The 144,179-nt window shown below is 41.1% G+C and overlaps 1 protein-coding gene across 1 annotated transcript; it reads left to right on the top strand.

The window, feature by feature from the left end:
- Positions 1–21,156: 21,156 nt before the first annotated feature.
- On the top strand, positions 21,157–118,843 carry Parm1 (prostate androgen-regulated mucin-like protein 1). Its single transcript, XM_034509045.2, has 4 exons — positions 21,157–21,449; positions 85,697–86,383; positions 105,021–105,099; positions 115,029–118,843. Exons 1-4 carry the CDS (start codon positions 21,407–21,409, stop codon positions 115,111–115,113), a joined length of 894 nt encoding a protein of 297 aa, XP_034364936.1. The 5' UTR covers positions 21,157–21,406; the 3' UTR covers positions 115,114–118,843.
- The last annotated feature ends 25,336 nt before the right edge of the window (positions 118,844–144,179 follow it).

Consider the following 144,179-nt stretch of genomic DNA (forward strand, 5'->3'; position numbering starts at 1 on the left):
TCTCTGTTAACCTCTGTGATTTCTACTTAGCTGATTTTGTGGGCCATGTTCTTGTGGTGTCCTTGACCCCACTAGATATGACAATCTTAAGAAAAATTTTTTATAAAACTAAATAATTTTACAACATAGTCATTCACAGTTCTCACATGAAATGGAGCCCTCCCCAATTCACTGAACAATATTTCAGTTTTTTTATTATTCTTTTCCTGTACTGTTACTCTTAAATAAACACAGTAACTATTTTTTAAAATGTAGAGAATAAGTTAATACCAATACTTTTCAAACTATTCCACAAAATGGAAGGAACATTGCCAAACTCATTCTATGGGGGCACAGTCACCCTGATACCGAATTCACACAAAGACTCAACAACAACAACAAAAAAAAAATGAACATTGATGCAAAAATAATGGAATACTTGCAAGCTAAATCCTAGAATACATCAAAAATAGCGTTTGTCATGATCAAGTAGGCTTTAACCCATGAATGCAGAGATAGTCAAATATACAAAAATCCAGCAATGTAATCCACCATATAAACAAACTGAAAGAAAGAAAGAAAGAAAAAAAAAAACGTGATCATCTCATTAGATGCTGAAAAAGCCTTTGACAAAAAAAATCTGACACCCCTTCAGATTGAAAGACTTGGAGAGTTCAGGGATGCAATGGTGCATACCTAAGTATGATAAATGCAATATACACCAAATCAACATCAAATTAAATAGAAACTTAAAGCAATGCCACTATAATCAGGGACAAGACAAAACTGCCCACCCTCCTTATAAATATTTAACATAGAATTTGAAGTTCTAGCTATAATAAGACTACTATAGGAGATCAAGGAGACACAAATTAGAAGGGAAGAAGTCAAAGTATTGCTATTTACAGATGGTATGATAGTATACATTCGTGGCCTCAAAAATTCTGCCAGAGAATTCCTATTATTTAGTTTTGTAAAAAATTCTTCTTAAGATTATAGGATCTAGGAGGGGAATCAAGGACATTACAAGAACTTCAACTCTCCAAAGAAAGAAATAGAAGAAGACCTTAGAAAATGTAAAGATCTTCCATATTCATGGATCGGTAGGATTAAGAGTGAAAACTGCCATGTTACCAAAAGCAATCTACAGATTCAGTGCAATTCCCATCAAAATTCCAACACAATTTTTTACAGACCTTAAAATAAAAATTCTCAATTTCTTATGGAAAAAAAGTTCAGAATATCCAAAACAAAATAATCCTTAATAATAAATAAAGAACCTCTAGAGGAATCGCCATCCCTGATCTCAAGCTGATTATAGAGCAATAGTAACAAAACAAAAACATGGTATTGGACACAGACAGGCTAATTGATGGAATAGAATCAAAGACCCAAAAATAAACCCACACACCTATGGACACTTGATTTTTTGACAAAGAAGCCAAAATCATACAATGGAGAAAAAAAAAGCATCTTCAACAAATGGTGCTGGTCTCTCTGTCTGCATGTAGAAGAATGCAAACACATCCATATTTATTACAAAACTCAAGTCCAAGTGGATCAAAGACCTCAACATAAAACCAGACATACTAATTCTGATAGAAGAGAAAGTGGAAAATAACCTTGAACACATTAGCACAGGAGACAACTTCCTGAACAGAACAACAATTGGTTAAGCAGTAAGATCAACAATTAATAAATGGGACTTCATGAAACTTAAAAGCTTCTGTAAGGCAAAAGGTGTTGCGCGTGCCTCCCACGTCCCCTTTTCACCCGTGGAAGAGAAACACGAGAGGCAGAATTCGGGTAGTTACCACAGCGAGGCTTTACTCTTAAGTGAAGTCCGCGGAAGGGCTGAAGACAGGAAGAGGCCCAGCTTAAATACACCCTAGAGTGACTTATTCACTTCTGATTGGCTGTTCACTCACCACCCAATATTATGCCTCGGGATTGGCCAGTGACTTTGGCGGGCTTTCTGCCTTTGCAGCTGCGCAGTTAATTGTTTACTAGTGGGAAGGACACGATGTCCGCACCATCTTGGAATGGCGAATTATACCACCGCTTAACAGCGGCTTCCTACAAAAAGGTACAATCAATAGGGCAAAACACCATCCTACAGAATGAGAAACACCTGACAGAGGATTAATATCCAAGGTATATAAAGAACCTCCAAAAATTAGACACTAACAAACTAAATAACCCAATTTAAAATGGATTATAGAGCTAAACAAAGAATTCTCAACAAAAAAAACTCTAATGGCCAAGAAATAAATGTTCAACATCCTTAGTTATCAGAGAATTGCAATCAAAACAACTCTGAAATTTCATCTTATACTCATCAGAATAGCTAAGATCAAAAATTCAAGTGATAGCACATGCTGGCAAACAAACATGTACAATTTCTTTGGAAATTAATTTCTTTGATTTCTCACAAAATTGGGAATAGTTCTACCTCAAGACTCAGCTTTACCCACTCTTGGGCATATATGCAAAAGATAACTCACCATATCACAAGGAGACTTGTTCAACTATGTTCATAGTAGCTTTATTCATAATAACCAGAAACTGCAAACAACCTAGATGTTTCTCACCAAAGAATGGATAAAGAAAATGTGGTACATCTACACAATGGAATATTATGCAGCTATTAAAAACAAGGAAATCATGAACTTTGCAGGCAAATGAATGGAACTAGAAAATATTATCCAGAGTGAAATAACCCAGACCCAGAAAGACACATACAACATGTACTCACTTATAAGTCAACATTAGCCATAAAGTACAGGATAACCACGCTACACTCTACAGACCCAAAGAAACTAAATAACAAGATTGCCCAAGGGAGGATGCTTGAATCTCACTCAGAAGGGGAAATAAAATACCCATCAGAAATGGAGGAAGTGAGGGAACTGGGTGGGAGAAGGGATGAGCAAGGGAACAGGAGAGGAATCATGGTAGGGAGAGGAGGTGAAAGAAGACTAGAAGGAGAAAAGAAATGGGAGACATCACTGGGACAATCAAAAGACCTGGGACAGGGAGGCTCCTAAGAGTCTATGGGGGTAACCCCAGCTGAGGCTCCTAGCAGCTAGGGATGTAGATACTGAAGTGGCTACCTTTTATAGCCTGGCAGGACTCCTAATGAAGGGAAATGAAGGGATAAGGACACCAACTCACCCACAAACCTTCGACCCAAAATTTCCCCTCCTACAAAATACACAGGGATAAAGATGGAGCAGAGATTGAGGGAGCAGGCAACCAATCACTGGCCCAAGTTGAGAACCATCCTGTGAGTACCAACCCCTGACACTGCTAATGATACTCTGCTATGCTTGCAGACAGGAGCCTAGTATAACTGTCCACTGAGAGGCTTCATGCAGTAGCTGATGGAAACAGATGCAGAGACTCACAGCCAAAATTAGGTAGAGCTTTGGGAATCTTGTGAAAGAGTAGAGGATAGGATTGAGGGTGCCAGAGGACTCAAGGATACCACAGAAGACCTACATAGTCAACTAACTTGGACTCTTGGGGGCTCACAGAGACTGAACCAACAACCAGACTGTGCAGAGGCTGAACCTAGGTCCCCTCCACATTTGTAGCAAATGTGAAGCTTGGTCTTCATTTGAATCTCCTAACAATTGGATCAGGGGCTGTCTCTGACTCTGTTGCTTGTTTCTGGATCCCCTTTCTCTAACTGGACTGTCTAGTTGGGCCTCAATGGGAGAGGATGTGCTTAGTGCTGCTGAGACTTGATGTGTCAGGGTGGGTTGGTGCCCATGGGGACTTCCCCCTCTCTGAAGAGGGAGGCAATGGAGGAGGGGTTTGTGAGTGTGTGGATGGAAGAATACGATGGGGTGGGGGGCTGTGATCAGGATTATAATGGCTAAATAAACGAATTTATAAAAAGGAATGTAAAGAATAAAGAGGGAAAGAAAAGAAGAGGTTAACAGTGGAAAGGGGATGGTGGATATGGCGTTAAATACTGATCAGTTTTGGTCTCTAGTTTCTATGTAAATTTATGTAGAAAAAACCCCAAGAGGATGAAATATCTAAACCAGATCCCTCCCACTGGAGGCTCAGACATCAGCCCTGCCACACCAACCAAGGACAGATAATAAAAGTCTGCTCATAATTAGCAGGCTGCCGCTTCCCTGATGTAGCACTGGGACGGCTTTCAGAAGGCTCAGCTTATCAGTCCATCTGAGCCTGAGCCATTCTCATTAGTCATTCTAGACTGCACAGAAGCTGAAGCCTGGGCTGAAAAAGTCCACTATGCTGTATACCTTTAAACATGGTAGTGTTCAAATTCTCTTGACCTATAAAGGATGCTGCTACACATGAAATGGGATTAGCCATTCCGTTCTGTTGTTTGCTGAATGTCCAGGGGCTTTTACACATGCTGTCACCTCTCCTTACTTCTCGATCTTTCTCTGGCCCATATATACTCACCTTCTAGTTTCAACACTGGGGTCATATTCACAGAGGGGCCTTTCTGATTGTGTATGAAGTGGATGAAGTTCACTGTTCTCCTTTCATTCACTCACTATCTTCCTTCCCACAACCCCTCCTCATCCATTCCAATGAGTGGACCCCTTGCACTACAAAAAGTAGAATGTCCTTTGTGTCTGTTCATTACTGTATGCTAAGCATAGTGCCTGGCACATTATAGATACTTCAAATTATATTTGTTGAATAAATGGATAATAAAAAATGGATGGATGTAGATGATAGAATAATGGATGGATGTAGATGATAGAATAATGGATGGATAGAGACAGAGATAGACTGAAGAAGAGGACCATGTAAGTATTCTTTGTAACGTCTCACTCCGAGTTTCTAGTGCTATAATAAAACATCATGACCAAAAAGCAACTCGTGGGGAGGGAGAAATATTTTATATTACAACTTTCAGGTCAAACATCCTCATTTACCCTGAGAGAAGTCAGAATAAGACATGAACCTGGAGGTAGGAACTGAAGTAGAAGCTACTGAGGAATGCTGATTCCTGGCTTGCTCTGCCTGCTCTCTTATACAACAGGAGCACCTGCCCAGGGGTAGCACTGTCCACAGTGAGCTAGGCCCGCTCCTCTGGCTTGCCTTCAGTCTAATCTCATAGAGGTATTTTTTCTGTTAAGATCCCCTCTTCCTAAATATGTTGAAGTTTGTGTCAGGTTGCAAGAACCAGCCAGGACATACTGATATTAATCAGAGCACTATTAGCTTCAGTAACAAACCTTGTAATTTCAGTGGCTTAGTACAACAGATATTGGTTGTTTGGTCATATGATAATCTAGTGCAGGTTTTCTTTGTGGAGAAAGGCTCTCCTTCACAGTCAGCTAAAGCAGAAGAGAAGTCCCACTTGCATCTTCCCAGTACCAGCCTGGAAGGGATGCAGTTAATTTTTTTTTATTATATTTCATTTAAAAGGAACTATTTGGCATATCAAAAGCAAGAACAAGGTGATGAGAAATGAAATACTTATCTTGGGGAATACACATCACCCCAAGTTACAATATCACATATAATATAAAGAACCCAGACTTTTAGCAGACATCTAATATAACCACCCACAACATATAATTAGTAAGACAAAACAAAACCTCCACTGAAATGCACCAGTCTCACATGGCTGGTTAATTAGACAGATTTCTGCTTCATTTTGACTATGAACTCGTGGGCCTAACAAGGCTGTTTGAATTATTAAGACTAATGTTCACAAAGCTCTTTTTAGATTCTTGGAAGCTTCACAGATTTCCCATGTGTCATATGGTGTTATTAAATAGTGTATAATATTTGCTTTGACTGCCAATATTATTTTCTAATCCCCAAACCTACCCTTATTTATTATCATCATTATAATAGAAGGTAGCATGAATGCATATCTTTAAATAGCCTTAAAATATCTTAAAACAAAATGACAGGACATTCCTGCTAACCTTTTAATCACCATCAAACAGAAGAAATAAGAGTTTTAATTTCAGTGAATTCTTATTACCTCTATAAGCAAGGATCACTAATCAATTTCTGTGGATGCGTCATTAAAAATATTATCTAAATAATAACAAATTTATACCCAAATGGCAAGTGATAAAAAACAGAACAAGTGTCTATAATCACTAAAATGAATGTATTAAAATTGTGGGCTGTCCCTTGATGTGTTACATCAGAGGAAAGATTCTTATTTAATGAGAATTACATTCTTGGGAAGGCACGGTGGTCTGGTGAGTTGGAATAGTGATGCTGGAACCTTCGCTGATTGCTTCTGTTCTCTGAACAATCAATGTGGTCCCATCTAATGGCTGCTGGAAGCCCAAGGCAGATGGGCTAGGTCAATAATTATGAGGCTATAGATTCCACACAGACAAGTGACATGTCACTAAGTTAAGGCCAAAATTATGTAGGAATCTCTTTTTATTTATGTAGAAAGATTATAAGGATGTTGGGTTATGTGTTCTGTTTTGATGGTGATGACTTCAAAAGGGGCTTCATCCTGAGGTTGGGTGAACCACACTGATGAAATCCAAGTGCGTCATTTTGGATTGAAGAAAGAGAACATGTGCAGAAGAGAAGCATCCATGAATAAAAGTACTTCCCACCAAGTGTGATGGCCTGAGTTTAAACCTAGCACATATGTAGTAGAAAGATAGAACTGACTCATTCACATTAACACTGTGGGATACACAGATCCACACACATGCACACACACACACACACACAGACATGCACACACAAAATGCAATTTAAAAAATTATAAAGAAAACTAAGATAATCATATAACTTTTAAATTCTAATGACTTATGGTAGTGATACTGTTCCCTTTAGGGACATCCTTGGCCAAGAAATACCATTTAGTGAAGGTTGGACTCACATTCATGAGATTATTAATCAATTAATTGATGGATGAAAAGGGTTCTTTTTTGACCTCCTATAGGGATTTCTAAAAAAATGATTCTTTAGTCCCTGCTACTCTGGAGCTCTGATGCTTAACTTTTCTTCAAGTACTGAGTCACTTACACATTTCAAAAGAATCCATTCCCTTGATTTAATTAACTAGAATAAGTTCCTGTGGTTTGAGACATGAGCACCTAACAAAAGAAAAGACTTTAAATCTGTGACCAAATAGTCATCCAGACATAAGAATTCTAAGATACAATAATGCCATTTCTTTTGCAGTTTAATAGTTGAACAATTCTGCCAAAGAGACAACTCTGAGAGTAAATAAGTCAAATTTAAAGTCACAATAAATCCAAAGAAATGCCCATTTTGGTCAAACAGCTTTGCATAGGAACAGAGATAAAGTTAGAAGCTAGTAATGATTAATAATCTTTGACCTGTACACATTCTATTCACTGGTAACTTTAAGTCCATATATTCAAGTAGAAAAGTAGATGTGAAAAGGTTTCTCAAACTCATTATTTCTGCAGAATGTCACAGTTTAATAAACTGGACCAACAGAAACCTGGAAGTCACATTCCCTGTCATTACTTAGCAACCCTGGTACTTTTGCTCTCAGAGCATCTCAGACTCCTTTCCTGTTCTCTCTTGACAGCCATTCCTCTGTGGACTCTCTAGCAACCTGTTCAGAACCACCACCTTTCCAACATGTAGATGGACACACTAAGATATTTGTCTACATTTTCATACATGACTATTTTTTACTTGACCACTTTTATCTCTCATTACCAGCCTGAAGGAGGAAGAACAAGAGAGCAATATATCATGAAAATGCTAAGAGAGTCTGGCAATCTTCCAGGTCTTTGTTTTTAAAGACCTGATCCCTAAAGCCCAAAGACTAAGGAACAGACAAGGTATCTGTGCCAGAATCATGAGAAGAATATAGTTTCCCAGAAACAAGGAAATTCCTGAGGTTAGGAGAGTGGGTTAAATAATAAACAGAGACAGTACTAGGGGTCTGAATAGAGAAGGGATCTGGGATCTACTTCCTAGCCATAGTCTCTTGAAGAGTTCAAGTCCTTCAGTAAGGAAATAGCTATCTTTGCAAGGATTTTGACAACCTTTGCAGAAAGACTCTAGATCTGAAGACTCATGTTGAAAACAGTGGCCAGTTTTCTGGGCTAACCTGGAGTTTAGACAGAGCAGATGAATCAACAGTATAACAGCTTCATTTACACTCAAAAGTTTAGCATCATACAAGACCCTGGGACCATCATTTATTTAAAAAATCCACAAGAACGAGTTAACTTACAGTGACTAATGTTAAAGTTTTCTACCAGCCTAAGAAAGTGGGAAGCTTAAACTGGATATGAGTTAGAGGAAGTAAGGGAAATACTAGAAGACAGAGACAGAAAGATAAAGTATAGAGGACGTTCACTTTCTGAAAACCCACTTGCTGCTACAAACTGTTTTTAAAATGTCAGAAAACTACTATAATCCTTTTATAAATATACAGTCCTGGTCTAAAGAAAGCAAGGCAAAACACAGGGGTCCAAAAAAGGGAGACAAATGGAAGTATAATTAGAGTGGTCGGCAGTTTAAAGCTACAAATGTCCTAGGTTTAATGGCCCCTTGGGGGACAAGAGATAAGAACTTGGCTCTGTGACTTGGAGTCACATAATCGGATTCCTTTTCTGACACGAAGGCGTGTACATTAAGAGAACTTAAAATGAAAAGGCAGGCTATAAAAATATAGGTGTACTTTAGGCAAAAGATAACACACATCTGTAAAAAAAAAAAAATCTCACCTCAGCTCCATGTAAAAACCAGACTATGTTAGCTGCAACAAAATACCAGAGATTGGACAATGTGGAACAGGAGGTTTAAGAGTCCACAGTCTGGAACAGCCCTATTTATTCAGTTCCCCTGATTGAGTCACATCATGGAGGTGACATCATGGTGGAACCTCATGCATGAGCAAGATCACACAGCAAGAAAGGGACTCAGAAGGACTCAGGTACTCTCTGTTAGAATGGCCCCGTTTTATGGAATTATAATCTTTTCTAAGGGTAACCCAACTACCATTGGTGACCTAGCCTTTCCCCTCTAGACCCCATCATGCAATTTTTACCACCTAAAGACATCCACACTGAGAGTCAGGTCTTCAACAGCTGAACCAAGGCAGGAAAACTACATCCAAACCCCAGGAGAGCACCAACAGAGAAAACAGACTTCTTCACAGGTCAGAATCCTTGCCCCAACTCCACACTGATCTGGAGTCAGTTGGAATTTGTTATTACCTACCTTAGAAAATCCAGGGTGATCATTGTAGTTACATGTTTGAACAAATCTAGACAGAATCTAATGTAGGTCCCTTAGAGCATGGGTTGGTAATCTATGGTAATTTATGCAAAATTTGTTGAATAAATTTGGTGATCCCAGAGTGGCTGAAATAAATCAAAGCATTTTTCATGACACATGAAAATAATGTGAAATTCATATTTCTGCTTGATTCAAAAATGTATTGAAATAGCCACTCATTTATGTATCTTTTGTTGATTTTTATTCTTATGATTTTGCCCTATAACAAAGTATCAATGTGAAAAATTGTTGTGACAGCCACAGCTACATACTTCTCACTACTTCCCAGGGCACTACAAGTCACAGTGGTAAAGTCACAGTTTGGAAGCATTTGAATACTTATTTTAGTGGACACTGTCTTTGTCCACTTTATGCCACTCCCTTCCAAGTGCTCGGATTACAAGTATGTCCCATCAATTGTCTTTCTAAAATAAACCTATTCCTACTATCACAGAAGTCACTGCTCCTCCCTCTGCTTCTGTGGCATAGCCATGCCTCATGCATCCTCACCTCTGAGTACTGATGTACTGAGAATTGATTTTTCCAGTAGACTCCCTTGCAGGGAGCACATTAAAACTGTAACACATGTCAGTGCATTATATTGTACTTGTTATTGTATACTCTCCATGTAAAAAAACAGGACAAACAACAAAGAAAATGAATAGAAAACTAGACTGTAAACTTGACTTTAATTATTGCACTTCTAAGGTAGAATGGAAAATAGATCATTTGTTAACTAAACTAAAAAACATTTTTTATAAACTTTACTATATTCCTGCTGCGTTAAAATAATAGTCATTGAATGTGACTAAATGTCACATTCTGCATAATATATAATGTTCTCAATGAGTTATAAAATTTAGAAATATAAGCCTACTGTGGATAATTTATCCCAATGAAGCTTCAACTAAATTAACTTTCTAAGTGGTTCAATTGTTAAGCAAGTGTTGGACTAGGAACTGGCCCCCACAGGTTCATTATTTGAACACTTGGTCACCATCTGGTGGCACTGTTTCAGAGGTCCATGGAACTCTTTAGGTATGGGACCTTAGCTGGTAAATCCAGGGCCATAGGGTGGGGGCTTATGGTTCTACCTAGTGTTGCTTACTGATCTTCTGGCATTGAACAGGCCATACTGCAAATCTGTACTGTCCCTGAGAGAACTCCCCCAGCCAAGGCTTCTAGCCAAGAAAATGTGAGCCAAATAGATCCCTCCTCCTGATAGCTACTGCTTCTCAAGTATTTGATGACAGCAACAAGAAAAATAAAAGCACAGAAGAAAATCTATTTACCATGTGTGACTAAATTAAATTATATTTAATTACAGTAGCTAAAAATAGGATGCTAAGAGAAAGTAAACGTCATTTAGATAATTAGACTCCCTATGAGAATAGTTCTCTAGGAAGTTAAGAAGATAGAAAAAAGACAAGAAACACCAAGGAAAAGTAAGACACGAGCAATTAATTGCCCGTACTTTCCTTTGGCTCTTGAAGAGTCAGTGGCATTACCAATACTGTTTGGTTATTGTTTGTCTTAGTTAGGGTTACTTTTGGTGTGATGAAACACCATGACCAAAAGCAAAGAACGAGTTTTAAGCATTTTACTATACAACATCAAAAATAACATGTTTGAAAAGCACACTGTGTTCGTAAAATTCTAACTCACATCATCAGATTCTTTTGAGTATAATAAAACTATGGAGATATTAGTAAAATATAAATTTCTTTTTACATTTTTTAAAGATTTATTTGACTTACAGTTCAGAACTCAAATAAGGCAGGAGCTTGGAGGCAAAGCAGAAGCAGAGGCCATAGAGAAGGGCTGCTTACTGGCATGTTCCTCATGGCTTGCTCAGCCTGCTTTCTTATTAGAACCTAGAACCACCAACCTAGGGATGGTACCACTCACAATGGGCTGGGCTCTCCCTCATCAATCACCGATTAAGAAAATGACAATGCCAACCAACCAGAGCTTCCAGGGTCTAAACACCAACCTGGGAGCACATAGGGAAGGACTCATGGCTCCAGCTGTATATGTAGGGGAGGATGGCCTTGTTGGGCATAGATGGGAGAGGGGAATCCTTGGTCCCATGAAGGCTGGATGCCCCAGTGTGGGGGAATTCAAGGAGGTGGGAGTGGGTGGGTGAGTGGGGCCTTACCTTCATAGAAGCAGGAGGAGGGAGGATAGGATAGGGGGTTCCTGGGTGGGGAAGAAATGGGAAAAGGGGATAACATCTGAAATGTAAATAAAATATCCAATAAAAAAAAAAGAAAAATGAAACAGAAAATACCCTCTAGGCTTTCTGGAGGCAGATCTTATGGAGGCAAACAGATCTTGTGGAGGCATTTTCTTAATTGAGGTTCTTTTCTCTCACATAACCTCAGTTTATGTCAAGTTAAGATGACATAAAACAATCCAGCACATTGTTTCTTGAGAATGTAATCCTGAACATTTTAAGAGATTGAAAAATCAGCCCCTGTAAATTGATCAATACTACAGTCAAAAACACTCTGAAACTTGAGAACACTTGAAGTCTCTATTATTTGAAGTAGAACATACTAAGATATGTATAACTTGAGGTTAATATATACAAAGCAAAATCAGATAAAAAGATGCATATCCAAGAAAGCTGACTCACAGACAATGTGCAGAGTTCTGATGACCTAAACTCTATCCCTGGATTCCATAAGTTGTCAGGAGAGAACCAAACCCTGAGAGGTGTCCTCTGACCTTCATATGACCCCTGTGAGACATGTACACAGATTATTCCTGATTTGCAAAATCAAAAGAATTTTTACACTAAGACTAAGACAGTACTAAATACCTTTATTTTTAATTTCTTTTTTAATTTCCAGTGACTTAGGACAAACAAAGGCAGTGAAATGAAGCTATCCTAGTAATTACAGGGTTCCTATCCATGAAGTATGACCAGTTTAAAGGAAAAAAACAGCAAGTTCTATGTATTAATGCTCTTGGTTCAGAAGTACAGGTCACTGATTTTATTAAATTTTGAATGTGCACCTTTTTGATACTCTATGTTAAAAATGGAGAAATATGGATTTAAAACATGCTTCTGAAACACTGAAATAATATGGTGATTTAGGAAATATCTGTCTGATGACTTGCAGGCTAATCACTTTTTTCATGAAATATATTGGTTTTATTTAGAAGAAAAAATTATAGATAAACTATGATTATTTAGACCTGACGACCTATTAGACACTTTCTCATGAACTTTGCCCACCACATCAAAAAAAAAAACAAAAAACAAAAAAAAAAACAGTTGGCAGTATTTGGTGGCACTGGTAAGATTTAGTATTTCAAGAGGGAAATTAAAACTTTAAATGGCATTTATCTTTTATTGATACCTTCATAGGTTTCTTATACTTAAAAGAAAATTCTGATGATATGGGTTAAGATTTTACAAACACGTTATACATTTCAAATCTGTTATTTTTGATGTTGTATAATAAAATTTTTTAAATTTTTGAATAATCTGTAAAACTCAGTGAGTCAATGTTTTTCATATGGCCAAATTTTAATGTTATTAAAAAAAAAACCCTGTGAGGATGCAAAGCATAGTCCAGTGTAGAACAGTCTGATGAATTTTAATGGGACATATGAAAATTACATAATCATGCTTTCAGTTCCATATTGTGGCTAACTTTTAAGAAACTCCTTGTTGAACATGGATATAGTATAAATGAAGAACATCTGCAGTTACCTGAAGAGATCTTAAGATGCTGTTCTTACAAAAACATTTCAGGGTTCTTAATAAGTTGCAAGCAGTGCAAAGGCATCTTGAGACATGACCTCTTTTGAGAAAGGCTGCTATAAACCTTGCATATGTACTCTTACAGGGATAACCCATGCTGTTAGTAGCTTTGAGTAGTAATGAATCTAATTTGTCTATGATGTTTGTTATGATTTTATTAACAGAAAGGAATTTTAATCCAGCAACATGCCTGCTCTGGCGAGGGATCATATCCAAAGACCTAGGTCTGAATGATCTGGCTGGAATGCAGACACACCACACACCTGTAATTCCTCTGGCTGGAATACAGACATGCTCCTAGTACACACCTTTAATCCCTAAGAATGTAAGTACAGTTTGTTGGTAAGAGGAAGCAGCCATGTTTCAAAGTGATGTCTCATTGAGGGTCAGACAAAGTAACAAATCAGAGAAAGATTTGTCAGAATGAGTCAGAGATAGGATACGCCCAACTCTCACAAGAACAGGAGAGGTGACTTAAGAGAGCAGTGCAGAGAGAAAGGAAAGGGGGAATATTAAATGAAGCTGCTCAAAAAGTTTAAGTTGTGCATGTGGCCAGTGTTTTGTTTTTATTGGACAGCACACATGAGTCTAGAGGTATTAGCTCAATTAAGTTTTAACTAGTTTGAATAAGTGGTTCTATTGTGTTCACAGCCACTGAGAAGCCAGCTTCTTTCTTCTTGAGATATTTAAAGAGTTTTAATCCTTAATTAAAAAATACTGACACATGGTTTATTGTTCTCAGAGTGCTCATGCAGCTTAAATCAGGTAAACAATTCTGCTTCCTCCTACCCTTTTCAAACCTGCTCAGGTCAAGCACTTCTTTTTCAGCTGAGTTACAAATTCACACGTCTACACAGTTTGTGTGATTGCCTTTAATTTATTTTGCCATTAATATTAAATGTCAACTAATTAGAGTTCAAAAGAGAAAAATAAAGCTATGCTGACAATCGATATAGACGGCAAAGAAATGTGTATGTGCTTCACGTCGTGGGGAGAGTGAATATAGCAAAGATAAAATACAGCTATGGGCTAAGATGGCTGCACTCCTGCCTTGGAACAGAGGTGATGGTGGGAAGGGAGTGTAAGAGGAACAGAGCTTTGCATGATGCTCCGGTGCAGCAGCAACAAAGACACCTCCCAGAACCCGGCACACGGCTGTGCGGGTCGAGAAGCGCTGCAGCAGGCAGAAATATGTTCTCACTGTTCAGTGGCTTTGCTAATTGTTTTCAAATGTACTCCAAAGTATCTTCTCTGGACATTTATTGCCCCTTATATATCTGTTCTGCCCTCGGGATGCGGTTCAGAGGAAACTCCCACAAGGCTTCCCCACACTGTATTTTGAATGCACATAGCTGTTGGTTTCTCAATGAGAGAGGAATTGGACACTGAATGACTCGTATGTTAAGTCTTATCCATATATTGTTGAAATGACAGGTGAGAAGTTTAGTGTAGAGCTGGTGCTGCAAATGTTAAGAATCCTGGCTTTGTTGGGGGTGGGCTACATGAATTGTGTATGTAAGAGAAAATAAACTTTTGGAGGTAGAAGATGGGATTTAGGAACTAAATTAGTGCTACACTCATATTTCAGATTCATATGTTGAAGCGTTGACTTCCAATGTGTCTTCCGGTATTTGAAGATAGCATTTTGAAGAACTAATTAAAACTAAATTAGATTGTAATGGTGGTGCCCCAATCTAATAGGACTGGTACCTTGGAAAAGGAATAAAACATATGAATGTACATCACAGATAAAAAACATATGAGAATGTATCCAGAAGCAGGCATTGCTGAACCAAGGAGAAAGAAAACTGATCATAAATCAACCCTATAGCACTTAGGTCTTAGCAACCAAAATCTGGAGCTTTGAAAACTAAATATGCAGGTCTATACTCCCAGCTACTTAGAAAGCTGATGTAGGAGGATAACAAGTTCAAGGCCACAGCAGATTACAGAGCAAGTTTAAGGCCAGCCAGAGCAACTTAGCAAGACCCTGTCTTAAAATAGAAAGTAAAAAGAGGGCATGGATGCAGCTCAGTGGTAGAGCAATTGCCTAGATTTCCTGAGGTCCCAGGTTCAATCTTCAGTACTCAGGCACTGGTGTAACAGGCCTCAAGACCTTAGCACAACTGACACCATGTTAGAGGCTCCATTTTAACCTTAGAACCCAGCACATAGGCCCCATCACCTGCCAAAATGAGAACAAAGACTTTAATTAATTAATTAATTAATTAATTAAAGTATAGACTTAGTCTGTACTTCCAGGATTTGGCAAAGTCCCTAACTGTACTGACTTTGCTTTTTTGTCTTATGTTGTTTCACTTTTTCCTAACTGTTCTTGCTGAAAAAAGTGTGTCAACCAGGACGTGGGTTTGTGCATGTAAGGAAAAGAATGGTCAGGGTCCAGGTTGAATGATTTAGGCAAGTTCTCCATGCAGCCAGAAATATTGACTTGCTATTTGGCTTTCAGAGTGTCTGTGTGTTCTATGGTGGAATTACCTTACAACACTGTGGAAAAATGGAAGGGAGAAAGGAAGAAAGGAAGAAAGGAAGAAAGGAAGAAAGGAAGAAAGAAAGAAAGAAAGAAAGAAAGAAAGAAAGAAAGAAAGAGAGAGAGAAAAGAGAGAGGAAGGAAGAAAGGAAGGAAGAAAGGGAGGGAGGGAGGGAGGGAGGGAGGGAGGGAGGGAGGGAGGGAGGGAGGGAGGGAGGGAGGCAGGAAGGAAGGAAGGAAGGAAGGAAGGAAGGAAGGAAGGAAAGAAGGAAGGAAGGAAAAAGGAAAAAGGAAGGAAGGAAGGGGAGAAGGGAAGGAGAGAGGCGAGGAATGAGAGAGAATAAAGACATTCTGTTTCTCAAGACATTCAATGTACAGTGTATTGTTATAGCAACCGTAGAGCATTAATACAAAATCCTACAGTTGCCAAGGGAGTGAGGTCCTTGTTTAGCCAGGTAGAAAGACGAAGACCTCACCCTTAGTCACTGTTACACCACCTCACACATCTCTGTAGCCAAGATTATTCTCCTTCCTCAACCATGAGAGTATAGGAAATAATATTTCTGTGAGGCCTGGCATATCTCACCTAACAGTGTCCATGAAGTACACAATACATTCAGGATGTCAAAAACTAAGCCAGTCAAGGGCAATGTTTTTATAAAATGTTGAAAGTCCATAACACTAAAAATTCATTTTAACAATGATCAAAAAGGAATGAAGTCAGTAAAAGGCAGATTTCTCTCAGATTTTATCCTTCAGGAACACTATAAAAGGACTAAGAGAAGTCTCTGAAGAAACCAGCTCTTGCTATAAAGGCATAAACAAACCATTACATGCACATTTCATCCCTGACCCCACCGAGGAGGACACGTTCCCTGCTGTTGTATATCTTAGCCTCCTTCAGTTTCTTTCAACTCCAAGTAACTTAGTTACTTATTTTCAAATTTAGGATAGTAGTATCATAGGAGAGGGAAAGCAATTTTGACTTTATCATATAAAAGGTTCTAGCTTGGAGCCCCTCTTATGAAAGGAAGATTAACAGTGAAAAAAATTTAAGAACATGCACAACAATCTATACATGGGAGATGCTCAGGGAATGAGTAACAGAGTAATAGTCAAACAGGCGTTTTGAGTTCAGTCTTAACAGCCATCTTTAACTGAATGAGTCAACGATGATAATAATAATTAATAATAATAATAACAGTAACAGTTAATAATGTTAATGGGTGTTGGGGAAGTAACCAGCAACAGCTTTGGAAAGCTGTGTAAGGTTTGTTACACAGACTTAACCCACTGCTCTCCCCATGATCAATGTGTCTAGTAATTTAGGCATCCTTATCTTTCCTAGTACCGAGACAGAGACATCCTTACAAATGGATGCTTCCTTTATAAATCCCCCTCTACAGGAGAATAACTTGTATTTTATTCTCAGGGCTTCTCCTACTTCTTCCTATTTCTCAAAGTAATTATTATGCCAAAGAGGTATATTTTGGGATAGCATATCCTGGTCTCCTATAGTACCTATTTCATAAAGTGCAAACAAATGTGTGTGTGTGTGTGTGTGTGTGTGCGCGCGCGCGCGTGCGCGCGCGCACGCGCGCACATGAGCACACAAATGACAAAAATTTTCCTAACACACAGCAGTGGTAAATAAATGCTAGATAATGTCTGTCTAGAATAAATTCTAGATAGTATTGCCTGTCTTTTGATTCATTATCATACAAGTAGAAGCCTGCTAGTGGCAGAGGCAATAAACAACTGTGACACATAGCACACAACTCTTTCACATTAGACTTTCTCTTCTCTGTCTTGTTCCATGAGTAGATTAAGTTTCCTGGCTTTCTTGAAGTTGGACTTGGCCATTGACTTGCTTTAGCCCACAGCTGGGAGAAACTGCATATAGACATGTAACTGGATATGGGGTTATAAAAACACTTGGAGTGGTAATTAATTCAAAGCCAAAAATGGATCCAAGGTGTTTCTAGTAAACCTTGACTGTGTTGTATCTAGAGACATCACTGAAACCTTGGTTATGAACACATAGCACGTGCATTTAGCATTGGGCATTCCATCACACCACCTAATGCCAGCCCACACTGCCTGAAACACCTCAGCTCATATTCAAGATTACTGTACCTCATGAATTTTAGTTTTCTTACTATAAACGCAGTTCCCTTCTCTTACAGAAACATAATGGTTCAATTATCGAAAACAAAGACTTCCAGTACTTTCCTACTGTTAGTTCCTCAATTTACAAGGAGAAAATTGTATCTCTTTGGCTTGTATTGTATTCAAATGTTTGATTTTTTTTTTTAAACTGCATTTTGAGTTGCTGGATAGTTTCATGAAAAAATATAATTAAATGAATTTTGACTTGGAATTTGGGCAGAATCTCTAACAATGCTTCAAATGCCTGACACCTGGTGCTGTCATTATGTGCTGTGTGTTTATGTGAAGGATGTTTTCACCTTTGAAAGAAGGGTTTCAGAAGGACAAGAAGTGGTGACTGAGGGAAATAAAAAGTAAAAAGGACTAAAATCCACTGTGTGCATGCATGAGACTGTCAGAGAATAAGCAATAAGTGAATTAAAAATACTGATCCACTCTGAAATGCCAGGGATGCTCTGTAACACGCAGGAACCAGTGTTCAGTGATGGTTAAATTCTTTACAGAAAACTAAATAAACACATCTGAAGTGGGAATTTCTGGTTTTGTTGGAGTTCAGTTGTGTCATATGGATTTCTTCTGGAAGTTGTCTTATGAGAGGATGTTTTGCTGAAGCAGACACATGAGAAGACATTTTGCTGGAAGCTGTCTGGTGGAAGAGCATGTGATGTTTGGAAAGAGTATAAGTAGAACCCAACAGACAAGTGGACAATGCTCTTGCATTGGTTCACCTTGCAACTCTTTGCTGGCCTTAGCTAACCTTCACTTGTCATGACTTCGTAGAAAGAAGTACACCAAAGAACTTCTCGTGGTATTCCACTGCTTCTTGTCGCTGTTGGGGACTGGTGTTAATTGGTGAATGCTCACAGTTTCTTCTGAATCAGAGCTGCTCCTGCTGATTCATGTTTGGTGTTTTGCTGGTAGAGTGAACTACTGACAATAAAGATTGGAATAACCTCAAAGAATTATTTCTAAACAGGTCCACAGCCCCTGTTTCCTACTAACCTTTCTTTTTCCCTACCTCTGGTGTGTGGTGGACTGGAAGGGAGGTTGAAGTGTTAGAGAACCATAGTTAAAGTAGGCTTTGAAAAATCTAAGCCTACACACATCCTTGTCATTTCTATGACACCTTGCTTTCATCCTTAACCAACAGCAAAACTATATTTAACCAGAGAATTGTTTTTAATAAATGTATGTGTAAATTATGATTAGTTAGTAAATATTTGATTTACTTTATTTATCTATATATCTGGGGCCACATGAAATTTTCTCTGGCAGAAAAAAAAAAGAAGCGTTTTGTGTCCTAGTATAGACAAAGTAATATAGTGTGACTTCTTAGGGAAAGGTTTAAATAATGCACCTAATCTTTACCCTTCTCTCCTCCCCATCTTACTAACTATGTGAGCAGATGTTCATATAATGATATAACGCAGGGTCCGTGACAAGCCTGGCACTAAGTAGTGACCTGGAGCTACAGAAAACTTGGGTGATAAATTACCTGTTATTGCCTAAGGGTTCGTCTTATGGCTTACTTGCTTCATCAGTACAACTTAGCCTACTTCAGATATTACAATCTATTTCCACAGCCAAGGTCAGGGCCTAGTGAACAGTAAACATGTTTTGAATAAATTGATCAATCTAAGTTTTAATCAGCAACTAAAATGAATGATTTTTAATAAAAGAAATGATTTCAGCTCAATTCCAAATACAGTGAACAAAAGCCTTGGCAATCTTTACTGGTTAGCATGTGGGATCAGCAAAGTATCACCATAGCAAGGTTAGAGGGCACATGCTTTGCACACTAGATAGAAGTTTTGCTGAATTTCAAATGGGTAAATTTTTCTGTAATGTAATCTTCAAAAAACTTTTAGGTCTGCCTAGAGTCACTAACTTAAATCAACCTGTATAAAGAGAAAGGCACCTGCCAATGCCTTTAAAGAGTCCAACTGTTGGGCCCACTCTGTGTGTGGTTGCAGACTCTGTGACAAACAGCCCAGATGTCAAAATGCTTCATAATCACAGAGGATAGACACCAGAAGGACACAAGGCCAGAAGGCTTAGGGGAACATGCTAAGACTTTCCATCTTCCTGTTCTTCTGTCCAGAGAAGCAGGAAAGGGGGTTCAGCTCTTGCTTGCAGTATCTTTTGCTTCATATCCCAAGACATATGATGTAATGATCATAGGACAATTATGAGCCCAATGTAGTCTATTTCAGAAGTACTGCCAAGATCTGGGAGTGGTGCCTGTGAGGTGCAGCATAGAGTTGGCCTGGCTGCAGCTAACGTGATGAACCCTGGCTGAGAAAAAGCGGGTCTTGTTACATGAGGAAAACGACACAGCATACAACAGGAAAACAGTTCTGCAGAGCTGCTGGTGGCAACCAGAGTTTCAATGCCTTAGGAAGGGTCCTTTTTCTCTTACAACTGTCAGCTCTAGTTAGTGACTAGCGGCCACCAGGCTCAGACCGCATCAAGATGAAGGATGTGGCATGCACCCGGTATGTCTTAGGTGCAGGGGGTGAGATAAGAATGAAATGAAAGGTTCGTTTTGACCCCACTTTGGGGAAGCCCTGATCTTTGGAGAGACATTCAATATGGAGAATGAGCCCTGGAGAGCATCTGATTACCCTTGCCTAACTACAAGGCCTGAGCAAGCATTTAAACATATTTCCTACCCAGAAAATGAGGATGCAGTGTACTTGCTTGGGATGGTTGTTATGGGAAGTAAATGACTTGGGTATGTGAATGTACATTGTCCAACACATAGCCTATTGCCATTTTTCAGAAATTATTGTTATTTCTTATCATTGTTCATTAGTATTACTTATTATATAATAACATATTATTATTACATTATTAGTATAGGCCTGGTGTACAAACAGTTCTTACCAACTATATGAATTAAGGAATTACATTCCTTAATTTCTGATGCCTTAGATTTCTTCCCTGTGAAATAATAAGGTTTATGTCTCTGGGTTAGTAGAAAGAACTTTAGCATAGTAACTAGTCATACAGCCAGTTCAGTTATCTGGCGATCACATCACCTGATAGTGGTATTTCTTCTGGCTGTGCAGTTGAATAGGCACCAGGAAGTTCGGTGAGAGTTTAATGTATACAGACGGCTGTTTGCATAAAAATGAAGGGAAAGGTCTTCATTCCATACTTGGAAAGAAACGTGTTGTTTCTCCTAGGTGACCTCCAGGTCACCTCTCTGAGGTAATGAGTTTTAATAAGCGAAACTGAGTTGGATTCCTAAGGGCAGGGACCTAGTCACACTTTGCTTTGCCTTAGCTTTCAGAACAGTGCAAAGCTCCCAGAGCTGTGGCTGAATCCACTGAAAGCTCAAGTCTAGCGCCCACTGTCCAGCAGAGGCCGCTCTGGCCCGGGACTCCTGGGACCCGTGCGCTGGGAGCTAGAAGGCCAGGGGGTGGCCCTGTCTTCGCTGGAGGGCTGGGTGGGAGGGGTTTGGCGACGGCGCAGGCGGGCCCTGGCTCCCGCAGCTGGGATGGAGCAGAAGTGCGTTTGGCGCCGCAGGGCACACAGCTGACTCTCTGCGCTACCTCCGCTTCGCCTGGTGCCGCCAGACACCGAAGCTGCGTGGACTGATCGCGCTGGGCGTCAGTTCCTCCTCGCTCCTCCGGTAGCCCACCGGCGGAAGAGGAGCTGCCGGTGCCCTGAAGCACTTGGTCTGCCCCAAGAAACTCTTCCCTAGTCGCATCCAGCTCGGTACCGAGCACCGGAGTAACATGGTCTGCAAGGCGCTCATCGCCCTCTGCATCTTCACCGCAGGTACTTGGCGCGGTCCTCGGATGAGCCGGGCATTGGGGAGGCAGCACCAGGCTCCGGCTGATGGGAAGAGGGGCGACACCAGGAAATAAGTCACCACTGGAGGGTGGTGGGTCTGCAGGGGTGTGCGCACTAGGATTTGAGATGCGCGGTTTTGGCGTCCGGGAGGGAAGGGACGACTAGGTCTTTGCTGTGGCAGCCTGGGCCCCTCACAAATTCATTCTCTGGAAAACAGGTGGCCGGCTAGCTGGCTAGTTAGAACACCAAATCCCGCATGGAGACGACAGCTCTCTGGGGTTTCTCTTGTTTGCTGGGGTTTCGGGGCGCACCTGCCACAGATATCACTTCTTGCGGTGGTTTGTCCTGATGTAGGATACCGAGGCGGGGCAGGAGTCCGATAAGGCGCTACTAGGAGGGCTTCAGTATCGAGTGCGTTCGACCCGGATGGTTAGCGCGCCAGGACTTAGAGGTCTCTGGAACTCCGGGCGTCCCCTTTACTTATGCTTAGGGGTGATGCGGCACAAACAAGTCTCAGGGGCAGAGGCGCTCAGGTTAGGGTCAAGCTTACGCTCGATCATTGTTTGAAGATTGTAGGTCTACTGTGGCCAAGAGCCTTACAAAACTGTGGCCCTCTGTCTGAAACTAGTAACTTGGGTAAAAGTAGGATACACACCCCCTTCTTCCCCTTCCTGTTCGGTCTCACACTCCTGCTCTTGATGGTTTAGGGACTACTAGCAGCCACGACCTTGGGCAGTCAACTCAAGCCAATGGGCGGACTGCAAAGATGAAACCAGGCACCACGTCTGGAGTTGGATTCCTAGGTTTTTGTCCAGGAAAAGTGTAGCCGAATAAAGCACTATGGATACTGGACAAGACACGGGATCAGAAGGGAGGAGGGGGAAGAGTAACCCAAGAGAGCAGTCTGGTCTGTTTATCCAAGAACGACCGGAAGCCTCCTAGTACAAGCGGATTGGAGATTCTTGAATTGCTTGTGTTCCTGTAAATGTGCCTCCCCACCCCCACCCAAGAAAAGTCACAACTCCTTGAAAAGAAGCTAGAAGCTTCCCTGCGGCTCTCAGAGGATAATACAATTTAAGGGAAAGTTTCCCAGCTTGAGCCAATAGCATGGGTTTTTTTTTTTTTTTTTCCTCTGCATGCTAATGACTAGGAGAGCCTTTCTGCTCCCTGATCTGCAAGGTCTAGAGAACTGCCTGCGGGTCTTTCTGGAACATTCGAATTCCATGGCCCAGCCCTCTTGAGAGAGGAGCCCTTAGATATGAAAGTGTAATAGTCTTCTCAGCTGGATTGCCTCCAAAGGTAGTTCCCTAGTCCTCAAAGGATAGATGTTTACAAACGGATGCGGAAGGGAACCCATTCAGGAAGCATAGAAAACCTGCAGTGGACTAATGGATAGATTTTGTTTGCTTACATTGATTTTGCACCTTTATCCGTTTGTTTATTTATTTATTTATTTGCTTAATATTTTTTAACATCTCTGGCAGTTGGCGAATCAAAAGCAAGTTAATCCTAACAAGAAGCTCAAATAAGATGATTTATTTTGTTTGATTAATTGATTGATTGATTGATGCATGCGTGATTGGTTGATTTTCTAGTCTTACTGCTTAGCTGCTGAGAGGAAGTATTGCCCAATCCCCTCCCCCTCCCTCAGAGCCAGGTGCTGCTGTTTCACAGACTGGTTGAGCAGCCCCAGATCTATGCCCTCCAGGCTTCTAAGAGGGATCAGAGCCATCAGGGTCATAGGCTCCTGTGGCTAAGAAAGACTTACTGCCTCTTTCCCTTACTTATTCACGGTCCCATACAGGGAACCAAAGGGCTTTCTCTGGAGCTTGTGAATTTGAATGAATTCCATGGACAGTTTTTTAATAAAACTGCTTACCATAAATAGGCAGGAAAATAATGTAAAAATTATCATAAATACCTCACGAGAGTCTCTGCATTCCAAAGTAAAGGATCTTCAGATTGACTTATATTTCTAGAAGGTTCTGGGTAATAGCAGGCATGTTCTGTCAGCTTGTCCTGGAGTTTTCATGGCAAGCTATTTATTCACCAGAGGATGGTTCCCCTACCCCTGCCCCTGTTTTATTTTCTCTTCAGCGTTAGAGGATTCAGAAAAAGTTGAGCAAACCCCTTAAACTGATAGTTGATTGAGACAGAGACAGTGTTACAGCAAGGCTTTCATTTTTAGCTTAACAAATCCTTGTTGTATGCATAGTGTCTTCCAGTGCATACAATGGGCATTTAAAGATATGTGTGCATTATCAGAAGCCTTGACAGGAGAGAGCTCCACATTTGTCCTCTGAATTACCTTAGCTAGGATATACAGGAGTACCACATATGAATTAAAGTCCAGTCTTGGACTCCAAGCTTTGACCAAAGAACTATGCAGGGAGGAAGGACAGAGACTACCGAGTGACTAGACCTAAAAAGCTCCTCCTGTCTGCATTTGCTTTTGCTCATTCCACCATCATGGCTGCCCCTTTGGAGTTGGATAACACCATCCATTATTAAAAAAAAAAAAAAAAAAAAAAAAAAAAAAAAAAAAAAAAAAATTTATTATGTAAGAACGAACAGCCCATGTATATGAAAAGCCAGTGATCTGACTTCTCCTGCTGTGGGTTTGCACTGCTCACCCGAGCCCTGGATCAGGAAGATAACAGTGTGCCCCATTCCCAGGTACCCTGAAACACTCATTGGTCCTCTAGTAAGCAAGACCAAGAGAGCTAGAGTTATAGTCTGCTCTCTCTGTCTCCCTCTTTCTCTTCCTCTTCCTCTTGCCCTTCTCCTCTCCTCCCCCCCTCTTCTCTCTCTCTCTCTCTCTCTCTCTCTCTCTCTCTCTCTCTCTCTCTGTGTGTGTGTGTGTGTTCTGGATCCATCAGCTCTCTTCTCTGGATGACTAATGTCGATACTTCTCTTTGCCCACACAAGTCCTCATGTGGGTCAGTTTAGTAGCTCTATCACAAATATATTGAAAAATAGCCTCCTTTCCCAGGAAGGTTTACTGGAGTAATGAGGGAGAGTTGTTGGCATTCCTTTCCCCTGAAATCTGGTCACAGAGAAAGCCATGGCATCTTCCCTTTTATGAGGAGACCTGAAAATCACAAGCTCTTTATATTGTCCTCTGGCACAAAGATTTTGTGGGAAGCCGCTAGATTCTGCAGCCTGACTATTTACAGAACCTACCTTAGTTCAGGGCAAGTCCTTAACCACCTTGCACTTTCTTATATTTAAAATTAGGGGAGGGGATCACCTCATAAGGTTGGGGCAAATGTTAACTGCCTGAGCATACCTGCAAGTATCTAGCACTGGGGACGTGAAAATGCTCGGTAATGTCAGCCTTTGCTTCTGTTAACCTTAATAAAGATGACCATATTCAGCACTGAATACACAGGTCACCCCCTCCAAATGAGGAGCTGATATGTGTGCACTTGAACTATGCAGATCATAGACTGCAACTAACATGCCAAGGCTGATAGCTCCAGTAAATTCAGTATGCAAATTTGGAAGACAGTCGGTCGGCTGAGCCGCTAAATACCTAATTTAAAAGGTTAAGAATGCCTTAGTTCAGACATAGCACAGTGATGGGGAATGAATGCAGGGGCTGAGAGGTTCAGTTACAATTAAAGTAGAATAAAGTCCTCACCAAAGACTTTTGCAAATGGTGTATTTAGGAAGCCCAAGTCAGCTAAATCTTAAAGGTCAGATTCCCCAGAGCAACACATTTGGGGATAATTCCTATTAAATGGGTCATTTTATCTGATGACTCTGGGTGACTTTCTCCAGAACCCAGAGTCCTCAATAATGGCCAGATCTCTAACTGAACCTCAGACCTGGGCCTGATCTAATTGTGCTTGTGTTTTTATGAAGAAAATATTGGTCGAGTATTCATATAGTCTAAGACAACTTCCTAAAACAGTCATTTTCACTCAGGAGTGGGGGAGGGGAACAGGGCACCTACAAAAAAAGTAGAGAGTGGCATTTTTTTAAAAAACATGTTAGCCGGCAGTGGTGGCACATGCCTTTAATCCCAGCACTTGGGAGGCAGAAGCAGGCAGATTTCTAAGTTCAAGGCCAGCCTGGTCTACAGAGTGAATTCCAGGACAGCCAGGACTACACAGAGAAACCCTGTCTCGAAAAACAAAATAAAATAAAATAATGTTATTATATCATTTAAACCCATGGCAAATACAAGAGTCTTATGAGAGCCATTAGAACTATGCACTTTCTTTTTAAAGGAACTGTCTCTAAATCAGATTTTAGGAGCCAACTATTTGCCTTGCTCATGAGACACCAAGGGAAAAAGTTAATGTTTCCTGCAGAAAACAATGCCAGCTCTAAGAATTAGATGGCCCAGGTCTGCTACAACCTGTAGTTCCCTTCTCACTGGAAATGTAGGGTTAATAGGTCATCAGCCAGTTAATATATAAGCAGCTTGCCTATGAAACCAGACTCATGTGTATGCAGTTTGTTACGTCTTAAAGTATTTAAATGACAGGAACCAATGTAACACTTTCTGGCTTATGGTATGTACCTTTAAATATTCATAATAATCTTTTACTCCAGCACAGTCCATTTCTTTCACTTACATGTTTTTAACATTGTTTACAGACCTTGAAAGCTTTGTCATTTTTCTAAGTAATAAGACCCATTAGTTGACGTAGAGAAGCACAGGGTTCTGTCTGTAGATGCTTTCATGAGGCAGAAAACGCTCTAGCTTGGCTTTTCCTTGGCCCCGTGTTGCCACATTTAGTAAATAAAAACTGAGGCTGTCCAGTTATATTTGAATTTCAAATAAATAGTGACTCTAAATATAGCCTGTGTAATGTTTAAGTTCACCAGGGATTACTGTAATTTTCTGGCAACTCTACTTAGGCCTTTCATCTTCAGACCACCTATGGAATGGGCCTGTTGTAGGATGACCTTCAGTTTGACCCTTGTTTCATGGGGCTTAGCTGACCAGTACCGTTTCAATAAAAGTCTGTTTGTGGAGGAAGCATGGACATTTAACTGCAGCTCTCTTAGTTAACAACTGTATTCATTAGAATATGGGGTAGTGTGCACTCCAGTGAGATATTTTGATTCTGAGTCTGTGCCCATTAGCTGTGATGGGCTTCTGACCAACTGATGGCATTTCCATGGCTTCTTTGATCCATCATAATGGACCTTTCTGACCCTTCCTTTTTAAAAGAAATAGTATATTTCTAGTAGTAGCAATATTTTTGCTTATAGCTGGATTTAGAAGCTGTCTGGAATATAGCTGGCAACTGATTTAAAGAGAAAGTTATAAAATAATAGCTTTGGATTTCACCACCTATTTTCTTGCCAAGATCTTAAGACATCTTAGAAATATTAATTATATAAGTTTTATATAATTCCTGCTGGATAGATTTATTGGTATCACTTAAAAAGCTGTGGCTATATAGGCCCTGAGGCAACACATTAGGCAGAATTTTAAGGCAGATATTTAAAAAAATCTTTTAAACTGTTTAATTTTGGAAAAACTTTGCACTCTTTATTCTCAAGGGAAAAAAATCTATGAATAGCTAACTGTTAAGTAAGGGAAATTGTGGAAAATTACTGGGTATGTTATTTAAAAAACATGTCTATTTGATATGAATGGAAAGTAATGGAATACAACCTCTACTTACATTCCAAATTCTGATTTTCTTTTCCATAATCCAGAAAATGAAGATATAATGTTCAATATAGGTGTTGAACATAAAAGGAATTAGGTAGAGAGGGAATGTTTTTTCTCCTCGTGGTTGTAAAGTTGGGGCTACCATTGGTTAGATCACACTGTATTTGCTAATATATAATTAATAAAGTATGTGTGTTTTACATTTGAGATAGTCTTCCCTGATTTGTACAGTACCAAAGCATAACCTTATTACTGAGTTTATTTACTTATCATTGCACCTGTGATAGAAAACTACTGGTGGGGTTAGCCTCTCAGGAGATGATTAGAAAAACTTCTGAGATCTTAATCTACTCATTCTGTTATAACAGCCGGTCCACATATTGGGTAACTTATGAACAATTATTTATTTCTCAGAAATTCCGGAGGTTGTTGAGTTCATGATCAAGGTGTTTGCTAGAGGTTCTGGGTCATAAGAGTGTACTTTCTCATTAGTACATGGTGCCTTCTCTTTGTATAGCTGCACAGTAGAGGACTCAAGGAAGCTCCCTGGAACTCTTTTCTAAGTCATTAGTCCTTCATGATGGCTTCACCATTGTGAGTAGCGGAGGACTGAGGAGATGGATCCATAGGTAAAGTCTTTGCCATGCAAGTGTTCAAATTCTTGGTACCCAAGTACAGACAGAGGTCTGTAACAGAGAGAGAGGGGATACAATAGAATAAGAGAAAATCTCTCTGTCTTTTGCCTGTGTGAGAATCTTTACAAAGTCTGAGACACTGCAGATCTCTTCCTTGGCCTGGTAAGAAGGCAAGGTTTTGGTGGACTGGCTGCATGTCTCTCATGGGTGTTCTCATGTCAACATCCACATTAAAAGGAGAAACAAAGCATGCTGCATGACAAGGAGGCCTGGGCATTTTGCCTTAAAAATTGCAATGTTGATGGAGGTGACCTCATTAGAGGAAAGCCCCAAAATTCTCCTTCTTTGAAGTATTTTGAAGTATTGAGCAAGTATATCTAAGCAGGGACAGAAGATTAACCTTCAAGAACAAACGATCTTTCATCATTTATAGTCTAGGAAATGCTTGGAAGGGAAATATGATGTTAAAATTACATGTGGAAACAGGTTAAGAAGATGGATTGAGCCAGTCAAGATTTCCCTACGTGACTTGGGCATAGCAAGCGGCCCAGAGTTAGAAGGAAGCAAGATTGTCAGATGTTTGAATGAAAGTAGATAATGTAAATTTAGAGCTAGTAGGCCCTCTTCCTCTCAGCATCCTCCATTCAGTTCTTTAAGACAATTCAGTCAAGTGCTTCCATTGCTGTGGTCCTGAGCAGAGCCACTACCATCTCTTTCTTGGAGCACCACAATGGCTTCCCAGATCCATCACTTCTCAGACTTTTCTTCCTGAGATCTGCTTTGCACAAGGACATGTTGGGTCTGTTGGAAATGCCTAAGCGCCAGGTGTCCCTGCTCTAGGCTAAGCCCTCTAAAGGCCTCCCACTACATTTGACAGAAAGTCAAATCCATAGAGAGACAATCAACATCTGGTCTGTTAGTTTTTGAACCTGGTTGTCTTCTTTTCTGGCTTCCACTTGCTCACTTTGCCCCAGCAGCATACCCCACCCCACCCCTACTCCTAACCCCGCTACATACCTACCTCAACCCAACTCCACCCCTGCCATCTTTCTTATAGCATGCTGTGGTTGACTCTTCTATCTGGAACAGACTTTTTCACAGAGGATTCCCTAACCTCTAAACTGTCATCCTTCTGAAACTACAACAAATATTCAAAATAATCAGGAGAGAGGGGGATTGATTCCTTTTGACTCAGTTTGGCAAATTTCAGTTCTCAAACAGTAGCTGACTTCTTTGGGCTTGTGTTGGGACAATACTTCATAGTAGAAGCATGGGGTGGCAGAAACATGTTTCCCTCTGACTGAGATAGGAGAATGAAAGGAAGAGAACATTTTCCCATAATGCCCTTGGAGGGCACTCCTCCAGTGGGCTAAAGCTTTCACTTGGCCATTTCTTACAGGTTCCACCAACACTCACCAACAAGGAACTAGAAATCAAACCTTTACCAAGTGAACCTTTGGGGGACATTGCAGAACCCAAATGGCACCTTCCTAATAGACTCTACCCTGACCAATGTGTTGAAATTACAGTAGACTCTCCCTGCCAAGTCTGTGTTCCTGATGCACTTACCTAACTCTGGTCTGTGCATCCTTCACAGCCTGTCTCTCTCTACCCATCACTGCTACCTCACACTACAACACAGCTTTAAGTAGACAGGGATTTTTGTCTTTCCTACTTTTTCTGCCAGTCCTCAGGAAAAGAATATTTTATGGCACACAGTAGGTGCTCAAAATATACTTGCAAGATTGGCAAAACACTTCACTGAAAAAAATTTCACAGCTCATCCAAAAATAAGACATGGAAAATTTGCTGACTATAGGGTATTTATGCCTAGTAGTGCTTGCACATAATGTTTTATAAAAACAATAGTCAGGCTTTTGGTCCTCACTTTACAGAAAAGAAACATAAACAAACAAAGCCCAAGTTTTAAAACCTGGTATTTTACAGCTATACATATATGGAATTCTGAAATTCTTCTTTCTAAATTGTAGCCTTTTCCCACACTATGGACATCAGTTCAGAATACTTGAAACTTCTTAAATCTCTGGCCAATTTAAAAAAAAAAAATGTCACCTTTGAGCTTAGCTCAAAAGGATGAGGATAGAATGCCACTATTTGAACCATTTTGAGAATTTTTCTAAATAACTAAAATTAGCTTGGTGATGAAAAATGGTTTGAGTCTCAAGGAAATACAACTGGCAGTTTCCCAAGAAAGCCTGAAAAAGTTAAGTAAATTCTGACCCTGAGTGTTGAAAGTGTAAGTCGGTCACTATTATGCTCAAGGATATAATGGGGACTTTCTTGGCCTTAGAGACTCTGCATAGCATCTTTCTTAATGAGTCTGAAATATGAGCCTAAAGTTTTAGTCCAAGAAATGGTTAGAGATGACAGTCTGAAGTTGCAGCTAACATCAAACCTGTGTCCTAGAACAGAGAGGATGGGTGCCAGGGCACTTGATACTTATCCTGAAGTTGGATAATACCTCTCGACATGGTTGGTGTTAAAGTTACCCAGCATGTCTGTCTCGTTTTTAGATACCAAAAATATCTCTGTGTTTTCTTGCATATTCAAAATAGGAATGACTGTTTATGTAGGGGCTACCAGAAAGAGCATGATATTTACAAACACCGGAGCATACTGATCTTGACCATATCAACTTGGAGAAGTAACCTGTGAGGGAACAATGATGCTTTATTTAAAACATTTGGCTTGTTTACTTCGTGAGCTCCATTTGTCTATTCTTGAGAAGGGCAAACTCATCGCCATCCAAGTTCAGCAGCCTTGACTGTGAACAGAGAGGTATTAAACTCAAGTGGCCCTGGGTTCACACTGCAGGGCCTGAAGGGAATTCGAGTAGTGTTAGGACTGTGCCATCACAATACAGGTGGTCTGCTGCCCTCCCCTCCCTTACCCCACCCCCTCTGCTCCAAGAGCAATGATGTGTGAAGCACATGAAATGACCAGCCTCTCTCTCTCTCGCTCTTGTTCTCTCTCCATTCCCCCACCTTCTCTGAATTTTTCAATAACATTATAAATATTTCAAGTCCATCTTTTGCAACAGTTCGTGTGGCTACAGTAACCGCAAGATGGCTGTTGCAATTCTCAACATAGTGACTTAAAAGTCGTTCTGACAGAGCCTTAAAAATAAAACCATAGAGAAGCAGTTCACCTCAGAAAGAGTTACAGAGCATCACTGATATAATGAGCAGAGAAGGTTCTGGAAAAGAATGACAACATATTAATGCTACATTTTCTAAAGCTCACATGCCATATAAGGCATTACTGAGGACCACTATCTTGGATCAGTAAGGGGCTCTGAGCTGTCAGATCACCACTTAAGGCATGACGTTAGAAAGTTCTCTTCTTCTAAAAACGAAAATCTCTTCAGCATTTGTTACTATGGGGATATATTAAAAAAAAAAAAATCCTAAGTTTCTCAAAGTGAAGATTGTCGACTTAGATATCAAATAAGAAAAATAGGCCTCAGAAGGATATATTATTTATTTATTTCCTTTGGCAACATTCAATATATGATATCATCTTTTCAATAAAGCAATCAATAAAATGTGGTTTAGGAAGATGCTGGAGAAGCCATTATTAATCCTCTGCAGCATTTTGAGAGAATAATTTTAGAGAATAATGCAGGTGAGCTAGACAGGCAGATAGGACAAGAAGAAGCTGAGGCCTGATTCCAAACAACCCCTTCAGTTTTGACAAAACTGCACATTGCTGAGGACCAGCTTGTTACATTTTTAGCTTTACTGGGTACCACATATCACTCTGTGTTTGTTTCTTCTACCTCATCTGATCCTCCAATAGCCTTAGAAAGGAATACTGTACTCACTTTGCAGTTGGGGGCACAGAGCTTCAAAACGTAAGTAATATCACATGCAGTTGATAAGCAACAGAGCTAGGATTTGAACCTACAGCATTCACCTTTACTCATCTCTACCCTCACTATTTTGAACTGCCAATATAGCTGCTAAGTCACTTTGTGTTCCCAACTTTGATCTGGACAGTTATAGGCTTGGTTGTAAACCTGCCTTGCATCATCTCTTCTTAAGGTCACGGTCCTCACACAGGATGGTTAGTTTTTGGAGACCTATTTAGGCCAAGCAGAATTGACTATTCCCCTAGTAAGAAAGGGGAATGAACTCAAATTTGCTTAGGACTCTCCCAGGTGTTTATATGACAGAGTCTAAGTGCCATTTTCCTTAACAAAATGACAGCTCCTTGTGGAGGTAACTAATTCTACCATGCCTGATTAGATGACTGCAGTGTTTTATTAGAACAGGAAGTAAAGACCTTTTCATGACTTACCAAAAGAATCAATGATGCTTAATGACACTTACTGACCAAAGATGGTGCAATATGACCACCGATAAGAATAATAATGAGAATAGACTAAAACTTCCTAAATGTGTTTGCTCGTGAATACAAAATGATCTTGAAACTGGAACAATGAAATAAAGGATGCTAATAAACCAACAAGTCATTTTGAAAAATAACACAGAGAATCAAATATCGTTCACTGATTGGTTTCTGGATCTCACTCGGCCTCTATTTTGTGAGTGCGCCACCGTGTGAATGAACATTTGGTGGTGAGATGTCAGCTGTCTCTGTAGAAGTATCAAAGCTAGGTAGTCCAGAAGGCACAATTGAAACAGCTTTGTGAGTCAGTGGCTTTTGACCATTGGTGGTTGCCTACATCTTGAAGAAACCAGATACTGTCTGTCCCATGCCACATTTAAAGGGATAAAACTTCTTCAGCCAACTGGGGAAGGCGATAGTGGATATTGTGGGAATGAAGTCAGAAATCAACAGACAATAGGAGTATCATCAGGAGAATCAATAGCCTGGTTTCTTCAATAAATAGATTATTAGGAACAAAAGAAAGAGGTTGAGAGAAAGATGTGCAGGGGGAGGAGAAATCTGTAGATTGAACCGAGATGTAAGAACAGGGCAACCAATTCCTCCTGTGTGACTTATTCAGATTTTGAAGCAATCAAATCTCTAAAATTAAATCATGAAGGTTAGGACGCTATTGTGGAAGAGAGCATTGACTTGCTGTTTAATGAGGCTGAGGTTTTGTTTAACCATGATCATGATTGTTTTCCTTCTTCTTCTACAGAGACAGTGGACATCTCACCCCCAAATCTGTTTTTATCACAGTGTTTTCCAACAACTTTATCATAGTTACCATAGAAGAAATGCTATGTTCCTAAGATTAGCTTTAAAACAATATGGCATTAGAAAAATGGGTTGTGATACTATTATATGAAGAAATGGTGGCCAATTAGTGATTGATGAAACTGAGTAAAGGTTACAGAGGGATTCATTATACTCTATCATTTAGTAGATGGTTAAATTCTTGTTAGAAAGGTTTTAGAAAGGATCTCCATCCTAACCCAGAGCCTATCTCCAATTGACAATCACTTGCAAAAGATAAATAAATAAGGCATCTCACTGGGTGTATAATTCACACTGACAGGCCCCATGCCTAGTAGTAGGTGGCCAAGACAAAATGAACTCAGTAGTACTTTTGGAGATATGTTTTGTCTCATAGTGCTTTGTTTGAACTTTTTTTTTTTAACATTATAGATCTTTTCTTATATGTTATGGCTTCTAGTTTTATGTTTTTTATGGGATTTCTGTGTGTGCAAGTGTGTGTATCTCTGTGTCTGTATATGTTTGGTTCTTTTTTTTTTTCTTGATTTTTTTCTAGTTGCTTGTTTGTTTTCTAATAAGAGAGAGAGATAGGAAGGCTACATATTTAGGTGGATGAGAAGATGGGAAATTCTTAGAGGAACTGGTGGTGTGGTAAAAAAGTAACCAGAATATCTTATATTTAAAAAGTCTATTTCCAATAAAAATTAAAATTATTTTTAAAAGGGCTTTTAGAATGGAGGTTTGCAAGGCCTCACTGTTGGATACAGAGGTAAGCTCCACCCTTTTAATAAGTGACTTGGGATCCTTCTAGAAGACAAGGCAGTATGGGTAATCAGGTCATAAAAGGCTAAGACACACATACATCATCCTTGGTGAATTGGTCTCTAGAAGGGAAGACCTGCTATGTCCCTCCAGGACTCATTGCTAGTACTGCTTCCTCATGCACATCTCTCTCCACTGTTTTCTACTGACCAGAATTTGCCAGCTTGCAAGCTCAGACTTCGTTAAGTTGTTTGGGTCTCTGAGACTCTAGAGAACAAGGGCATGTCTTAGCTTCATGCTCCTCCGTCCCATGAGCCCATGGGGCAAATGCTCAATGCTTGTCAAATTGAACTAAAGAAACTGAACCTTAGAGATGTGGAGTCCAAGGTCTCACAGCTAGTTGATGGCAGAATGGAGACTCATGTTTTCATGTAAACATAAATTCTCTGACTTCAGGGGGGCAAAAGCCCTTCCAACCTTGCCCTTTCTCCTTCAGAGTTAAGACTCAAAGGCTTATAGTCAGTTATTAAAGTGACATATTAACACAGATAGACAGAAAGATATCCTTTATGGCCACTCATAGGGCTGTAGATGACCACAGAGCACTGCAGCATGGACTTTCAGAGAAGTAATACCTTCATAGAGTATACAACCTGGGACATCCAATATCAAGTGTTCGAACTGAGAGTTGTTCAAAGATGGGTACCATATGGACCTAGAAGAAACACAGAAGACAGAGGGGAAGCTTGGCAGAGCCCAGAGGCCTGATGACACAGGAGCAAATGAGATTTAGAGAGGAATTGTAAATGCTTGCCGAAGATGCTTGCTATGTTTGCATAGCCACACCACCAGCACATTCTTATGGAAGAAAATTCCACTCTGTCTACTCATGTGAATGCAGCAGGGACTGTTGACTAAAGACTCAATGGGTAGAGCTAGTGCTAACCTTTATGGGGATTTGTAGAGAAAAAAAGGCCATCCAGGCCATTCTCTGAAAAATACATTTGCTGGGAAAATGAAATAAAATGCCTAAGTTGTGTTTCTGTATAGGTGTGTGTTCTTGTTTAAACACGAGATTGTTCTTGCAAACCACAGTTTAACCTTTGAAATGTATCGTAAAAACATCCTATAAACCAGCCTGGAATTCCAGCAAGAGAGTGAATCAGGAGGGGCAGGTATTAAGGCTCCCTAGCTGCATACATAGTGAGTTCGAGACCAGTCTGGGGTGCATGAAACTTAATCTCAAGACAAAATAAAACAACAAACACACAAAAATTAGTTGATGATATTGTTTTAAAAATACACAGTCACAAAAATTTCTCCGAGATAAGCATAAATAAACTATTCCTCAGAGCTAAAACTCCAACAAACCCTCCAGAATGTAGCAGGCCAAAAAATGACAGCTTTTGATAGCAAATGTCCTTATGGACATGAAAAAAGGTGTCAAACCTAGTGATTGTCATGGGTGCCCCCTCTCTTCTTCTTAGTCTCTCCAGCATCTGTGGTATAAGGGATATATCAAAGAAGGAACTTTCATTTCTGGGTTTTTAATGTCACTAAAAAGACACTTTCCTCCTCTGAACTTGGAACACCAGAGATCTGTCTTGGTGTCATCAAATAAGACTAGAGACATTCAGAAGGAAGTAGGCCTTCCTGGGACACTGTCTTCTATTTTCTTCATTATCCAGCAACAGAGGTTGCAAAAATCAGTCTTATCCCTAAGCATTACTCCCTGCAAACTGCTGGGAGCTTCTTGTCCCCCTGAACCATGCCAACTTGCCAAGCTCGGTTATAAATACAGACTAGCTTATTGTCTCGGTTTCCTTAGGCTCCGTAATAAATTACCACAAAAATTGTATGGCTTTAAACAACAGCTATTTATTCTCTCACATGTCTGAAAACTGGAAGCTGGAATCAAGGCTTCTGCTCTCTTGGAAGCTTTCTTCCCCTTTCCAGCTCCTAAATAACTCAGGGTCTTACTTGCCCTATGCTTATTTATTTATTCCTCTTGATGGCAAAAGACTCAGGTTGTTTAGATCAGATGTTTCTCCATCTCAATTCAGTGGGGATTAAAAAACAATGTTTTCATAACAAGGAGACACCCTACCTAGTTCCTGACCATTAAATAACAGTGGCACACTATGCACTGTGATGGACAAGAGAAAAATTAGGAAAAAAGACAAGAAAAGAACAGGGAAGGAAATATTATACATTTCTAAAATATGAGACTCACTGGAAACCAGCAGTCTAAACTAATCAGGTTCTTAATGCCTCCCACTACAGCTCCAGACAGAATAGATTGTACTAAACCAATAGTGGCTTTGATTGGCAGGCTAGCCTGCCACGTGTGAGAAGCTACAAGGTGATTCTAGAACTTTCTGATTTAGACAAGGCAATAGCAATAGTGTATGTACTATTTTGGGTGCCCACGGGAAATCTTCAGCATGCTTTTACTTCTTCCCTAGGCTTTTAATATTGAATGAATAGCTGAGAAAGGGGCTGCAGGAGATGAAATTAGCCCCTGCTTGTTCTCAGTGTAGCTCGCTGCTATGTAAAAAACGGGGAACTTGCACTCTGTGTGGGACAGGATCTATTTGTAAAAGCACCCCTTTCTGAATAGTGTAGCGTAAGATGAGGGAATGTAAGCGCTCATGAGAAGCCTCTCTGGAAAATGCACAAGTTGTTACATTTGAGGAGATTGGATGCCTGGTTGTCATTGTGAAGGTTTGGTGTGTGTGTGTGTGTGTGTGTGTGTGTGTGTGTGTGTGTGTGTGTTGTGAAAATATATGTGTACACTGTGCACATGTATGTGCCTGTGTGTGTCTGTGTGTGAATGTGTATGGGTGTGTGTAGGTATATGGCCCTGTATATGTGTGTGTATATGTGTGTGTGTGACAGAGAGAGTGAGGTATGATATGTATGATGTAATTTGTTTCCTTCTGTTTTCCTCCTTACTAAAATAATTAGAATTTTCTAAAGGCTCTCAAGTAACATAAGATGTCTCATTACAGAAAATTAACATTCAAATGGTCCGCATATTTCTAGAGAATCTAAAATTTACTTTTCCTCTCATAGACAAGTAAAATACTTTATACTATAAGACCTATAATCATATCTCTCTCTTCTGAGTAATAATCACAAACAGAAATATTTATTTGGTTCTGAACATATGTACTTGAGGACCTTTTTAAATTACAGCTATTCAGAATGAAAATTAGCACTTGAAGCTCCTTTCTCTGGAAAAATATAATTTCATCCATAGAAAATTTAGTGACTTAGGCTATTTGCCTATGTAGGTAAGAGAAGAGAGGGATCAAGTTCTTAGGCTATAAAGGAATCTCTTTGATGAGAATCAGGTTCATGCTGAGATGAGCAGTTGCGAAGTGTGAGAGAATTGTGTCATTATATTTCTAAAATCTCAAAGGGGGTCATGGAACCTCCGAAACAACACAGAAAGAGCCTGGTATCCAGCACAGGTGCCTGAGAAACCAGGAGTAAAGAGGTTTAGAAGCTTTTAGTGTTTAGCGTTTTTTTTTTTTTTTTTTTTTTTTTTATAAAAAATCTAATATGAAAGAGTTAATCTAGAGATCTTGGTTATGTAAGGGGTGAGCAGGTCAGGCAGCTCATATGTCTGCTTTGGGGCAAATGTTTGAGGTGACCAAACTTTTCCATGGGAGATTGGACTGGATGATAACTCTCAAAGAATAAAAGAAATGACAAGAAACCTGAAAGTTTGAGAGTGAGCTTTTCTAGTACTGACATCTGAGAACATCCTGGCCTCTCCAGAGACATATGACCCAGGGAACCAAGCAGACTGGGGCCCCTCCAACCCTGGAGGGCCTGATGAGGCTGGAAGTGGGTCACAGCTGGTGAGGGAGGCTGCTGTCTCCCTTGGCAAGCCAAGCTGACTTAGAAGTTTACAAGTTCTCCCCATGTTTGGATTGGCTATCTTTTCAGAGGTGGCATCCCTTACCACTTGAAGCATCAGGGAAAATTAGGACTAAGTCCTGAATAGACCCCAAAGCTCCAGGTTCAACAGCCACAGGAAATGCCTACTGAGAGGCAACAGCCACTGTTCACACAAGAACTACCCAAGAAGAACCAAGAACCTTCTGACACAGTTGGAGTTCTAGGGGAAGTGACTAAGGAGTCCTTGACAATCAGGCTTGGGTTTGAGGTTTCTGAGAAGTTGCAGAAATCTTGAACCAGTGAGTCAAGGTTCATTGGCACATGCCATTTACTGATAGGAAGAGTATTGGTATTTAATGGTTTGTTTGTTTGTTTGTTTTGATCTGTTATTTATTCTGGTCCAGCTTTACCAACAGCAGCAGCTTGGATTGGGGTGTGTGACTATATTCTTTGCTGTATAATCATTTACAGTTGTCTTCCTCCTCTTCTTCCTCTTCTTCTTCCTCCTTTTGTTTCTTTGTTTCACTGCTGAGAGAGGGTCTCCTATATCCAGACTGACCTCAAACTTGCTATATAGCCAAGAATAACCTTGAACTTCTGATCCTCCTGCCTCCACCTTCTGAGTGTTGGGATGACAGGTGTGTGTCACGTCACCATGTCCAGTTTAGATGCTGCTAGGGTCCAACTTGGGGCTTTGTACATTCTACTCATCCACAAATTGAGCTACATCTCCACCCCAACCTCAAAGGTTGTAAGCACCCTAACCCGACCTGTGTTTGACTATGTGACTTCCCCTCCTAAATGCAGCTCCTGCCTTGGAACTGTAAGAACAATGCAAAGCTCTGCCCTTGTTATGCACTGAGTAGTCCTGACTGCCTGTTTTCTTAAGATGCCTGTTGCAGATGGCCTACCTTAGCATGCTCAGAAGACCCCACCCATCCACCTTGAACCTGTAAGAGAGCAATTTCCCCTGGCTGTGATCATAGAGGAAATGTCGTGGGTCCCATCAGCAGTAGTGATGTTGGCCCTCATTGTGCCAAATGTGAGATTATACTGTTTATATATTTTTCTTGATTTTATTTTTATAAAAATGAATTTTTTAAAAAACTATTACACCAAAGTAATGCTTGGGGTTTTTTGTTTGTTTGGTTTGGTTTGGTTTTGGTTTATTTGTTGTTATTTGGTTGGTTGGTTGGTTGGTTGGTTAGTTTGGTTTGGTTTGGTTTTATTCTTTGTGGTAAGAAATTCTGTAGGACAGAAAATTATCTGGGAGCTGTGTAAATTTGGGCAACCTGATTAACAGTTAGATCAGAATCAATCATAAAAATTTAGGCTGAAGTCATATAATGTTACCTTCTAAAAGAGTCAGGCCATGGCTTTCAAGGGGATACTAGGTTAGCTCAGTCAGTGGTTTCTCCTTGTATGGCATCATTTTGAAATAAAAATTCAGTTTATACTATGGAAAATGATTAAGATCTGCATAGGTTTAATATAACAGATTATAAATGGCAGATCTGGTGACTAAAATAAAGTCCAATGAATGAACTTACTTACAATGTTTTCAGGTTTTGAAAAGTGAGATGAAAAACCTTTCTTGAAAATGTATTTCATAGTTGAAATAAGGTCACTGAGAAGAGCCATGCCTCCATTGCCCTTCACTAAGTAAAAGGAATAAGTGGTAATTTTAGCATTTGTTGCTTATGATTGAAAATGGCTTTTTAACCTGAGGCTTTCCCAAACTCTGTTGATTCCCTCATGAACGCCTGGAAGTCCATAAACTACCTGAATTATATCAAAGTTGTGTGCATTCTGATGATCACTGCTTTCTTTGAGAAAAGACCTGAAGATATTACCCAATACCTCGGTTCTGTATTTCCAATGAAGTCAACACCTGATATTTCCTTTGTGATACTGACCATTAAATGATTTAGAGTTCTTTAAAACAATAACAAAAACCTCACAAGCCTCCTCAGAATGTTTCAGTAATTATTCAAGCTCACTTGGGCTGTGGCTTCCAACACATCCATTCATTTTGTGCACATTCTGCCTCAAAGGCAAATGTTGACTTTTCAAGTTGTGGATCTGGAGAAGGCAAAATGGCTGAGTCATGTTAATGCACACAGAAGTCAGTCATGGTTGTTTTCCCTTCTTGGTCTTTGTGTCATTCATTAGAGTCCAATATAAAGAGTATCTCAAAAGACCCAATTTAAGAGTAGACAGTGTGATAGAGTGTTTATCTATGATAAGAAAGCCTTGAGTTCCATCCTCAACTCAAAAATAAACAACTACAACAACAAAACCCTCCTCCTTAATACACAAACCTCAATAGTTTAGAAGTCACTTTAAATAATAAAGGCAGGGGAGACACAGCTCTACACTGCCTCTGACAGCCTGAAACCTCTTTTCAGAGTTCATTTTTATTCAGGTGAAGGCAAGATTCTTGATTTCATTGCAGAACAGAATTACAGAATAAGAAATTTATTGAAAAGATTCATTGACACAGATTTAAGCAGAGAGTTAAAAGATGGGCTGTCAGGTTTGTTTGTTTGTTTGTTTGTTTTTACCACTATGATAAAACACTGACCAAAACCAACTTGGGGAGAAAAGGGAAAAGAATTTATTTGGCTCATAGATTAGAGTCCATCATCAAGAAAGCCAGGACAAGAACTCAGGCAGAGACCATGGAGGAATACTGCTTACTGGCTTGCTCCTCCTGGTTTGCTCCTCCTGGCTTGCTCAGCTGGCTTTCTTATATACCACATGACTAACTGTCCCTGGGCAGCACTGCCTGCAGTGAGCTAGGATCTTCCTCAACAATCAGCAATCAAGAAAATGCTCTACAACCTTCCTACAGGCCAGTTTGGAAGTGGGCGTTTCCTCAACTGAGGGTCCCTTTTCTCAGATGACTCAAGCTTGTGTCAATTTGACAAACAAACAAGCAAAACAAGCAAGAAACAGAGGCTAAGGAAAAGAAGATTACACTCCCAAAAGCCTGGGTGTAGGTGTCTTAAGAGTGAGACATGATTGTCTTTACAATAGCTATATATACCATTTTGGTGGCTTCTGGAGTTATATCTCACAGGGTTGCTTAGGAACCCAGAAGAGATTACAGGTGATTCCTACGGTACACTGGGTGGGATGACAGTTGATAAGGAAAAAGTTCAGGTCATAAGGTGTGCACAAGGAAGCAGTAATACCTTGTTACTGTAAACAAAGTTTATATTGTCATTACAGGATGCCTAGGAAATTTCAGGTTTATACCTGGGGAAGGAGTAAGATCATACAAAGGTCTTCTATGCTTAAGTCTTGAGCATGCATCATTGCTCTTTAAATACTCCTATTTGAAGTGCGTTATTTTAAAAGGACTATTGTCTCTGGGTATCTTCACAGCAGATCTTGTTATCCCTGCTGGAACTCTTGACTCCCAACTAGCAAAAGACTTGAGCCAGACTTCCAGTTTGGTTCTTTCCCTTCCAATGCCCCTGATTGTCCCTTGTCTTTCATTCTGTCTCAAACAAAAGAAACCAGACTAGTGGAATGCATGAGGTTTTATTTATAATTGGGAAGTGCATCTCAGGAGATGGAGTCCTGCAGCCTGTGCTCTCTAAATTCTAATAAGAATATATATATGAATATATATGAATACGAATATATATACACATATTCACACACACATATACATATACATATACATATACATATACATATACATATATGTCATCTTGCAGCTTCCTCAGAGTGCTCTGGTACAATATGCCAGTCTTCACAAGATTCTGACTATCACCGAGAGCTCCCATTACAGACATGAGAAAAGCCAGGACATAGAATTGAAGTGACATGTGCAAAGGCTACAGAGCAGAGCCAGGACTCCATGACAATCTTATGATCCTAGCTTGTGCCTGCTCATTGCATGACAGTAATGGCGTTCTGAGGGCCTCAGACAGAGAGGTAAGGTTGAATACATCGGTGACCTTCATCCTGTGGGACCATTTTCATAGAACTGTGTTGGAAAGGGAGCTGTTTACAAAAGAAATTCCAAGCTAAGGTAAACAGGCATTCCCAAGAGTCTAAACTGGAAGGATTTTTCTAAGAGTACACAGACTATTTTCTACACCAAGCAAACAGAAGCTAGCCAGACCTGTGACAAGCAAGAAAAGTCCTGAGCATAATTTCTCCTCAGCCTGGAAGTGCAGACTATGACATCATGAAACACTTTTTTTTTGGGGGGGGGGGGGGGGAGGTGCATTTTTTTTCCTTCCAGAAGCAAACTCAACCAAAAAAAAAAAAAGCAAGACAGATGCACCATGGAAAAAGTATCCCCATGTCCTTCTTGACTTTTTGCAAAATCCCATAGTAACTGTAACATAGTAGCTATATTATTATTTCTAATATTAAACCTTTTTCTTAGATGGGACTTTGACATTAAGTAAATGGAACACATATTTTAAATTTACTTGTTTATTTTTGGTGTTTGTTTGTTTGAGGCAGGGTCTCTCTGTGTAGTTCTGGCTGCCCTGGAGCCCTCTATGTAGATCAGGTGGCCTCTAATTTACAATAATCTATGATCTGCCTGCCTCTGCCTCCTGGGTGCTGGGACTAAAGGTGTATGCCGCCATTCCTGGTAAGATTTTTTTAATGATTAATCTGTTTACTTATTCAATTTTATCTTTCATTTTTAAAACAACTGTTCAGTTCTCACGTGGTTTTTATTAACAAATATTGATTATCCATAAAAATTGGTTTTATAATGACATGTTAATGTGTGTGCAAATGTAGTATTTGATTGTTTTTTAAAAATCATTTATTTTTGAGATTTTGAGATTTACATTTTGAGATTATAATTATATTCTTTACTCCTTTCCTTTCCCTCCCTTCAAACCATCTCATATTTCAAATTCATATCCTCTTTTTTATTAATCTTTGTTACATGATTTTTATATATAAATATATATTCCCTAGTATAACCTTCTCAGTCTATATAATGTCACTTGTATGTATGTTTCCATTGCTGACTCTTTGTTGGGGACCCACTAGCCCCAAGTTGGGGCGGCCAAAATAAATGTTGCAGCCCAGGCAAAATGTTGAGGCCCGGGCCAACCCACGTTTGGGCGGCCACTGTATCCCGGTCCAAGCTGCTGCTCCGGTCTTCAGGTTGGGGGTTCAGCAAGAGCGAGGGTGACGGCAGATTCTACCTAATGTCTGAGATTCGTCTCTGATGATCCCTCTATAGTCTCTGATCTCAGTCTATATATTCTCTGATCTCTGGTTCTGTCTTCTATATTCTGACTAATGTCTTCTATCGTCTCAATTCTGATCTGTTCTGTCTCTGCCTTTTATATGTCTCACTTCTAAGCCACGCCTCTAAGTTACACCTTTAATCATGCCCTTAGGTCTTGTCTCTAACTCTGATCTCTATACTTCTAAGTATACTATTAAGACACACACCTTTAATCTCACACACCTTTAATCTCAAGGTATCTAAACCAAGATTATCAGAGTGTTCTCAGTTGTTGTAGGCTATTGTAATTTAAATCTCATGTCAGGGTATATGGCTCAAGATGGCTGCAAAGCTGATAGCCGCTTTCTGCTAAAAGTCGGCCCCCAACAACTCTTGGTGTTGGATAAGCAGTTGGTATGCTCTTCCTTGGGGAAGAGCACTTCTGCTCTCATTATTCCTCAGTTGTCTGTAGCTCTTTGTTCATGGTTAATGACTTACAGTCTTTCCCCATGCACTTTATAGTTTCTCTTGTTATTTCTTTGTTCAGCTCATGTTTAGGCAGTCATGTTCATGAGACTTTATGGGTGTAGTTTCTGATATAGTAGGACACAGTCTCACAGCAAACTCTCTGATCCTTTTGCTCTAACAATCGTTCTCCCTCTTTTGCAATAATCCCTGAACTTTAGGTAAGGGATTTGCAATGTAGGTATATCCCTTGGGACAGGGCACTACAGTCCTGTGTGTTTTGATTGGTTGTGGTTTTCTGAAATAATCTGTCTGTTGCAAAGAGAAGTCTCTTTGATGAGGGGTGAGACTACATTTATTTGTGGGTATAAGAACACATATTTAGAAATAGTTGGGAATTATGCTGATTTAGTAGAGTGTTCATTGTGCATTCGCCTCCAAGATCCATGACTTCACTGGCCCTGGGTACTTAAGATTTCCAGTACTGGGTATGATTTCCCTCTCATTGAGTGGATCTTAAGGCCAATTAGAGAGATGTTGGTTATCACCAAGGAGCGAGCACCACTCTTCCACCCTTAGAGTTATCTTGCCAAGCTAGTAGTTGTGGTATACAAGCATCATTAGTTGATTAACTAAACTGCACTAAGTGTGCCAAGAGGGCAAAATAAAAAAGAATAGGATATGTTCTTTCATAAATGAAGTTCATTGTGGTAGTGGTAATCATGCTTTGGCAGTAACCAACTGCTCTCTGGTTAGACTTAAGACCAGCTCAATAAGAGGGAAGTACTAGAAAGCTAGCTAACTGTTGGTTGCTTCCTTCCGTTAGAAGCTTGCTTGTAGAAGAGATATTTTACAGCCAGGCTTTTCTGAAGAGTCACATATTAAAATTCACTGGGACATGTCTAGTTTATGTGTCTCAGTTTTGACTCCTAAGAGATTTATATCTGTGGATAGGAACATAAAATAATGGAGAATTGTCTGCTGACACAAAAGAACTGTTCAGGTTGTCAGTCTGACAGGGAGCTCCAGTGATGGAGGAACTTCTCAGACAAGCCCCTATTACAGATGTACAAAGGATGCGGGCTTGAGAGTCATGGCTTTGAATTCCAGCTCGTTTGTGCCACAGACAAAGAAAGCTAACAAAGTACCACCCATTGTGTTGGGTAAACATTTTTATATTTAAGGTTGGTTCCACTGGTCCTATTTATGAATGAGAAAGCAGAGTACACAAGGCATAATAATCTGTCCACAACTGCAACTAAACACAGTGATTCAGCCTTTGTTTAGTGCAAACCCAGTAAGCAAAAATGGGAAATGAAGAGTAATGAGATGCTTTACAAGTAATGCTGATAAGGAATAACTTCTAAAAAAGTTCTTCTCAACCAAACAACAAACAAACAAACAAAAAGAAAAGGGCTTATGTCATGGTATGTGCCTCCAAGCCCAGTTCTGGAGAGACTGAGAGGCAGGAGAGCTGCCCACATTTCCCTGGTGTGAACTGAACTTCTCAGGGTGGGGTAAGGGATACCTATTTAAAGATTCTGTAAAGCTAACTAAGTAACTATAAGTTCTGGGGTTGTGGTGAGTTGGAATGGTATGGATTCAAAACCAAATTACTATGTTGTCATTAGTCCCTTAATGGTGGCCACTCATTGCCTATCACTGTGTCTGACTTGACATCAATGTGGCGAATATATGAAACCTTTTTGGTATTAATAGACCTAGTGTCCACCAACCCCAGAGCTAAGATTGTTGTCAACAGCATTTGAAACCTATTCCACTTTGCTATAGGCCTAATGTTTCTACCAAGGTTTTTGAAAACTGTGTTAAATTATGAGTTTCTTTTGTTTTATAACTATAGAAATTTCATGAAACTACTACCATGCTGGAGAATGGTGTTTTAGGTACTTGAACGTATGCTCCAAGGCTGAGATCACGTATTTAGCCCTAGAACAAACTAACTCACATTCTGTTTGAGGTGCAAGGCCTGTGTTTTTGCATCAACACTTGTAGGTCCTAGGGTAGCCTGGGCTAGAAAGTGGAACTGTCACAAAAGGCAAGAGCAAAGATGGAAGGGAAGGGAGAGGGGTGTGCAAGAGAGAGAGAGAGAGAGAGAGAGAGAGAGAGAGAGAGAGAGAGAGAGAGAGAGAGAGAGACTGCACAGGGGTCTTCAAGTAGGTAACTCATGCTCATTCATATGGGAAAGGTTCCTCCTGACCAGTAAAGGTGGAAATATTTCTGAAAATGCCCAATTTAAGATCCTGCCTTTTTAAAAACAATGGATAAGACCACCTCTGGGCAGAGAATTAACACTAATATAAAGCTATAATGATCATACTTTAGGTGGTCATGCACAAGTACACATTAGTGATTTGGGATTGGTTGTTGTGCTTTTTTTCTAGAAATCCTCATATGAAACAAAATGAATAATGAAAGACACCCCGTTCCAACTCCCAAATTCAAGCATAGGAGCCTGCCTACAAAAGCTTACACAGACAGAGCTAGTGTCAGCCACCTTAAAACTAATGTCTCTCCACCATCAAGCCTGTGCTTCTCCTATTTTTCTGTGTTTTGTCTTTGTCTTTCGAGAGACAAACATCAAGATCTCCATGTGGACTGTTGGATGATGGGAGATTAGTTTACCCAAAATGATCCTAATATGCAGTGACACTTCCATAACTAAATCCTGTCCCTTCTTTCTCCACTTTGTGTTGATAGTGGCATGATTTTGCCATTTAATTTGCTTGCTAGGTTGATAGATTAAATGGCTTTTCCCCCCTTTTTAGTATTTATTTGCTCTCTAGGTTGATAGATTAAATGGCTTTTCCCCCCTTTTTAGTATTTGAGTCCACTCATCTTTGTTCTAAAATGCAGAACCTAAAAGATGACATAGAGATTCTTTTATGAATTTAAAGACAAGGATAGCCAAAATAACACTTTGTTCCTGTGAACTGTAGTCTAGGGAATGGAATAGAGCTGATCTCTCCCTGAGAAACTGAGTATGACTGCTAGGTGTCATTTAACTGTGTTCCAAATTATGGTGGACAACTTTAATGCCCTTTCTCTAAGCAGCTGCAGTCTGTTGCTTTGGGAGAAATAGAAGAAAACAGTCAATCTATATCCAAATAGACCCGTAGTACCTTCAAGGGCCTCTGTCATTGTAATCAGGAAGTCCAGAGTACTGTCCAAGCCTAGGACATGGTAGATAATATAGACAGAATGTCATAAGAATTGATAGAAGGTGACAGTATTTCATTGGTCTAAGTGACAAACTACTTTCAGAAAAGCATAGAAAAGACTTTTCACAGAAATTCTTGGTTTTCTTTGTTTCACTTTCCTCCATAACTTACAATAGTGAACACCATCCAAACCGCATGGTCTGAGAATAGCAAGCATGCTGATAAGCTACACTGGTGGGAAGATGTTTCATAAAAATGAGAAATGGTTTCCACCTCTAAAGGACGTGAGGACTGAGTTAAAGTGGCCTCTAGCTCATTCTAACATGCAGTCATACTCTGTAAGTGTCATTTCTCGGCAGCATTCATGACAGCAAGGGCTACCTTTGCAATAAAATCAATAGCAGCGTATGCATGAGTAATATCCACATGAAACCTCCCAGGATTTTCTTTGAAAGCAAAGGTCTACAGCAGGGCTGGCCAATAAAACTGTCTGTGATGTTGGAAATCTTCCCTGTGTTATCCTACTTGGTAAACCGTGGGCTGCACCTGATGATAGAGCATTGGAAATGCAGATACTGCAAATGAAAAAGTAAATTCTCCTTTTATCTAATTTTAATAGCTACACATATCAAGTCATTTTCTAAATCAGACAGTAGAGGTCTAGCATCATGAAATCATGAGATGTTTCACTTATAAGAGACCGTAGTTAGGGTAGTGGTGGCTCACACTTTTAATCCAGAACTTGAGAGGCAGAGGCAGGTATATCTTTGTGAGTTTGAAATCACCATGGTCTATAGGTAGAATTCCAGGACTGCCAACGCTACACAGAGAAGCCTTGAAAAACCAGAGGCAGAGAGGCAAAGACAGAGAGACAGACAGAGAGAGAGAAAGAGAGAGAGAGAGAGAAAGAGAGAGAGAGAGAGAGAGAGAGAGAGAGAGAGAGAGAGAGAGAGAGAGAGAGAGTCATACAGAGAGAGACAGAGAGACAGAGAGATTCTAGCTAGTACAAGTCCGCTGCACTGGGCTCTTTGCATGTACATTATTGCTTCCAGTTTAGTGTTTTCATATGTGTGTGTGTGTGTGTGTGTGTGTGTGTGAGAGAGAGAGAGAGAGAGAGAGAGAGAGAGAGAGAGAGAGAGAGACAGAGAGAGAGAGAGAGACAGAGAGAGAGAGAGAGACAGAGAGAGACAGAGAGACAGAGACCTAGCTTAAGCCTTCATTTTACCTGGCTATAACCACTTTATAGATATGGCTGAGAAATGCAGTGGAAAATGGACTTGGCCAGGGCCACATAGTAAAGAAAGGACTAACGGACTGACCTGGCACTAGAACCCAGCATTTCTGGTTCCTGAGGGAAAATTCACAGTATTCTGAAATCAAGTTAGATTATTGTTTCCAACTCAGAACGTGCCTGCTGCCTAAGCATCCTGAGCTCCAGGGTCCTTCTCATCCTCCTCCCTTCCTTCTCCTTTGGTACATTTGTGTTCATTTGGTACCTGGTATGATACACATGCTGTTTCCAGGAGGTCTTGAGTCATTCACAACTCACTAACAAGTATTTACTCTTTTATTTTGACAATAGCTAACTGTAACATGACATATCCAGCGGCTGGTCTGCAGCAAAGCACTTAGCATCACTGTTCTCACTGCTAGTCCTTTCTATTGTCACCTTTCTTGAGTGCTAAACTTGTGTCAACAGTATTTTACATATCTGTAAAATATGAGATCAGATACTCATCCTGGGAAAGTTGAGGTTGTCAATCTGTTGTCCGCCAGATCATTGATTGTGAAGGAGTCATCGGGAGAATTTAGGGTGATAGAGAAGAGGGAAATGTCAGAAGTCAGTCTCCCCACACAGACAGCCATCACACTGGCAAAGTATGTCTGTAACCATCTCTGAATTCTGGAGTTTATGAGAAGGATTTTAACTTCCAGGAGTATGACTGGGTGGTAAACTATGCTGCATTCCAGTTGATGCCAGTACCTAGGTACTAAGGAATAGCTCTCCAGAGCAACTGGAAGGCAGCAGGAGCTGCAGGGAGCAAAAAAGAATTCTACCTTCCAAACATTAGGGATTCATTATCTGATTGCTACTTCACCCTTCTGACCTTCAAGGGCAGCTTTTCTCTTGGGTGCTTTAAGTTCTGCTCACACTGCTAAAGAAGCTTCCAGGGAATTGAAAGGACAAACAGACTCTTCTTCCTCCCACCTCTTTATCTTTGTCCTTTTCCTCTTTTAGGGGGATAAACATTTAAATTCTTGGACATGTAAAAGCAAATGTGTGTGTGTGTGTGTGTGTGTGTGTGTGTGTGTGTGTGTGTGTGTTAATGATAATATTTAAAGTCCGCTACATATATGTGGGAAATTAGAAAATATGACCAGGAAAAGGCACAGAACAAAGATGTCTGTGCTTATAACTCAGGTTAACAACCAGCACAGCAAAAGCCTGCCCTGCTTACCTGTCAGAACAGCTTAATAAACATAGAGGAAGAGAAGGATGTACTTCCTAGAGTTACTGCATGAATAGATTCAAACATCTGATTCTTACCTAAAGAAAAGTTACACACAATAAATGGAAAACATGACCGTTAAAAGGGAGAGGCAAGGCAATAAAACCTGTCCCTGAGAATGACCTGGTGGAGTCATGTCACTACTTAACAAACATGTCAAAGCAATCACCTTAAAGAGATTCCAAGAGCTCAAGGGGAATCTGGAGAAGGTTGAGAAACAAATTATAAACAAGTGGAACTGACAATAAAGATATTGAAAGCTAGAGAGAGAGAGAGAGAGAGAGAGAGAGAGAGAGAGAGAGAGAGAGAGAGAGAGAGAGAGAGAATGAACTCTGGAGCTGAAATGTCTAATAACTGAAATGAAAATTTCAGTAGATTGACTCAAAGGCACAGGTAGGCTGACTAGAACTGAGCAGTGGGATCCTGAAGTAGAACAATTGAAATTATTTGATCTGAAAAATAAAAGTTACCAAAGAAATTTGAACAGAGTCTAAGTGTTGTATGAAAAATTGCCTACTAAACTAGCATATACATTATGGAAATTCCAGAAGAAGAAAAGGGGCATTATTCAAAAAAAATAAATGCTTCCAAACTACCCAAAATTGCTATAGGGTATGAGTACAAATATTGAACCCCATAAAGGATAAACTAAAGAAGAAAAATAAAATATCAATACCAAAACACATAATCAAATGTCTGGAAGATGGGGATTAAAGAATCTTGAAAGCAGCCATAAGGAAGTGACTCCTTACACAAGGAATTGAAATCCCGGATGTTAGTAGGCAGTATTTTATGTACAATGTGCTACAAAGTCATACTAAATTCTGTATTGAGAAAAGCTATCTGGGCAAACATACAAGAGAAAAATGCTCCCAGATAGACACATACAAGGGAGTTCACTATTGCTTGATCTTGACTCTGAAGTCCTAGGACCCCATTATGGGCAGACTTTCAACAAAGCAGCCTTCTAACACATGGTCCTTTGGGAGATTGTGGTGGGCTGAATAGGTTTGACTTCCATAGATTCATGTGTTTGAATGCTTGGCTCATAGGGAATGGCACAATTAAGAGGTGTGGCCTTATTGGAGGAAGTGTGTCACTGGTGGGGGGGTGGCGGCAGGCTTTGAGGTCTCCTATGCTCATGCTCTGCTCAGTGTGGAACACAGTCTCCTCCTGGCTACCTTCAGATCAACATGTTGAACTCTCAGCTCCTTCTCTGCACTATGTCTGCCTGGATGATGTCATGCTTCCCACCATGATGATAATGGACTAAACCTCTGAAATATAAGCCAGCCCCAATTAAATGTTTTCCTTTATAACAGTTGCCTTGGTCATGGTGTCTCTACACAGGAATAAAACCCTAAGACAAGGATGTTAAAAGGCTATATCATAGCTAGTATTATTGTACTTTCCGTTTGCAGCTCTAGATTTTGTGTAACATTATGCAGAGATTGATGTTTAAGCTGTTTTTATCCCTTTGAGCATACAATTTTATAATATCAGTACCCAAAACAGGTGGGAATGGAGTGCTATAGAAATATAGGTTTTATAACATTCCAGGGAATTTTTTTGCATATATATATATATATATATATATATATTCATATTCAAATTAGATGTCATAACATTGAGATATTCCATGCAATTCCCATTATAATTACAAAGAAAATACTAGAGTATACAAATCCTTACAAGGACTTAAAGTATTATCCTGTGAAAATTTTCAAGTAGGTATAAAGAAGATCTCAAAGTAGGAAATAAAAGACAAAGGTATATAAGGCACAGAAAAAAGAAAAAGTAAAATGATATATCCCTCAATACTACTACTTATGTTTAATATAAATGCTTTAAACCTTTCAACCAAAATACAGAGCCTAGAGGAATGAATTCAATTATGTGCAGTCTATAAGAGATGCAAATAGGTTGATGGCGTAAAGATAAAGAAGAACAGAAATAGTCACCAGAAATTGCTGAATTATCTACATATATGAAGTATCTGGGTGAGTCAGATTCATAGAGGCAGAAATACGGATGGTCACTGGACATTAGGAAGCACTGATGCATTCAGGTTTTGCAAGTTGTCACCAGATCTGGAAATGGATGGTGTTGACAGTTTTAAGAGCATGATCATATTTAACCACTGAACTGTTCACTTTAAAACAATTAAGGCAATAGATTTTATGCTCTCTGTACACCTATGTTTTTAAAATGCTTCATTTTTAAAATGTCCATTATCTCTGAAATAATTGTATATATAACTTTTAGGCCAGCATTCTTAGAAGCATTGTTCACAGTAGTCAGAAGATAGGAACAACCCAAGTGTCTATTAATAGGAAGATGAACCAATGTGGTTTATCCATGCAATGGGAAATCATCTAGTCATAAATGGAGTGAGGTTTTGATATGTGCTACAATACGATGAACTTTTAAAAATTGTGTGCAGAATGAAGGAATTCTACGGTGAAAGGTCATATATTATATAGTTCTGTTCATGTGAACTCTCCAGAGTAGATGAACCCACATAGACAAAGTTACTCCCTCTGGAAGGGGATATCATAGGAAGATTTGCCCACTGGGTTAAGAGTTTCCTTTTGGAGTGATGGAAAAGATTTCAAAATAGAGGGAATAGTTTAACAGTATTGTGAATGTAATTAATGTCACTGAATTATAGACTCAAAACAGTTATGTTTTGTGTATATTCATCACACCTCCAAATATATATTAGATATTTTTTCATGAACGTGACAAGTAAGAGCGAGAAGAAGAATAGAAAGAAGGGAAAGGGAGAAAGGATACAGGGAAGAGATATGAGGTGGTCAGGGGCAGACACAAGTGTACAGCATCCAGCTTAGTTGATTATCCTTGAACTAAGAGGCAATGTGTCATGGTAGTGTTATTACATTTGATCCATACTGGGTTATTTTCTTCTAGAAGGAGAAACCCAGCCTCTCATTAAAAAAAAAAAAAAAATTCCAGTCAGAAAATGGCAGGCAATATTGGAGAGTTCAAGGAACCATTGTGTTTCTACCTTACTCTCCTCCTTCCTGAGACACTGATATGAAGAGAGAAGGAGCAAGAATCCATAGCCAAGGAGAGAGGTGGTCTGTCAGCACTGTATTCTTAGTACAACCAGCTCTGTGACACCAAAGGAGTCCTTACCTCCAGGTCTCCTGAGCACTAACCCATGTTACCCTGCATGGAGGACAGCACCCGCAGCCATGAATGTGATCTTAACCCAGTTATGGTTACACCAGTCACCCCACCCCTTAACCACTGTCTTCTGCAGTTCACAGCATGTTCCTGCAGACTCTGCTTTCAAGTTAGGTCTGATTATCCTAGTGGCTTGATTAGCTATTTCTTATTCTTCAGGTCCTTTGCAAACATTGCTCCCTGGAGCAGTGTTCCCTGACACGTCACTTAAGAAGCAAGCCGCCTCTCCTTCCCCACACATCCCACATTATAGCTATATTGTCATTAGACTATTGATTTCCTTTGTAAGTAGAAATTGATAGTGTTCAATTTACTATTGTATCACTGGAGACTAATCCAGTTCATTCCAGTCCACATGCTTAGGGAGACCTTTGTAAACACTCTCTGAATTAAAACATAGATAAAAGAATATATTAACGGGAAAGGACTTGTTGCTTTAGCAACTGAACACATACATGCTGTTGAGTGAGTAGATCAATAAATTACCTTGGCAAACTCTAATCTAATTCCTACTCTTCTGGAGCACTTGATAGACTTAGTGACAGTTTTCACTAAAGACAACTTAAGACACAGAAATGCAGAGGAGGGGCAAACAACGCAAGCAAAGTTATTGTGTGCATATGTAATTCCCAGTGACTCTTACAGTAAGGAAAGCTGGGTAAAGTAGATTCTTACCACCCCATGCTCTATAAGCCAGGAGCCTGACAGATTGCCTCAGCTCCCAGCTCACTTTGGATGAGTGAACACTGCTTGTGAGTAGTGTCTAAATCAACTGTGTGTGTAAGAAAACAAATTATTTGTGATCAAAAATATACTTTTTATTCACTGTTGCCATATGCCTTCTGCACAGGTGATCTCAAAAAAAGCCATTGTTGAATCAGATGACAAACATACAGATATGTAAGAGGAGGATTGTGAAGGCAGTTCTGGGTGTAGAGCTAGAGGCTTCTGGAAGCTGCCTGGGCAAGTGAAAGTTATGGATAGATGGGTCCTAATGACAATAGTTCCCAACCTGTGGGCCACATTTTGGGGTCAAAAGATTCTTTCACAGGGGTTGTTTAAACTATTAGAAAACATATATAGTCACAGTAATATTCACATCAGTAGCAAAATTAGAGTTATAAAGTAGCAAAGAAATAATTTTATGGTTGGGGGTCACTATGACCCCCAATGAGGAACTGTATGAAAGGATTATAGCATCAGGAAGGGTGAGGACTACTTTATAAAAACTGCTCTTTGCTTTATGAAGAGGGAAATAAGTATAAAATGAGATTTTTATTAACCCGTGCTCTATTACAATGTAACTTTCTCCCCCCCCCCACCTTTCACCTTGCAATCTTTGACTAAATTCCTCACTCTTTGATAGAGTTTGAAGGCATGGGTGAGGTTTATCAGGGCTAATTGTGATGCTAGTGAGCAAAGCAGTCATACTAGAAATAACTAGAACAATCCAAACTACCAGAAAAGACCACGTGGGGCATGCCAGTCCACCCACTCCAGTGCAATCACTTGCCAATGAGGTTGCTCTACTTAGTCCTATTATGAGCAAAGCATCAGACAAAGACACATTGGGGACGTTCTGCAGAGAGCTGACCAGTATTCTCCAGACTATTGAAGTGGTGCAAACAAGAAAGACCACAAAACTAACACAAACCAGAGAAGACTGATAATAAATGGCAACTGAAAGCCATGTGCTACCTAGATCAAATCTTAGATCAGAGGGAAAACATTAATGGGAAAACAGATGAAATCCAAATACAATCTGGAATGCAGTTAATAGCAATGTACTGATGCTAATCACAAAGTTGCCAATAAGGTCAACAACAGAGGGTAACGGTTTCAGCAGATGGCAATTTTGTATTACTGTTACAAAGTTTCTGCAACTCTAAAATTACTACAAAACAAATAGATAACTTTAAGAGTAGCCTCACAGCTTGGTTCAGCTCCTTATTAAGTGAAGGGAAGAAAATACATAGAGAAAGGATTTAAATAGTTCAATCTGACCAGAAAGCAAGGATTGTGAGATGCCAGTGCTCGCCTAACCTTCTCTTTTTTTTCCCCTTTTATTCAACCCAGAACCCAATCCATGGTCAAGAGACACCACACTTAGAGTGTGTCTTTGTCCTTCAGTTAAGTCTCTCTGGAAGCACCTTCATAGACACACCCAAAGATGTGCCTCCTTGGTGCCTAAACTGTTTCTTAATCTAATCAAGCTGACAATCAAAGTTAGCTGTGAAAAAAGAGCCAAGAGCACAGAGCTAACTCCAGGTCTAGCAGCATGAAAGAGGGGGAATTTATAACCAATGTGTGGAGGGAGGGAGTCAGTGGGAAAGAAATCACTGAGGAGAAACATCAAACATGGAGGGATACCTGCCTAATCATTTTAACAGGATTTTCCTTCAATGCCAGCCAAGGACTGGCACAGCAAAAGTGGAGGGGGCATAAGAAATGTGATCAGCTATATATGGCATAGATAACAAGGTTGTCATTAACCTGATATGGGAGGGTTCTCATTAAGACTGGGCCAAGCAGGCCAAAGACAGCACAGGGCCAAAGTGAAGGCCTGTTTGAGACTATGGCTCAGAGGAACCTCGAGGACATTTGGTGGAAGAGAAATTGTGTGCCATCTCCAGCCACTGTAATCTCATTTGATTCCAATCTGAGTGGCTCCTGCAGTGCCAGCATTTGTTCAGTAGCTTGACTCCTATCTGAGTGATCCAGTCATATCTGTTGGCAGGGAGTAGCCTGGGCACAGATCCACCTGTGATTTCACGTCCAGCATCTGGATCTTGGCCTTGGCATTACTAGCACTGGTCAATTTCCTCTTAAACTGATTGGCATGTGGGTCTGAAGACAGCAAGCTTTGCCATTTTGCATGTGATTTTGCAAATAACCTGGGTACCTAGAAGCCACTAGGCAGCTCTTTCTCAGCCAGAGGCCTTGAAATCATCTTTCTTGCCAAAAGAATGATTACACAGATGGAAGAACTTTATAAACATGAATTCCATGAGCCTGCCAATGTAGGTCAAGAAGATTAACAATAATAAGATTTCATATCCCTGTACATTCTAGTACAGCGTAAATACAACCCAGTGGAAAGGGCTTCACAAAGCCAGCAGGCCCAGTCTCTCCTCTTAGTGTAGAATGTCACATTTGTTTGACATTTGGGTTATTTCTGGAGTGATATCTTCCATTCAGAGTCATCTCATGTAATGAGGAAACATTAGGTAGAACAAGTCCTGGGTTTGAGTCAAATTCTGACCTAAAATGATCTGCACAATAGCCCCATTTCTCCAGGTTTTGGCCATGGAGACATCTTAAAATTCTGTCTGCAGGGAGGCAGATTGTATCATGGGAAGCGTCAATGCAGAGAGCTCCTCAGAGGAGGCCAGCAGAAGTTGATGTTGGCATGAAGGCTCAGCTGTTGAAAACTCAGGTTCAAAGTTTTCTGTTTTTTTTTTTTTTTTTTAATGGCTTAAGTTCAAAAAAAAAATCATAGGCTAACATATCCTGACTCTCCCAATTGTATAAATAGTCTGAAGAGACATGAAAAAGGTCTTAAAACATAACTAAATACATGTCTACTTGTAAGGTCTTCTTGTTCTGCAGTCATTTAGCTTGTGACTTTCCCTGGGGAATATTTTGATATATGGAAGAGGTAAAACGGAGGTAGAGTCTTGGGCAGAATGCAGCCATTATTCACAAGCAGAGTACAGACAGACTGTCAGCCAACACCCCAGAGCTTAGATGGCCTTCCTCAATGAAGCTGTTAGCACAGAACTCTGTTGTCTGTCCAGAAAACATGATCCATGTTTCATTATTTCTAAAATATTGAAGGTTTTCTCCTTCCTTTCATTTCTGATTCTTACAAAGCCCTTTAATTTTAACACCATCTCCTAGCCAACATTCACAATAAAATTAATGTATGCTGTGACTTCATTTCTTTTCAGCAGTTTATGATATTTAAGAGCAGGCCAAACATAATTTATTTATAGTTTGATCCTGTTTCTGCTCCTCTATTTCCTCTCCTGGAAAGCAGAGGGAAAGAACTGTAAATATATCAAAGAAATTAGACATTGAACTTTACTTTCCCCCAACGGCTGCACATAAAATTAAAGCATTTGTCTCAAGAGAAAATTAAGAGAAAAGAACATTGTATCATCTGAAAATCAGATTACGAAAACATCAGGTCTAGATAACGATATTTGTGCAGGTCAGGAAATACAAAAGTAGATTTATTCTGGTTTTGAGTCCTAATAAGTTTCTGGATTTTATACTATGTCATCTTCAGGTAAAATGAGAAAATTTTTACATTTCTTATCCAGATGAGAAAATTTTTACATTTCTTATCCGGATTATTTGCTACTGCACATAAAATGAAGAAGAAGGCAGCAGAAGGGCTGAGACTGGAGGTCTCATTAATTAAGCATACAATGAACCTTGATCCCTTTAACATGGTCCTACTAACTGTAGAGGAGACAATTTGAGCTCCACTGTGTACTGTGTGTTTTTTATCTGTATGCTGTATCATTAATCATCTTTCTATCCACCCATCCATCTATCCATCCATCTATCCATCCATCCACGGGAGAAACTTTTCGTTTTGACCATTTAATTCTGTTTCCCTTTTGCTCAAAAAGTCACAAAATATATTATAATGTCTTTAGAAATAGTTAATAAGACCTGAAGGCTCTTTGGTTTCTACTCATTCTGAGAGTAGTAGTTCTTTCCCATAATGAAGACATGTTTCGAGAGACAAGAGTAAACTGTGGACCGCTATTCAGGATCAAAATCACAAATATTTTCCTGACAGAGAACCCACCAAACTGGACTGAACAGAGGCAAGCAGGAAGCCAGATTTGGGCTGTTAGACATGCTTTACTAGTGTCTACTGAGAAGGTGGCCATGGCATACAGCTTGTGCTTGGGCTTCTCCTAAAGTTGAAGAGAAGGTGGGGAAGAGAGACTGAGGTCCTCTTGCTGTTCCCTCTCAGTTCCAGAAATGTCCTGGATCACCTCGTATCTTTCAGAAGTTCTCTGTAGATTACTATAGTGTTATAAGCCAATAGAGGGGGGATACATTCATTAGACCAGAGCCCCAGGAATAAAGCTTCTGAGAGACTCATCACAGACATATACCCAGGGTCACTGTCATCTGACCCTACAGGTACTTCTCCACACAATCAACGTGACAGCTCATCTTCACCATCACAAGCAACCCAAACTTTAGATTCTGAAGAGTTCCCAGATGTTCAGAGAAAAAGCACAAACGTTAGCAGCTACACCAGGGCTCTAGTGCCAGGGAGTGTGGAGCCACACCCACAAAGTCATATTGCTCAAGCTGAGTGCAACTGCCACCATTTGATCCAACATGGTATATGTATCTTTCCTCCCAGATCCACACAGTGGCCTTGAGCAGCCATGGGAAAACAGTAAGGGCACACAGGGCCTCACATTTCATCACAACAGTTAAAGTGTCCATCTGGCTATAAAAACAACCCTGTCTCCAAAGGGATAGGGTGTGTTGAAAGGTCTCTATTAGAAGCCACTGCTCTGTGACTGTTCCTTCTTTCCTCTGGCAGTAAAAGCAAAGAAAGGTTAGCAGATCCACATTGGTGTGATAGAACTGAATCCCTCCTAAGAAGGCAGGACACCTGACACCTTCCCTTTCAGCTGCTCCTCTATCTTGCTATGTCCTCTGGGAAACAATGAAGTATATTCGTGGCCTGCAGCCAGAGCTTTGTTTCCCACTTTTCTGAGAGATCTTAGCAATTGATAGTTTGCGATGCTTTCATCTTGAGATTTGTCAGATGAGCTCTGTGCCCCCCAGCAGCCAGGGGAGCCTTTGGTTATTGTCAGAGTCTTTGGCTCACGCAGAAAATCAAGGCAGTTTACAGCCAGATGCCCAACCCAGGTGCAGAGATGATTATTGCAGTAATCTCACTCAAATGTATTTCAGCCACTGTTCTAGGTTGTAAATCCCAAGTCAAAGAAAATTTCTCTCCATATGAAGAGGCCACACTTTCTGTAGCTAAACTTAAAAGTGACTGTCTTAGTTTGGGTCTCATTGCTGTGAAGAGACACCATGACCACATGACCATGGAAACTCTTATAAAAGAAAACATTTAATTGGTCCTGGCTTATAGTTTCAGAGGTTTAGTCCATTATCATCATGATGGGAAATATGGCAGTGTACAGGCAAACATGGTACTGGAGGAGCCAAGAGTTCTACATCTTGATCTGCAGGTAGCAGAAAGTGGTAGATTGAGCATAGGAGACCTCAAAGCACACCCATAAGGTAACACACTTTCTCCAACAAAGGCCACACCTAGTCCAACAAGGCTATACCTCCTAATAGTTCCTTTCCTTATGAGCCAAGCCTTCAAACACAAGAGTCTATGGGGCCCAAACTTATTCAAACCACCACAATGACAATCTGTGAACAGGACGTTAATAGTGCCCAAGTAATACACTAAACATTCCAGATCATTCTTTTCCAAACCTTACTTGTGCCTGGATATACTACTAAGGAGCCATCCAACTACAGCCCTGCCTTTCTCAAGTTTGTGGAGCTTCTGGGTGCTAGGGACAGAGACTTCACATGTCAGTCACCAAAGCAGTTAGATTCAAGCCCAACAGACCCTGCCTTCTAAGCAGGAGGCAGGTGGTATAAAGGGATCCCAGTGTTCTCACTGAGCAGTGAAAGGAAAAGAAAATAACTCTCACTCCTTTCCCTAATTCCAATAGGTTTAGATCCAGTAGGCATTCAGTCCAACTGAGATGGAGCTATTTAGTCACCTGGCAGGTGGACACCCTGCAATGGAGATTGACAGTGCATGTTCATTCTAGAGACACACAGTCCCCCATTGGCAGACGTCTAGCCGTGATGTTTCCAATCTGGCTGCATGTATTAGGGCAGCAATTGAATTTCTGTGTTACCAAAAGTAAAACCTGATCAGGGGCCAAATGTTCTGCCTCATAATTGGCTTCTATTTTCTAATGTCAAAAATAAACCTTTGGAGTGAGAGGCCACACTAAACCTTGGGAGGCAGCACTAGGAATAGAGGGCCTGTTCTGAGCCCTCCCTTTGCTCCCAGTCCTTAGCAAGGTGGCTTGAGTAAGTCATTCATCCTCTGGATTTGAGGTTTTGCATCTGCAGTGAATAATGGGATACAGAGATCTCAGAATTGAGTAGTGGACATTTCTGGGCAAGTGCTTGTGCTTATCAATTCTAAAACAGTATTTCAAAAAAAGTCTTTAACCTTTGTTTTTACATTTATCACATATGAAGGCTGTGTCTCGGCTAACATGTCATACGTTATCATCAGCATTTTATCTCTCCTTTTAATTTTTTTTTTAAATTTTGAGATGATATCCTTCTATCCCTTCCTTTTCCTCCCTCCCACCCAACCCAGACTTCCTCCCACCAAACCCTCTGATGTACTTCCCTTTCAAAGTCATGGCTTCTTTTTCTTTAATTGTTATAATGTGTATCTTAAACATATAAATACAACTTGCTCAGTCTGAAGAATGTTACTTGCATATATGTTTTCAGGGCTGAAAACTTAGTATTAGGTAAGCAATGTTCTGCTTTTCCATGGGGAAGGTTATTTCTTCCATTCTAAACATCCTTTAGTTGCCTGTCCTTTGTATAGGATTGACATCCCCTAAGCATTTCTTTCCCATTTCATACTAGCATGTCTGCTGATTTTGTTGTCCTTATTGGTCTTATTGGTGAGACTTCATGGGTTTAGCTTCTCTGACAGTTCTAAACGACACAGTCTCACAGCAAGCCTCCAGTTCTTCTGGCTTCTACAATCTTTCTATCCCCTATTCTGGAATGTGTTGTGGATGTATCAGTTGGGACTGGGTTTCAAGACTCTGCATTTTGGTAGGTTGTGGTTTTCTGTAATAGTCTTTGTCTGTCACAAACAGACATTTCCTTGATATTTGTCTCTCTTCTCAATAACACATGGAGTGGAGGTACATCAGAGACTTATACTTTCTAGATTTGGTGCTTAAACTGAAAGTGCTTCCTGGGAAATCTCTCAGGCCAGCTAGGCTAGTTCTTAGGTCTTCTCAGAGTTTCTGAGTTCTGCTTTGTGTCTATATTCTATGTCTTCCTCCGTAGTGGGGTAAACAAGGAGCCGGCTTGACCTTCAAGCACACTTGCCTCTCTGACCCTAATCTTCCTCCAGCCTAGTCTAGATTCTTCTTTCAGAAAGAAAATCCTCAAGGTTTCTGGGGTGTTTGAGCCATTACAACACATTTTCTGGACAGTGTCTACCCCACCCAGAGCCACAGGACACCTTGTATATCCACAACACAATGATTTTTATGTCACTGGTATTTTTTCTGTTCCCATAGAGTTCCTTGAGGTCACAGTCCTGATATCTATGGTGTCTCTGGGGGTTGTGCAAGGGTGAGAGCAAATGTAGAATGAATGTCCTATCTCTGAGTGGGGCAGAGAGGAAAACATAGAATTCCCTGAGTCATCCATGGTGGAGCAATGCTGGTTGCGCTCTGTGGACGATCAGAGACAGAGAGAGCAATCACTCAAGTATCTATATGGCCTTGTTCTGTAGTTGGGAAATCTCTGCTTTTTGTATCAGACATTGGATGGGTTTAATTTTGCTTTTAAAAATTAAAAAAAAAAAAAAAAAAAAAAAAAAAAAAAAAAAACTATCAGTGACAATAGTTTCCCATTCAACCATATTCGATTTAGAAACTTCTTTGTGTTGCCTCCATAATTTCTCCATTTAGCACTGAGATGAAGGTAACTTCAGAAAGAAGCACAAATCTAAATTTAAATGTTTTCAAACAATTTACCTTTTACATACTCACAGATGAACCTGGATATTCTTAGAAAATCTGCCATTGAGAGTCACTCTCCAGTAGCACTGTAATCCCTGACATTCTGTAAAGAGCTTCTCGGGATCCAAAGTTATCTTTGTGAGACTTGTCATTTATATAACATCTTTGTAAAAAGCTTTCCAGTTATTACATAGCACAGTACTCCAGTACCTCTTCTTTTGATCTGCAGAGACCATAAGAAAGCAACAGTCTCCATCTAAGAATAACTATATTTTCTGGTTTCTTTTATTTAAAATGTTAAGTCCTTGGCAGTGTAATCTAGATGATTTCCTCCTGGATAAAGACAGGGAGAAAAAATGAAAACCAACAATTTAGAGACAAGGACTCATGGACAACTCAGGGTGGTAGCTCAGGGGTTGCAAGAATGAGCTTCAACAGAATTACAGTTGGAATTATTGACTCTGCTGCATATCATCAGCCATATGAGTTTTAGTCCATTTTTGTTATTTACAGATAATAAGACTGTCATACCTGCTGTGTGACTGTACCTGAGGAGAGACTCAAACAAATGATAACTCATCCCAGATAGAGTCCTGACAACACTCCAAAGAAACTAAGTCCAACTTGCTGAACCAAATGGTTTATTGTGTTTGCTTATAGAAGTATGGGGTTACTTGCAGAGTATTTACAGAAGCAGTGATGACTCAAAGTCAGCTGTATCACGGAAAAGCACACCCTGGTCTCAGTGATAGTTCATGAGAGCTGCCTCCCTGGACCACCCCCTACATGATTTGTAGGCATCTGGAAAGGTTTCTTGCCAGAAGTTGTTTCTGCTTAGCTAAACTTGGAGATGTTGTTATATTTCAGTAGCTTCCTGGGATTTGGGATTGTTCCTGAGCCTTGTAACTTTTCTGTATTTTCTGAGTTGGAAGGAGATTCTCCTCCCTCCAAGAGGGAGTGTTGAGACTTGGAAACAGTTTCTACACAACAGTACTGCCAAGTGTTATTCTGAAGATTAAGCAAAACAATATAAGACTGTATTCTCTATAATTACATCATGTTTTAGATACTTAAAATTATTACTTCCCACTTTAATGTTGCTTTTAGGAGCCTTGCTTAATACTTTTTTGGGTTGGGGGGCTAATTTAAATGTTTGTTTGTTAATCCTGCATTGGCTTTTCTTTTTATATTTGTTTGTTTTTAAACCCGTGTTATATGGATCATAAACTTGAAATTTTAAAAAGAAATCAAACTTTCTGCCTTACGGTTTTATTGCTGTGAAGAGACACCATGGCCACAGAAACTCTTATAAAGAAACAGTTAATTAGGGCTGGCTTACTGTTTCAGAGTTTTAGTTCATTATTATCATGGTGAGAAACATGACAGCGTGCAGGCAGACATGGTGCTGGAGAAGAAGCTGAGAGTTCTACATCAGGATCATCATCAGCAGCAGCAGCAGCAGGAAGTGAACTGGATTGAGCTTCTGAGACCTCAAAGCCCACCCCTCATGTACCTCCTCCAACAAAGCCACACTTACTCCAAGACTATCCCTCCTAATAGTGCACTCCCTAAAAGCTTATGGGAGACATTTTCTTTCAAACTACCACACCAGCTATCTAGGCAATACTGAAGAACACGTTGAAGAAAGTCACATTTCCCCTTATTAAATAAAAATAGGCTTTCAATGTATTTCTGTTTCCTTCACAGAGGGTCTGGCATCTTGAAAACCACCAAGAACAAGAGAGAAGGGAGCAATAGAGAGACAGAGATAGCAACAGAAAGAGAGATAGAGGCAAGACAGAGAAGAAAGAAAAAAAGAAAGACAGAGAGGAAGAGGAAGAGAGAAGAAAGAAAGAAAGAAAGAAAGAAAGAAAGAAAGAAAGAAAGAAAGGAAGGAAGGAAGGAAGGAAGGAAGGAAGGAAGAAAGAAGAAAGAGAGGGAGGTAGAGGGAGGAAAAGAGAGAGAGAGAGAGAGAGAGAGAGAGAGAGAGAGAGAGAGAGAGAGAGAGTTATAAAGTATAGTCAAAGGGTAAAGTTGAGGACACTGTACTCTGGATTCTGAAAGTCAAGCTCCTCGTTTGTATCCTTGCCTTCAAAAAGAGTTCAAGCTAAGAATGAAATCCTGTTTCCTAGGATCTGGACAATCTACCTCCTCCCTTATCATCTGCTGAAAATATAAAATTCAAGATAGCCATGAAATTACAAGGATAGGAAATGCAGGCTGTCTATATGATGCAGATTCTGGGCATCTAGTTTAATAGTTTTTCTTTCACTTAGGCAGTCTGGTGAACTGAAGGCATGCCTCAGGGCCTTGGAATGTTTCCAAGGTGTGTACCACCTAGGCTCCTCAGTCCCAGAGGGCCAGAGGGAACAATGCAGCTTCTGAATCTATGAATTTGGGTTGGGATCTTGATTTTGCTGAGGCCTCCAAATGTTAATCCCAAAGATGGGAAGAGGAAGACCACCAACCCAAATCACCATGGCCAAATAAAAGCAAGCAATTAATTAAAGCAAGCTTTTTTATTCAGGTATATGAACTGCCTCCCCTAAGGCAAAGTTCAAGAGATCATCATTGGATGTGAGGCAGACAGGCTTTTATAGAGCTCAAGGGTAGGAGATTTCCAAATGGAGGATTTGGCAGGCAAAATAAGCAGGGTTATAGGAGCAAAACATAAGCATCAAGTGTTAGTCTCTCCTGAAACAAAGATATGGTTGCAAAGTGGGCATAACAAGGTAGTCAGATAACCTTTTGAGTCAAAGGTAGGGTTGCAAAATGGTTATAAACAACTTTTAAAACAAAGTCATTATTGCCGTTCTTGGAACATGCAGTACAGAATCATTTGCAGTTAAGGTTACAGGGAGATCATAACCTAATCCTTGAGAAACAGAGGTTTGATCATAAACAGGATTGAACCTAGTTTTTCTTTACTAAAGGAAGATTTTTAAGACTAAAATGGAGGCAGGATGGTTCTTCAGTAGCAAGCTATGAGCAATCCAGCTTCCTTCCCCTGCAGAGTCAATAGTACTATGGTAGTCTCCTTGTGTAATGTGACTGGCTTCATTGGCTATGTGAGTAGCTACAGAAATGGCTCAGCTTCAGAAAACAGTGGGGAACACTCAGCCAAGATGCACACAGATGCTTGGCCCATGATAGATCATCATTGCCAACAGTGAGTTGTCCTTTTCATCCTCAGCACAATCTTGGGAAGGAGTAACTATTGTTATGCCATCTTACAACTGACAAGACTGAGGCTGTGGAAGAAGAAAGCTTTGCCTAATGCCAAAATTAATGTTCCTAAGGCTCAGAACCAGTATGTAAATTTCACCCACCTCTGTCTCAATGCAACACAACAGGTCATCTCTTATAATTTACCAGGAGTCAAAAACTACAAAAAAATAGACCTGAGAAAATCATCTTTTTCTTGCTCTTTTGCCTCTTTTTTAATAACAATAACGCTTGAAAGATGGCATTCTTATAACACATAGGACCTGAGATGCATAATAACCATTTTAAGATTTATGTGTCTTTGGATGCCAGCAAAGCCTGCCAAAGATACTTTCCTGTTTAAAATAAATAAATGGATTTGGCTAGCTTTCACCTTTCCCAGTGGTTTTGAAAAGTTTCTTTTGCAGTTTGGAAGACAAAATACAGATCTAATTATCTTTTTCTAGATAATGTTCTAACTGCCTAATTACACTAAAAGCATTAATTGTAGACATTATGAATAGCGGTGCATGATAAAACATTTCCTCATGATTTAACCAGGCTTACCAATTAAATAAAGTCCTAAACATCTTCCCCCAAACCCTTACTAGCTCTACATTTTCACAAACAAGTAGCTCATTTGCATGGAACCTGCAGGTGCAAGACGTGCTATACATGTGCTTATATGTGGGGGAAATTGACATAACCAGCAAGGAAAGCGCCAAAAGGAGAATGTAAGCCAATAGCAATAGCTATTCATGCATGCTTGTATGTGAATGTGTGTCTGTGAGCATGTTTGTACATATGTGTGCATGTGTGTGTGTACACATTTGTGATGTGTGTGCATGCGTGTATGCATATGTGTGTGCATGTGCACGATATGTGTGCATGTCTGTTCATATGTGTGCATATGTATTGTGCATGTGTGTATGTTTGTTCTTGTGTGTGTGCATGTGTGTGCATGTGTGTGCATGTGTAAACACATATGGACCACACAGCCTGGAGTGAAAGAGGCAGAGCAGTTGTAGGTGACTTGAGACTGTGGATAACTGAAACCTCTCAAAGTGTTAAAGCAAAGGGAGACAAACTTGGTGAAAACACTTGATCTCTCCCATATACCTAGAAACAGAAAGAATGGGGCCATGGATCTCTGCCAGAAACCTACATATAGAAACAGTGGGGCCATGGATGTCTGCCATATACCTATACACAGAAACAGTAGGCTGTGGGTGTCTGCCGTATACCCACACACAGAAATATTGGGCTATGGGTGTCTGCCATATACCTACACACAGAAACAGTGGGCTGTGGGTGTCTGCCATATACCTACACACAGAAACAGTGGGGCCATGGATCTTTACCATATACCTACACACAGAAATAGTGTGCTGTGGTGTCAGATGGTCACTGTTGTGCTGTGTCCATCCCACTCTCATCACTTTCATGTTAGTTTCCCTCACTACAGATGCTTGGGGAGGTTGAGTCCTTTAAGACTCTCATGAGAAGAAGCCTAATGCTCACTACCTGCCCAGTTGTGCTTTCTTTTTTCACCTGCTTCATTCTTTCCTATATACAAGTTAGTTTCCTTTGTTCTTTTCTCAAAATTTAAATATTAACTCTGACAGACTCTTCAGCATTTCAATCCCAAGTATAATCACTTGAAAGAAGAAATCTAGTTGGCCTAACTTGGGTAAAGTCTACCCTGTTTACCAGCTGTGGTCAGAGAATAGGAGTTCAGCATCTGGGTATGACCACAAGGCCCATTACTTTGTAGGTTGGGGGTGTGAATTTTTAGGAAAGAAGTTCAGTACTCGCTTAACTTTTGAAGTAATTATAAACATCAATAATTGTAAATAAGTTATATTGAATGCTTTAGTAGTCCTTACAATAAATGGTATTCACTCTAAGGAAAAAGAATGTAAGCCAGACTCTGTTGTAAGTGGAATTCAGTAAGTATATAAAGTCATTTGAAAGACTCCTTTTAAATTTGCAATAGCAGATACATTGAATGTTTTTTATAAAAATGTAAATATTTGAAATATTAGCTAATACAATTTGTGTTGATGTCAAGGGGCAAAATTGAGAAACTGTAAAGTTTTCTACTCAGTGTCTTTGATTAGTTCTTGAAGAAGCTCATCTTGAAAGATTCAGTGGTGCTTTCTGATGGCTGCTCACTAAAGGCAGAATTATTTTCTGTTTTGTAAAGGATTAAAGTTCAAAGAAATGAGCCAGCCTTTTCTGGAGATAATAAGTGATCTTAGTCTTCCTTTCAATTATTCAGAACATAAGCAGGTGTTTAGAATGTCCTTCTACATCTTGCTTGAGTGTGATGTATCTGTAATTCAGAGGAGAATCATTTCTGTTCAACCCACCATTTACTATATGTCACCTGAGGCTATGGAATAGATCCTGTGAGTAAAACCAGGTGGATGAGATGTGGTTGGTCACTTGAAAGACTCCATTATAGGAGAGATGGCAAGGTATGCACCAAATGTATTTATCCAATGGGGAAATAAATGGCCAAGATCATAGCATTTATGCTGGGGGAGAAATGTTTAAGTATACAATATACAGGGCACATTCAACTATGAGTTAGCTGGCTATGTACACATTTATGTGGCATGTACACTCATAGATGACTGTGCAAAAGATAGTCATGTTGATATTTAGGCAAAACTGCTCATTGTAAAGATATTAACACACCTATAGAAGATAGATACAAGTAGACATTTGCATGACTGTGAAAGAGATATGCACATATACAATGTATAACAGCTATGGGCAGCTGGCCAAGTATTTATTGACACATATACACAGTGGTAGGATCAAGTGGCTTGGTATGTGAGATGTGAAGGAGTCTATTAAATAACTCAATGGCATAGAATCTTGCATGCTGTGGATGTCTGCTCACTTCTTATTGAAGGAGCAAATTAACTGGTAAATCAAAGCAGAATAGTAAAAGAGCCACCAAACACTATCTGACAAATACAAAAATCCTACAAAATATAGAAGAACAAAAGTCATTTGATCAATAATTAAATACTTCCTGCAGGCCTACTGTTTACCACAGTCTGCTTTAAACAAAACTATATGGTTGTTATGTCTGATTTGAAAGACTGTATCATGATGAAGATGCCTCCTATGTGTTGCCTCTCAAAGTTGAGACTTCTGGTTGTAGGCAGGCTAACATGAGTTTAAAGGAATTTCAAGAAAAGCTCAAAGTTCAGTTTGGAATTGCAAAGAAGAATGACAAGAAAGCTTGCAACTGTAGACTAACCTAAAGGCACTGAGGAAAAGGTTGTCAATGCTGGAGAATGGGCTTGACCTTGGTGTCTTAGTTGTTGTGATGAAAAAGCATGACCAAGGCAAGTTACAAAGGAAAACATTTAAGTGGGGCTTTGTTTACAGTTTCAGGGGGTTAGTTCATGACTATAATGGCAGGTAGCATGGCAGCAGGCAGGCAGACATGGAATAGCAGCTAAAAAGTTACATCCTGATCTGCAGGCAAAAGGCAGAGAGAGAGAGAGAGAGAGAGAGAGAGAGAGAGAGAGAGAGAGACAGACAGACTGGGCCTAATATGGGCTTTTGAAACCTCAAAGCCCATCCCCAGTGACACACTTCCTCCAACAAAGCCACGCCTCCTAATCCTTCCCAAGCATTTTCACCAACTTGATAGTGTACATTCAAATATATGAGACTATAGGGGACTATAGGGGACATTCCCCTTCAAACTACCACACTTGGCTTTGGAGACATTGATGAGGTGTTAAAATGTTTGATGTCCTATTAATAGATTGCCTTTTGAAACTTTTTAGGATAGAGGGGATAAGAAAGTATTTTTCTGTTCCCATCTCTCTAATAACTTTCTGATGGATTATGCCCACCCTTCTGCTATTTTGAGTTTCCAGCCACCAATCATCTTACTATCATTAGAAAGATGGTCATATTACTTTGGAGATTCCCAAAGTTTTAGGCACTCTTCATCAGAAAAGATCAATTGTGTGTTTTTTAATGTCATCTGGTAATAGATGGATCAGTTAAGCTACAAGCAATGCCATACAGGACAAGGACCATGGCAGCAAGGAAGTAATAATGGGAACACTAAAAAGAAGATGAGTAGAAACAACACTGGAGGGTTAAAATTCATAGCAAACAAGAGACCTCAAACATTTGAAGTTGTTACGCAATAAGGATGAGGAAGCCTGTTAGAAACATGCAGAATGGAAATAGTAAAAGATCAAGATGCAAAAGATGACTTCTTAATTCCAAGTTTACCAATTAGGAAACTGAAGGTACTAACTAAGTGGGAAATGTCACTAATGAACATCACAGGAGAAAAATCAAAGAAAAACACATTTGGGATATGCTGGCCCCAAAGTGCAGCCAAGCAGAAATGGGTGGGATGCCCACCTGATAGGACTTCCCAGCCAAGCAATCAACATCCATGAGCCACTGCAATGTGTCCTCATAGCAGAGTCTGTCACCTGTGCAATAATTTTTTTAAAAATATTTTCCTAGAAGAACCAGTTTTTCTAGTTGGAAAGGGAGAGTTTTGCAGCCAAGGTATAAATAGGGATTAGTGAGTTTCTTCAGAATGCTTTTGGCCTCAATATAGCACAAATCTGGCCAGACATGAAACTCAGATGTGTTGGGGCAGTATCAGAGACAGTGGAAAAAACTCTAGCCTCTATGATCCAAGAGACATGAACTTAAAATGCTCTAGGCAAAGTCTTGAAAATTCGAACGTCAGCACTGGCCAAGTTAGAGACAAGGATGATCCCGGCAGAAGGTGGAAGGCTGAGATCAGAAGGTGGGTGGTAAGACACAACAATGACTACCAATCAAGCTTAGCACTGTAATTAAGTAATTAGAGTAATTTAGCCTGATGGCATAAATTGTCACCTCAATTCACTTTTTAAATACTTGCTGTATTAATGACAGTTCAAGGCCCTCTGGTATTGTGATGTTGCCACTAGAACCTGACAAAGATAATAGCTGAGACCGTCAGATCAGGTGACAGTGCAGAGGGAATCCTGTGTTGGATTTGTGTGAATTTGTTCCAGGAGCTACAGAGAGATAGTGGGGGCCAACATTTTAGAAACTATAGGAACAGGCTTCAGAGCCAACTTTTCTTTCTTTCTTTTTTTTTTTTTTATTGGATATTTTATTTACATTTCAGATGCCATCCCCTTTCCCCAATTCCCCTCCCTAGAAAACCCCTATCCCATGCCCCCTTCTCCTTTTTGCTTTTATACATTTTTTAAATGTTAATCAAAGGCTTTATAAGTTTGGTAATGCTCAATCAGAAGTGTAATCCAATATCCAACCTAGATATATCAACTATCTTTGACTGGTAGAGACATGTGAACATCTGCCTTCATATCCCCCCTCTCTTTCTCTCTCTTTCTTTCTCTCATCACCTAGCTTCTCCTCTCCTTCTTCTCCTCCTCTCCTTACTCCTTCTCTTCCTCTCACCTTAGCTCCTCCTACATATCACCCTTCCTGTTAAAATAAAACTTTTCTCTCAAAATACAATTAGAGCATAATTATACCAATTTGTACCAGTGAGGTACAAGATAGTCCTGATACCCAGTCCATCATTTTGTTGACTAACCAGAACCTCTGTCATCTCTCCTAACTAAAACACTTAGTTCTGAACCTGGCTTTTTTCTTGGCTTTAGAATGAATGTCAGCTGAAAACCATCCACTCAAATCTTTTCTCTCAAAGTAAATAGCCAGAATTGCAGAGCCAACTTTTCTGAAATACAATGTAAACAGTAAATGTATATAATATATACGTATGCCCAGAGGCCTTTCTCATGGGCATAAGGGCTATATAAAACATTATCGGACTGTTGCAGGTTATTAAAGCTAATATGTCAGGTTTCCAGTTGATACATACATCTGAATCACACATACACAGTCACACACATACATTACACTTGTACATGTGCACACTAATTGGCATATCCTCCTACACACACACACACACTTTTTTTTTAATACTGTAGACTGCTACCTAGACAGGACTGCAGGCAAGGCCAAACAGTACCTCTGAGTTGAATAAGCAGTGTTGAGGAGTTTAGGGATGACAAATACTTCTTGAGACAGAGCATACTGCAAAGCAACCATTTTCAGTCTAAGCTAAGTTTTGACAAGCATATATTTATGTGCAGAATTCTTGAAGCTGAAGACAGAATCATTAGAAGTAAGTTGACAAACAAATTCCTGACATTGATATAAGACTGAAAATAACCCATGTGCTCATGAGATGGGGGTTGGGGGGAGGGGGGACCTTCTAATACATATGATATTGAGTTATTAGTAAAAAGAAAAATTAATTTTCAAAAAAGTGTTGTGGACCCCACATCACAAAGCCACTGCAGAAGACTTCCCAGAAGTCAGAGAGACCTGAAGTCAAGCCTTGCTTAAGATGCAGAGGAAACGCAGGGAGGTACTTAGGCAGAAGACAAAGTACTGGGAAGTGAAGAAGCAGGAATTTGTCTGCTGTGTAGAAGAGAAGAAAAAGCAGAGAAAAAAAAAAGTCTTCCTCCATGTTTCCAGGGTGATTTCTTCTGGAAATGATGAAACAAATTGTCACAAGTTTAAAACATAATCACAGCTCATTTCAAGAGCTATCATAGTAAAGTCACTGACACTAAAAGGACACCAAATCAGTTTTGGACATTATCATGCCAGTGGAGGACATTGGTCATGTAGTCATCATAGTGTGTAGAAGACACTAGTCACCATCGTGTATCCTCCCAAGGCAATTTCCTGCATTAATTATTCTGCAGCAAGTCTGAATATCTTAGTTTAGTTTGTTCATGATGGTTAAGTACCATGTACTTAAACCATTGTAGCCAACCCCCAATAGTAAATAAATCAATAACAAGGAATGCAGATATGGCATATACTGTCACTTGTAAGGCAGGGATACTAGGGATATAGCACCACTGAGAAGATGACCTCACAAGGCAATCTGTTTCCTGATAATAGATTAGTGGTTTCCCAAGGACAGGCTGGGTGTGCAGGGTGAGATTGTGAAGGGGCATGAAGAATCTCTTATGGACAATCTGTTCAATGTAGCTTCTAGGAAAGTACACACAATTCAAGACAGTTCTTTTGTAGATATGGATAAGATATATCACAAGCCAACACAAACAGTGAGCAAAAACCTAAATTTTTCTGTATACCAAAAAGGCATAGTGAGAGGTAAGCTAAGGGAAAAGGAAGTAGAGCAATTAAGAGAGGTGTTTGAATGATGGCTTTGGGATTTGAATTTAAGCAAGAATCTTACAAGATCTAGAAAAGTAAAGTGACCTTGTAAGAGATGCCGTGAATTTGTGCATATAGCAGAATTTGGCAAAGGATGAATGGCAAGGGAAACATATTTAAGATGGCCATTGGACCATCTGAGGAAGATGGGACATGATATAAACTAATGACAATACAATTCCCAATACATCTAATACAAATAAGTAATATGCAGCAAATGCTTCTCATGTGCCTGGTATTTATTAGCTATCATACTTATTATGGGACCTGCACCATTACTATCTATGTTTCATGGTTAAGGAAACAAGGAAACAAAGCGATTCAATATCACTGTGGTCTCAAGAGCTAATGGGGAGCTGAGTTGAAGTTGGAACAGGTCAGTTTGGCTACACAGGTCCGTAATTCTCTGCTGCCCTCCAACATTTATTGGGCAGACCATATTATAGCTACTGGGAATGTCACTTCAGGAGCCAAGGCCGAGGATGATTCTGAGTGTGTCCATGTCTCTTCATGGTCACTGCCATAGTCCAGGAGAGTCTTTTCTTTGCAGTGGCCCTGGTTGCTTTCTCCCATTCCAGGAATGCTACTCTCCAGCCACTCTGCATTCCAATCACATCTCTCCTCTCACTAGAATAATTTTTCAGAAGCATGATCACGTAACCCTTCATTCAAAGCTCCTCCATGGTTGGGCCTCTCCAACCATGTCTTATTCCTCATTTGTATTTTAGGTTCCAGACAGAAGCCTTCTTCCTCTCTCATTTCTAGGGCTTTAATGTTCTTTTTGTTGAGAATGCTCTTTGCTCTCTGTCTAGCCTGTCCTTGGACTCACTTCCACAAGAACACCTCTTCGAGGAAATATGCTGTAATCTGGCCAAGCTTTGCCCCAAGCTCCCTCCAATGTACTTGGACAGAGTGAATCCCCTCCATCACCACCACCAATCACACTGCATCCTAAAGTCACTCTTAGTGAGTGGCCATTCCCCTGACTCTGAAGCTCTGTGACAGCAATGACTCCCGGTTATTTTGTTCCCAACACTCAACACAATACAATGCGAGGGGCCTGGCTGACTTCTTTCAGTTGAAATATACATGAATATTACATTTGACAGAATATAGAAAAGAAAACCAGCTTTCTCCGAACACCTTAAACTTGGCTAGTGCTCTTGGCAGAATTGGTGAACATTTAGGAAACTTGGTTTTGGAGGTGGTTAGCAGGGATGTGTACTCAGTTGATGTGTTAAATCTGGTGATAAAATGCCATCCAAGAAGAAATGTCCTGTGTGTGGCTGGCATGGCAAGACATGGGCTTACATGGTGATGAGATGGGAGGGTCAGTCTTCTTGTTATCATTTTAGAGATTTCTCCTCTCATTGCCTCATTCATTCATCTTCACCCAAGCCGAGTATCGTTTTATTGCCATGAAACAGAAACCAAATTAATACCAGGCACATTCCATACGTCAAGGCAAAACCAATCTCTGCATCTTTAAGAAAGTTTCTTCATGTCATATGTACTTTGCTATTTCTCACTTGGATAGAGAGGCAAAGAGCAGGTTTATGAGATAGGAGCCCAAACTGAAGTGCTCTTGATTCAATTACATAGCAAATAGAAATGCCATTTCTGATCTTGCAAAGAATCACTTTGGCTTTTCTATACATCATTATTTGATAAGGACTCAGAAAGAGGTAGATTTTCTGGAACGAAGAGCTGTGAATGCAATTACAGCCTCAAGTGCACAGCCACAGAGCTCCTGCCCAGACTGCAGAGGCCTGACTGGGGAAGGATCTTTCGGCATGAGATGGGGATCTGTCCTGCTAAAATAGCTTCTGAACATGTTGATAGTCTGGCTATCAGAGTCCCTGCCAGAGAACCTGTGAGCATCTATCCCACAGCCTAAAAGAATGAGCCACTCATTTCTCTCTTAGCAAAGATATGAGGAATTCCTGTGGCTGAGCTGGGCCCAAATATCCCTTCCTTTCTGATGAACTGTTTAGGGGGAGGGGAAAGGAGAGAAAGAAATGGGAGAGGAAGACATTGGTTTATTTCACCCTATTGTAAAGGATTTCTCTTAATAACTCCCAGTCTATAGAAAAAAAAAAATCTTCTTTACTAAAGACCTGAAACATCCTTGGGAGTCATATACATCTGGATGCAAACCGCAGTTTTTCCTCTTGCAGGCTATTTAACTTTGGATTGGAAGTTGAATAAAGGGGGAAGAGGATGGTGGAAGTAAGGAGAGCTCAGGGGATTGGGTTTGGGTATCAACACAGACCCCTGGAAGGCAGCAGGGAACACAGGCTGTGTACTCAGACCTGGAAGCACTTTTCACATAAAGCCTCCTCAGATATACATGAAACTCTGCCTTAGATTACACACGGATTACGGTGTCACCCCATAATCCCACCAGTGCCAGAGGGAACTTGAGAATACAGGAGGCAAAGTGGTACAGAATACTGAAGATAGACAGTTGTTTCTTTCTTCCTTTTTCCCCCTAAGCCACAGTACTTAGAAATTCTAAGTATACCCAAAGCAAAGATATCCTTTGGGTTAAGCTATGAACAGAGCCAATTTTTATATAGCTTCCAAAATTTCCCCAACTTATCTCGTGTTGCCAGAATCTGTCCTTCCAGATTGATGTGTCTAATAGCTTATGTCAGCCACGGATTGGCAATAACATTGTGATGGGTCCCAGAGACTCTCATCAGAGTATGCTGTGCTCCACCAGCAGCACTGGTGATGCCTTCCAGCTGGCAGTGCTGAGGTGTCATTAGCAGAGGGGCCTTTGCTAAAGGTGCTTGAGAGACATGGTGACAGCAGTTGGGGGCTGGTTAACAAGTGGAACATGGAAGACTAAGGCAAAAGCTCACTATGTAAAGTGCATGTCTGTGAGAATCATGAAGACCTCAGTTCAATACCCAGAACCTATGTAAAATTGCTGGCTACAGTGGCATATGCTCGTAACACCAGAGCTGAGGAAGTAGAGACCAGTGGATATTTGGGGCTTGCTGGCCCACTATCCTTGGCTAATGGGCAAGATCCAGATCTGGTGAGTGAGCCTATCTCAAGAAAACACATTAATTGATCTTCTGAGGGATGATACCTAAGGTTGACTTCTACCATGTACCCCACACATGCATACACCTATATACAAACACAAATGGAGCACACAAGATGTTTGTGTGGCTGTGAGTGCTCGAGTAGTAACTAAAATTAGTTTAAGCAGAAATTCAGTCTCTAAGGAAGGAGCTGTTATCTCTTTGGAATCATGAGTGTGTTTGGTAACAAAGGCAGAAGAGAGGCGGAGATTTTAGGAAAATTAAAAATCTGAACGCTTCTGGCGCAGGTAACAAATTGGAAGGTGATTAACTACACTAAATGAGAATTTGTCACAGAGTTTCTTCAAACAGGCCATTTCCCTTGTCACTCGAAGTGTTTGATGAAAATTCATTACCCACGGCATCTCTTAAATAAAGCATGATCTTGCCTATTGATCGCAGCTGATTTACTTCATTATGGGCAATTTTTCTCAAATGGGATTCACCCCTACAATATTAATAGGCTACCTTAACAACACCTTATCTGCATCTACTTTGTGCTGCCACAACAGACTACCACAGCCTGGGTCATTTATAAAGAGCCAGTGCTTTGCTTCAGTTCAAGAGGCTGGAGAGGCCACAGCAGCGGGGCTGGCATCTGCAGGAGGGTCTTTCCCATGGTGGAGGGGATCAGGTGATGGAGCATGTGCACACGCACACATCTGCATACGTGTGCAGGTACATGCTAGAAGGGATCATGATAGGACTGCAGCCAAACTTACATAGTCATCTGAAACCCAACCCCACCATCACTAACCCACAATAACAACATCAAAGGTCCTCCCTCCCAACACTGCTGCACCAAGAATTCATTTTCTAGCACACAGACTTCAGGAGGCACAGTGAAAGCATAGCACTGCTGGAAATAAGATTAGTCTTGCTTCAGTTTTCTGAGAGCACAACTTTGTGCAAGCTGTAAGTGTGCACATGTTTTTATAGACTGGCGATGACCAGGTTTCCATTCTTTATACAGGGACAGAATGGTATTATGGCTCCTGCTTCCTTTGGGTAGCCTGCATATCTGTGACAATGTGTGAGGACACAGAAAAAATAAATAAATAAAACACAAGGCCTCTCCTGGATCCCTGGTAACAAGTTGGGTTATGGTCAATACTAAGGTTCAACCCACAACCTCCAACTTCCCCTCATTTCTATTTTGGAAAACCCTGGATGTTATCAGAGAATACCCCTTGTCAGAAAGAAGGTTAATAATGAGGGGAACTGAGCTTCAACAAGGAGAAGCAGGTGACTCAGGAGCTCTGGCCTTGAGGTCCACACAGACAGGGTCCTCCAAGATCCAAATGTTGCTTCTATACTTCTTGCCTGGAACACACGAGCCAGTGACAAGCCTAGTTCTCATTTAGATGTCTTCAGAAGGTGGGGCTCTTCAGGTTCTAAGTGCAGCAGCCTGATGCTCTCTTAAAGCCTGAAGTTTAGGAGACAGTTGAAGAGGCAGGCAGCAAAACTAAAGGATGATATTGCAATTCTCTCCAGAGATAGAGGCAGACAAATATCTGTGAATTCAAGGCTGGCCTGGTTTACATTGTTTCAGGCCAAGCCAAGGCTACTCAGTGAGATCCTATCTTAATATAATAATAATAATAATAATAATAATAATAATAATATACATATCTTGTCTCAGTATTTCACTTGTCCATTTGACCTGCTTGCCTGCCCCAGTCTACAGCATATTTGACAAATAGGCAATACATATGAAGCAGACCCTACTGTCCTAAGAGCAGAGGGTTTTGCACACAGCAAGGCCAAGGGGAGATATTAAAGACATACAGGAAAAAAAAGAGAGCTGAATTGTAGGAAAGACTTCTTGGATGTGAAGCAATCTCTCTCTCTCTCTCTCTCTCTCTCTCTCTCTCTCTCTCTCTCTCTCTCTTTCTCTTCTTCATATTGTTTTGATACCTGGGTGTCCTGCTAATAGCAGGCACTCCAAGCACCATTGCTGAATTAGACAAGCCAAAGGTAATCTGCCAAATTTTGCTTGCAATTTCCAATTGATGCTGTGATGGTGACTTGTGATTGTCAAACTTGATTGGCTTAAGAAACAACAAGGACATTTGTGAGTTATACCTTTGCAGAAAATGAGGGAGCATTTCTAGAGAGGATTAATTGAAGGCAGAAGACCCACTGTGAATGTAGATAGCACCATCCCATGGGCTAGAGTCTCAGACTGAATAAAAGAAGAAACAGGAAAAGCTGAACTAAGCACCAAGATGCATCTCTCTGCATCCTGATTGGCTGAATTGTGAACAAGAACTGCCCCCTTGCTCTGGCCACCAGAGTTCCAGCCACCTCTGTGCCTTGCCCGCAGCAAAGGGCTATTTTCCCTCATGCTGGGCCAAATCAGACAGTTTCCTCTCATGTTGCATCTTGTCAGGCATTTGGTCACTGTGGCAACAACAAAAGAACAGAAATGCCATTCTGGTTGAGTGTGTTCTAGCTTGCCCCTTGTTGCATTGATAAAAGCCAGACCATGCAGCCTAAAAATAACAAGGTATGGGCTCCAGGTTATTGCTGAGTGCTATTTCCTGGCCAGATATAGGTATCGAGACTCTCTGAAGAACACCTTTAAGTTTCTGAATATTTGATAAGGTAAAAAGGGTCACATTTATCATTTTCTTTTCTTGTCTTGCTTTTTCTCTATGTCCTTCCTTTCTTCTTACTGTTTCTGATGTGCAATTTGGATATATAGGGACAGCTTGTACTTCATCAGGCTTCTGCCCAGAGAGTACCTCCAGGCTGCATGGATGTACAGCTGCCCATTGCTATGTTGAAGGGTGTGAGCTCACAACTAAAGCCACAGGGACCAGTCAGCCCCCTGGGTTATCCCCTACAAGGCAGTTCTTAAAAACCACCATGAGATTAAAGGGCTTGAGTACATTTGGACTCAGGTTCTAGTCACTGATGTCACCACAATAGCTTAATGTTTATTGAGCTCTTACTTGCTGCCAGGTACTGTGAACAATATTATTTAAATGACTGACTGGGTTTGGTAGACATAATGGAAACTGACCAACGATGCCTTAATTCTCAATCTGTATGTCTTTCTTTAACAGGAAGTCTAAGCTTTGTATTTTTAATTAACAGGAAGCCTAGAGACAGTCATCTCAGACTTGGCTTGGCAGTTCAATAATATCACTAATGAGAAAACCTCTTTTCTTCACTTGTATAACTCTTAGTGGATTGACTTTAATCCTCAACTTTCACAAGATGTCTTCTACTGTGCCAGATACCACATCTTCATTAAAGACAGGAATAAAGAAAAACTAATAGTAGCCAAGAACATTACCCTTTCTTGCTTGTTCCTTTTATAAAAAGGCAGAGAATTTCCTAGCAGTCCCTTAGCCTCTGTTCCATCTATTTCATTGACCAGCACTGGATACACTGATTGTCATTAGAAGGTCAGGAGACTAGGAATGCAAGGGCAGCTTTTATTCTCTTTGGGAAGACAGATGAAAGGCAATTAAGACTCGCTATTGGCTTAGCCAAGCAATAGTTTACCTTCCAGAAAGTATCAATTTAATCCTAACTATAAACCCCTTGAAGGTAAGAACTTAGACCATCCCTAGTTTGTCATAAGGAGATGTAGTGAATAAGACAGTTATACAAAGTCACCCAGCAAAATTGTGGCTTGGCTTATAGTTTGAGCCATTACACACAGCTATACAGCATGGTTGTTACAAGAGCAAGAGGCATGAAGAAAGTTTTCTTGAGTCTGAACTCAAGGTATGCTGCTCCCATTTGAGGTATGAAAGAAATACTGGGCCACTCCGTCATCAGGACAGTGATCTTGCTTTTTATAACACCCAGACAAAAAAGATTTCTTTTTCATCTCTTGACAGGAGAGGGACAGAGAACTGGACTTAGCTTGTAAGCCTAAGAGTATGGCCTGCCAGCCCAGGATGAAGGTACAGGGAGAATGCCTGCCACAGTTCTAGAAAGCCTATCTCTGGTAAAGCACCTGAGGTGATGCCTGCATGTTCTCCTGGCCCTCTACTTAACAATGTCTGGAAAGTGCCAGAAAAGTGAGGTGTGCCAAAAGAGACACTGCCTACCAAGACTGATGGGTCACTCCAAGCCAGGCTCTATGCCAGGCACTACCTCAGACCATCCAATTCCCAATGACTTAGGGGTCAGTACAGAGATCCTGAGGAATGATCTACAAAGCCCTCAAGGAAACAGATTAGCCACAGAGACATCTTCATTTTTAACAATGGAATGTCTTAAGTCAGTATTTTCTATCTGGAAATGTGATGGTCTTGTCCAGAGTCCCACAGATGTTAGGACTGAGCGTATGGAAGGAAAGTACCAGAGTACATGATGCTGCCCCTGATAACCAAAAGAGGCCTTAGAGCTCTTTTTCTCCTTTGACACTTTGTATTGTGCAGTGGTTGATGACCACATTCAACCCAAAGTGATCCAAATGAAGGTATTCTACCTCCTATGTCTGTGACCTTTCTTCCCACAATCCTCTGAAGAACATCACTATAGTGCCTTTAGCTTGAACCACCTGTCAATTATCTGATGGTACCTGTAGCTGCTTGTACTACGAATGCTAATTATTTCCCCCAAAAGTCTGTTTACATGAGAGGGTCTGCGCATGGCCTCTGGGAACCTGCCCCAGTTGGTTCTGATTAGTAAATAAAGATGTCAACAGCCAATGGGGGGAGGGGAAGGCAGATCAGGCAGGATTTTAGGGTTCCTGGGCTTGGTACCAAGAGAAGAAGAGGAGAGAGAGAGAGAGAGAGATCTGCCATGCCTTAGGAGAGTGTGGAGAAAGGAAGAGGAGAGATGCCATGCCTGACAAGAGTGCAGGACAGAAAGGCAGAGCCACCATATAAAGGGGCTAGAAGAGCACAGCCCAGAGGGCTGTTCAACTGTCAGGAGCAGTCAAGATGGAACAGAATTAGTAAATAATAACTGGGGACTAACAGCATGCAGGTTAGGCAGTGGCCCAGCAATTGTGCTGTTTAAGGCATATTAAAATATAAAGGCTGTGTGTATGTGGTGTGTTTCATTCACAACACAAACCACTGAGGCAGGTAACAAACCCACGTCAGGATCCATTATTAAGGAGAAAACAAGAAATGAGCAGTCAGGAAACCAAGCTGCCTGAGACGCTGGCCCCAGCCCAGGTTGTTGCTCAGGAACTTTAGGAACAGGGGACAGAGATTAGGGCAGTGAAGCATGCATGTGTCAAGAGGCTCAGAACAGAATCTCTAGCCTACAGTCTCTCCCAATCTATTGGAGAATATGCCCAAATGCCCTATGTGCCAGGCCCAATCTTTTTTCCTTACAAGACAGAAAACCAGGGATCAAGCCAAATGTCCTGTCTTTTCAAATATCAAAAATATATAAGCAGCGACACCAAAGTCCCACTTAGAACAATGCACATGGGAACAAGTAATTTTCTCCCCAGTGAAGAAGCTGCATTTTTTTTTTTTCATGACAGCAATCTGTCAGATCTTCTTACAACATGGAAGCTTGAGTCTGACCAAGCCAGGACCAGCTGCCACTTGTGAATATTCATACAGTAACTCAAGATTAAGCTGACTTTGTGTCCTTTTGCTACACAGTGCCTGACACTATCCAGACAGAGTGCATCATGTCTGCTAAGGCCACCCTGTCTTACAGTAATGCTGGCTCATCTCTAAGTGAGAGCTGAGTTTAATGTCTTCATTCTAGAAGCTTCTGTTTTTCTTAAGGAAATACTAAAACTGCTTTGGTTTTCCAGAGTAAAATGGGTCTGCTGTAGAGAGAGACTAGGTGGAGCATTACGCTTTTCAAATCTTCTCTGTTATCTACCAGGGGCTCTTGCTTTCCTTACTCTGTAATGGCAACTGGTAGAGTTAGGTCTTCCAGCCATGCTGAGACTGTGGCACAATATGCCGGGAAGAGTTAGACATCAAGTGCTCAGTTTCTGAGTCTGTCTTCTGCAGATGAATTTTAATTCAGCAACCTGGCTGCTCTGGCAAAGAATCACATCCAAAAACCCTCCAGGTCTGTGTGATCTGGCTGAAATGACACACCTTTAATCCCTCTGGCTGGCATATAGATATGCCCTTAGTACACACCTTTAATCCCAAACAATGATGGTAAAATTATTTTGTAGAAGGAAGCAGCCATATTTGAAAGTGACATCTAATTGAGGGGCAGACAAAGTGAAAAATCAGAGAAAGATGTAAAATAATGAAGCAGCAATAGGATATGCCCAACTCTCATGAGAACATACAGGACAGAGAGGCTACTTAAGAGAGTAGTACAGAGAAAGGGGGGAGAGGGAGACAGAGAGAGAGGCAGACAGAGAAGACAAAGACAGACACAAACAAACACAGGCATTTAGAGAAGGGGGAAGAGATAGACACAGACAGAAAAACAGAGAGACAGAGAGAGAGAGGAGTCAATTTTACCAGGACAATTTTTACAGAGACATGTTGCAGGTAAAGACAGAACGAGCCAGAGAATGAAACACATCCAGAAGATTAGAACAGATTGCCAGAGTTAGTTTAAGGCCAAGCAGAGCAATTCAGTCAGAAGGCAAGAGAAGCCAGTTTGAATCAGTCAGGTTAAAGAGAAGTTTGGCCCTGAACAGCAGAGTTGACCCAGCCAGCCAGAGTTCAGAAAAAGCTAGAAGGTGTGAGTTTATTCCAGAGTAAGTCTTCAAGATGACTATTACAGCTGGTGAATAAAAGAGATATTTACAGTCTTCAGAGACACTGCCTGTTCTTGCTCATGGATTTCAAAGGTGGATCATGTGACTTTCCCTGCCTGGATCTGTTTCTTTGTTTGCAGATGAGAGGTTATGCTCACTCTCTAGCCCTGAGTCTTTTCTTTTCTTTTTTTTTTTTTCTTTTTTCTTTTTTCTTTTCTTTTTTCTTTTTTTTTTTTTCCGAGACAGGGTTTCTCTGTGTAGCTCTGGCTGTCCTGGAACTCACTCTGTAGACCAGGCTGGCCTCGAACTCAGAAATCCCTCTGCCTCTGCCTCTGCCTCCCAAGTGCTGGGATTAAAGGCATGCGCCACCACTGCCCGGCGACTCTTTTCTTAAAATGCTCAGAACGTATGCATTCCTACCTGTTAGATTCTGTCATTTTGGCGTGCCTATTATTCAAGTGATCATCCATATGAAGAAGCAGAAACCATAAGTCATAGAGGTTCTGAATAATGAAGCTTTAGCTCCCCCAACTGTGATGATGCTTAGAGAAAGGGCTTTGGAAGCTAATTATGGTCATGAGAGAGTGGGATCCTACCACTGGGATTAATGTTCTTTAAAAAGACATCAGAACACTCAGGAAGATGAAGCACATGGTCCACAAGTTCAAGATTGGACTGGGTTACAAAATGAGTTTTAGGCAAGCTGGGCTACAAAGTGAGACCCAATCTCAAAAAGAAAATAAAAAATAAGGAAGAAAAAAGAGAAGGGTGAAAGGAATACTAGCTATGCCTACTCTGCTTCCCACCCAAATTCCTAGAGGAAGGGCACATGAGAACACAGAGAGTTGATAGCCATCTGTGAGCCATGAAGAAGGTCCTTACCAGAAACCGAGTTGCCTAGCACAGTGATGTTGGACTTCCCAGCTTCTATAACTGAGGTGCATTGCTTTAAGCACCCAGTCTGTAGTATTTAGTTATAGCCACCACCCCCACCCCGTGCCCCAGAAAACAAGTGTAGGTGGCATTTGTAAGATATCTGTAATATAGTTATAGTAAGTCCATAAGGGCTGTTTTATGCTAGACGAGAGTCTTGAAGTGTGGGCAATCAAATACAGCAAAGCTGGGGTTCTTAATGCCTTATCCAAGTGATGGTAACCAGCACTGTCGGACAATTTCATGCATTGTTGCTTGGTTAGGAGTAGAAATTGCCTGACCTGGACTGTAAAGTGCTGTAAACAAGTACACAGTAGGTAGCCATAGGAAATAAATGGCCACCTCCAGTCCTCTTTAGAAGCAAGCAGGATGGGAGAAGAAAAGTAAATTAGTAAGAATTGCAGAAGAAAGTAGAAGTCTCCAGCAATAAATCAGCACCAGGAACAGGCATTTTTAGACCTATAACAATATAACAGAACAGCACGTGTCTCTGCTTGATACAACAACGTGTCATCCTGAACAACACATATCGTAGGTGCTATCGAGCACATTCTTATCCTTTTAGAAACAGCTCAAATATCATCTCTTCCATGATTTTTCTAAATGTCAATTGAAAATGACATTTGTGTACTTTTACATGTTGTAGTGCAGACTTTATTAATCTTCCTTTGAGGCTTCAAGTAAAACTTGGTTTTGCTTTTATAAGGCACTTACCTCATCATGTTATAGGAAGTTGGGTATGGTTTCTGTTCTGCTAAAGAGTGAAATCTAAAGGCAAAACTGTGGACAGAGAAACTACCCAACAAATGAGTGCGTGGATGGTGAAGGAATAATGTGAATGGATAAGTGAATGAGACAGTGTGAAGCACTGTCAAGTTTTCACCCTCAGAGTCTTCAGTCAGCCATGGGAGCAGTAGGATATGGAGGCAGTAAGCCTAATATCTGCCCTATTGTTACTTTAACATATTTCAAAGAATTCTTAGCCTCTAAAAGACATCGTAGCACCATAAAAAGTCTAGACTACTGTGTAGCCTAAGTTTGGAGATCTGTTCTCTTGTTTCCTAAGGAAGAAATTATCTCACTGTCCACATTCAGAACCAACTCCTTGAAACAAAATATTTCCTTGCCAGTCGCTGAACATGAGGCTTCATGCATGCAAGGCAAGTACATCTAACACTCAGTCTAGCCTCTGATCAATGCCTTTAAACTAAAATTAAACCAATCATTTTTAAGAAAATTCAAATTCTAAGTTTAGAGTAGAACATATTCCATTAGCCCCTGAATCTGTCACATGGCACCAAAGTTGCAAATTCCATCCTGATACCTGAATGCCTCCTATAAGGTCTTTTCTCCTCTTTCTCTGGTGGTATCTGGCCTATGTTGTTCTTCCTGTTGCTTAGGCCTGGCCTTTACCTTTCTGCATCCTGGAGAGAGCCTGCCTGGGGATGGAAGGTTAAGTAGTTGAGGGCCTAACAAGACGTGAGTCATACGTATACATTATGGTGGAGAAACAGAAGGAGGCAAGGATGTGGACCTCACACAATACAGGAATCTATCCTGAGGAAGCCATGGTGGATACAGCTATAGGCAAATGGCATGTAGAATAGATGAGACAGATGTTGAGATAGTCAGGAAGAAAGGTTTTTATTTGTCTTTCTTTTTTTAAGGGGTATAGCTGTCTTGCCTGCATATATGTCTGTGCATCACATGTGCAGTGCCTGTGGAGCCCATAAGACAGCATCAGATCTCCTGGAAATTGAACTTACAGGCAGTTAGTTGTGAGCTGCCACCTGTGTCCTCTGGAGGTGCTCCTAACTGCTGAGCCATAGCTCCAGCTCTTTGGGGAGGAAGGTTTTAAGCATTTGATTTTTCCATCCTTCTTTGCTGCCTGCCTTCTACAAGTACTTGTTTGCTATTTCTGAGGTGATTCTGAGTAGAAGCTAATCATAGTGAGAAAAAAACATAAGGTGACATGGGATTTTCTGATTTTACTCTTAATACAATTGAATGATTTTGAAGTGTTTTGACCGGAGTGAAGACTGAAGTAGACATGATGGCTGGCACACACCTTTAATCTCAGTACCCAAGGGGGACAGAGGTGGGTGGATCTCTTGAATTACAGTCCATCCAGGGCTACATAGTGAAACCATGTCTCAAACAAAAAGAAAAGAAAAATAACAACAAGTACCATAAACAATTTTAAGATTTGTCACTTAAAAAGATTTTCTTAGTTGTGTGTTACAATCACAGAGGGTTCTTCTTCTGGGAGAAACCTGGAAGTCAGAATGTCATTTAAGAGACTTCTGCTGTCACATGAGTAGTTAACTTGGGGATATTGAGAAGATGGTGATGAGAAAAGGGGCTATCATTTAGGAAGTGAGTGACTAAATGACTTGACTTGGGGTTTGGGGGACAAAGGATGACATCTCTATTCTTAGCTGAGAACTTGGCAAGCAGGAGTTCCAGTATACTGAGATGAAAATAATCAGAGGCAAAGCTGGCTGATGATGACGAATGGCACAGAGGGGCATAGTCAAGATACATGTTACACAGTGAGAGTGGGGGATGAGCCCAGTGTCAGCTGGAGCACTAATTCAGTGATGTCATTGGTTATACAATGAACAATAAAAGTGAATAGAGGCTAGGAACAAGGGACAGGGGAGGTAAGGGAAGAATTAGTCCTAAACTTTACAAAATATGAAGGCAAATACGACTCAAAATCATGACTGTAAAACTGGGCTAGAATTTTAGTGATACTCCCAAACCACAGACGAGGCTTTCTCATAAAACTCCTCTTTCTTCCACAGGGAATGTGCTTAGAAAGCCTTGTGGTGCACAAAGGCAGAAAGAGAAGGGCCAGTCTCCCACAGCCTTCTGTCTTTGAAGCAGGAGCAGGACCCCTGGGGCTCCCCTGAGACTATCCCATCCTTCCAGTCACCAGGAACCAACCACACATTCATACCCTTGCATTCCCACTGTGCAGCTGGTAGGAAATGACACTCAGTTGTGCAAGCAAAGGCTGATTGTTTCTGCAGAGAGCCTTCCCCTCCAAGAACAGTGGTTAAACACGCAGGAGACAAGCTTGGTTCATTCCACCTGTTGCTGATCTTGACTTGACTGATCCAGTCATTGCTCTTATGGAGCCTCAGGCTGGTTCCTACTGGGAGGCACAAATCAAGGGGGACAATTAGTTTAAAAAAAAAAAACAGATTTAAAAGCTGCTTTCACCATTCAGTGTCATCTGCACAGTGGGGAAAAATGAGAAATACCTGGAACCACACTGTAAAAGAGCTGTGCCAACTACATACATACATACATACATACATACATACATACATGTGTGTGTGAATACAGAACATATACATGTATATATGTATATATGACATAAGTATATATGTGTATATTTATATATTTTATATATGTATATATAACATATATGTGTATATAAATGTGTATATAATATATAACATAAATATGTATATAATATGTGTATATATATAGTGGTTTACGTGCAATTAACTGCATTTGTTGACTGTTTCTTTTGTAGGACTGAGGGTACAGGGTTTACCAACATCAGCCCCATTGCCTGTCTCTCTTGTGACAAAAAGTACAGCACCTATGGCCACCTGGACTACCTCTGCTCAACACACTGCTATGGCCACCACCCCTGTAGCCAGTGCCACTCACAACGCCTCAGTTCTCCACACGACTGCCGCATCCCTGATATCTGAGCTCCCCACTGGCCCCAAAAGAGAGGCTGTCACCAGCCCAGCTTTGAAGATGGATGTCAACAGCACAGACTCCTCAGCTACCGGGTTCTCTTCCACAAGCAGTGACATCCACTTGGCGCCTACACCTGAGGAACACAGTCCTGGAAGTCCTGAAGCAACTGTGCCAGCTACTGGGTCACAGTCACCCAGGCTCCTGTCTTCTCAGGTTCCCACCTCAGCATCCACATCCCCTGTAACTTCACCATCTGAGCCTCTCTCTGCCTCCGTTACCTCTAACCACAGCTCTCCTGTGGCCAACATCCATCCCACAGAAGCTCCAATGGCACCTGCATCACCAACAGAAGGGCACAGTTCTAGTCACACACCCACCTCTCATGTCACAGCAGAGCCAGTGCCCAAGGAGAAATCACCCCAAGACACTGAGCCTGGCAAAGTGATCTGTGAGTCTGATACCACCACCCCCTTCCTGATCATGCAAGAAGTGGAGAATGCCTTAAGTTCAGGTGGGTTCCTCTCCAGATGAACTAGTGATCATGGTTATGCTAAGATGGAGAACCTGGCCCATGGGAGGCAGGTGGAATGCTTAATAGCTAAGGGTGAATGTAAGGCTCGGTAGCTTTAAAGAGAATGCAAGTTCTCAGTCACTTAGAGTTGACGTTCTTCAGTCAGTTGTTCACTGTCTGATGTGTGTTTACAAAAGGCTCACAGAGATTGTGCTGAAGTGAGATCATGGAGTGAGTGAAAAGAGTTGGGTCAGGTCTGCTTTCCCAGGGTTTGCTTCTAACAACTTCCCAGCCCCCTTTCAAGTGGATAAGAAGACCTTCCCCAGGGATCACAAAGCCAAAGAAAAACCAAATGAGCATTGGGGGTTCCTGTCTGTTCATGGCAGAGAACGGAGAACCAGGAGTCAAGGCTCAGAAATCAATCTACCTTGTTTCAGGTGGGAATGCCATGCATACAGGATTTAAAAGAAATGAGTCTGATGAAGAGGAAGACAGTCATGACTTCCCCTTTAATAGGGAAGAGTCCCTTTCCCTCCGTTTATGGTGAGAGATGAACATCAAACAAGTGCTCTGTTTGAAACAGTACCAGAGAGAGGGAGGAAAGAGAAAGCTAAGATTAGCCAGATAGTGACTTCTATGAAAGACCCCATAGCCCAGTCAGGCAAGTGATCCCTGAGAACTATGATTGGTAGACACAGTCTACTAGCAATAAATAAATTATGTCTATCATATCTATATTATTTATATACTAAATATAAGTACACTATAATATTTATATATAATATAAAACATATACTATAATATAAAGATATATTCTAATATATAACATGTAAATTATGTAAACATGTATATGTATTGATACATATATAAACATATAAATACATATGTATTATATAATAGATATAATATGTTTATTATATTTACTATTGCTGTAATAAAATAGAATATATATGTGTGTGTGTGTGTGTGTGTGTGTGTGTGTGTGTGTGTGTATGTGTATGTAATGGCTGGACTGTATCAGTGAGGGAAGCAAGAATGAAAGGAACATTCCAGTTGAAATGAAGGCGCCCACTACACTTCAGATCCCTGACTGGGGTACAGGAGGCATACTAGGGGTCAGGCCTGAGACAGGAGAGAACTGATACCAGAACTCAGTATTAGGTCCTGTGGAAAGACCACCTCCATGACAGGAGAGCCTCTCCCTTGAGGGAACTCTCTCCTCTGCTAAACAATTTCCCATCTGATGTGTGGCCAAAAAGCAGGACAAGTGAAGCTTGTGGTACAGTTGAAAGCCAGGTGGAAACGGGCAGAGGGCAGGCCTGCAGAGGGGTGGGGAATATATTTGTATCTCATTGGCTTTGTTCACGACTCCAGGCCAGTATTCCACATACTGTTCTTAGACATGTACCTGTGCTGTTTTCTCAGCCTGACTTCCTGCCCTAGTAAAGAGGAGATACCTAAAGCAGAGTGGGTTTTGTGAAATCCATCTCTCATAGAGGGATCATCCATGTACATGCCTGAGGGCATGGTCCTGTCCACCTTTCCTTTCCTGGTTTGGGTCCTTAGTGCCATTGCCTGCAGGTACTGCTTCCCTTTCCTCTTCTCCCTCTAGAATTCCATAGATGTGACAGGTTAACGCTCCAGAGTACAAAGCCTGTACTTGGCGAAAACTACTGTACATGATCTGATACATCTACTTCTTTCTAAAAGTTCCCTAGTTCTTCCTGGAACTTTCAGGAATCTTCTAGTGTTTTGGCTTGGTCTTTAGATCACATATCTTCTTCTCTTTAACCCAGCAGGGCTAAAGGACCAAAATTAGTGGCACAATTGGGCCATGGTCCTTTGTAATTCAAGGGACTATGCACACGTGGGGACAACTGAGTGAAGGGAAGCTTGAAAGATGGAGAAGGAGAAGGAGTGGCAGTGGAGGGCGATGACCAAGTCCAGGCCAAGATATCTCTGTGCATAGAACTCAGAGGATTTGTTAGTTAAGATCTCTTTCATACAACATACTTATTGTGCATCCACTAGGACACACTGTCTGAGAGAAAGAACATAAGTAGCTCTTACTTCCACTCTTAGCGTCTAACCTAAGAAGAAACCAAGATGGTTGGGATGAACATCGGGGTGAGAATGCATAAATGAAGAGACTCCTGTCTGAAGGAGTGATGCACCTTGCTGAAGGTCACACCTCTCTCAGGAGCAGAGCTGGGCCCAGAGTGACCTGGCTCTGAGCCAACCCAGCATTGCTGTAGCACCCCATCATCCCTAGGCTCTCCTGCATTCCTGTTTCCAGGTACAGGGATGCTCTTGTTCAGAGATTATGTGCTGCCTTTAGCTATTCCAGGGATGGACCACAGCTTGTATGACAGTTGGTCCTATTTATTCTTTTGCTCAACAAACACCTAGGCCTAGTCCACTGATTCTTAAATGTTTTATGAGTTCAGAGAAAGTTGCCTACTCCCTGATAAAGGGAACTGGGAGCTGCAGAAAATAAAGGAAGTCTGAATAAATGGGCCCGGGAGGAATGTGCCCAGGTGAGGGTCCAGAAGTACTGCAGGTGATGTTGAGGAGAGTCCACTGCAGCTGTAAGACCTTGTGATCTCAGTGAGGCGCCCAGTGCCTTCCTAGCCACCAGCTCCTTTGGCTTATTTTCAGGCCTGGGATGACCTAACCATTGCCCAGCTGTGCATCTTGGTGGCTGCTGTCATCAGAGCCCTCATCCCTAAGGCACTGTCCTTGCTTGAGCTCCAGAATGATTGATTTCTCTCTTTTCTCTACTTATTCTGTTGGTGCCTCTCACTGACCACCAGCACTCCAGAACGGGCCTTCCTTTTCTTCCCCTGCTGTTCCAATCCCTCCCCTTGCTCCCTTCTCACATCCTGACAACCCTGAGACACACCACTCCTGTTCTGTTTTATGGAACTGAACATGTATCTATTCTGCTGTCAGCTAATGGGAGATCTCACCGAAGGCAACCCATGAGCTTCTTGGACTGCAGATGTCTGAGAGGGATTATTAACTTCCTCAGCTCCTCTGCTCCTCCCTCAGACATGCCCTCTCTTCTTTTGAGTTCTCAGGCCAGAACTTTGGAACTTCTTTCTCCTGTGCTCCATATCCAGGCAATCCATCGATCTGCCCTGGTCTCCTCTTGCCCCTCCCTCTCTGTCTCAGGTTGCTACAGTATTCCTGAAAATGACCCGACCATCCATCACATCTTGTCAGAGAGCCTCTTTTAGCATTGGATTGTTGGATCTTTGGGGTTGTGTTGTCCCCATTGGTTTAGCCCTAATGACCGACATTTATCTAGTCAAATGAGGACCTCAGAATCAAACACTTCTTAGACTTGCCCTTTTCTGTGAACCAATATAAGCTGATGCTTCTGTCAGCCTTCACCTCTAACAATGTTGATGTCATAAGTGAAAAGAAGACAGTCTTGTTAGACTGGTCCTCATACTTCCAGTACAGAAGCCAGTATCCCTAGGACTGTGGCTGCTCCCAACAGAATCTGCTGCTGGAGAAAGCATTTGCTGTGTTTCAAAGATCCAGTGCAAAAGAGAACAGGAAACTAAATAATTTTATATTGTTTGCAGGCTGGGGTGGTAATATTTTTGGATATATCCAGTTAATTAAAAATGCTTACTTAAAAGAAAAATAAAGCCACGGTAACTCCAAGCATGGCACTGTGGCTCTGATGGTCTAATTGCTTCCCCTCTGAATCAGAACAAAGAGGCCAGGGTTTCAGTCATGCCCACAAAGTTCAGCATGCCCTGAACTTGCACAGACTCTCTGCTCTCATTTTCTTATAACCTCAAGCTCCCTGGCAACTTTCTTATTAGCTGATCTCAGAGAATCCTCCTGCCTCAGGGCTTTTGCACTCACTGTTGCCCCTACTGAGACACCCTCCCTCTTTTTAATGATCAGTCCTGTTTTTTGTCTGTACTCTAACTGCCATCCCTTCAGCAGACCTCTGTTCTGCTAAGTGGAATGATAACTGCCATCAATGTGAATCTCTTTACCACGCTTCACTTGTCTTGTTATTGCTTGCCATTTTCTGACAGCATCTCCTTTATTGGGAGACTGCCTGCTTTTTACTGCTAGGCTAAAGGAAGAAACTTGATTGCAGAGAATGAGAATGAATCCAGCTCTCTGATGTGACAGACCCTCAGCAGCACTGCTTGAGTAAATAAAAGTGATCATCCAGCACCAGGGAAGTTGCTGCATTTATTTGAGACCTGTTTTGTCAATAAGTTGGAGTAAGGGACTCATCGGTAGGATGGGACTATTATACGCTTTAGGTAACACAATTCACTTGGCTATTGAACAGTGTCCCAAACAATGGCTTTGATTGGCATGTTACTATTATTTATTATTATCATTATTGCTATTATTATTACCTTTTTGATGTTGCAGCTATCATCATCTTTATTATCATATATGCCTTAATGAAGGATGCCCACAATCTTCAACAAGCATTTATTAAGCTAGGTATCTGGCTCTATACTAGGGAATTGTGTAGCTGTGAATAACAGTCATTTATTTCAGGAAATTTACAATGCAGTGTGTGTATGGCCTAAACAGTAATAGAGTCCCAAGCTAACTGGATGGGTCGATCACAAATGAAGGAGGAGGAACTCCAGGGAGTGTGCCTGAGGCCTTAGGTCATGAAATAAGGTTGTTGGCTGTACCTAGTAGTCCATCTGTAGTCACTGGTGGGAAGAAGAGTCTAAGGATTATATTTAAATAGTATTATTCAGCAGCAGGAGAAATGTACATGCTAAGTTGTAAGCAGTTGAGAACCAAAAAAAAAAAAAAAACTATACCAGTTCATACCTGGTTTCTGGTTGCTCATCATCAGTGATAAATAGATCATGTTATTTAACTAGTCTCCTGTTATTTAACTAGTCTCCTGTTAGGGTTCTTTGCTGTTAACTGAATACAGGAGAGGCTATCTGCACACTTTTACATTTGTCATATTATGACAGTTGTTTACTGCACTGACCCAATGCCTAAAAAATGAGATCCTTGTTCGTGAGATGCTTGCTGGAGATTGGGCTCCACTGGGACAGACACCGGTCAGTCCTCAGAATACACCAGTGAGGCTGGGTCAGCTTTAATCTGTTCTAAAGGTGAAAATTGTGACAGGGCCAGGGTTCAAACTCTGTTCCAGAGACTGGTCTTAAGTTTCCTGCCACTGAACCCATCCAGTCTGACGTAATGAAGACACAGAGTCAGGAGAGCTAACAGCCGCCAGCACACTTGAATAGGTTACATGAAATAGTGTTTGATCCCACCACCGGGGTCACCAGCAGGAGAAGGAACAGGTGCTGTTGGCAGCCATCGAAAGTCAGCTAGCACAGAAGACAAATGTTCTGATTTGTAGCTTTTGTTTAGCTAGTCAAGGAAGAAAAGGTGCAGCATGTTAAATTGGGGACATATTGTGTTATTTAAACCAGAGCTCATTGTGTGTAAACACTATGACATGTTTTTCACACCCTGAGCAAACTCAGTGCAATGCACACCTCAGGATGAGGTGAGTGTGGGAGGCAGGGGCTGAGATGAGACTGAGTTACACTCCCACTATCACCAGACCACACACACACACACACACACACACACACACTGCACAGTTGTACACACACTCCACAGTCTATTTGGTGCAGTGTGGAATCCAAATGCTTGCTGGGGCCCACTGCTTTGCACTTTCCATTACCATGAGTACACGCCTGTGAAAACTGGTAGCATCCTTTGAACTCTAGATTACTGGTTTGAACTCTAGCTTTTCTTCCGTAGGAACTATGCTAAAACAACCTTAGAGGGCACTCATACAGAGACACCTGTGTAGAAGATATCCATACCTTTGAGATAAATGTAGACTTGAAAAAAAAAATAATTAGCTGATGTGAAAGATTAAAAATTCATTTACTATATACCTAGGAATGTTTTATGAGTAAAAAATATGTATTGTAATAAATTAATGACCACTTTTCAAAACCATATTAAAAATTGGTTAAAGGATTTAACATTGATTTACTATTAAAACACATATATACTAAGACCATGTAAAAGGAATACTTAGCCCTTCCTTAACATATTTTCAAAATGCTTAGAATGTATCAGAAAGCAATGCTCCTGACAAGCAAGTTATTTGGTTCTCGGTTTTATAAATACATTATATATGCTCAAAACGGGACCTCTTCAGTAAATGGTACTGCCTATTTATCTGTTCTCTGACTCACATTTCCTGTCTTCTCCTATATCAAGTATTTATTTACTTGTTTGTTTTATGTCCGTGAGTGTTTTGCCTTCACATATGTCTGCATACTATTTGTATGCAAATGGCCCCAGAGGCTAGAAGAGGGAATTGGATCTTCTGGGACTGGAGTTACTAACAATTGTGAGCTTCCCAGTGGATTCTGGGAACGGAACCCCAGTCCTCTGGAAGAATACCCAGAGCTCTTAACCACTGAGCCCACCAAGTATCACAGAGATTGCACTCTCAGTATCTCCTAAACTCATCTTCGTATCTCCTCTCACTCTCAAGTCAGAGATCTCAAAAGCCCATGGCAGAAGCCTCTCCACTGTGCCCCCCTCCCCCATCTTGTTTGTTATTGAAAGCGCAGCCAGAGTGGCGACTAAACAGAAATCAGATAAACGAATGCACATCACCAGCTTCCGTCTGCGTCTCTGCCTTCAGCTTGAAGCCCTCAAGCCTCCATTTTTTGTGGCCTCCACCTGCCTCTCCTGTGGCGTCCAAACGCCTCCTGCTCATCCTCGGCACCTCTTCCACTGGCTGTCTCTCGGGTTCTTAAGTCCGCTTGTCTTCCTCTTTACTTAGGGCCATCATCTATAGACTGTTTCTTGCTGGAACCTTCTCTAGCACCTCATTGGTTAATTGCAAATCAGGCCTGGAATCTCAGCTCAAGCATTGCTTGTTCTGGATGTTTCCTACAGGACTCCCAACCCAGTCCTTAGCGTTCAGTTACAATTCACCACAACTCATGTGAATCCGTTCTCCACGGTAGAATGATAAAATTAGCTTCGTAGCTCTTTGATTATAGCCATCACTGTTTCTCAAGACACACAGGGACAGGAAGAAACTGTTTTGACTCAAAACTCTATTTCTAACTCCTAATTGTGCCTAGCTCAGTGTAGGTGTTTAATAACTACTCAACAAATGAACCTTTTTAGTTTTATATAGAAACTCTGTAAATTCTGAGCTTTGCATTGAAAATAAAAAACCTACTGAACACCCCCACTTGTATATGTAAAGATACCTCTGATGCCCTGTCAAGACCACAGAGCATCTGAAGGGGTTTCTGCTGTCATGATGAGTCTCCACCCACTACCACCCCCAACACAGCTGTCTTTGCCACATCCTGATGCCCACTTTGGGCCTTACCATGAACATTCTGGCTATGACTGTTCTTATAAACTATTATCACACTTTTCTTCTTATAGAGCAAGTTCCTTGAACTTAGGCTAACTTTCAAATTTTGCTAGTTCCCACAGGAACTCTATTAGACACTATTTCAGCTAAAACACAACCTTGTATTTCTCCTTTGACTTCCCTTCCCTGCTTAAGCCTTAATCTAATTTTGATGTATTTCTAAGATACCCTTTGAAAACTATATGTCAAGGTAATAAAATCAGCTATTTCTCATTTATATTGTCATTCAGTAGCAAGACAACTATTGTGCATTTTAATTGCCCCAATGCTATCTCCGATTCTGTTTGGAGAACTTCTGTCTTCGTAGAACACTTTTTCTTTTCTGTTTCAGATTTGACTTTCATGGGTGATAGCTGAGAGGTGGTTTTGAAAATGCTTCACTGAGAAAATGAGAGTTAGTGTAAAAACACAGATAATTAGGTGCCATTAGGTGGCTCACTGGGAGATATAGATAAGGACAGATCCAATCTCCTCTCTTCCCTGAACCATCAGAAGCTTCTAACTTGGGAAAGTGTCCTGCTAGCTGTAGAATAACTAGTTGGAAAATGGAGGGTAGCCCATCAGCTTTGTCAGAAAAGAATCTAAAATTCCATCACAAGGAGTTGAGTCTCGACTATTGTGCTGGAAAATGTGAAAGTGACACTGAATTGATGAAATGCCTGCTTGCTCAATCCTAGGAAAAACAGTATTGGCCATAACAGATGGCATTTTTTACAGTGTCTTTCATTCATGGTTAGATGAATGACCATCAAGAAGTAGACCGTTGGCCTAAAGATGATGGTGAATTTTATGCTAAAATGAAAATGTCTCACTAAGTCTATGGAAATGAGTTATCCTATACTGTGTAGCATGTTTCCATATGGAGACAGTATGGAATAACTTTGAAGGCAGGCTGCAAGGATACAGATGATGGTACAAACCCCACCATCAGACTGTCTGGCTCAACTCTCTCCAGTGCCTTTTGCTATATGAGGGACTCTGGGGTAAGAGTCTGAACATCACTGAACACCATCTTCAAGATGAGGCCACACATGGAACTGTACCTACTCAGTAAGATTCTTATTATCATTAAATATGGCTACTGAACAATGTTCTTCTAATAAGTTAGCAGTAAAATATGTCATCTGATATTATTACAGTTGGACCCTTAATTTGGGGGAGGGGAGTGGCTACTGCTAGCTCAGATGCTTGTAGACTGGTTTTCTTAGCTTGAAAACTTAGATTGTTTATAAACCACTTAAAGACTCCCAAAGGGACACTAACAGTGAGTATTGGGTATTAAAAGCCTGTGGAAGTATATTGCCTTCGGGACAATATAGAGAACAATCATCCAAATGGTGTGAGAGGGAATCACTGCTCCCCTCAGAACCGTGACACTTTCACTTGGGAAACTAAAAGGGATGGGCTGAGTATTGTGAAACAGCTAGACTTTCCCAGATGAGAAGAGCAGTCTCCGGGTCTGAAGGGAAGCAAGCAGTGATCTACAAGAGAAAACCCTGGTCCTGGGGCCTGCAAAAGAACAATGGGAAGGAGCTGGACCTTCCCCTGGCTTGCATCAAGTTGGGAATTTAGTATTCTTTCCAGAGACCTGAGTCTGGGAAACTTTAAATTTGGTAAATACAGTGTCTGAAAGCATGGCCTATGGGGCCTGTGTGATTAATTACATAGGGGACATGACTGAATTTAACTAATGGTTCTTAGGAGATCGCTGATTCCTTGGGATTACTGTAATTATGTTGATGTCATTGGCCTCAAAGCTGTTGGGACAAGTGACCTGGGACAAATGACCTAAAACAGTAATAATTAAAACCAATAAACAAGCACATTACTTGGCAAAAGGAGAGAACTCTTCCCATCCCCCCAGGCAATATTCAAAAAGATGACTTGGGAGTCTGAGACACCCAAGCTGGTCCTTAATAATCCTATTTCCTGCAGACTAGGTGTGGAGCTTACCCTCTGGTCGACTGAATGTGAGCTGTGCTCCCGACAGCCCTAGAGTCGCTCTGTGGCAATCAGCTTAGACAGCACTATGCTATGAGAAAAACAGATAAGCAAGACCATTGCTATTCTTGGAAGCCCCAGGTAGCTCATGTTACAAATGTCAAAAGCGAGCTGAGACTGAGCGATCAAAACAGGTAGTTAAAATAAATTCCAAGCGAGAAGGAGGTCTCATTTGTGTTGGAAAAGACTGTAATTGTAAGTGAAGTGGAGAAACTTTAAAACCATAGTAACGGAGAGCCGCCCAGAATGGTTTCATTAATTGCAAGCCTGAGTTCTGTGCTTCCTTACAGTGAGGGCAGGGCTGTGTTCCCAGGAGAGAATGAGGTTGAGGGGAAAGAGCATGAATCTGGAGTGCATGCCTTTCGTCATCTTAACCAAGATTAACAGTTCTGCTACTCGTTTTTAGCTGTATGCAGAACAGTGTTTGTTTATTATTTATCTGTATGGTATATGTGTATGTGTGTGTGAATGTTTATGTGTCTGTGTATGCATGAGTGTATGTATGTATATGTGTGTGTGTGCATGAGTGTGTATGTATGTGTATGTATGTGTGTATGCTTGTGGGCATGCTTGTGTGAGTGTGTGTGTACACGTGTGTGCATGCATCTGTGTGTGTGTTTGTTTTTGTGTGTATGTGTGAATGTGTGTATATGTGTGTAAATGTGTATATGTGTATGTGTGTGAATGTGTATGTGTATATCTGTGTGTATGTGTGTGTGAATATGTATGCGTATATGAATGTGTATATGTGTATATGTGTGTGCATGCATGTGACTGTGTGTGTATGTGAATGTGTGTATGTGTGTGCATGTGTGCATTATATATGTGAGTGCATATGTGAGTGTGTGCATGTGTGAGTGTGTGCGTGTGTGACTGTGTGTGTGTGTGTGTGTGTGTGTGTGTGTAAACTAAAGGTCAGAGTCAGTTCTCTTTCTCAGTCACTCCATCTTAGTTTTCAAGACATGGTTTCTCACTGAAGCTGACGATTACCTATTTGGCTGCAGTGGCTGGCAGTGAATCAGGGACACACACATCTTCTGCTTCCCTAGCACTGAGATTACAGGTGTGCCCAGCTGTTTATATGGGTGCTAAGGATCCAAACTCAAGTCTTCCTTGTGAGGCCATGACTTAACAGCAGTCTCCCTGCCCAGAGCAGAACTTGTAGAAAAACTAGTCTCTGAACCAGGTCCTTAAATGACATGAAGTATAAAAGTATGGTTGTGCCCCCAGCCTCAAAGCTGAAGCCAATCTGCCCTCTTGCCCAGGTTGACAGCTATTAGATAAAAGTAGAAAGGAGGGAAAACACACCAGATAGATAACAGTTGCCCAGTTTGGATCAATTGGCTTCTTATCCTGTGTTTGAAGAGATGACTACATAGTAAACCAATGATTTAAAGGTTTGGAAAGAAGGTGGGAAAAAGAAAGAATGTGTAGAGACAAGCTTAGGTTATGTTCATTAAAACACTTCTATTGATTTGCATGCAAATCATATGGCAATAAAGAACTTTCTTCCTTATACTATAAGCACTAACAAATGTGATTAAAACCAGCTCTGAAGCTGGGGAGATAGCTCAGTTGGTACAGTGCTTGTGTACAAGCATGAAGATCTGAGTTCAAACCAAAGCACTCACCTAAAACAAAGGGCAGGGTGGGATATGTTTGTAATCTCAGTGCTAGAAAAGAAGAAACAGGCAGTCCCTGGAGCTCACTGGCCAGCTAGCCTAATCAAATTATTGTACATCATATCTAAGTGAGAGAGACTGTCTCCCAAAGCAAGGTGAGGAGCCATGTCCAAAGTTGTCCTCTGACTTCTACATGCACACATGAGCATAAGCACACACATATACATGTGAACATGCACACATCCCTATACATACTCTGAAATTAGTTTTAATTAATTAATGATAAATTAGCAATGTTTCAGAATAAATCAGAATTACTTTGTGAATTACTTACTTTAGGCCTAGATAAATAAATGAACCTGACTTGGTATTCCTGGCTTTCAGGGACTTCCAATCGAGAGCAGATGAGACTTGCACACTTGAATCAACAGGATAACAGTACATCTATCTAATGCTTGCATCTTGGGTATAGATATAACAACATGCATAACTACCTACAGCTACAGATGTCAATATCAATTATGCCAGACTAAAGAAAACATCTAGAACAAGAGGGTTCAAGGTAGATTCCATCCTTTGAGATTACTTCTGGTGGAGATTATATTTAAGAAGTTTCTTGAAAAACAAAACAAACAAACAAACAAAAACTGTGTGCCTCTTCCCAGAATGCTCCTAGGATTCCCACACCTGTCCAGGAAAGATCAAACACCATCCCTGACCTTCAGAATTCTCTGTGACTTGGTCCTGAGAATGTACAACTTTTCACAGACTCTTTTAATTTCCATTGTACCTTCTTATGTAGACATGGGTTCCAATATGGTTTGAATATGGTTGGCCCATAAGAAGTGGCACTCTCAGGATGTGTGGCCTTGCTAGAAGAAGTGTGTCACTGTATAGGCAGGCTCTGAGGGCTACTAGTGCTCCAGCACCATCCAGTCTTCTGTTTGTTTGCCTTTGGATCAAGATGTAGAACTCCCAGCTTCTTCTCCATCACTGTGTCAGCCTGGACACTGCCATGATTCCTGCCATGATAATAGTAGACTGAACCTCTGAACCTATAAGCCAGCCCCAATTAAATGTTGTCCTTTATAAGTTGCCTTGGTCATGGTGTCTCTTTACAACAATGAAAACCCTAAGTAAGACAGATCCATTTCTGTGAATCATGTGACCTTGGGAAAGTCATACCATCTTATTGTTCATGAAGTAAAGAGACTACTACAAAGATTTTAGTTTAACCCCTCTCCCTTTGTGCTGGTTCACAAAATATTTCCTTCTGTGTATTCTTCTCAGTGGCTCTAGAGGCAGAAGGCAAGGATTTGCTCCTTTTTAGATAAGACATTGGGTCAGGGTTCCTCTATCTCCAGCCTGTTGCTGACCCAGAAATGTTAGCTGTCTGCTCTCCCTTAGCTAGCTCCTACCACACACCTTCACTGCTGTCTGTCCAAATCCTGCCCACCCAGAGAAATGATTCATTCTCTTCTCAAAACTTGTTCCAATTTTCCCAGACCCACTTGTCTGCTACAGATAGAAATACCAAGTTTGGCATTGCCTATCTTCCTATCTGCCAAACCTGGACTCTCCTGTGTGGCTTTCAGACACTTATGCTTGTCTCTGCAAGCCACTGGCTTGATGGTCTCTGTATTCCACATTCCTAGATCTAGAGGAAATCAGGAGTCAATCCAAAACAGCCTTGTGAGACCAGGGAGTTCATTCAATACAGCCTTGCAAGCTTGTAGAAAAAAAAAAACCAGTGCCCAGAATTCTGTTAACTTGCAGTCCTGTGACTTGTGACTACTTTCCATAGTCCTCTTCCTAAAACACCCATCGCCACCAAAGAAATGTCAGTTACCATGTATGCAGGTTTAACTAATATCTAGATATAACAGAGCTTTGGCTCACCTTCATAGTGCCTGTAGGAAGACCCAAACTACTGCACAGTCTTGAATTTCACTGTGATTCTTGAGAGCCAACAGAGAGCAGACAAGATGTCCAGAGCAAAGGCTATGTGTCTTGGCATGGCTCTACAGCCGGGGCAGCAGGAACAGTAGCAAGCAGTGCAGATTCCAAGCCAGCATGTCCTTGTAGCTGGCCCTTCTAGTGACCAACATAGTGTGGGGCCTTACACCTCTGTCCTCAGTTTCTCCCTCTGTAAAATGTAGCTAGCAAAAGTGTTTAGTTTACAGAGTTCTTATGAGGGGTAGAGATACTAAAATGCTAAAGCTTATGGAGCCGAGAGCAGGAAAGCATTAGTTGCTAATTTTTGTACTATTATTGTTTCTTACTGTTATTGTCATTGTTATTAAGAGGAAGGATGTCACTTCTATAAAGATGAAGAGCCTACCGAATGAGTGGAAATACAGTCACATGCTGTTCTGGTACTCAACTCTTCCCCCAACACATTCACAGACAGACACTCTGAAAGAGAATGAACTCAGGGCAAATTGTTCCTCTCCTCCTGATGACCTGGACTGCAGGAGCTGTTGCACACTCTGAAGTGGCCACATGTTCCTTTCTATTTCTTCCTGACTTTATGAACCAGGAAGAAGGAAAAGAATTGTGATAAGTCTGAAGAGCCATTGAGAGAGTTGTTAGCAACTCTTCTTAAATGTAGCAAAAGTGTGTACATACCTGCAGAACCTTGATCAAGTGCTCACACATCTGAACTAAATACTCTGTGTGGCTCATGTGTCAAATGGACAGGAGCTAAGCACTCACTTTTCCTCATCCTCGAGCACTCCTCCATTTCCTGCTCTACCCACTGTCCTCTTCAAACAACACTTGTAAAAGCACTAGCTGAGTTTATTCACAGGGTGCTTAGATCTACTATATCTGTCCCAGCATTTTTATTCTGGGTGCATTTGGCAAATATTTCCACCAAAAAGCTCAAATATGAAAGGCTCCTTTTGTGTTTAATTGAGGTGGGGAGTCCTCTAGTAAGAAGATTCTAAAAGTAGCCACTGCCGGGCCAAGTGATACAGGAGGTAGCAAGGACATACATAGAGTCCTTAAGTTTGAGACAACAGCTCACACATCTGCAGTTTAAAGGCAATCAATGGGGAGTGAGTACCCTTAAAATGTCAATTCCAGAGCTTCCTCTGGGCATTGGGAAATGGAGTAATGGCTGGCCAGCTCTGAGCTGGGGCATGTCCTTTTAGGAATTGCTAACACAGCTGTAGCACAGGTGTAATCCTACTCTAACCAGTTATCACTAAATTAACTTCCTTCCAGCCAACCCAGTTGGTCATCCATAAAGAATCGCCATTAAATAGTGTGGAGGGTAAAGGTCTAGCACTGTGAGGCAGAGATGGAATCCTAGAGATAGGTCCTTGGATAAGACCTAGACTAGAGGATTCCAGGATGAATAGGTGCAAAGCCTGTGTTCAAGAACTTTCTAAGTACAGTGACTGGAGTCAAAACATTCAGTTATCGTGTTTCTTGCCAATATTACAATTAATGACTCAACACTGAAGGATAGTGTTAAGAACCCACTATGGGTAGAGATGGTGCCTGGTACTCACAGCATGCAAAGGATGGGAGAAGATGCAGATGAATATGATTAGAATCTGCCTAGGGAAGCTCAAAAACACAATCCAGTGTTAGAAAAGGGAGACACAGAGATCCAGACACACTGTCAGTTACTCAAATCATCAGGGAAAACTTATCAAGAAGCCTTGGTATTTAGTTATAAAGAAAAAAAAAAAAAAAGGCAAACAAATGGACCAAGAAGACAAGTTCATGGAATGGGCTATAGAAAATAACTAGCATAGTAATGATTAAAAAGCAAAAGGCAAGTGAAATAAACCTGAGTTCAGATGTTAGATTCATGATTTACCAACTGTAAATCTTCAGTCAAGAATCTCAACTGTTCTTGGCCTTGACTTCCTCATCTATAAAATGGGCGTGAGTCCATTCAGCTTGTAAAGAGAGTTAAATGAGAAGTTTAATCTTCATGGTCATGGGCTGGCCCAAAGTAACTGCCCGCAAAAGATAGGAGCTGTGGTTACACGTGAGCCAGTTTATTCTCGTTCTGGGCCATTATGAAAGTCACAAATAAGGGACTCTGAGAAATCCCAGGCTTTAGGAGTAGAAAGAAATTCAAGGAGGCTTTCGTGTTTGACTCTTTAAGAGCCCCTTCGTTAGGCAGAACATGTTGGCACAGTGCAATGTGCTGGCACAGGGGGATAGCTTGTATCTTGGTTTACACAATATACAGATAAGTTTCTTCCAGTTCTCTTTTAACAGCTGCCCATCCCAGAGCTTTATGGCATGAGTCACACCTGGTCTGTGAAAAATGGATCCTGAGGCGGAAGACCTAAGATGCCAGCAAACTTCCCCACAGCCCTTCCCAGGACAGCCCATGGGGTCCTCTACCTTCCTTCCCTGTGGGGAAAGCTGTCCCCCTTAACCACACCTGCCCTTTTCTTCTCCCTGCCCATCTTGGGGGGAAAAAAAGTGAGAACAAGACAAGAAGGGGAATTCCAGGTTAGTTTAAACAAAAGTCAGGGGCGCAGCATTTGTTTTCAGAAGGAAGAAAAACAAAGCCTTTCAGTTGCCACAGAACGCAGTGAATGCTCTCTGGGGCTTAGCGGCTGCTACACAGGCACACACATGTACAGGAGCACGCTAGCTGGGGCTTCTCAGGCCAACCCAACTGGAACTTGAGGCAACAGTTTCTGAGGGAAGGCTCAGAAAATAGGATCTCCTGGGCTCCAGCTGATAAAGATGTACATCTAGAAGATTCCAGCTCCTGGGGGTAGGAAGTGGGCTGGGGAGGGTATTGCACAGTTCATGACAAAGTCCCAAATTTCAACACAACTATGTTTGCCCTTTGCCTCATACTAGTGGAACCAACCCTCGAAAGAGTCATTTATCCAGCTTCCCCCAGGAGACTACCAGGTAAAATGTCATGTGTAACCTCCATCTCTGGTAATAAGGATGATGTCACTTGTGGTCACAGACAGGTGGCCTTGAAGATGCCCATTTGGAGACTAACGGTTCCTGGAGCCAGACAGCCACCATGAGCCACTGTGATATGGAAAAGGATCAGGCCACTCTTGTTTGCTGTCTCCACACGGAAAAACACAGCACTTGAGTTGGAGAAACTGCCTGGTTTATTTTTAAAAGAGGTGGTATATAAATAAACTGGGGAAATGGCAGAGTTGGAGGAGACCCAGCTCCTTAGAATTAGGCAAGAAACTCTGAAGAAGGCCAGGCCTACAACTTCCTACACTAACTCATCTTTAGGGTTGGGAGGTATGGGGACAGTCTTTAGGGGAGCCACCTAGATTCCTTTCCTTATATTAGCAGGAGGGGAATTAAATGAAGAGGCCAGCATTTAACTGCTCCTAACTGCAATGACTACGGGTTTTTTTGTTTTTGTTTTTGTTTTTTTGTTTTTTGTTTTTTTTTTTTTTTTGAATCTTCAAATTGCTCCCTCAGCTTACCCTGTGGTTATAGCCCTCCCTTTCAAAGCTCCTAGCTCCTAGTGAACTTTGAATGATTCTAATTCAGCACAGTTTGGAGGCCAAGACGCTAAGAGTTACCTTTCAAAATAGGAATGGAGGTTTTCATAAGAGGATCTGACCTTGGGTTTTCTCTGCTTGACCAGATCTAGACATTTCAGCAATCAGTAACACCATCTATCAAATGCCATAAAAAGGGAAAGATAACTATACTGTTAAATACATCTGGTTACAAAGCTTTCTAGAAGCAAAGAAATAGAGATGTGAAATGTCCTCAAGTATCCGAGCTCTGAAATGGTTGACTATGGCCAGTCTCCATGGAAATACCAAACTCTTCTCATTGTCTTCACGTTAGCAATGATCCTTGGCCCTCTCCTGTAGTCATGTGGATGTCTGGTGTTGCCTTTCATCTAAAACTTTAGGGGAATTACTAAAGAGTCAAGAAATGGCTTTGTCTTTTGGCTCTGTGCTTCTTCTTTTGGTAGAAGGGATGAGAGAGAAAACAGCACAAGCCACTCATGGAAGCGGTGCCATATGTCTTACAACTGGTAAATCCTTAAGAATGTGAGAAAAATTCCTGTACAAAAGATAGTAAATGGCGGGATCATGCATTTGGTGCATGTAGCATCTCATTTACGTATATTTAAATCATGTGAGATGGGCAGAACTTACGAGTTAACCCAGATAAATGAAAAGCTTATGGTTGTACAGCCAATCATGCATGTGCTTGCACGCACGAGCGCACGCAAGCACACCTCCCACACACACACACCCACATGTGAACATGCACACAAACACATGGATCTACATACTTCAGATCACTCAGCTCTTTCCAGGCATTTAAGAACAACTCCATTCACTTGTTAAAGCAGTAAGTAGTGTGCCTACATAGGGAACAGGTGTATTACACCAAAAGTCTTTTGCAATATTTGGAGATAAGAGTCCAATGGATCCTTAATATTTCTAAGGTATAACAAAAACAAAGTATATACTCTATTAGCCCAAAATGCACATAGAGTGCTGGACCTCAAAGATGTATTTAGAACAGGATGGTTATTTTTATAGGAACACATGCTTGAAGGGTTCATCTCTCTGCCTGTCTCTTTACCTTCCCATTAATAGTTGCTTTAGGAAGCAGGTTTCAAGCTACAGCATAAAGCGTTTGTGTTACTTTATAAGCAGTGTTTTTCATCCTTCCTAATGCTGCAATCCTTTAATACGGTTCCTCACACTGTGGTGACCCCCCAACCATAAAATTATTTTGTTGTTTCTTCATAACTGTAATTCTGCAACTGTTATGAGTCGCAATGTAAATATCTGATATACAGGATATCCGATAGGAGACTCCAAAGGAGTCATGACCCACAGGCTGAAATCGCTGCTTTATAACAATGTTGTTACAACAAGGACAACAAAAACAGTGTCCCCTGAACACTTGGCCTTACTTTGCATACAAAACTTCACTTAGTTCTCTATATCCGAATGGGCCCTTTGAATGTGGAAGCTGCTCACACTTCCCAAAGAGGGGCAAGTTTTTTCAAGTGCTTTGATATGATGACATCATTGAAATTTGCACATCTCCCACCAAAGCAACCTCTTTGAAGTGGACACTACTGGTACAGCTGTGTAATTCCAGTTTGTTAAAAGTTCAGCTGCCTTACTTCCTAGTGACACTAGAATAGGATGCTTTTCTCCCAATATTTCACCAGGGACTCAACAAAACATGAAAAGCAAACACTGGAAGATTTAAAATCTTCTTCCCCTACAGATGATGGTGCTGGCAACTGACCACCATCATTCTTCAAAGAACTGTGAGGTATTACTGTGCACTGCCCTTTGGATTCTAGAGTACCCATCAAGTCATGATAAATGCTAAAAGAAATATTGACCATTTGCTGAACTTCACTTTGTGTTTTTGTTTGAAGTTGAGTAACAGAAATGAAATCCTGGGCTTTGTTCTCCTGACTGGAACCATGTGAGGTGAACAACGTTTTTCCCTTTCAGCATTTTTCTCTTTCAGAGGACACATGGGTAGGCATTGTGTGCTCTGAAATCCCTGAGCTAGCCCTCATTGTCTTTTTTGGGTCTTTCCTCCTTCACAGGCAGCATCGCAGCCATCACTGTGACCGTCATCGCCGTGGTGTTGCTGGTGTTTGGAGCTGCAGCATACCTAAAGATCAGGTGAGTCACTCCTTCCTCTAAAAGAATGAGATTCTATCTGTGAGGCTCCAGGCTGAAGGATGTTTTGTCGTGGGTTTGTTTTATGGTGGGTATCTCATTCCTCAGAAATACTGGCACGGGAGTGATGTGGCCAGTAAACTAACCCCACAGTAGTCAGGGGCAGATATTTTGAAGAAGAGAATGTTGAGTAAATGGCATGATGACGTCATGGGACAAGGTTTACCTAGAGTCTGTAAGCTCTATGCAGACGTCTGCCCTGAAATCACTCCATTGCTCTGGGGAAATCACACACCTGTGGCTTGGAACTAGGGCTTTTTCATCTGTGGGCTGGGGCAGAGGGCAGGATCAGCAGTTACTGAATCCCAGTGTTCTGCACACTCATCAGTCAATTGGCAATCCATCTATTCATCATGCTTATTAGTTCTAATCAAATGTATGTGAGATAAAAGGGAAAGGAAACAGTTTCTAGAAAACTGAGTTCTGGCACCCAATTATATCTCTATATTATTAGTCTTCAAAACACTTTTCTTCTATAAAGTAAAGGTCAACATATAAAGTAGCTAAGAGTTTGCATTCCTTAGCCAGACAGGCTATCCTTGTTTCTGATCACTCTAAAATCCAGAAGTCCTCAACACCACTTTACCCACACTGAGAGTACTTCCAGCTGTAAATGGCGAATGGCACGTGGCAGTCTCACTCACCAGTCAGCAATAGTGCAGTAACGAAAGACAGGACATGTTCTGGTGATGAACGTGGCCTCCTTGACCCTCCAGTGCATCATCTTATAATAGCTGGTACCATCTCTTTGGAAACTCCTTCAACCCCATCACCCTATCCCTCAAAATCCCCTTGGAGCTCCCTTCTGTGTTTGAATTACATTTTAGCTTTTCTGGATAGCCTGTAAGTCCTCCACACCTGGCCCTTGTCCTCCACATGGCACCAACACATCTGTCACCCTCCATGACTGAGGTCCAGTTCTCAGAGCCAGCCAATCCTGCCCTCCCAGACCCTTGGTCTTCTGTGCCCTCCCAACCCCCAAATACTTTGAAGTTTTTCCTGTGCCCTGGCTGTGGATATGTATCTCTTTCTTAGAGAGATGCCCTTTCCTTAGTTTGGGGTCCTGTTCTTCCTGTTCCTTCATTATTTCATCCCTAGTGCTGTCAGTGTTTATTAGATTTTTCATATATTTATTTACTTGTTTATTCCCTCTCTTTCTCACAAATATTTGAGCTTCATGGACTAGGTCTCATGTCTAAGCTCAATAGGCACAGAGGTGGCTCTTCATACAGTGAGTGACAAAGATAAGATTACACTGTCAGGTGGCTCTGTGTGCATGTGCACACATACACACACAATACACAAAGTCATACACATAGATGCACAACAAATACACATTTCATACACACACACAATACACATACACACCATACACATACAAACACATATCAGACACAGACACACATACGTCAGTCACACACATATATCAGACACAGGCACACTCATTATACACAAACACCATATGCACATACACCATGCAAACATACACACACATACACCAGACACACACAGATCAGACACAAATACACACACACACAAACACACACACTGGTTTTACTTCTTTTAACCACAGCTGTGCTGTGTTTCTCACAGAGTCTTCTGCCCCTGCCTCCTCCCCCTGAGTTTGCTCTCTATAGTGAACACATCCTCTCAGCAGCCCCCTCAGCTCCTGTTGTTACCCCAGCCCAGTCCCCATCAGAGCATGTGCCCCTCCTCCTTTCCTTATGTTACTCCATTTGTGACATCAAATCAATCTAATAATGGCATCAAGAATGAGAGTGGCTTGTAACATCTCTTCTATCTACTAGGTGAAAAGGAAAATTTTCAAGAAAAAAAAAAATGGAAATCTGCCAAGAGCAGGCCCTCTGCCATCATCAGCAAAATGGTAGACAAGAAAGAATCTTGGTAACATAGTCATACATACACAGATACAGAGAGAGAGAGAGAGAGAGAGAGAGAGAGAGAGAGAGAGAGAGAGAGATTTACTGAGCACCAGCCCTGTGTGGCAGGCATCTCTAACAACGGAACCACTTGAGTGACATAAGAGAATCCTGCCATCACAGAATCTACCACACTTAGAAAGTTAGCTTGCCATCACAATTAGCTCTATGTGCTTATGAAAAATGTATAAAATGTTAAATTAAAACTCTATGCTCCCCAACTCTAACGCCAGATAAATTCAGGGCTACAATTAAATGAGTTTCTGCTTCTCTCTCCACATCTCTCTTTTCCAAATGAAGATAGTCCACAGTGGTGTAAGCTGAAGGATGGTATTTTCTCTTAATCTACCCAGATTTGGCACTGTAAACTTAATGATAGTCACATACAGGCATTAGAAACTCCCTATGGAAAGCCTCTTTCTACTTCTCCATTACATCTGGCAGGGGGATGGGGGTGGGGAATGGCAATATAAGGAGGTTAATTGTTTTTATGAGTTTTAGGCCACACTAAATCCCTTCAAATGTTACTTTGCCAGATTCTTGGGAAATGCCTCTAATTAATCCGTCATCAAATACATAGCTCCACTGATGTCTGCCTCCCCTCCTCCTTTGTGAGTGTGTATGTATGTGTATGTGTGTGTATGGATGCACAAGTGAACTCGCACCTGTGTGTGTGTAACACTAGGCATGTGTAGCAAGCTACACCTTGGCTAAAAATTTGTTCTGCATCTCTCGTCTCATATTTCTAAGAACAATACCATGCAACTGTTGTCTTATCTAATGGATTCTTATCACTTGGCTACTAACTGAAATCCAAGGTCATAAGGGAGCTGTTAGCTTATGGCCTAGATCCACAGGCCAAAATGTCTCTGCAAGTGCAAAGCCCCTGCAAAACATACCCTCACCTCCCAAACACGGTGCCCCTTGCAAGCTCTGCTGACAGGGCTCAGAGCCTTTCTGTTTTTCCCTAAGTCATTGATGAACTCATCATCTATTCGAACACTCTCCTCTCCAGTGACCTATCATCTCTAGCTTTATCACTGAGTCTGCTGCCCGGAGAACTGTATCTTTTAATAAGCTGAGCCATCATCGGATGTGGTTTATAGAACTGAAACTACCCTGAGCTTTCCTGTTGTGGGCCCACCTTGACGAGAAGCAGTTCCATGTGAAAGAAGAAACAGGAGCTCTGCCTACAAGTTCAAGACTACACTAGTCCTTTTGCTGTAGCTGTCAAGATTCATTTATGTTTGAGATGATGAATATAGACTGTCCACAAAGACCACAGCATGGCAGTAAGCACAGGACCTATGAGCAGGTGTCTGAATCAGTCTACACTGCCTTCCTCTAAAAAATAGACTAATAAAACTTTAGTCCAGAGCGTGATAAGGATTAAATTGGGATACCTGCATATGTTCAGAGGGGAGCCAGAGGGGTGCTACTAAACAAAGTTGTGGCATCTGTCGGTTTCAGAACTGTGCATGTCATGTCATGTGATACATGGAATTCTCCAATATGAGGCTGGAAGAACAACTATGTCTTTGGCATCCTCACTTGGTGGACACACACACACAAACACACAACCTCATAGGAGAAAGAAAAGGTGGAGGGAGGAAGAGGATGGAGCAGGAGCTCCGTTGTGTCTCCGTTGTTTCATGGCAGCTTTCATGTGATGCTGTTTATAAATGAGGCTGCATTTGTGTTAGACATTCATAAGCAGAAACAGTCGTAGGCAATCTCTACTCCAAGGCTCATTTGCAAATTTAACAGGAAGCAAACCCTCCCTACCCCTTTCAAAAGGGTGTCTTTAATTAGTGATGATTGAAGTGCAGTATATAAGTCAGTTCTGTTTTGTTTAAATTGTTCAAGTCTGCTCAGGTAGGCGATAATCTCCCCACACAAGAGCCTGTATCTGCAGAAGTGGATGAAGCTGTGATTAGGTAGCCCTTCACAAAAATAAAGGTGAACTTGATTTTTCAACACAACAGGGCCTGGCTCTTCAGATGTCTTTGTTAGAAGTTCTCTGTCTTGCTTTCTGTCTCACAGTGGCTGCAGATTGCTTCTACTTGCTGGGTTTAATGACTAGCCCTGGCCAGCTGTGACAGTCAAGATCCTTCAGAATTTGTTGTCCATATGCTGAATATTTTCAGATTAGCTTTTAGAATTTTTTGATGGCTAGTTTACTTGATTCATCTCTGTAGCTCTCTGGGCTCTGCTGTATAAAATTGTTAGTTAGGGAGCATATTACAGACGATTTCCAGAGATTCTGATCCTAATTGTGATTCAGAAGGTCTGTATGGGGCCCTCACATCTATATTCCTAGCTAGCCCATTGAGGATACTGAAGCTGAGGGTCCAAGAATCATACTTTAAACCATTCTGCTTTGTAAGAGATACTTTGCTGTGGAAGTCCCCCAGACATGCAGCTCTGTCTCTTCATGCTTCTGTGACTTTGGACAAACTAGGAGGTGTTTGATTCATCCCTTTTTAAATTTCAAAGTAATGACTCCAAAGCAGCGTCCTCCTGGAGTCTCCAGACCTCCCTCCCCATACTGAGTTCCTAAATGCATCTCCCTGCACTGTTCCATGTGCTTTCCAGAAAGCAGCCATGTGTCCCAGCCTCTTCCATCAAAGCTATATAAAGCCTCTGGTCCCACCATAGCTGACATGTCATAGTTCCATTGGGACATTTTTTGGATGAAAGAATGATCTGGGTGAGAAAGTTGGAGTGTGACAGCAATATTTATTTCAAACGAGGAAGAACTGAGAGTGAGGAAGCAGAAACCACCTGTGTCTGTTGACCCACACAGACTCTCTGTTCACTCTTCACACTGGATCTGTTGACAGAGGCAGAGGCCTCCAGCCCTCTTCTGTGGCAATGGTCGGACAGCCGACCTGTCACAGATAACTAACGTTTAAAATCTAGAAAGAGCAAATATGAAAGTATGAAGGTAGTTGGTTGTTAAAGGATATGTTTGAAAATACTAACTTGGAATGAAAACAGACTGTGAAAGATATTGAAAACAATGTTTGTTTGGAAATGGGCCCATTGTTGGGACTTTGGTAGAAAGAGGCAGGACTGTTAAGACCTGAGTTGTGAGACTCAGCCACTAACTTGCTATAGTGACTGCTGCTGAGTAATCCTGGTCCCTGTGGCCTCAGTTTTCATAGCTTTAAGACCATGATGCAGGCTGTTAATGCCCTAACTTGGACAGACAGAATACTGGCCTTAAAGGACGCTGTGTGGTGGACTGATGGAAGCCACCATCACTATTGTCTGCACTCTTTCCGTGGATTGAAACATCCAACGTGAAAAGTTGATTGTATTTTTATTAGGGACTTGGTAGGTGCCACACAGATGTCCTTTGCTCTTATTACCATCTCTGTCTGTAGAATGTGTTCCAGACATCCATGGGACTCATCCCTCATCTTCTCAGGAGTCTGCTCTAGTGATGCCTTCATGAGACCTTCTCTGGGCACTGTTCAGATCTGAAATCCTCACCTTCCACTGGGAATTCCTCATGCCTTTCTTTAATTTCCTATATGGCACTTACTACCACCTACCTTGTAATGTGGCTATTGTGCCTCCATCCCAGAATGTAAGGTCCCTAAGGACAGGCATCTGAGTGCATTCGGTTGGTCACAGTGTCTCCCAGTTTCCAAAACAGGGTCCCTTAGACTAAGTTTTAAGAGTTCAGTGAAGGGAGCTAGGCAAAGAGGGGACAATTAGCAACAGGAAGCCACTGGTAGAAACAGAAGGAGGACAGAGGGACAGCCTCACGGACATCTTTGCTAATGGAAAATAAGAGTCTGATGCCTAATTACTAATGGCTAATGACTGCAGCATTCTTCCTGAAATAAATCCCGTCTTAATACCTGTGTTTCCTTCCTGCTCAGCCTGTGATAAGCACTAATGATTGAAAGGTGAGATCTCCCCTGCCAAAGGAGAGGACTGGGGGTGAATTCATCAACATAGTGGATGTCTTAGCTTTGCCAAGAGCTAGGATGTACTCTTGAATAAACATCAGGTGTTCTCTAAAATCTGTTTAAATACAAAGAAAGTGTGACGCCATACTCATCTTCAAAGACAATTAGGTACTGATAAAAACAAGAGGGGATAAAATAAGAGACCGCTCCTCATTTCCCTGTCAGGTTCTGCTTTTAGCTAATGACACCATACAGTACAGGAGGCGTACGGCCAAGAAGTGGTGCAACTGAGCTGGGCACTGTGGGCACTGAGCTAAGTGCTGGAAAACCACAGCATGGCACAGGGTCTGGCCATAATTATTCTTCTTTTTCCTCTCTTTAAGTCAAGAGGAGCCTTTGACCTCTGGCTTTCTTAACTGAGATTTTATTTTTCACTTTGCCAATGTTGCCTCAAGCCATAAGAACCCTCTCTATATTGGCCAATTTAACATCTTCAGTTTATATGCTGCTAGACACAAGCAGTCACCTTCAAATATTTATACCATAACCATGGCATCAAAGTCAATACATTAAGCATGCAGATATTTAAAGAGAAAGTAAGATATAGTCTGTCCCCTCGAAGTTCATTTAAGAGGAGACAATTCTCAACAAGTGGAAAACATAGTGATGTAAGGCAGGTGCCCATCTGTATTGAGAAATCACATGAGCAAGATGGCGTCACTCATACCAACTGCTCTTCAGGTTGAAATTAGATAGAGCAGCGCTGTCTGACAGAGGGAAGACATGTTTATTAATGAGTCTCCCATTAAATAACATTGACAAAGCCATCTAAGTTCCTTACACCTACTTTCCTAATGTTTGGAGTAAGAGGAAGTTTCCATTTTTACTTCTTAGACTCTGCTTACATAGGCCCATCTGGAAACTTCCCCATGTCCAATCACCATGTGCCATGACTTAAGAAGCGCTCACCCAGACAGAAAGGTTCAAATGCACACTAACTAGTCTTCCCTTGTCACATAACCACAACTGTGTTTCTTTTCCTCCAGCCACAACAACATCAGATTTACCCAAGTCCTGCTCAAACCCCAGCATATCCACCCCATGTTCCGGACCCTGGATTTATTAAGAGCCAACTCTGCACGTTCAATGCATTTCCTATTTTTCTCCCTTTATTCCCCCCTCCCCATTTTGGTTGATCCACCTCCCTCCCATCTCTTTTCTCTCTCAGCAGCACTCACTGTTCAAATGTAAAGACAAAGAAAAACGAAAGCCAGTGCTCCCCTTGGTTCTCCTCCTGTTTGTGCAACAGATGCTACTGTGGATACAGCAAACTCAGGTGTAGCCTTGTCCCTAATGCCTAAAGAAACTTCAGACTGCAGAGCTTGCTGACCGGAGGAGTTTTAACCCTTTGACATCGCTTTGCCTGTAATGATGTTTTATAAGATCCAAATAACAATAATATCAGACACTGGATTTATTACTAAGCCTGAAGCATAGTTTCAGTACTGCAACTTTACCGTTTGTAGATTTAGCATGGGCTTGTATGAGTTTCATTATAATAAAAGTTACGAAGCAGTGTTGGCCAATATTTATTGTGTGCCAAGCCTTTAAAATGCATTACCTCACTGAGCCCTTCTCACAACTTTAATGCATTTTTTTAACTCGCCATTTTGTAAATGAACAAAGGGGTCAAGAAACCTATTCAAGATATACATCTATTGACCAAACTGCCAGCTTATGAGAATAAAATTATACGAAAGAGATTAAAATACCACAAGAAGTTAAATTAACTTCAAAGGTGAAGCAGAGGCTGCAGTCAATGAAGACATGGGGTTATTGTGAACATGCTTGCCAAACTTACAGCAGTAAAGACAAGCTGAAATAGAGGGTGGACCCAAGCGCCTGGGGTTTTGTTTTCTCACACAGCCGCTCCCACTTCTGTCATCCTATTCAGGTTTGGTTAGAACTGGAGGCTTTTAAGTGAATGGAGAGTTGGCCATGTGCAGCTCATGATCTTCACCTACCAAAATGACCTTTGCTCTTCCTGTATATTAAAAAGGCAAGAGTGTGTCTGGGTTGCTGCTTATGCTCTCTCTCTTTCACACACACACACATACACACACACACACACACACACACACACACACACACACGCACACACATATACATACACACACACATATACACCTACATGCACACACACACAAATATGCACACACACACATACCATACACGATTGTGAGCTGGTACTATAAACCAATTATTTTGTGGAACATTTTCAAGTTGCCAGGAATATAGACAGGATCCACTGAGTTAGCTTGCAGGAGTTATGTCAGAACTCTGAGACAAGTACAGCAAGGATCTGGTTCTTGCTAATGACATCCACCTCTTTGCCAATTCCTAGCTGATGTCAGTAAGCTGCAGGAGTGCAAGATCAAGAGTTGGAGCAACCGACCAAAGTGGAGCGAATGCTTTTTGTGGCCCTTAGGTTGTGTTTCTGTTTAATATCCACATCTGGCTGTGAGAAGACTGTGTCCCCATACTGACCTGTGAGAAGACTATGGGGAGTGGCCATGTCCATGCACTGTATTTAGCATCCATGATTTTGAGTCCAATCTCAATCCCTTGGATCTAGATTTGGCTCTTATATCTCAAGTTGCACGTTAGCCCAGCAAGAGGGCAGTCTAAACGGGTTCTGATGGATGGTGTCACTATGGGAGGCTGTGACACATATAAGAATTCAGATACTAGCATGGACCTCAGGGTCACTAGAGTCACTACATGCTTATTTGTGGTGTTCTTCCAATCCTGTCATTCCCTTTAGTCTTTAAATGACCATGCCATTCCCAGGGAATCTCCCATCTCTGTGAACAGATTGACTTCTGTGAGAACTCAAGATTTGTCTTTTTCAATGACTGTATCTTCCACAGATGATTCTGGATGACTTACTGCATGCATCTTCTAGAAGCTAGAAATAGAACCATGAATAAACATAATAGGCGAATTATCTCTGCCCTCATGAGACATATAGTCGAAGAGAAGTAATTACAAAAACAATTACATAAATCATGTAGTGTTTTTGGAAGATGCATGAGCTAGGAATCAGTAAGTGCAAAGGCCCTGGGGTGAAGATGTTGCACATGGGAGACAGAAAGAGGACTATACTTGGAGCTGAGAGAGCAAGGGTCTTTGGTAGCAATTAATTTCTCACATAAAAGTAGATGATCTTGAGCCTTTATGACTTAATGAACCATTGTAAGGACTTTGGCTTACATGAGCATCCATTCAGAGATCTTAAGGAAAGAAAGGATGGCAATCTGACTTCAGTTACTTACAGAAATCATAAGTGTCCTATAACCTCTTGGGACACCCAGCATAGCCTGGTTAGACCATGTTGCTGTTGAAACTAGGAGCTAACCAGACTCAGGGGGAATCTAAGGTCTGAGAACTCTAGTTTTAGATCAAGGTGGGGATCTGACACACAGCTCAGCTGGATAGTTAGGGTCATGTCAATCAAATTTCCCAAATACCATTTTTCTCATCAGAGAAGCATGCCTTTCAGTCTTGATTCTGAGGATCTACTAAAAACCTAACAGAGACACACTTTACAAATGACAACGAAGCCCGGAGGGCTGTGTTAACTGCAATTGTGGCTATGGCTGTGCGGATATTTCTTCACAGAAAATTAGTCCCCGGGCCTACATCAAGACACTGGGACCCAAGCTCCCATGACCTTCCTTTCTTACTATGCAGCTGTGGAAATGGACCCTTCTCCCACCTCCTGCTCTGCAGGAGAAAGAGACTCGACAAATCTCAAGAGAAAGGGATAGGCAGGTGCCTCAGCAAAAGCCAGTAACCAGGGGCTGACATGGTCTAGGGCTATGTTGATGGGATGATGCTATCTTTCCCTCCCACGGACCTGTGAGCATCCTGGGTTCAGGCTGCAGGGTGTTAACTTGTCCTCAGATGGTACATCCTCAAGTAACTCCACCCTCTGCTTCCCACACAGGCATTCCTCCTATGGAAGGCTGCTGGACGACCATGACTACGGGTCCTGGGGAAACTACAACAACCCTCTCTACGATGACTCCTAACAAAGGAAGGTGGCTGAGGACAAAAAATAGCTGTCCTTTATTTATAAGTGCTTATCCAGTAGAATTAATAACAAGTACCTGATGTACACTGAACGACAATCACAAGCCCTCTTTTGTTGGTATGGTTGTTTTCATTTTTCCTCTCCCTCTCTTCTGGCTGCTACCACAGTGTCCCCCTTCTGGTACAAAAGAACCATTTCGTAAAGGCCAGTGGAGGCCAATTTGCAACTGACACGGGCCATCTTTGCACTGACCAAGCCAGATACCATGAGGTGGGGGCTGCAGAGTCCCCATCATGGAAGCCACCTTGGAAAGAACTGAGGAAAGGGGATGCGAGTTGCTTGGTGGGGCAATTGATTTTAGGGGATCTTTTGGTTTGAGTTATTTCTTAAAGTTCTCTACAGGAAATTACATTAAATATCAGCAGAGGAGAAAGGAACACATCCCGAGAGGCTGCCACCCTGTGGGGAAGAAGCAGAGGCTTCTTGATTCCTTTTTAGTCCTTCTTTGCCAGGTTGTATTGCCTACTTTCCTATAAGCATATAGACACTTCTTAGTTGCCTAACTGATGAAAGAGGAAAGATGCTGTGCCCAGGAGGAGAGCAGTAGGCAAGGGCAAAGTAGCACAGCAGGCTGTCAATCCACAGACTCTCAACCTGCTCTTCCCATCTAGGCCACCCAAAAGCAACAGGGATCCCAACCCGATAGCTTTCAAGGAAGTTACAATTCCAAAATTGAAATGGGGAGGTGAGCTTGAAGAACAGATGGGGAGAGACCTGCGGAGTCTAAGGGATGGGGGAAGAAGAGAGGAGGGATGAAAGCTCACGTGCAAGAGCCAGCTCTCTATGGTAGCGGGAGATACCTAAAGCTTGGAGGAACCCATAGAACTCTCGCTTCACACCCATAAAGCAGCAACTGCTTCACTGCCTTGCTGTGTTGGGTAATGGCTAAATGTTATTCAAAAAAAAAAAAAAAAAAGTTAAGGGAGGCACTATTCTATCTGCAGCTGTTCATCCAAAGCACTCACTTCCACAGGATGGAGACATGAAAAAACTATCTGTGTGTTCTCCCTAACACTTAGCTTCCCCATTCTTCCTTCTAATAAGCGAATACCTTCGGGTGGGCAGTTTCAAATCGAGTACAACAAATTCTGAGAAGTGACCATGCTTCTTTGATCTGCTTCTTTCACTTATGACTCACCAGGAGGTGATTACATACCTCTCACTCCTCTCACCCCCTACCGGCACCCAGGTGCTTAGTAGCAATTTTTTATTGTTACTTTGTCAGTTGGGAGTGCTAGTAAGGTGTAGAGACTGGATCCTGCTAAACACCCTACCTGGCGCAGGACAACCTTCCACCCCAAAGAACTTCCTAGCTGGAAATATCAAAGGCTGAGATTGAGACCATTCACTGCAATGCCCTTGTGACATTGAAAAAAACAAAAAACAACAAAAAACACTTGGGCATCAGGAAGACCCTTTCATTTTTAACAAAGTAAAACATCAATTTCTTTTCCTCAAGTGTTTAGTTTGTTGCCTGATAGGTTGGCTTCTGGCATGTACTGTTGTTGCCTCATATATGTTTCTAGAGAGCTTTATTACAAGGCTGTACCGCTGTTCTTTTGTAACGGCTGATAATGGCACCTGGCATCTTAAGTCCTGATTTTATGGAGGAGAAAGTATACATCACAAACTGCTGTATTGTCCTATGGTGTCACAGGGAACAACGAATTATCCATTTTAATTCCTCAGACAGATCTTGCCCAGCCCCCAACATCAGTTGAAGAAAAACATACTCATATTGCTATCCTGAACCCCTCTGGTGTAGAGTCCACAAATAGGGTTACTTCCCACAACATGCCACCCCAGGCTTTGAAGAAAATCCTTCCTAAATCTCAGAAGTGCCAAAAGGAAAGATCAGTCCTCAAAGGTAACCTGTAAGCAGAGTGGGTAACAAGGAACAGGTTTACAGAAATTAAGATATTCCTGAATATAAAATACCACACACACACACACACACACACACACACACACACACACTGCATAGGTGTGCCCTCTGGCCACACTTGGCCTGAACAACTGTCCCTCCTTCCTACCCTGACCCCTTCATGGGTCTCTGGTTAGGCAAAGGACAACCAGTACACACCAGGATTCCACATGTCATTGTCCTCTGTCAGCCAAAAACATTTTTGACATATGACACAAAGATCTCTATAAAACACCTTAGGGGAAATATAGTTCAGATATGGCTTCTGGGATAAAATAAATCCTAGACCAGAGGAACCAGCTTCCTTCCAAGACCTATTAGAAACCTGAGACACAGCAAGAATTTTTTTCACACCAAAAGATGCCATTGTGTGTGAACATGTAGTTGCCATGGTTCTGATAGCTTCCAATTGCTTTCAGCAAAATGCAAAGCAGCCATGTACAACAAGGTGACTGACAGTGTCCGCCTAAAGCTCAAGAATGACCCTAACCTGTTTGTTACTATAAAGTGTGTCAGTGTGAGGATGGACTTTGCCAAATATATTTTTCTGCTTTTGAATTGGCAAAAAGGTTTCAACATATTTACTGTACAAACATTGCTACACACACACACACACACACACACACACATGCACGTATGTGCATGCACACACAGCTCTGAAATATATATATGCCAATAATTGATGTCCTTTACCTCAGGGAGAGTTAGTTCAAGTCTACACAAGGGAAATTAGTGGTCCCTCTAAGTAGATCCAGTCATACCCCATCATGAAACAAACTGGTCAGAATGCTTTGGAGAGAAAGTCAGAGCAAAAGAAAGCTAGGAATCTCTTCTCCATGGACTGCAAATGATTAAAGAATGGTAAGCAATGATGCTTTCTTTCACCATGGCCCTAATGGGTCCCTATCCTCCCTGCACAGCTGTGTCTTCATTGATAAAATGGGGGTGATGCTTTCATAGTGGCCTTACCCCTTCCTACCTCACAGACGTGTTGTGAGGATTAATGAAATTGTGTCTACAGTGTTTTCAGTTTCTGGAGAAAAACTATTTATGGACATTTCAAGTATTATATAGATACATAAGCGATTTCAGTTTCTTGCTGTTATACTGATGTTTTGATTTTACTCTATAAAACTACAGTTAATGTCATGGCCACCTCAGATGACTATCAGAGCTCTGAACTTCCCTCCTGCACACCTGACTGATGCAGGGTTAACTGTTTCTGGGGCCACAGAGGATGTCTCCCTTCCAACTGAAAAGGTGGTCCAGGGCATAGGTCTCACAGACCTGCATCAGGACCAGGTTAGGATAGCACACCTGGATGCCTCAGCACTTCCGGAAGAAGGCCTCTGACTTTCACACCCTGAGGTCTCAGAGGAGTAGATTATGGTCTGATGTCATCTGTTTGCCCTTCATCTTGCTTGCAAGGATGCATGGTTTGATCCTATGCATCTTGAAAATGAATTTTGATTGGTCCAGTTGCTAATTTGCACGTCGATTCACCTTCTTTGCCTTTAACCTTCTCTTGAGGGCAAATGGATGTACCATCTCAACTTTGATCTCGGAAATGTTAGTTTGCATTGACTTGTTGCCACGTTGCTCTCTTGGAGTAAGTTAGCTGACATTGTTTAAAGATGGGAAGGTGTGCAACTTCTTTGATATTTGATGATGTCATATCTACATTTGTTGTAAGACATATTGCATACCAATTATAACTCTGCCAATTAAAGTGGTTAAAAGCTTGTGTCTAGCTGTGGTGATTCACATTTTGAGATGCTCTTAAAGTCGATGGGTTTGTTTTTATTGGTCATATTAAGTAGCTCTGACTTGTTCTTAAAGAAATTGTGTCCCCCACTCCACTCCATCAATAAATAATAATTCTGTAGCATGGGAAGGTCGCTCTGATCTTGAAACAGGCTAGGAAACTTCGGGTGTTGAACAAACCTCATGAGCAGTGATTTTGCTCCCAAATACTCTGTGTGCTTCATCCAGCCAAGGTGCAAGCAAACATTTTGATTCAATGAGCAAAACGGTAAGCATAATCAAGTCACATTAAAACACATTGGCATTAGCAGTACATGTGGTGTTTGCTCCACTACATTTCAAAAAAATTAAATTCAGCATATTCATCCTTATCTGACAGCTAATTAGCAGGCAATTTCAGCCATCCAAAGTATAATTTCAACCCTGAGAAGCTAACCAAATATTATTTTGATTTTGAAGAAAATAGCCATGGCAAATCCCATGCATTTTGCTCTATGGGGAGGAGGGAACCAGCTGCAAACTAGTGTGTGTGGGGGGGGGAGGGGGGGTAACCTTGAGAAAGAGCCTAATAGAGTCCTGGCAGGCTTTGAACTTACTATGCAGCCCAAACTGGCTTTGAGCTCCTGACTCTCTATCACTATTTCAGAAGTGTTATCATGATAGGCAAACACCACAAAGGAGACCTTGGCATTATTGACTAGATGATGAATGGATACTAAATCTGGGTTGGTTCATTTAGTTGTCTGGTTACCAGCAACAAAACATCAAAGACTTGCTAGGACATTTTAAGGAATGGATTCCAAACATGGAACAAGCCCCTTCTATTGATTGTTCTGGGTGATATAATCTGAATATGCATCCCTCCAAGGCTTGTGTATTTAGGGAACTGGTCTCCTGTCTGTGGCACTACTGGAGATTATTGTGAGAACTTTGTGAAGTGGTGTCCAGTAGAAGGAAATTAGGTCATTGATTTGGGGGATCCTCCTCTGTCTTTTGATTTCCTGCTGCAGGAGGTGAGCATCTTCCTCTGCTTTCCCCACCCACCACTATCCCATGAGAGACAGGACCACGGGCTGACACCTCTGAAAACAAACCAAAGCAAAGCTCTTCTCCTGACCAGCTGTTCACTCTGACAGGCAATGGACCCACAAGTTGGTGACCTCTCGAAGACTTACCTTAGGCACAAAAGCAGCAGAAGACTCCTATTTGGTGTTTCTCAGGATGAAAAGATACCTTTCTAGAGGACTTAAGTTCAGTTCCCAGCACCTTTGATAAGTAGTATACAGTTGCCTATAACTCCAGCTCCAGGGCACCTGACATGTGACACATTCTTCTTCTAGTTTCTTTGGCCACCTGCACTCACACACACACACACACACACACTCATTTTTTAAAGATAGCCATTTCAAAACAGTGAAAAATAAGATAACCATTTCATAAAATTAATGATCATAAGATATAATAAATACATAAATAAAATAAATAAATTTCTGAGCTACTTGAATTTTTAAAAGGTTTTCCTGAATGGAGGTGGTATGAAAGTGCTTTAAATTTAATAGTAAGCAGAAGTTCAATAAGAATATATAGCCTTGCTGCATAGTACTTGCTGCATATGCATGAGAACCTGAACTTGGTTCCCAGCACCCACATAAAAGTGGTGTATGGCAGTGATGTCTGTAACTCTGGGGCTGGAGGTCAGGGACAGGGGTCCTGAAGATATGCTGGATAGCCAGTCTAACAAAAAATGGTTCATAGAGAAATAGAGTATGGGGGGGAGGGGGAGGGAAGGAGGAGTAGATAAAAGAGGAAAGAGAAGGGGAAGGAGGGGGAGAAGGAAGGAGGGGGAGGAGAGTGGGAGGAGGAGGGGAAAGACAATGGGGGAGGAGGAAAGGAAAGAAGGAGGAGGAGAAGAGTGGGAGGAGGTTAAAGGAGGAGGAGGAGGAAGAAAGGGAAGGAGGAAGGGTAAGGAGGAGAGGGAAAGAGGAGAGGGAAGGAGGAGAAGGAGAGGTAAAGAGGAGAGGAGGAGGAAGGGGGAGAGAGAGAGAGAGAGAGAGAGAGAGAGAGAGAGAGAGAGAGAGAGAGAGAGAGAGATTGTCTCCAAAAGCAAGATGAAAAGTAATAGATACCTGACAATAACCTCTGACTTCCTCCTGCATTTAAACACAGGTGAGCACACACACAAACACAGGTGTGCCCACATACTAGAAATTAACACACAAAGAATGTGTAGCATTAACACACTCTACGTTCTGATGTCCAAATCAATATCTTGGCAGTGGTCTTATATAAGGAAAGCTGCAAGAGGTGACATCACTTCCCTTAAAGGATCTCATCTTTGGCCAGGGCAGAGCCAGCTACATTCACTTCACCCGTGAATGCTCGCTACACAATAACATCATCAGTTTGCATCAACAAATGCAGTCCGTTTCTATGTGAACCAATAAATTGAATGGTTACAATACATTGGGGATGTCAAATGCTGATGGGGTTTGTCTATATTAGCTTTAGAAGTCATACTCCCTTCCTCATGCAAATTCTAAGATGTGAAGCTTATCCATCAATACACTAAATCTGTCCTCTGTGTGTTCAGTAATGAATAACATGAACTAGCTTTTCCGATAGTTTAAGTTTAGTTACTGTCAGGGCTGGGACCCAAACCAACTCTCTGTCATCAGAGCTCTTTGCACACAAGATTCTAAGCCTAACCCTGCCACCTCCTGCTACCACGGGACTTTCCACCCCTAGCACAACCCCCCCCCCCACACACACACACACAAAGCTATTTAGAGCAATCTCAAGGGGTCTGTCATGGAGCCAACAGCAAGCCCGGTCAGCTTCCTGGGACATGTTCCCTGCCTGGCACTTTCACTTTTGTGCTAACTCCTGCTGGCTGCCAAGCTATCTTCTCTAGGGAGAAACTACTTGCCCTCCTGTCCTGAGAGAACACCAGGACAGAGCCGTGGGCTCTTGACATCCAATATGAACTTCTTCATTTCCCTGATATCCACATGAATCATATTTGAGTCCCCCTGCTACTACCCAAGGGTACACCATTGTGTCAGCTTGTCCTCCCTTAGAATAGTAACGATACCATCTCCTTACTTAGCATTTACCATGAGCCACATACTGTTTTGAGCACTTAATATGGCTTAATATCCCTGTGAGCCAGATATTAATATCCCCCATAGTATGGATGAAGAAGCTAAAAGCCAAACATGTTTGTTTTTTTTTTTAAAGATAAACATAGCCTGTGGACACAGGTGGTGGAGTGGTCAGCCAGATGAAGTGTTGACCCGTGGTCTTCAAAATCCACTCTCTGCAGCCCTCTCAAGCAGAATCCTCATCCTATGCCAGATATCTGGGTACCTGTATCCTGCCAGCCATCAGACAGGTCTTTCCATATGGGATAACCTGCAGCTAGAGCTGGGTGCCCAACATGGAAGCAAGGTCCTCCCTATATCAAAGGGTTCTGAAGAGGCCCTACATACCAATACTTGCTCTTGGTAATGCTTTGGGTCTTTTGAAGGCAGTACAATCCCCAGGGCTGGTCATTTGCCAGTCTCTATGCTGTCTCTTATGCTCAAGGTCACTATTTCTACACAGACTGGAAACACAAATAGTAACACAACACCACAGACTAGTGAGGAATGCTGGGAAGAGGTCCACTTTGAATCATATTTCTAGAGATAACATGGTCAAGGTGCCACATTGGGTGATTTACTCAGTCTCACTGTCTCATAAGGCATCATATGGCAAAAGACAAGGAGTGTGTGTGTGTGTGTGTGTGTGTTCGTTCTAGTGTCTTCTTCAAAAGCCAGAAGCATTCAGTTACGAGGGCTCTATACTAGTGACTTCCTCTAATCCTGATCACCTCTCCTAGGCCCTACCTTGAAACATCATAGAGACTGTGTATACTGTTGCTATACAACATCATGAAGAGGAGTAAATCTCAGCATGGGCTCTGAAGGACAAATCTGGTGGAGTATAACGGTTTGGATCTCAAAGGCCTGCCTGTTAAAGGTTGGCCCCTAAAATTGCACCTTGAAAGAAAAAATGGTAGAACTTTCAGGAAGCAGAGCCTAGTGAGAGGCCATTGGGTCATTAGGACATGCTTTCAACGGGTTGTGGGACATCAACTCTCTCTCTCTCTCTCTCTCTCTCTCTCTCTCTCTCTCTCTCTCTCTCTCTTCCTGGCCATGAGGTGAGTTTTGTCCCTATGATGGGCTCATCACAGGCTCAAAGGAAGGAGAACAACAAGCCATGGCTGGCACTTCCAAACTGTGGGGGAAGGGGGATTCTCCTTATAGATTAATTTTCTCAGATATTTATTAAAGTGATGGACATCTAACTAATATAGGTATTATATGAAGATTGAACTATAACGGTCACCCATTTAATCACCACCAACTCAACATCAGGAGTCTCCAGGCTTCAGATGCACAAAATCATGAAGACAAGGTCCAGAACTCCATCTTGTCTCCCTACTGTTCCCCTCTTGGCACAAACACCTCTGGGTAAAGTGTTGAAAAGCTCAACCAGTCATAAAGGCAAGCATTGCCGGGAAGTGTGAGAACAGAAGTTCACTGCCAGCCCCCAGGGCCAGGACAATCAGCCCTGCTACAGGCATTGTCAGGAAAAGCAAAGTCAAGAACACTGCTCTGCATAGTCCAAGAATTTATGTTAAAATGTCAACACAGAGTTGAGAATTTCAGGCAGACCGTAGGGTCTTACACACATTTTGAAGGATCAGAAAGAAGAGAATGGTCGAGGAGGCCATCAGAGGGTCACTGCTCAAATTCTAAGATTTCAGAACTTTAGAAGGAAGCAAGACTCTCAGGATCTCACTGGAGCTGCAGCTGAGAACAATGTGTTGTACAGAAGGATGAGTCACCTTTTTTATGTCTTTCATTTCTTGCCTGAAAGCCTGGCATTGACAAATGTGAGCTAGAACCTCACTAAAAAAAGGAATTCTAAGAGGCATCCTTTCAGGCTTCTATATGTTAGGAAGGAGGTTGTAGGAAAGGTAACCATTCCAAGACAAAACCAATCATGATCTGGTATGCTTCCTCCCCAAGGAATAAGGCAGGCCTGTAGGTCACTGTGTCTCCAGGCAAACATTCTGTTCCTAGTTAGCATGCATTATTCCTCTGGTGATAAATTATAGCACATTAACTCACTTTATAGTACATGGAAGACAAAAATGAATAAAAAAAAAAAAAAACCCTGAGGGTATGTATGTACACATGTACATGTTAAAGACCTGAGGGTGTGTATGCACACATGTACATATTAGAGACCTGAGAATGTAATGCACACATGTACATATTAGAGATCTGAGGGTGTATATGCACACATGTACATATTAAAGCATAGAAGAAAATCCATGCTGAAACGTCCTCTTTGCCCGACCACATAACCTCATTATAGTTTGTCCTTTTCACCTTCCCATAGCCATGGCTGGAAGGTGACATGAAGACATGTCCCCAGGATCTTTCCTCAACATTTCACCTGCCCAGAACTTTTCGAGGTGGAATGACTTAACCTTTCTGTCCAAACATGAACAAAATCTGAGGCCTAGAAGAAATGAAGAGAACTGCTGAGCTGGATAATGTTTTGCCACTTAAACATTTTTAAAAGACAAATGAACAATGAAAAAGAGACAAATAAGGAAAGAATGGGAAACGGAGAACTGTGTCCATTGTGCCAAATCTTCTCCATCCCTATTTTAACTGGTCTTCCTTCTTTCCTCTCTCATCCTTCCAGCTCATTTTGTCTTCCTCACTCAGAGAGAGAGAGAGAGAGAGAGAGAGAGAGAGAGAGAGAGAGAGAGAGAGAGAGAGTTTAGGGTGAAAATGGAGAATGTGCTCAAATCATTCTGAGCATGTAACCGCCTACACTAAAACTCACACACCATTCCACATGCCATTTATCCACCACCTCCTGGAGGCTCCCCATCTCCATGTGTGGCTCTCTGAGAAATATGAATCCCTCAGAAAGACTAAGGGTGCTATGAGAATAAAGAAAGAAAAGATTGTGTCTTAGTCAGGGTTTGTATTCCTGTACATCATGACCAAGGAGCAAGTTGGGGAGGAAAGGGTTTACTCAGCTTACACTTTCACATTGCTGTTCATCACCAAAGGAAGTCAGGACAGGAATTCACACAGGGAAGGAACCTGGAGGCAGGAGCTGATGCAGAGGCCATGGAAGGGTGCTGCTTACTGGCTTGCTTCCTCTGGCTTGCTCAGCTTGCTTTCTTATAGAACCCACTACTACCAGCCCAGGGATGGCACCACCCACAATGGGCCCTCTCACCCTTGATCACTAATTGAGAAAATGCCTTACAGCTGGATTTCATGGAGGCATCTCCTCAAAGGAGGCTCCTTTCTCTGTGACAACTCCAGCTTGTGTCAAGTTGTCACAAAAAAACAGCCAGTAGAGACACACGCAGAAACAAAGATGGCAATGGCTACCTGGAACTACCATTATAAAATGTAAATAAAGCCTGGAACAGTGGTACACACCCATCATCTCAGCAGTCACTTGGAACGCTGAGATAGGAGGAGGGTAAGTGTGTGAGTTCAGGGTTCATCTGGGCAATGACATGAAATTGTCTCCTAAAATCAAACCACAGAAAGACTAAGATCTTTATGCACTGTGCCTGGTAAATACTTGTCTTTCTTTTCTCTGTTGTAAGAAGAGATGAGAAAACAGAACAACAAATGCAAACACTGTCAGTGGGCAGGTGACAGCCGAAAATGAAAAGGGTTAGAGACCTGGGTTTGTTCCTGAAACCCCGGCTCACACAATTAAAGTGTCAAATAATGACATAAAGAAAACCCTCCATGCTTTGGCATGCCATTTCACAACATAAAGACTCCACATGTAAAATCAAACACATAAATCTACACTTAAAAATATTTGGGCTAGGTAGTGTAGGCTTTGGTTAATTTTTAACAAAATGTATCTTGTGGATTGAAGGTGCTTCCTTTTCTCTGGTGGAGTCTTGGGAACAGGAGGCTGGCTATAAAGGCCAGCTTATGTTTTGACACTGATAAGGATATCAGTATGAGCAAGCTAAAACAGGGCTGCCCCCGGATATCCAGAAACCCCCAAAGTAAATAGTGATGCAATCTCTTATATAACTGGGGGTGTTGTTTCGTTTTTCTGACAGAATGCCACTTCTGTATGGTTCTATATAAATAAAATCTTGAGGTCAAGGGCCTTTACCTCAGTCTTACCCACTTCTGCCAGCATGTCATGTCTGTCTGCCTTTCTGTGAGCCTACATGTGTGCCTGTGACTGCCCTATATGTGTGCCTGTGACTGCCAGGCTGTGGCCCATGTGGCCCAAAGTAGACCTTGGTGCTTGTTGGCAAGCTGTCCACCTAGTGACCTTTGCCCAGAGTGAATAAAGCCTGGCTTATCTGCCCTGGATGACTGGAGTTCTTTTCAACACCACTGCCGCCATTGACACCACACCCTATCTCTAGCTTCCCGTGACTGTGCTCCCTTCCTGGCATCAGAGTGTGAGCCTCACGTGAAGGTCTTGGCGACCAGAAAGGGCAGTTTCAGTGTGCTGAAGGTCTGGATGTACTCAACATCTGTGTCACAGGTTTTTTACTGCTGAACTCGTGTGCAGGACTCTAAGGAGTCCAAGATGCCTCCCCTCACAGTAGCCTCTTGCTCCCTGTTCAAGAACAGTGAACACCCATCCTTCCACCTTTCACACTGAAGCCTTCAACTACCTGAAGGAGTGCCCTCTGACTTCACATCAGCCTCTCAGCCTCCCCTGAAATCAGTTTACCAGTTCTTTTTATGAAAGTCTATCCTTTGATTCATGCCCCCCCCCCCCTTTATTTGGTGGGAATTCCCAGGCAAGGTATTTGTAAGAGTTTATAGAACAGTCTAGAATTCCTTTTCCAAAATCTATCCTTTAGGATCCTGTTGTTTGGCATTGGATCCTTATCAGCACATTCCACCCTCGGTCCAGCACATCCTGTATCTTATGACTAATTTACATTGATTTCTAACAAAGCATCAGTTTTAACTGTGGGGCAATGGTAACTGCAAAGGGGCTTCATTGTGGATAAAGTCCTGCTTTCGAGAATCCTTTGTAAGACTGGACCTCCAAGATTCTGATATCTTCAGTCAAACAGTGCCTGTTTCCAAATATACCATGAATCATGAATGATATCTGTATTTAAAATGAGGATTCCTGCCCATTAACTAATTATACTGACATCAATCCCCTCTGAGCTAGAAAAAGATCCCAAGTCTCAGGTGAGCTATTTTCGGCAGAGGTAATTCCATGTAACAGAGATGAAGTTCTTTGCATAATCAGGTTTCAACATGTCAGTAGCAATTTGGAGTGATATTAAAGTGTTTCTGGCTTTTGAAAGGCTTCCAAATGTCCTTAAGTCTGTTTCATGTTTTCTAAGAAGAAAAATAAAAGCTGAACATTTTGTCAACTTAAAGAGTGTCTTGCTACAAGGATGCTGAGACCCGTGCTTGGACATTCAGTCCTGAAATATGCAACCCAGTATCCAAAGTAAAGAATCCAGCCTGGAAAGTCTGAAGTCACAAGCTTGAAATGTTCAAACTCTTAAACAAATGTTTAAACAAGCAAAGAGGAGTCACGGAAGATGATGATAGCCTATTAATTTAAAAAAATATATATAGTTAGCTCATTTCCAACTTAATACCCAATCCCATCAATTGTTCCCTTCTAAGACACGGAACGGCAGGAATAGTGCCCAAAATATTAACAGCAATCCACAGCAGCATTCTTCATAGGTTTGTGTGAAGTAGGTAGGGAAGGTAAAAAAGAAGTAGCCATTGGTCTAGAAGAGAAAAAGCTATTGGTCCAGAAGAGGAAAACTCACTGGTCTAGATTAAAAATAAAATGGCCAGGTTTAAAAATACCCAAGCCAGGGGAAGATGGAGGAGAAACTGTGGTCGGGATGTAATAAATGAGTGAAATTGGCTGATTAGTTAAAAACAGGAATCCCACTGGTGCCCATGATAGTCACTGTTCTCAGTTCCTTGCACCATTTTATTCTGTTTCATATAAAAGCTGTGAGATGGTCCCCCAGTACTCTAGAGGAGCCTTATCAGAGAAAGGTTAGAAAAACTATCATCCTAGCCATTATAGTAATCCTTGAGACTATATATCTTGCCTGTCCTCAGCCACCTAAAGCCTTTAACCTGATGTCTTGGTAGCTAGGTCTCTGAGGTGCCACTCCATGGTAACATGAACTCCTCAGACCATGATTACTACACCTGTCCATATGCTCTTAACCTGGGCAAATGCTTACCAACCAACCAGAGAGGATCACTGGGTGTCTGTTACTTCTGCCCATGGAGTGACAGCTCTCTTTGCCTCCTGCTTTCAGGGTGCATCCTTTGAAACAACTGAGCAGCAATTCTGCTTTAGTAAATCCTTACTGTGTTACTTACTGGAGGCTGTAGTTGCAGGATAGTATCAGTTTCCGAACAAGCTCACTGGGCTGGTAGCAAGCAAATTCACTGCCATTTTCGTCTCTTGTTCTATAAATCAGATTATTACACATTTTAAAAACATATTACAATACAATGTTCACTGACTGGGGCTGAATAGTAATCCTGAAGTGTAGTGTTCCATCCCTACAAGGCGCCTGCTTGTAGACAGCACCTCAGCAAAAACCTTTGTAACAGAATATATTAGGCTGCACTGTTCCGGTAGCTGATGGATACCGAAGCAGGTGAAGTGTCAGTAGCCACCATGACGATACGCCTACTGCTGCATCTGATTTGCTACAACAGATATTTTGTTCCCTTGCAGTTCTGTAATGGAACCCCATGCTACAGATCAAATTCTCTCTGAACTCTTGGTTGGTGATGTTGGCATCACCCTGAAAGTAGAAAACATCCTACATTTGAGGTAGGTGTCAAACCTAGTGTAGAAGTCATCCCACAACCTGACTGTCTTAGGCCCACAGAAGTTGACAGTCTTATGTACTGCTTAGTATGTGGGTTAAAGCAATATTCCCAAGTACTCTATACTTTGAAGAGAATGTTCCAGTGTCCCACAGACCATTTGGCTGAAACTGTCATTGTGCTGTGGGCACTGAAACTTTTGAGGGTTTGCTCTCTACTCTCTAGAGCATGTGATCTTAGTTGTCTGTTTTTATATTAAAAGTTACCATAAATTTAGTAAAAAATACCAAAAATTTAGCTGAAAACAACACACTTCACATATTACTTCACAGCTTTATCCATTAGAAGTTCAAAGAGGTTAATCTGGGTTCTCTGTTTAAAATCTCACTGGATCACACAAAGTGTTAGCTGTTCATCGTCCGGTTTACCACTGAAGAATGCTTTACAGGTCCAACACCACCACACACATGACCTAGCTATGTTCCATGTAACATCAGGAGATTTTATTACTTCCAAGTTTTTAATATAATGCTAGACCACGAGATACTAATTCACACTAGCTGTTCTTACAACCTTCACTATGCCCTCTCAAATTAAAACCTGTGGACTATATGCCCACCAATTTCCACTACCTGAAACACATGCCTTCAGCACAAGGTTAATTAAGATCTTTAATATATATTTCTGCCTATGTAATGATTTACAAAGCCATTCCCTAAGTGAGCAAAGGTTTTCTCAGACAAAGGGTTTCAGGAGTGATTTTTTTTAAAGTTTTCAAGCAATTTTAAGCAAATATATAGCCTGATGAATATCAGAATCCAGTTTAAACTGAATCACAGTGGTCCTGCCCCCTGCAAAGGACTGTGTGTTCTATGATCCTGAGCCCGTGGTAGTAACTGCCCATCACATCATATTTCCTTGATACTATTAGATAATAAACAAAATAGCCATTTTAAAAGAAATTTGACCATTTACCTCCAAACATAATAGTCATCATTAACACTATGATCAATTTTATGAGATTATTCTGATTTCTGTATCCTTTTGTCATAGGTAGTAGTACTTCAAATGACCCATCTTCCACTTTGGTAAGTTTCTTAAGGAGCAAGAGAATTTCTTACTATATGGAAAGCATAATATTTTACTTACTTTTGGCAGATAGATTTGTTCTCTACAGAGGTTATTTATGGATCAAATTGCTACTTGACTATTTCTGATTTCCTCTTCCTCCTCTATCTCAGACCTTCCTGGTTTAGGGGGACACTTCGATAATCAGATAAGACTCTGTGTTTTCTGTCACATGAGAACCATCATATGTCTTAGTTCTGTCTGTGAAGAACCAGTAGGAAGTCTTCTCAGGAGAATAATGTGTTCACCCTTCCCTCTTCCTAAAATGGATTAAGACTGTGATGGCTGCTATACCAGCAGCCATCTTGGCTATGAAGTAACTGCAAAGACAAAAGTTAAGATGGCTTCATAATGAGAAAGAAATCTGTAGTTCTAATGGCATTATGAAGCCCTGTGCCAACAACACTAGCTAAACTGCCTGCTCCCAGACTTGAGAAGAACAATGAATTGATCATCTATTGTTTATTCAAGTTAGTTATTTAAAGGTTAGTTTCTTTTGTGTGCCTGGAGTTGTTGTTACTGAGAACTCTGTAAAAGATTGCATTTAGGAAAAAGTGCCAAAGCTACAATGGTCTTGTGCCCATAACTTATGGCATTTATGGCGGTTTGAATAACCATGGCCCCCATAGGCCCATAGGGAGGGGCACCATTAGGAGGTGTGGCCTTGTTAGAGTAGGTGTGGCCTTGTTGGATGAAGTACTTCACTAGGGGGAAATACTTCACTTCCTGTTGCCTGCGGATCAAGATGTAGAACTCTTAGCTTCCTCTCCAGCATCGTGTCTGCCTGCCCAACACCCTGTTTTCCAGCCATGACCACAATGGACTAAATCTCTGAAACTATAAAACAGCCCCAAATAAATATTTTTCTTTATAAGAGTCTCCGTAGTCATGTGTTTTACAGCAAGAAAATTCTAAGACAACATTTTAAAACAGGCAACAAGCTAGTAAAGAAATTTAAGTTGCTGGCCCAGTAACTTAAAGTTCTATTATTTATTGTTATATTTTCTAATACTATCTTTGGGTATGTGTGCAGTTTTATCAAGCTCAAAGATTTATGTGCCCTAAATCATGTAACTTCATAGTGTATATTCATTTTTCTGACAGTCTATATTGTGGAAGTTTGCTCATGCATTCCGAATTATAAAATTTATCTAATCATTGTTATTATGTTTCCATTTCAAAACTGTTTAGTCTTGTGATCATTTTAATGAAATTGGAAACTCATGTGATTACTAGAATTAATATAAATTAATACACATACATATAGGTATGTAATGAAAAAAGAGGCTATGAATTTGAAAAAGAACAGGGTAGAGGATATGGGAGTGTTTGAAGTGTGAAAAGGGATTGAGAGAAATGGTCTAATTATACTATCATTTCATAAAATAAGATGAATCACTAAGAAATAACAAATATAAATCATGACATCAAGAAGATGTAATGGTAGCAATGAGTTATGAAAAATATTCAAATTACAAGGCTTCCTATGCACAACAGTCCGTAATGACCTCACCTCCAGTGTAGGTAGATGGATATGTAAGGTGGAGAGCCTGTAAATCTCAGAACTGCAAAGAAAAATAATTAAGTATCCAAAGACATCTGCATGGAGGCTAAGCTAAGCTGGCCTGAAAACTACCTAAGATTATGACAAAGCATGACTAAAATGTCCACCCAAACTGGGGGTCAAAATAACGTTAACATACATGCATGTAAAGTAAGCAGAGAGTAACTGCTAAATTTTTGCAGAAATTGAAAACAAGAATTCAGCTGAAATAAAATATCATTTATAGATAGAAAAGGAGAGGAAAATTATCTTGAAGAGGAATTAATAATCGGGGCCTCCCATAACCTACCCAACATAAAGACATACAGAGCACTGTGGGAAGGAAGAAATGTCTAACTCTTTAAAAGGATCTTGCCTCTGTCATTCCATCTCATTCCTTAGGTAGCCTGGGGGAAATCTGTCACTGCCTGCAGCAATGACTGAGCTTTCTGAGGCTCAAAGCTGGTTTGAGCACAGTAGAAGAGATGGGCCCACTAAAGCCTCACCCAAATGGTCCCTTAACACACAAATACCTTGAGAACAATTGGTTTGTTAGGAGCAAGATGGAATTTCTCTTCTAATGAAAACATGCGAAATCTATTTACAAAAAAATGGTTGTTTCTTCTTTCTGTATTATATACATGTATGAAATCATCAAGAGAATAAAAACATAATTTTAAAAACTATTTTAAAAGATATTTGAGAAGTGATTAGGTCATGGGGAATGGAGCCCTTGAGAACTAGATTAGTGCTCTTAGGAAAGCATCCCAGAGAAGAATCCCAGAGAGGTTTCTGGCATGAGCAGGACCACTATCTTTGAGGAAAGCTCTCACTGGAAGCTAAATTTGCTTTTACCTACAACTTAGATTTCACAAGTTTCCAAAACTGTGAAAAATACATTTCAATTATTTATGAGCCACCAGTATATTGACCTTTGCTCTATTAGCCTGAGTGGAGGAAGACTCCAGCTAAGGTGTCATGAAAAAAAGAGAGTCCTGGTAAGGCGGGGCATGTCATTAAAGTAAGTTAGTAAGCATGCATCCCATTGGGTCATTGAGATCCTAATACAAAGGTTATCAGGGGGTACATGAAGATGCTAAGAATCTTTATCTCCCTGAACAGCTCACCCTCATGTAATCACAGAAACCATTTTATTTCATTTACTCTCTGTATTCTACAACACCTCATCTTGTCAGAGATTTCAGCTTCTTAAAGTGAGAACTAAGCTGCTCCGTTCTGTGAACTGGGACTGTTAGAGGACTGAGTAAATGTTCTGATTCCCTTGACTCTCCTCTACTGAAAACAAACCCCTGCCCACTCATTTCTCTGCCCTTATGAAATCCTAGCAGGCTCACAAGTGACAACATCTCCACCTTGCCATCCTGGGTTTCTGCCTTTTTCCCAAATTGCCATGGTTTTCTCCAGGAAACAAAATAATTGATCAGTGTAGTCACACTTCAAACAGACTCATCATGCTTTAAATCCTTGAAAAATAGAGGCCCCTCCCCTTTCCCACTGTCAGAGAGATGTGATAACCTCTGCAATGGCCGTGCTATAAGCTTTGTGAAAGGGAAGCCAGCTTCATAAAGAAAAGGTTAAGGACTTGGCCTTAAGAACTCAAAAACCTTAACATATAACTTCTCCTAAATAATTCAGAAGTTGTGCTTATTAGTTGAATCTTTAGCCATGGTACTCGAGAATGCCTCAGACTTGAAAGGCACCAGACTTGAAAAGATTCTGTCATCAGTATCCTAAGGGGCTCCAGGAAGAGATGGCAAGAAAAACCACTCTCTATTCTCAAGGAATTTAGAATCTAGAGAAAGGGGCAACTAACCAACAAATGAATAAAGTATGATAAGTGTTAGTGTGTGTTTGAATTTAAATATAGATCACAACACATAAAGGCTCCCCTTTCTATTTGTAAGGAAAGGGACATTTGATTCCAAGACCTTTCCTTTTGAGTCTAAGGCACCGGCCCCTTTAGAATACTTTATACAAGTCTGAAAACTTTAAATCATACTTGGAAGCTGATGTTTGGCATTTCTTGAGGGATAATGAATAGATTAAATTAAAGCTAAAAGGGGTCAACTATAAAATGGAAGTTTTTGGTATGGTTGCCTATTCTATCAACTTGGTAATATTTAAATATTCCCTAGAATTCTCATGACCAAATATACCATATAAAAAGTTAATAAAACAGAGTTATACCCTGGAACATGGCTGAGCAAATGTCTTTGGAGTAGGATGTTGAGTCTTTCTGTTATCAAGCAAGAAGTAGTATAGTGAGGTCAGATGGGAGATTTAGTTTTAGCTTCCAAGGGTTCTTCATTTGATTTCCAGAGTGCTGGGCCAACTTGGAATCCCACTGACTGAAAATAAGGATTCTGTTTCTCATATGCTTGCCAGCATTTGTTGTCTATAGTTTAGTTGATTTACCATTCTGACTCTGGTAAGATGAAATATCAAAGTTGGTTTAATTTGCATTTCCCTAACTGCTGGGGATTCTCTCCAGTTCTGTGAGTTTACTCTGGTTGTTGTTGTTTTGGTGTAGTTGTTGTTGTTTTAATGAGATCCTACTTATCAATTGTTGGTCTTAATTCTTAAGCAAATCAAGTCCTATTCAGGAAGTTCTTTCCTACACATATATGATGTAAGACACAGCTTGTGTTTTCTTCTAGCCAGTTCAGTGTTTCAGGTTTAGGTCTTTGATCCATTTGAAGTTACTTTTATGCAAATGGTGGATATAGGTCTGGTTTTATTCTTCTACACGTGGACATCTAGTTTTTCTAGCATCATTTGTTGAAGATGCTTTCCTTTCTCCATCATATGTTTTTGGCATCTCTGTAAAATATGGTTGTAGCTATGTGTACTTAAGTTTGGCTGCTCTACTTACAATGGCTAGGAAATGGACACAACCTAAATGTCCTGCAACTGACAAGTAAATGATGGAAATGTGGCACATTTATATTATGAGATACTATTTCAGGTATACAGAAAAATGAAAGTATAAAATTTTCAGATAAATGGGTGGACCTAGAAAAGATAATGTTGAGTGAGATAAAGCAGACCCAGAAAGACAGATGTCACTTGTTCTTTCTCATCTGTGGCTACTAACCCCAAATCTTCAGATGTGAATATTTAACCTGGAGTAACCACAGAAACTAAGAGAGAAATAAAGGGAGTGTGGGACCCCCCTAGACAAAGAACTACAGGCAACCAAAGAATGCTGAGGGTGGGAAAAATGGTCTTACTCAGGGGAGAGTTCACCAACTTATTAGCCAACCAAGCTGTGATCCCTGAAATCAAATACATTCAAGTAACATTATATGGGATGAACAGATTACATTTATATATTTAGCAATATAATATATATTAAAAATTAAAGAAAATTAGGCCATGAATGTGTGTGTGTGTGTGTGTGTGTGTGTGTGTGTGTGAGAGAGAGAGAGAGAGAGAGAGAGAGAGAGAGAGAGAGAGAGAGAGAGAGAGAGAGGGATTGAAGTGGTAAAGAGAGGAGAAGAAATGATGTAATTGCATTTAATTTCAAAAACTAAAATAAAATATTTAACAAATAGATTGTGCATGGAGGATAGAGATGAGCTGGCAGCAGCCCTTATTCTCTGACAGTCATTGTGCTTGGCTAGGGTGACAAGAACCTAGCCAGCAGGATGCACATTGCAAGCTCTTCTTCCTGACTGCTCCTTCTGCTGTTTGGCAGAAACTCCAGGTCCACTGATGGATGTGTGGCTGGGAAGCCAAGCAGGCAGCGGTTTCCCTCTGACCCTCTCAGCTCTCAGTCATTCTCACTGGGAGGCTGCATGTACCTGGCTTTCAGATCAACTGCTTTCAACTTGCTCTTCAGACCTTCATTTCTCTAGCCTTTCATGATACACAGGGCTTAATTCTTTTAATAAAAATCCCATACCAATAGCTCAGAGAGATCAGCTTCCTGGTTTACTTGTGAAGTTATAAGTTATTGAAAAAGGTCATTCTGGGGCTAGAGCAGAGGCTCAGATATTAATACAGACTACTCTTCCAGAGGACCCAAGTTTGTTTCCCAGCATCCATGTCAGTGGACTCCTGACAACTCTTAACTGCAGCCCCCACCCAGAGAATTAATACCTTCTTCTGGAATCCTTGAGAACCTGCACTTCTGGGCAATACCCCTACACAAACATACATATATATACATACTTCAAAATAAATGTAAATCTTTAAAATGTGAAAAAAAATGAAGGGGTCATCATGTTCCAAATGACTTTCCCATATAGTATGCTAATTTTATCCTTATAATATCAGTGTAAATATTGCATCATAACTCCTGTTCACAAACAGGGAAACAATATAAAGGAAATGACCCAGCTAGCCTAAGAGTATCCAAGTCAACCAGAAAGCTTTAGTTTCTCTTGGACAGCTGCCTCTACTTGGTGTACATATACACACCCAGCAAAGAGCCTACTGCTTGGATACAATTACGAGATAAGTAAGAAAAGGAAATAATGATGTAATGGATAAGGAAATTAATCAAATAATGAAGTAAGTCAGGAAAGATTAGAAGCAGGAAGGAGCAGAAGTTAGAGACACTCCACAGATTCTCCCAATTCTCCCAGCCACACAAGGTAAATATAGTGCTAGCCTCTTGTCTTAAGTTAGAAAGCAAAGAAAGCACAAAGTCCTCGAGTGAGTAAATCAAGACAAAGCCCGGTTTTTAGCATCCCAGCTCCTCAACATCAGAATGTATAAGCTTATGACTCATGGTTTCTATTGCTGCCATAAGGTAGGCCTTAGGCAATCAAGTATGGAAAGTTAGTTCAGTTCATAGTCTTAGAGTTGCTTAGCTATGATGGATTGGCATATTGTTTGGAGGTCTGTTGAGAAGACACAGAATAAAACTGGTACACAGAATAAAACTGACCACCTTATGGACAGGCAACAAAAGAAAAAACAGTAAGAGTTAGGAACTGGTGTCCAAAACTGAAGGAACATCTACAAAGCTCCACTTCGAGAATGTCCATCTTCTTCCAATAGTGGAAGTCGGTGGCTCGAATCTTTAGTCCATAAAGCTTTAAAAGACCTTCAATATCCAAACCACAGAACTAAACCAATAGGAAGGGAAAAGGGGATAGCAAAGTTAAGAAGCAAAGGTTGAGTTAGGAAGAGAGTGGGAGATGATGACACACAACGTTCACGCATCCTAAACCGTTTCCCGGTCACATGCTGGTTTTATACAGGTTGTGGGAATATAACATTTCTCATCCACATGCAGCTTACATTCCAAGAAGTAAGACAGACATTAATCTGACATTTTAATGACTACTATATTACCAGCAATTTATTTTAATTACTATATATAGTGCATGATGTTTGGGTGGGCATTTTAATGTATACCCTAGAGATGAGGTTAATATCTGAGTCACTATAGTCAGAGAAACACAATATATTCTATTTTAAAGCTAATCAAAAAGCCCTACAGGCCTCTACCCTCCACCCATCAATACCTTAATATCAGACCAATAACAAGTTTGTTAATTAGTGTAATGGATGCTTTAGGTGATTTTGCTTTGGTCAAATACATAACCTTCTATTGGAATGAAATAACCAAAAGTATAGTCATGCCCATTCTTGCATAAATAAATGTGGGAATCAGAAAGCCTAATAGCCTCGTGTCCCTTGGGTTAATGTCCTAGCCTTAGTATTTCATCTGGATGTATATCCTAACTTTAACCTGCTTAGAAATTTAGCTGAATCCTACTACCATGTGCATGCATATGCCTCCACTGAACCCTTTAATTAATGGCTTAACAAGCTTTGGGATTTGGGACAGTTTCTGCTTCTTTGATGGTATCTGTTGCACAGATTTGAAGTTTGCCTTCAGTAGAGTATCTCTGCTGACTATGAGTTCTGGGTTAATACAACTACAAATGACCAAGCTGTTTTACATTATTTTGCAACAGCATTTCAATCCCAAGTGTAAGTGTCTCTGGCATTTGGGGTGATGTGGGAAGGCATGAATGGCATCTATTCCTTCCCTAGGCTTTGAACTCAGAATTAGAGTTTACGTGAGGAAGGATTGTAGAATACACTGTAGGCAAAAGGTCCACAAACATTGGACTCTAAAGATTAAAGAAGACTACCTGTGTGTATGTACTAACTCAGTAGAAGTGACATTGGCTAAGGCAGGAAGGTGTCAGTTCACACATAGGCTGGTAGGTAAAGATGTTAATTAGCTGGAATTAACACAGGACACACAAACAAATGAACTAATGAATGAATGAATGAATGAATGATACACTCCAAAGGAAACTCCATAAAAAAGGAATACCAAGTTCCAACATACAAATTTTTTCCTCTTGAAAACAAACTAAGCCAAACTAAGACATTGATGTGCATGGAAATGATATCAGACAGACAGACAGACAGACAAAGATGCATAGGGAATGCAAATGTGCCGTAGTGCACATGTGGCATTCAAAGGACAATACTGTGGAGGTTCTCTCCTTCCACTGTCACTTGACTTCAGGAGACTGAACTAGGTTTATCAGGGTTGCATGGCATATGCCTTTACGTGCTGAACCATCTCCTCAACTCTAAAAATTGAGTTTATTTTAATTTTATTTATTTATTATTAGTGTGTGTGTGTGAGGGGGGGGGTGGGGAGAGGAGAGAGAGAGAGATGTGACTACAGATACCCACATGTCTCAGCACAACTTTCAGGAGTGGATTCTTTCCTTTCACCAAGGGTTCTGAGAGTCAGATTCAGGTCTTCAGGTTTGCGCAGCAAGTGCTTTTACTTATGGAATCATCTCACTGGGCATTTTCTTCAAAGCATCTTCGTTACGGAACTAATGGATCTTTCTTCCTGGGCATCTTATACACCTGGCCCATGTCTTCCTCTTCACACTCAATGGCCCAGTTCCTAGAGGGAGGAATAAGGAGCAGGGGATCTTAAAAAATGCAGAGTCTTGGGTCTCCTCTCCAGACTTAATATTCTGAATGAATATTTTAACAAGCTCTCAGGCTACTGCTTTCTACTTTGAAGAATAAGATGCAGCCATCTAGAGAACTCCTTCAGTCGGGTTTCTTCTTGAGATGGTTTGAATAGGTATGGCCACCCCAGACTCCTGTATTTTGATGCTTGGTCATAGGAAATGGCATTATTTTGAGGGGTGGCCTTGTTGAAGTAGCTGTGGCCTTGTTAAAGGAAGTGTGTCACTGTAGGGATGGGCTTTGGTGTCTCCTATACTCAAGCCCAGTGTGCACATAGTCTCCTGCTGCCTGCTGATCAAGATGTAGAATTCTCCACTCCTCCAGCACCATGTCTGCCTGCATGCTGCCATGCTTCCTGCCATGATGATAATGGACTAAACCTCTGAAACTGTAAGCCAGCCCCAATTTAAATGCTTCCCTTTATAAGAGTTGCCATGGTCATGATGTCTCTTCACAGCAATGAAACCCTAAGACACTTCTTCCATAGTGTCTGACTGCACAGCATTGTTTAAAGAATTTTTGTCCTAGAATTATGGGGTGGCCCAGCACAACACCTAGCCCTGGACAGGCAGGATCACAGTAGTTTACCTGACACATGTGTTCCCAGTAGGGTAGGAGTATGCTGCGCACCCCACAGGCCCCCGTGAGTTTGTACTCAGGACAGAGTAACTGGCTACTGGCTGTGGGAAGCAGGGTTAGTGGAGAGAGTGGGCTGCTTCCTACATGTGGCTATGACCAGATCGTTTGAATAAATCTGCAGGCAAGCATGAGCTGGATCAAAAGCAGACACTGCTTCTGACTTGTTTATAGGAGGATTATTTGGTTTGTGGGCTCTTGTCAACAAGAAATACACAGGGAAGAAATCACACAGCTAGTTAGAACATCCATGGCCACTCAGCCTCCTGTTTGACCAGATGTCAAGGCCACACTTGGGACTGAACCTTAGCTTTAGGCCTTATGGCAGAGAGCAAAGCCATGTTATAAAAATAGACATCAATATGATGACATGAAATCATAGGTGTGTCTCTAGACTAAATTAGAATGTCTCATTCTTTATCTTTGATCTGCCCCTCACTCACCATACTGTCCCCAGCATCTAACATGTTACAGGCACTAAAATAAATATTTATTGGATTCATGAAAAATATAGGCATATAACTACCAAGCATGGCATGTAGCATATGAAAGGGACTCAGAAGTATTTAAAGCCCCCATCGCTCCTTTACCTTAGTCTTCATTATGTAATAACCAGACCCAAATAACCAGAACAGTGTAGTTAGTATATAAAAAAAAAAAATAGACTATAATAAATGAACTATTTTATTCAGGAATAAATTACATAGTATTTGATTGTTCAATGAAGGTTGGAAGACTTCAATTCAGCCAACATAATTTGAATGTCTTCTACATGCCGGACACTACCAATTGCTCTCCTGTACAAAATTTAATTTCATCCCAACCCTAGGTGACAATTGGTCTCATCTCCACTTCACAGGCCAAAGAACTGAAGAGGCTTTTACCAAGTCAAAGCTGGCCCTGCTTGTAATATATAATCATGGCATTCACCAAAGTAACCTATGATCTGTTATGATAATACAATGATAACCCAGCAATACAAGAGAGCCTTCACATGAACAGAGGTACCAGTCACAATTTGGGAGATGTCAACAGGAGAAAAATGTTGAATTTATTGGGCTAGCTAACAATAAAAGCAATGAGAAAGAGGGACAGGTATAAAATGCTTTGGACTTGGTGATGCTGATAAAATCTGGCAGAAACTAGAAGATCACTGAAGAACCTTACAATAGGAAGAGACAGGCTAGGGCGTACAGTAACTATCAATTTTTCTAGCTCAAGTTTTATCTGATTAATGGTTGGCATCCAGAGCCATGCACAATGTCTGTATGTTTCAGTCCCCAGAAGAAATGTTCTTGCTGCTTCACGGTAGCAAAAGTACAACAGAATGGCCAGGAAACAGACTCTGACTTTAACTTCCAAAGCTCAGATCTCAGCCTGTTTGCTTTCTGGCCATGGATCTGGGCTGGTTATTTAATTTATCTCTGCTTCAGCTTCCATCTGCAAAATATAGATAATAAGAGTTTCTATTCATGGCACTGTGGGGATGGAATACGTTAATATACATGAATTACTCAGAACAGGGCCAGGGACTGAGTATCCCGTGTAATGAGAGGCAGTTATTTTGGTGAGTCAGTATTATGCTTCTGACTTACACAAAAGGTCAATAAAATAAAGTGATCATGTGACACTTATCCAGGCAAACAGAGCTGTGTGGCCCAGAAACCATCTTTAGAGGGCATAGAAGAATGTAGTTTATGTTGAAGGACTATAAAAAATAGTACTTGGCTGTTCAAAAATTAGGATATTGGGATAATATGATCTCATAACATCTTGCCCTCTACCTTGAGTCTGTCTGATGCTGCCCCTGATTACATTTTGAGTAATCAATGGGCATTCCATCCCATAATTAATAAGGATCCCTTAAGGAGAGAGAGAAAAAGATTAGTCATGAGTTCATAGTGTAGAAATTCATAGTGTAGAAGTTCATAGTGTAGAATCCTATTTCCACAGTTATATGTTTCCATTTGATTTGCTTGTTTGATTTGTATTTTTGTTTTGCTCTAAGACAGTATCTCCTTGCATTTAGCCTGCCTCAGCCTCCTGAGGGCTAGAAGTCAAGTGTGTGTCACAGGAACTCACTTATAATCCCTTTTTGTTTTTTGAGACAGAGTTTCTCTGTATAACAGCCCTGGTTGTCTTAGAACTCTTTTTGTAGACCAGGCTGGCTTTGGACTCACAGAGATCCACCTGCCTCCCAAGGGCTAGGATTAAAAGCACCACCACACCTGACTAGAATCCCTTTTTGAAGCCTTCTTCCTAGATTCTCTTCCTGGTACCACTCATACAATCCATTAAACCTTGCATAATACATGGAGTTCATTCAAATAAAGCAATAAGCAATGTAGGAAAAACTACTAAGAATGAGAGTGAACAAGAAGTCATCCTTAGAAGGTATGAAGAAATCGATTTCTTATCAGGAGGTAATGGAACCTGTCACTATCAGATGGTCACCTGGCAGGATCTGTGGCTGGGCACAGACAATGCTAACCTAGAACGAGCAAACATAGACATAAGCACCTTGCCTCTCTCTGTTCTTTCACCCTCTGAACTTCAGGAAGCCAAAGTGTAAAAGACTCCAACCATACTCCTCACTGTAAGTCAGCTTCCAAAAGGATGCAGGAGGGTGGAGATGGGGAGAACTGGGTACCTTAATAATAAGTAAACAGAGAATAAGGGTTCTAAGCACACCTAGCAAGAAAGGAAGTCATTATCTGAAATAACTAAAAGTGAGATGAGCCATCAGCTTGCTGAAGTTTCCTAAAGACCCAGGGGCATCCATTTAAGATAAGACCAGATCTGTGACATCATTGAAGAGAGTGTTGTTGAGGCATTGTGTCAACAATGCTTAACTTTAAAAGACCACAAGACCTGCTTCTCCTAGAGTTGCTTACATTATTCATCCCACAAGTTACCTTAGAATCTACAGGCAGTTGACTTTTGTCTTTAGTTACCTTATGAAATATCCAATGTGTTCCCCTGTAACTGGAACACACTTCAAGATGAATAGATTCCGAATGGTTTGATTAAGCAGGCCATATAAGTGCTCTCTGGGGGAATTCCTGCTGTGTGCCTTTGGATTTGCCAGTGACATCACTATCATGCTGAGGTTATTCTATCATGTCAGCCTTTCTGCATTACAATTCATGGGGCCTCCCAAATTCAGATGTCAAGTGACAGTATTAAGATGTGACAGCTTTAGAAAGTGACTAACCCATAAAGCAGCTTAATAATAACATTAAAGAACTTTTAAAAGAGAGTTCACACAGCCCTGGGCTACCTTCTACGCATGAAGACACACTAAGAAAGTCCTGATCAGACTAACTGCTAATACCCAGATCCAACTTCCCAGATTCCAGGGGTGTGAAAACCCTGTCTTAAAACAAAACAAAACAAAAAACGAACAAACAAACAAAAAATATTAAGACATGATCTGACTTATGCTTGCTCCTCTTGTGCTGACTTAATGGCTTTCTCTGCTGTCTAGGAATATTAAAAATATTTTCTCAATCAAGTCATTAGCATCTTCTATGAAGCAACTATAGCTTAGCTTTCCAGTGAACTGGATCCCTTAGGACATGTGCCCACCTATGGCAATTAAATAGCAGCCAGATAGAAGGAACAGAGTCTCTGTAGAGAGAGATATTGCCATTAGCACATGCAAAATCAAGTAGGATCATTTTCTGAGAAAGTAGAAACAAGAAATTTAAAAGCTTGAAGAGAAAAAAAAACATGAGAGTAAAAATATCTAATTTCAAGCGAGCAGTTGTTCTAAGTATAAGCACTATTATAGTCTGACTCCCTCCTCCCCCAGCATAGCTGTAGCCATTTTGTTCCATGCCTGCCAGTCATTGACACATAGAAGTGGTGTGGCCCAGAGTAAACATTCTGACCACATACCCTGTTTTGTTCTGTATGTTCTGGATGTTCTGTATGAGGTTTGCTAATCTTTTTTTTTCTTTTTTTTTTTATTAGATATTTTCTTTACACTTCAGATGCCATCCGCTTTCCCCATCCCCCCCCCTTAGAAAAACCCCTATCCCATGCCCCCTTTTCCTTTTTGCACATATTCATTTTTTTTTAAATGTTAATCATAGGCTTTATAAGTTTGGTATTGCTCAATCAGAGGTGTAACCCACTACCCAACCTAGATATATCAATTATCTTTGCCTGGTGGAGATACATGAACATCTGCCTCCCTGTCTCCCTCCTCTTTCTCTCTTTCATCACCTAGCTTCTCCTCTCCTTCTTCTCCTCCTCTTCTTACTCCTTATCTTCCTCTCAGTACTCCTCCCACCTTAGCTCCTCCTACATATCACCCTTCCTGTTAAAATGAAACTTTTCTCTCAAAATACAATTAGAGCATAATTATGCCAATTTGTACCAGTGAGGTACAAGATAGTCCTCATACCCAGTCCATCATTTTGTTGACTAACCAGGACCTCTGTCGTCTCTCCTAACTAAAACATTTAGTTCTGAACCTGGCTTTTTCCTTGGCTTTAGGATGAATGTCAGCTGACGACCATCCACTCAAATCTTTTCTCTCAAGGTAAATAGCCAGAATGAGCTATGAGGCTATAAGTTTTCAACCCCGTCAGAAATCCAGAATGACTGAGTTCACTATAATTGTGGGAAGCACAAAGCATAGCTTCTAAAACTTAGCCAATTTATAGAGACCTCTGAACACCTGGACACTCCCTCTACTACATAACATTGGAGCATCTGTTCTTCCGCCTTCTGGCCCAGGATCATCTGACAGACCTTAGTGCTGCAGAATTATTAAGGGCTGATTACTCTGTCTAGGCAGATATAATCAGTCGACTATTCTGCAAGTGTGTCCTTTTCTGGACACTAATTTGTCTGTAGAAGGACAGAGGCACTTCTTGTCTAGTGGCTGTCTCACCACAACTGGAGTAACTCCAAAGATGCTCAATTTCTTCTTAGAATTCAATATATGAAGCTGTCAGGAGCAGACAGGTCTCTAATCAAAATGAACATTAATACAGAAATGTTTGTCATGTCAATTCTGTGGATTTCTGATGTTTTGAAAACCAACTATCAATGTAAGGTAATCTGGACTGTTGCCTGTTAACTCCACTCAGCTATTT

Source organism: Arvicanthis niloticus, chromosome 7 (assembly GCF_011762505.2).
Source record: "Arvicanthis niloticus isolate mArvNil1 chromosome 7, mArvNil1.pat.X, whole genome shotgun sequence".
Taxonomy (NCBI): domain Eukaryota; kingdom Metazoa; phylum Chordata; class Mammalia; order Rodentia; family Muridae; genus Arvicanthis; species Arvicanthis niloticus.

Excerpts from the sequence above, each read along its gene's own strand:
- Parm1 (XM_034509045.2), top strand. The coding sequence starts at position 21,407 with ATGGTCTGCAAGGCGCTCATCGCCCTCTGCATCTTCACCGCAG. Across the intron at positions 86,384-105,020 it reads GGAGAATGCCTTAAGTTCAG|GCAGCATCGCAGCCATCACT; the intron begins GTGGGTTCCTCT and ends CCTCCTTCACAG. Across the intron at positions 105,100-115,028 it reads GCAGCATACCTAAAGATCAG|GCATTCCTCCTATGGAAGGC; the intron begins GTGAGTCACTCC and ends CTTCCCACACAG.